The sequence below is a fragment of the Mauremys reevesii genome, linkage group 2 (assembly GCF_016161935.1).
Source record: "Mauremys reevesii isolate NIE-2019 linkage group 2, ASM1616193v1, whole genome shotgun sequence".
Classification (NCBI taxonomy): Eukaryota; Metazoa; Chordata; order Testudines; family Geoemydidae; genus Mauremys; species Mauremys reevesii.
Window position 1 is genome coordinate 12,211,992 of NC_052624.1, and position 105,355 is coordinate 12,317,346.

General features: G+C 47.2%; 1 protein-coding gene and 1 long non-coding RNA gene across 6 annotated transcripts; one reads left to right on the forward strand and one right to left on the reverse strand.

The window, feature by feature from the left end:
- Positions 1–315: 315 nt before the first annotated feature.
- PLCD1 (phospholipase C delta 1) lies at positions 316–85,669 on the reverse strand. 4 transcript variants are annotated; one of them, XM_039526578.1, is made up of 15 exons: positions 85,192–85,669; positions 73,747–73,911; positions 52,776–53,004; positions 44,315–44,444; positions 38,736–38,967; positions 34,216–34,417; positions 32,577–32,721; positions 30,998–31,147; positions 15,316–15,483; positions 13,307–13,463; positions 12,593–12,709; positions 10,208–10,386; positions 9,107–9,239; positions 2,710–2,859; positions 316–1,517 (listed from the first exon to the last, which is right to left on the reverse strand). In XM_039526578.1, the coding sequence occupies exons 1-15, from the start codon at positions 85,289–85,291 to the stop codon at positions 1,426–1,428; spliced, it is 2,349 nt and encodes a 782-aa protein (XP_039382512.1). In that variant the 5' UTR covers positions 85,292–85,669; the 3' UTR covers positions 316–1,425. The 4 variants fall into 4 exon arrangements, with proteins under 4 accessions (XP_039382512.1, XP_039382513.1, XP_039382515.1 ...); XM_039526579.1 differs by lacking the exon at positions 85,192–85,669 and having other exon boundaries at positions 73,726–73,768; XM_039526581.1 differs by lacking the exons at positions 52,776–53,004; positions 73,747–73,911; positions 85,192–85,669 and adding an exon at positions 50,716–50,819 and having other exon boundaries at positions 44,315–44,500.
- LOC120398863 lies at positions 50,899–94,618 on the forward strand. 2 transcript variants are annotated; one of them, XR_005594759.1, is made up of 4 exons: positions 50,899–51,016; positions 53,128–53,274; positions 65,702–66,003; positions 94,601–94,618. It is a non-coding gene; the product is annotated as an uncharacterized LOC120398863 (long non-coding RNA). The 2 variants fall into 2 exon arrangements; XR_005594758.1 differs by lacking the exon at positions 94,601–94,618 and adding an exon at positions 74,816–74,919.
- Positions 94,619–105,355: the final 10,737 nt, after the last annotated feature.

The following is a 105,355-nucleotide window of genomic DNA, read 5'->3' on the forward strand; positions in this document are numbered from 1 at the left end:
AGCCAAATTCATCTTCCACCAGAAGCCTAGTGAATAGCGGGGTTTTGTTGTGTTGGCTAAAGGTGACTCACCTGGGCTATTTTGGGCCCCGGGAGTGTGGGGGAGTGAGTGGAACAGGACTCAGAGACACTGACATCTCTCCTTCACCCAATTGCTTTGGGCCTCTTCTTGTGTCATGCATTAGAACAAAGTGAAACTGACTAAATATGGACGATGAAACGGACAAGACTTACATTCTTCCCCTGTGCATTACAAGAAGTAACCAAAGGAGAGAGAGGATGAAAAATAAATCAGCTCTTTTTCAGAATGCTTCCATTTTTAATAGTCTGAAGTATGATCAGTAACACAAGTGTGGACAATTTTTGAAAATATATTATTTTCTCTCTACATTATTCCTCTAGCTCTGTAGCTGTATTTTGGAAAAAACAAAACAACCCACACACCTTTCTGCTTTCATTTTCAGAGAGCTGCTACCTGTTTTTACTGTGCTGTGATGTTCAGTTCGATCCAGTCAAATAATAACCAGCTAAACATTTTAAATTATTCTTTTGACCGCCTTTTTCTCAGCATCTCCTTCTTCAAAAAGATGTTTTCCGTACACACTGAAAATGTTTTACAGATTGTATTTAAAAACAACCACCTTCCATACGTTCAATTTAATACACTTACATTGTCTTCTGTGAAATTAAGCCTCTGTGGTCATCCTGTGTTCAAAAAAGAATTCCCCCGCTTACAACTTCTTCTTTCCTTTGAAGAATGTGACTCAGCCCTGTTCATGCTGGATGCAAACAGCACACCCGTGGAGTAGTGTTCACGTATTTTTCATCATATTACAAAATAAGGGTGATCTTTGCAGTGTAGCTTTTTATACTGTAGTAAAGAGGACAGAACTGTGCCTCAATTTAGGATTTAAAAGAGTGGCGTATGGGCCTGATCTGAAGCCAACAGGTGTTTGTCCACTGACGTCACTGGCCTTTGGATCACAGTTTATTTGTCCACCGTATACTGCTTATACAAAGTTGGGATGTGCACTTGTACAATGACGAGGATCCAAGTGTCACATCTGCCTTCCAGTGACCAAACACAACCCCCTTCACTAAATCGAAAATTCATTTAAAATCCCTAAACTGCTCTATAAAAATAGGAGTAAAATAAGAATCACCAGTCATTAAAAATTAAAACGTGTTGAATAGTCTTATTAACAAAATCCCAACAGCAGTGTCAGAATCGTTTCAGCGTAATGAATGGAGGGTGTGTACAGAAACAAAGGGTATTTTTAGCAGCACGGGAGTCAGGCTGCACTGACTTATACCTCTTCCAACAGCACTGGGGATTGCGCAGGGTAGGGATGAGGGCAGATTTCGGTTCATTTTTAGTCTGTAGCAGTGTCCATTGATTCTTGAAAGATGGGTTCCGCTGCTGTTTCTAATTATTGTCCAGAATATTGATGTGCACAAAAAGCATGGCTGATGGGTACGGGTCCCCATTCTTGGTCAAAAGATGAATGTGGCGGTAGCCTGGAATGAGGAAATACACAGACACAAACGCTCAGTTTCAAGTGACGACGTGGTTGCTACTCTGAATGTTTTACACGCAACACCATGGGCTTGGATGTAAAGATGTGAGAGAGCAGCTTATTTTTTATACGCAGACTAGGGGCATTTCTACGGCAATGCTAAAGAGTGACTGTCCCACATCACTTCCATTTCCTATGCCCGAGTCTTCCCCTTCCCTGACCTTTAACTTTGGGCCATATAGAACAGGTACACCAGTGCACTGTGTTATGGTACAATCCAGTGAGATGTTATGGCTCCACAATTACACTTCACACCACTTCTACAGCTCTTTCCATCGGAGGGGCTCAAAGCCCTCAACAAGCATTAGCTGGTTCAGTGACTACGTTAGCTTTACGTGACTTGCCCAGTGGCTCACAGGCAGTGAGAGAGCCAAGAATAGGAACCAAGAATCCTACTACTGCCACCCTGCCCTAATCACTGCTTCTCTATTGGTGCTACTCCATAAACAATAGATCCAGATATTTTTTAAAGGTCCCTACTTATCCACCCCCTAATTACAGTGCTTATTACGTTGCTAGGAATACACTGGGCAGAGTTCACATTTGACCAGAAACTGGGTCTGGTCCCACTACGTTTACAATAGATCACTCATGAGCACTCGTGTTCAGACCCTTGGGTTCGTATTGTGCCGGCAAAGACGGCAGCACTAGTATCAGAGTGCCCCTGAGGCACTGGCTCGGCACCGACCCCGACGGAAGTGAACTGCCTTCGGCATTAACACCACTGCTTCCTGTAGCACCTGGCCTTTCCGAGGCAGGCCGAGAGCATGCTGAGGTGAAGCTGCTTCACTTCAGAGTATGCTCAAACCACATCCTGTTTCCTGCTGCATGCCTGCGTGTGAATCCACCGTGTGTGTTTTCCCAGCATCTTTCTTACAATGTATTACTCGGGTCTCCAAAACAATGACACCGTTCCGCAGTGGTCAATGTAATGGCTTATGCTGGGCCTTTAAGGGAAGTGTCTGGAGGCCACGCTACCCTAATCCTAACAAACAAAGACTCAGGCAGTGGGTGGTCCCAGGGTAACAGCTGGTCATGTGGGAAAACCCAGGCTGTTAGCCTCTCTAGGGCACTGCTTGTTTTTAAAGGGCCGAGCCGGTGGTGTTTGCTCTGCTCCAGACAAAGCTCCTTACCTTGCTTTAGACAGGTGAAGGGGATGGTGTACTGTCCAATGAAGTCGTTTTTGGTTGATACATCGAAGTCTTCCACCACAAAACGGACCAGAGCGAGTTCAGGGACGTCAATGTCAAATCCAAACTCTTCATCCCACTTTGGGTTAAACCCTGAGCAAGGGCGAAGAAAAATAAAACCAGTCATGCCAAGCTGAAATCAAGATGGGATGTCTTGCTTGGCAGATAGGCTCCAGCTCAGCCACAAGCTATTAGGCTTGACGGAGGAATCACAGGGCGGAATTCTCTGGCCTGCATTACACAGGAGGTCAGACCAGCTGATCAGAACGATCTGTTCTGGCCTTAAAACCCATGCATGAAATCTCAGTCCCACCGAAATCAATGGGCGTTTTGCCACTGACTTCAGTGAGGTCCAGATTTTGCTCTAGAAATCCATGAACTGATTGGAACAATGTGAACCACAAAACAATTGGACTGAAACAAGTGTTTTCACTCTACTGTGGCATTTCTGACCATACGTTGGCTCATGGAGTCCCCTCTGCTGCAACAAGAACCCAGTGGCTCTCGTCTCGTTGTGGGGGATTGGCCTTATCCTCTTGGTACTCTGCAGAAGTCTTTCCATGGTGAACTGACTCTGAGGCTGTAAATTCCCATTTGGGAATAACCAACATGACTCCTGTTAAGTGTTGATGTCAACTAGATTACCAAGGTGAGCAAAGATCTGCAGGTCCAGTGCTGCACAAGTATTCTCCGAATTGACCCCAGGAATTCAATAGGTAAATCTTAAGGGGAAAGAGAAAATCCCTCTTTCATCCAAAATTACCCACCTACCTGTTTGTGAGTACACGGCACGGCTGCCTGACCAAACCCAAATTGTGGTTCATAGGGCGTCTTTTTAAAAGAAGCAGGATACTTCTCCAGTGATGTAGTGGGTGGTTCAGATGCAAACTGCTGCTGAATTCAGCAAAGCAGTTGTCCCATGTGGGGATAAGTCTAAGATGGGGCGGGCAAACCTGAGGGCTGCATTGGGTTTCGTAAATTGTATGGATAGCCGGTTAGGGGAGGGGGTCGTGGCCTGCCCCCCCCTCATCTGTGCCCCCCGGACTCCTGCCCCAACCCCCCCGTTCCCTGATGGCCCCTCTGGGATCCCTGCCCCATCCACACACACCCCACTCCCTGTCCCCTGACCGCTCCCAGACCCCTGCTACCCCATACAACCCCTCCTCTAATTCCTGACTGCCCCCAGAACCCCTGCCCCTGACTGCCCCCCACCACCCCATCCAACCCCCCCTCCTTCCTGACGGCCCCCTGGGGACCCCTGTCCCATCCCACCACCCCATCTCCCTGTCCCCTGAATGCCCCCCGGAACCCCTGCCCCTGACTGCCCTCTGCTGCCCCATCCAGCCCTCCCATCTTCCTGACTGCCCTCCCGGAACTCCTGCCCCCATTCAACCCCCCGGTTCCGCCCCCGCCCGCCCGAACCCCTATCCATACCCCCGCCCCCTGACCACCGGGGCAGGAGCTCAGGGGCTGAGCAGGATGGTTCCGCGGGCTGGATGTGGCCCGTGGCCCGTAGTTTTCCCACCTCTGGTCTAAGATGAACAGGATCAAGTGCAACGTTCAGGAGAATAGCCCTGAGTGCCAGGGAGAATTCAACAGGCCCAGCCCTGCTGTCTTGATTCAGGCAAAGCTCCAACGGACTGAGTAAGCAGTTCTGCCCGAGATAGGATTAGGTCTCTGCCCAACTGGTTTATAGTTTTTGATTTGGGATTTATTTTCTGCATACAAACAATAGCACTTAGTCAGCAATGAAACTGACTGAGATCTGCTGCAGCTTTTCTTTGTTAGATCCACTTTAACTAAAAGAGCTACTGAAGTTTCATTTACCAGTTAGTAAAAGAAATAGCGCAGCTGGAAGGGATCACAGTCATCTCCACTCTCCAGTGATAAAACAGACCTGGGCAAAAAATCCATCAGCTTTTCGCAGAGAGGAGCCCTATCATAAACGCAGCCCTGGTCCCCACCTACACCCTGAGGGTGGGCTGGTCACTAGCTGACCTGAGATCTGGCTCTGGAGGTCAAAACTGGCCCAGAGAGCTGGAACAAACCCCAGATCTGAACAGTGGATCTGGAGCCAAAGGTGGTACCTCTGGGGTTTCTCTCCATCCTCACGGGACTGGACAATCTGGTTGTGAGGAACACAAGAGCCACCCCCTCTTTTGGATGCTGAAATTCCCAGCATCAAACTCAAATCACACATCAGCCTTTGTTTGAAGAACAGAGGCTGCTCTGGCCATAGTGCAGCCTGAGCAAAAGCAGCAATGTCTGGGGATCTGGTGAGAGATCCCACAAGCTCTCCAGCCCAATCTGATCAGGTGTAAAGGTCTGGGTCAGCTGGAGATGAGGGAATGCACAGGGACCCAGGCTGACAGCCAGACGCTTCCTGCCCAGATGATACTGACTGACGTTACGTAAATCACTGAGGCTACCTTGTGACTTGGCCGACACATCTGTGCTGTGGGATAAGGGGCAGTACGAACGCCTCTGCACGTGCTACTCAGGTCAGCTACGCAGACCAGGAGCAAGTAGATGGCGAATGGAGTGAGCTTTGGCTCCACTCACAAAGCGCTGACCATACAGCTGTGCTGGTGCAGGGGTGTCAGAGTTTGCTGCTGGTTTGGAAGCAGAGAGGGAATTATGCCTCAGTGGTGTGGCTGCCTCCTAGCAAGGCTCAGGACCCTGCCAAAAGGCACAATCCAGCCCTTAGCCGCTCTGGGCTTCAGTTTCCACATCTGTAACAAGAGGATACTGTTGCCTGAGTAAAGCCCTGTGAGATCTCTGGCCGAGAAGTGCTAAGTACTGCAGTATTGCGTTTCGGAGGAGTATCTGAAGCAAAGCTCTGATCTTTTGGACGTTCATTCACCCCGTCAACGCTGCAGAGGCCAGAACCCAAACACTAGATTTGGGCACTGATTGGAGCTGGGGACATTCAGGTTTGGGCTTTGGTTCAGCCTCATTTCGACTGCTGATGGGGATCTTGCGACCAGATGATCAGAACCACAAAATCAAAGCTGAGCAGCTGACAAAGAAACAAACGGGCTAATCAGATCAGAGGCAACCACACTTCAGAACGTCTCAACTCAGCCGGTTTGTTTATGTGGTTTAAACAAGCCACTCCCAAGAAACAAACAAGGAGATGGATAGAACATCCTGTTCAAAACTCAGCGGAGCTCTATACAAATTGTTCAGAGGACAGTGGTTCTGGGCGAGGCCTGCGCTAGCGAAGCAAATGGTGGGCTCACCCCTGCAGGGCACTGCGTGCCCTCAGCATCCACTGAAGGGCACAGGAACTGAGAGCATTGCAGAATTGGGCCTCAGAGACACAGTGGTTTGCTGGGAATACTATTCACAAGGGGAACATTTGCAGGTAGTCCATTTTCAGTCTGATGCTCTCATCAGACAAAGGCATTAAATGGGACATTTAAGTTGAACAAACGCACTTCTGAACCCCTTCTTGCCTGAACTAGGATCAGTATTGCCACGCCCAACCATTCAAAAAGCATGAGTCAGGATCCAAAAAAATCCTGATGTTTGGCTTAAAACCCCTGAGAGGTTTTAAAAGTAATAAAGTTGCGGGGGCTTCTTCTTTGCTTTCTGGTTTGAGTCTTTAGGGCACACTCGGATCATCTTTCCAAGCTCTGCCCTGCAACGACAGGGCTCAGCCACTTACTCCTTACTAATGAAAGTTGAAAGTCTTGTGTAACCACATAACTCCAGGAGCTGGGAGGGACTGTGAAAAAACACTACAAGGTCGCAAGCCTTGCAGCAAAACTGTGAGCTGACGTGAATGTAAAATATATGTAAATAGATAATTGACATGTGCTACGAGGAGATTTTCAGAGACACAACTCCCACCTCTTATTCACTCCTAATGGGAATTAAGAGCCTTCACTACTAAGCTGATGACTCCTATATGAACTCATCAGGAAGCACTGCTTTCACACAACCGTCCACAGAGACACGTCATCCATCTCCTTCCCAGGTGCAGAAGGAACAGTGAGGGATGTGCTCCAGAAAGCTCAGCATGGATCTACAACCCTTTGATCTAAGAACCATTCCCTACAGTGTTTTGGCTGGGCATCACAATGACAGGGTTAAAGGTCAATATCTTCATAGCTTGTTTATGGAGAGCAGCTTCCTTGATGTCACAAGACAAGGCAGCGCTAACAGTTAAGGTCTAATCTCCGGCATTTGGTCCATTTAGATTTTGTGGGAAGGCAAGATAGTCACTGACTGGTCCTGGGCGGATTTGACAGCATTAGCCCCAAGACTGCGCTTTGGTCACTAGGGGATTTGCATGTGCATGTGCAAAGCAACAGCTCAACATTGTTACCGTACCTGGTAACAGTCAGAAATCCCAAGCATTCCCAGCGCCCATTGAATCTGTTCCCTGATTTGGGGCTTGTTCCTGCAAGGTGATAACACTCCTGTGGGGTGAGAATATCCCACTGATTTCAATGGAAGCTCAGGGCACTCAGGCTCAGATCCACAGAGGTATTTAAGTGCTGATGGGAGTTAGGGGCCCAAATACTTTTGAGGATCTGGGCCTCAGGGCCATGCAGGACAGAGCCCTTGATGTAACTTGTATCAAGTTTCCAGCTCAAATAGTGACACCAACAAATTTGGAATTTCCCATGTCGCAACATTCACCGAAAAGTCCCTGTTTCTGTAAACTTTCCTGTCAGTAAACTCCCCTAAAGTCAGCAGGAGCGGTAGGTGCCCAGCAGCCCTGTAGCTCCGGGCCTTGTGATGGTACATGCACAGGGCAGAAGTTGGTGAGGAAGTTACTGACGTGGTTCTAAACCCACAGGCATGTGACTGAAAGGAAACAGACAAGAACCTCTGGAGCGGGGCCACGTTTTACTAACCGAAATCTAAACCAGGAAGGAAGGAAAGGAGGAAAAGGGAAATACTGCTCGCCGTAGAGAAAATGTGGATGGTGTTTACATGCACTTGGCTTTGATGCCACACAATAGTGTAATCTGTGTGTGTGCGTTGTGAGCGGCATCTTTCCCTGTCTCTGTGAGGAATGTGCATGTTGATTTGACAGCTATTTACTGCCTGGATCAGTCTTGCAGGAGAGGAATGTAAAGTTATTTCTTGCTCGAGGTATTTATATGGCCCTCGTCAGTGCAGTAGCAGATAGCCTCACTGTTACTAATGATCCATCCTCACAACAGCCTGTGAGGAGGGAAGTATTAGCATCTCCATTTTGCTGATGGGGAACTGCATGTAGGAGAGAATAAGTGACTTGCCCAAGGTCACAGAGGAAGTCTGTGGCAGAGCAGGAATTGAACCTGACTCTCCGGGGTCACAGTCTGTAACCACAAGACCTTTCATCCTTCCTCCTAGAGCAGTGGTTCTCAAACTTTTGTATTGGTGACCCCTTTCACATACCAAGCCTCTGAGTGCGACCCCCACCCCCTTATAAATGAAAAACACATTTTATATATTTAACACCATTACAAATGCTGGAGGCAAAGTGGGGTTTGGGGTGGAGGCTGACAGCTCATGACCCCCCCATGTAATAACCTTGCAACCCCCTCAGGCGTCCTGACCCCCAGTTTGAGACTCCCTGTCCTAGACGTCCATGATATATGTGAATTTAGCACTGGTGAAAGGTGCCAGTTTGGCTTCCCTGGTGAATTAAGTCCTGTATTTATCCACAGGACAGATCCGAAGTTTCCCCACCCTGTCCCATCAAAGAGTGTAAGCACCATGCTATGAGGAGGATGGTTCGATCCGTACGGCCCATTGAGTGGGTGACACCATTCCCACCAGACCCATGTACAGAGGGGCCCCTCTGTGGACAGACCCCAGCAGACAAGTCCAGGGGCAAGGGAAAGGGTGGCACAGCCACTGCAGAGGCATACGACTGTGGCCTCTCGTGAATCCTCTCCAGGCTTGAGAGCAGGCCCCATAGCAGCTTCCTTGGCCAAGGACAGGCCGATCCCTCCAGAGGAAATTTCTTTCCTTCTGAACGGCTACTGAGGCCTGAGCCCAACGGAAACAAATCCATGCAGTTATCCTGTTTTTGCACCACTGTTAATGAGCTCAGGATCTGGCTCCCTGTCCGTACCCAGGAGCAGAGGCATGGCAGCGGGTCCAGATCTGAGCCTGCTGCTCTGTACCATGAGCTGTTCTACCTGCCGGTGGGCACATCAGGGTAGGTGAGGGGAGGCCACGTTTAGCTGCACTTTGGAGGATGTCATCGCACAAAAGCATGTTGGGGTGTGAATTACATTACATTACTTGTGCACAGAGTGAAACCATGCCAGCGTGTCCGTGGGATGCGCTGATGGAGTGGGAAGCCAAGCTGTGATGCAGAAATCCCTCTTACCGTTGTTTTCAATGACTTTGGTTTGTTTCTTGCCATTGTCCCGCTGGACCCCATGAATCTCGACTGTCACCCTTGGATCCACAATGGAGTTTTTGCTTTTGTTCACCTTGGGCAGCTGCTGGCCGGAGATGATCTGCAGAGGAAGCAGAGGGGACAGTAGCACACGTTCAGGATGAGCCTTGATTTGCAAAACTGTCGTCTCTTTTCTCAAGGCAATATCCCTTGGGAATACAGCAAGTATAGCAAGTCAGACCCACGTTCTCGCAAAACTTGCATCCTGACTCCAGCACCTGATGCTCTGGGGAAAGGTGTGAAAAGGCCACAGTGTTCTTGGTCAACTGTGCAACGCTCCACCAGCCATGGCAAGGGGCAGGGAGAAGGTATTCCTAATGGACCCCTGCTGATGAGCGATTTATCCCCTGAACCAAAACTGAAGGATGTTTACCAAATAAATGCTTGTAGCCATAACAATAAATACTGACCTATGAGCCTTGACTACCCTTGTTTTATCCTTTTCACACATTTTATACTAAACCAAGAAGGCGACGTCATGAAAAGAGAGTGCTTTCCGTGAGCTGGGCTCTGCCACCCCAACGCATTATTATCATCATTTATTATTTGAATTGTGATCATCTTAGCAGCTGCAGTCACAGATCAGGACCCCACGGTGCTTGGCACTGTTCAAACACAGACCAAGACAGCCCCTGCCCCACAGACCTTATAGTACCATAGGCCCCGATCCTACCAAGATTTAACACGTCTCCTTCACTTTATGAACACTGAATAATCCCATTGACTACTCTGTGCATCAAGTTAAGCATGTGCGTGAGCCTTTGCTGAACTGGCGCCTTACTTTGTGAGCAGTCCCTTTGACTTTGACAGGAATTCTCGCAGAGGCCCCGATTCAGACTGAAGTCAATGGGACTCATGCACATGATTGATTACTTCAATGACTAGAGCTGGACTTAAGCAGGCGTTTCAATCTTGGTGAATCGGGCCCGTGAAGGTATTGCTCAGTGCGGGTAGAGGTGGCAGAATTTAGATCTGTAGAAGCACACAAAGTTGGCATTGCTGTTACAATTTTCCTATTCCAATTCTTACTTTAATCTGGAGTTTCTTCCGCATCCACCAGGCTCCTTCTGTGATGGATTTGGGATTGAATTTGGATTGCTTGTCCCGAAGGAAGCGTGGCTTTAGGACATACCCAGAAAACCCATTGTCCTGGAATCGACCCTGGTAAATATCCATTTCTGGGCCTGGCGTCTGGAAATTCAAGGCAACTGGAACAAAAAAAATAAAATAAAATTCACCTTCCTGTAAGCCAACACACCTGGTTTTATAGTGATTTTTACAGAATACAGCTACCTTCATGCATATAAAGATTTGCCTTTGTGATCTGCAGCACAATAGTGATAAACTTTGCTTCCTAGAGCACTTTTCACCTGAGGATTTCACAGACTTTAAAGGGACCATCCTGACCATCTAGTCTGACCTCCTCCATAACACAGAGTTTCACCCAGTGATTCCTAAACTGAGACTACACCGTCAGGTTAAAATGGAGAGTATCTTTGAGAAAGACCTTCAATAGTGGTTAAAAGATTTCCAGTGCTGAAGAACCCACCACGTCCATAGGTAAGTTGTTTCAATGGCTAATTAACTCACTGAAAACTGCACTTTTCTTCCAGTCTGAATTTATCCAGCTTCAGTTTCCAGCCATCAGAGATTTTTAGGCCTTTGTCTGCTAGATTAAGAAGCTCTCTATTTTCAGAAATCTCCATGTAGTTACTTAGACCCAGATCTTCAAAGGTATTTAGAAACCCACATATCTCTGGGGACCTGAGCCTTATAGACTGATCAAATCACCTCTCAGCCTTCTCTTGGCTAGACTAAATAGACTGAACTTCTTTACTCTCTCACTATACGGCATGTTTTCCAGACCTCGAATCATTGTGGTAGCTCTTTTCCAAGCCCCTCTCCAGGTTATCAACACCTTTTTTGAAGTGTGTACACCAGAACTGGACACTGTATCCAGTAGTGGTCTCACAAGTGCCGCATACAGAGGTAATACCACATCTCTGCTTCTACTCGATATTCCTGTGCTTATACAGCTGAGGAGCGTGTTAACGCTCCTTGCCACCGCACTGTAGTGGGAGCTCGTGTTCAGCTGGTTTTCCACCATGACCACCAAGTCCTAAGTGCCCTACAAAAATTAAAGACAAAAATGATCCCCTCATTCACACCTCTATTTTTTCACCGATAAATAAAACACAAAAAAATGCAACATAATCTGCCCACTTACATGGGTGCCCAAATATGGACGTAGGTGCCTAATTTTCAGCACCCGTGTATAACAACGTTGGTCTCAGTGAATTCTCCAAGGTCACAGCAGCAGTTGGGAATAGAACCCACAATGCCAGACCTTCAAGTGCATTCTCTAACCATTGGACCATTTTTTCCCTTATGGGGGTATGGAATGGGCAAAAATACTTCATTTCATGAGTAGCTTCATGGAGCCCTTGTTTTCACAATTTGTTTTTGAAACATTCGTATCTCCTCAAAGTTTCAGTGTTCCAGGAATTTTAAAAGATTGCTACTTTGTGTTAGATCTGTTACTTTTGTACCCAGGAACTCATCAGCTAAGGCACAGGCAGCAGGGTAAATAACCGACTTGCTTATTCAGCTGCTGTTGCCTCTTACTCTGCCACACTATATTCCTCCACTACTATGGCTCTTGATACACACTGGTGTCCTCTAGTGCAGTATTTCTCAACCTTTTTGATACCAGGGACCGGCTTGCTGCCTTCCTAAACTGTGTCAGGGAGATCTCAGGAACCAATGCCAGGCCAGGAACCGGTTGTTGAGAAATACTGTTCTAGTGGTTGTGCATGGAACACACACAATTACATTACGCTTTGAATACAGGAAGCAGCTGCAGAAAATGAGGAAGTATGGAGCTTCATAGTTACAGCACTGCACTGGGACTCAGGAGCTCTAAATTCATTCCTGGCTAGCCACAGGTTTTCTGTCTGACCTGGGGCATGTATCTTCTGTCTCTATGTTCTCCATTTGTTAAACACGAATACCAAGAGTTCACTATCTCACAGAAAATAAAACTCATGACAGATGTTAATCATGTTGTTTAATGCATTGCTAGAATGTGTTTACTAGAATGTGCTAGAATGAGAGACCACAGCGATAAGCACAGTATAAGAACCTGCATAGCATAGCGTGTTGTGAGCAAAACATTCATTAACATGTGTGATGTGCTCTATTGCCAATAGTGGTGAGTTACCACAGACCAGGTCTATAAATAATCTTCTCCATCAGTGTGCTGGGTTACAGGGTTGATCAGTCTCCATGCCCAATCAGTTCTTAGCCTCTCTTCAGGGACTGAGGCCACACACAGGTCAGTCAGATACTAACAACATTTAGGTCCCTGTTGATCTGGGTCCAATTTGCAACCTGGTAGCTTTCAATTGCACTTACTGATCTGACAGCCAACGTTCCACAAGTCAACTGGGTTATAGTTGGAAGAATCTGTCCTCCAGCCAGCAGGATAGACCCGGCTCAAATGCCTGGTGTTGTGATGAATAAAACTGGTTCCTAGAGAAACAAAAACCCTTTTGAGTGATTTGTGCTATTGCTATTCCTTTTTAATGTTAGGCAGCTCCTTTACTTGTCTTCACCTGCATTTTAACTTTTAACCCAGCTGGGAGACATAGCTGAAATAATTCTGTCCAGCCGACTGCAGTGGTGTACCTACATCTCTCTCTCTCTCACACACACACACACACACACACACACACACCACCACCACCACCACATTACAATATCTATTTAAAATTTTTACTACCATGCTTAAGGAGCATAAAATGCTGCTCTGGCTAAAATACCCTTCATGTACCAGTTATGGATTACAAAAGAGATCCAGGAGACAGCAGCACAAATACTTAATGGTGGGGTAGGGAGGGAAATTGCCATTTATATGTAGAGAGACAATGCTAAGTTGTTTTTAGCTGCTAAGGCGCTATCAATCATGTAGGAGAGGACTCTCTTTTTCTGGCCATCTTGCCTTTAAAAACGAATCGTCACGTGGAAAGACTAGAGAAGGAAGCAAGCACAGAATGGGTGGGCTCACGAACAAGGGGACTGACAAGGAGGGGATGAGCAAAGCCCATTGACAAGGCTGGAGGCACGTACCTGACTCCTGCGCCAGTTTCTGGGCTTTGCTCTCGGTGAAGGACGACATCTCGTAGAAGGCGCGGGGGGAGGTGGTGTTGTCGAAGCCTTGGAAGTTGACACTCTTGCAGTAGATGACGATGTCCGATAACTCCTTGGCCAACTTTAATTTGACGCTCTGGAGACAAGAGAGCAACAGGTTTGGCCTTTCTTCCACACACGCCCTCCCAACTGCGGTGAAGGACACCAGGGCCTCCTTCCTGTCTCCTTCCCAGAGGGATCCCCCAGTTTTTAACACCCAGAACCTTTAATGCAACTGGACTGTACCCGGCTTCCCCTCCTCTCCCAGAACAGGTTGCTTTCAACGCTGGCCACATGAACAGGCTGATTCCTGGTTGCACATTTGGTCTAGGCAAACTTCATTCCAGTTAAGAAAAAATTCAGGATGGCTGTAGGACTGGTGTTTGCATGCTGCTACCCAGCTCACGCTTCTGGCCATAGGCGCCAACTATTCCTGGCGCCGGAGGATGCTCGTGCCCCTGACCCCGTCCCCGCCCCTGCCCCGCCTCCATTCCGACCCCTTTCCCAAAGTCCTCGCCCCAACTCCGCCCCCTCCCTGCCCCTATTGGACTCCTTCCCCAAATCCCCACCCCGGCCCCACCTCTTCCCCGAGCGCGCTGCGTTCCCCCTCCTCCCCCCTCCCGCCCAGCACTTGCCGCCGTGAAACAGCTGTTTCGCGGCGGCAAGCACCGGGAGCTAGGGGGAGAAGCGGGATGCGGTGCGCCCAGGGGAGCAGGCGGAGGTGAGCTAAGGCGAGGGGGTGGGGAGTTGCTCCAATTTTTCCCCATGGGTGCTCCTGCCCTGGAGCACCAATGGAGTCGGCGCCTGTGCTTCTGGCTCGCAGGCTACTAGCGGTGGGAGGTCTGGGAAAGGTCTGGGTTGTGCATGTGAGCCCTCGACTCCAGCACTCAGACTTTTCAATTGAGTCTCAGCAATTGATTGTCTCAGGGCCAGCCGTGCAAACCGGAAGATCTAGCCTGGCTGGGAAGAAGGAACAGAGAGGGCAGGATTTCTGGCTCCACACAACTTGGAGCTCTTTGTTCTGGGATAGACGGGTTCTGATTTGGTCATGTGATGCTTTGGCCCCTGTTGCTGCCACAACCAGCTTAATTACTTCCGGGATTTAACAGGAGCAGGCAGCTCCTGTGAGGGAAAGAAGCAGGAAAGAAAAATAACCAACGTCCAAGGAAACACCTGCTTGATTCCAGATTAGACATGAAATATAAACCTTTGGAAACTAGGGAAAACACATGATGGACCAGATCCACAGCGGGTGTTCATCATCATTGACTTCACTGTTATACACCCATAGTGAATCTGGCCCATAGTGCATAGGGACATTCACACACACCTGGAGGCTGGGAAAGATCAGTGGTCTAAGATAAAGGGCCAAAATCTGCACCTGGATGCTGCAGTGAGTTATGCACGTGTCTAAGAGCAGCGCTTTCAAATCTATGTTTGAGTCTAGGGAAGGACCAAGATTCGTAAAGTTTGGCCCTGCCTTGCCTGAACAGATCAAACCTTGCCCCTTGGTGTAAATCAGCAGAGCTCCACTGGAGCGACACTAATTCATACCAGTTGAGGACCTGGTCCCACATTAGAAAGTGGGTTTGTTGGACCTACACTACGTTCAAAGCCCCATTAGAAGGGTCTAGTTTTCACAGCCCCAGGATGGGTGCAATGGGATAAAGGGCTAATGTAATTTATTCACCTTAATTTGGGTTATTGCTGATTACACACTATATGGATCTTATGACTTTTTAAAACAAGCTTTGTATTGTGGATAATCTAAGCGCTATACCCAGCTGTACGGACACTCTTTTCTCAACCTGTGTGTTATATCATTTTAACATTAGCTTTAATAAAATTTCAAGGCCTTCTGCAGGCTGGACAGCCAGAACCTAGCTTATGCCCTTTCCCTCTCCACATAATTCTTCCCATTCAGTGATCCGGTCAGGGCTTTGACTTACCGTCCTCTTCTCCTCTACCTCCTTCTTCACAGACTCATCATCCATTTCAGCGGCTTCATCCTCATCGGAGACATCCTCTGCCTCTATGCCACTGTTCCCGTTCATCCCTATGGTGTCCTCCAGGCTGTTCAACTTTTTTCCCTTCACAAGGATCTTCCCCTTTAATTGCTGCAAAAGGAGTTGTGGCAAAAATGGGTTGTAAATCAGAGCAGAATCTGGCCTGATCTGTAATAAATCAGAGAAGGATGCTTGGCAGGACCAAGGCCCATTTGAGCTTCACCAGTCACTGGTTATTAGCCAAAGGAATCCAGTTAATGGACAAAGCCATCGGCCCACCAAGGCTGTACCCTACACCCTGAAGTGGCCAATGCCTGAGATGTCAAAGAATGGCAACCACCTTCCAGCCCATCTGCAGAAACCGATGATCAGAAAAAGTTCCTGGCTGAATGCCCCAGGTAATCAGCATGCTCTCTGAAACATGCAGTGTGATCTACCTTAAATTACCAGACATAACTACGAGTCCTATTAAAGAGTACAAAATTATTCAACTCTTTTTGAGTATCTAACATCGCCCAATGGTCACAGAACAAGACTGGGAGTTAGGACAGATGGGATGTATTCCTGGCTTTGTTACTGCCTCGCTGAGTGACCTTATGCAAGTCACTTAACTTCCTTCTGCCTCTGTTTCCTCATCTGTAAAATGTGGATAGGGAAACTTACACCGTTTTGTAAACCTCTTGAGAGCCATGGTTGAAAAGTGCTATATGCCAATAAGTGACAGCATGTATTTGACCAAAGGATTCCACCTGATCACGATGCACTGCTCAGTATCTTGGTCAATGTTCAGGGCCCGCTTTGAAGATATTCTGTGCTCAAACTCAAAGAGAGCGCTGGGTTTTTAGCACATCTCAGAGACAGACTCTTTACAAGCAAAACAAAAAGATTAGGTGCCAGATCCCGCCCCTGGAGCAGATCAGCATCCTCCAATACAGCAATGCCAATTTGCACCAGCTGAGGAGCTGGCCCAAGACATTCAATTTTTGTATTATATGGCTTATCACAACCCATGAGAAGGTCCCGGGTGACTTGACCACGGTCTAAAAGTAGCAACACAGGGGAAAGATTTCTGATAGTCAAGGGCGCTTTAGGGTCAGAAGCTGAAGCTAGATATATTTAGAAGAGAAACAAGTGGTAAACATTTAACGGTGAGGGTAATGAACCATTGGAACTATTTACTTAGGGATGTGGTGGGATCTCCATCACTTGCTGTCTTAAAACCAAGACTGGACATCTTTTTAGAAGTTCTGTTATGGCTCAAACAGAAGTTATGGGCCTGATGCCGGGATCACTGTGTGACACTCTCTGGCTTGTGTTACGCTGGAGGGCAGGCTAGTTGATCAGAATGGTCCCTTCTGGCCTTACAATGTATGAACTCCAGTAGCACGCTCTGCGGCTTGTTACTTTTTTACTCAAGTGGGTTGGGATTTTCAAAAGTGAACACAGTCGGAGATGTACCACTGACTCCAGCCTGGGTGCCTAAGTCCGTGCTGAGTGTTAGGAAAATCCTACCCTCAGTGCATAGCACTGTCCTTATCTTCCCAAGGAAAGATGGAATACACGAATAACCACTCTGCCCACTTTGGTTTTGTATGACATGCACTCCCGCATTCTATTACATCCTGCCAAGCACCCGCAATCTTTAATGTATTTATTCTCTCAACACCCCTCTGAGGCAGGGCAGTGTTCATAGCCCCATTTTACAGCTGGGGAACTAAGGGGCTAAGTGCCTTGCCCAAGGCCACACGGGATGACTGTGGTGGAGCAAAGAATTGAACTCCAGTCTCCCAAATCCTCAGCTAACGCCCTAACCACTGAACAATCCTTCCTCTATATTTCTGAGTGCTGTGATGGGAGAGGCAACAGTCATGCTGTTCTTAAATGACAGGGCTGTAGTAAACCAGGGATCTTTTTAAAGCAATCAAGCAGTTTTCAAAGACCATTTTTCTCTCTTTGTGGGTGACAGCACATTGTACCATGTCTCAGCAGAGACCAGCCTGACACATCACACAGTCAAGTTGCAGGAGATTTTGCTGGCCTCACCGCAAAGTCTGGCTTGAACTGAAATTTACCACTGGAACCTGATAAAGGAGCCAAACTTTTTTTTTTTAGCCATCACAAACAAGCTGTTTACTTTGGAACACTCCTCCTGGCACTCAAAGACTGCACAAAAGCTGCCAGCAGGAGGGTACCAATTACCAGGCAACACATGGCAGGAACAGACATCACCAGTCTTCATCTGGGTATATCTCATTTGATTTCCTGCCACTGATAGGGCCTCGGGGATTGGTGCACCCCAGCCCCTCCTATTCTTTGCCTAGGGCATAAAATAGTTGTGTCTCCTTAGGGGTGCAATACTCTGGTTTAATTGCAGTTGTTGGAGTGAGTATGCGGGTCCAGGTGGCCTGTGGTATACAGGAGGTCAGACTAAATATGCTGGTGATTTCATTTCTCTGCATTTATTTCAGGAGCCAGTTGAAATCCGTCCCCCTTTTGTAAACACTCTCCCTAGAGCTTCCCTCTCTTTACACCTTCCTTATGCCCTGCAGTACTTTAGCATCCCCCTATTCCTCTGTCCTTTCATAACATCTCATAGACTTTAAGGGACCATTATGATCATCTAGTCTGACCTCCTGCACAATGCAGGCCACAGAATCTCACCCATCCACTCCTGTGTAACAAACCCCTAACCTATGTCTGAGTTACTGAAGTCCTCAAATCATGGTTTGAAGACCTCAAGCTGCAGAGAATCCTCCAGCAAGTGACCCGTGCCCCACGCTGCAGAGGAAGGCGAAAAACCTCCAGGGCCTCTGCCAATCTTTCCTGGAGGAAAATTCCTTCCCGACCCCAAATATGGCGATCAGTTAAACCCTGAGCATGTGGGCAAGACTCACCAGCCAGCACCCAGGAAAGAATTCTCTGTAGTAACTCAGATCCCACCGCATCTAACATCCCATCACAGACCACTGGGCATACTTACCTGCTGATAATCAAAGATCAATTGCCAAATTAATTGCCAAAATTAGGCTATCCCATCATACCATCCTCTCCATAAACTTATCAAGCTTAGTCTTAAAGCCAGATATGTCTTTTGCCCCCACTACTCCCCTTGGAAGGCTGTTCCAGAACTTCACTCCTAAAATGGTTAGAAACCTTCATCTAATTTCAAGTCTAAACTTCCTAGTGTCCAGTTTATATCCATTCGTTCTTGTGTCCACATTGGTATTAAGCTTAAATAATTCCTCTCCCTCCCTGATATTTATCCCTCTGATATATTTATAAAGAGCAATCATATCTCCCCTCAGCCTTCTTTTGGTTCGGCTAAACTAGCCAAGCTCTTTGAGTCTCCTTTCATACGACAGGTTTTCCATTCCTCGGATCATCCTAGTAGCCCTTCTCTGTACCTGTTCCAGTTTGAATTCATCCTTCTTAAACATGGGAGACCAGAACTGCACACATATTCCAGATGAGGTCTCACCAGTGCCTTGTATAACGGTACTAACACCTCCTAATCTTTGCTGGAAATACCTCGCCTGATGCATCCTAAAACCGCATTAGGTTTTTTTAACGGCCATATCACATTGGCGGCTCATAGTCATCCTGTGATCAACCAATACTCCGAGGTCCTTTTCCTCCTCTGTTACTTCCAACTGATGTGTCCCCAATTTATAACTAAAATTCTTGTTATTAATCCCTAACTGCAGACCTTGCACTTTTCACTATTAAATTTCATCTTATTACTATTAATCCAGTTTACAAGGTCATCCAGATCTTCCTGTATGATATCCCGGTCCTTCTCTGTATTGGCAATACCTCCCAGCTTTGTGTCATCTGCAAACTTTATTAGCACACTCCCACTTTTTGTGCCAAAGTCAGTAATAAAAAGATTAAATAAGATTGGTCCCAAAACTGATCCCTGAGGAACTCCACTAGTAACCACCTTCCAGCCTGACAATTCACCTTTCAGTATGACTCGTTGTAGTCTCCCCTTTAACCAGTTCCTTATCCACCTTTCAATTTTCACATTGATCCCCATTTTTTCCAGTTTAACTAATAATTCCCCATGTGGAACCGTATCAAATGCCTTACTGAAATTGAGGTAAATTAGATCCACTGCGTTTCCTTTGTCTAAAAAATCTGTTATCTTCTCAAAAAAGGAGATCAGGTTGGTTTGGCATGATCTATCTTTTGTAAAACCATGTTGTATTTTGTCCCACTTACCATTGACCTCAATGTCCTTAACTACTTTCTCCTTCAAAAATTTTTCCAAGACCTTACATACTACAGATGTCAAACTAACAGGCCTATAGTTACTCGGATCACGTTTTTTCCCTTTCTTAAAAATAGGAACTATGTTAACAATTCTCCAGTCGTACGGTACAACCCCTGAGTTTACTGATTCATTAAAAATTATTGCTAATGGGCTTGCAATTCCATGTGCCAGTTCCTTTAATATTCTTGGATGAAGATTATCTGGGCCCTCCGATTTCATCCCATTAAGCTTTTCGAGTTTGGCTTCTACCTCGGATGTGGTAATATCTACCTCCATATCCTCATTCCCATTTGTCATCCTACCATTCTCCCTAAGCTCCTCATTAGCCTCATTAAAGACTGAGGCAAAGTATTTGTTTAGACATTGGGCCATGCCTAGATTATCCTTAACCTCCACTCCATCCTCAGTGTTTAGCGGTCCCACTTCTTCTTTCTTTGTTTTCTTCTTATTTATATGGCTATAGAACCTTTTACTATTGGTTTTAATTCCCTTTGCAAGGTCCAGCTCCACATGGGTTTTGGCCTTTCTCACTTTATCCCTACATGTTCTGACCGCAATAAGGTAGCTTTCCTTGCTAATCCCTCCCATCTTCCACTCCTTGTAGGCTTTCTGCTTTTTCTTAATCACCTCTCTGAGATGCTTGCTCATCCAGCTTGGTCTACAGCTCCTGCCTATGATTTTCCCCCCCTTTCTTGGGATGAAGGCTTCTGATAGTTTCTGCAACTTTGACTTGAAGTAATTCCAGGTCTCCTCCGCCTTTAGATCCCCAAGTTCTTCAATCCAATCCACTTCCCTAACTAATTTCCTTAATTCTTTAAAGTTAGCCCTTTTGAAATAAAAAACCCTAGTCCCAGATCTATTTTTGTTTATCCTTCCATCTAGTTTGAACTGAATTAGCTCATGATCACTTGAACCAAGGTTGTCCCCTACAACCATTTCTTCTATGAGGTCCTCACTACTCATCAAAACCAAATCTAAAATGGCATCCCCTCTTGTTGGTTCTTCAACTACTTGGTGAGGAAATCCATCAGCTATCGCATCCAGAAAAATCTGAGCCCTATTATTGTTACTAGCCCTTGTCCTCCAGTCTATATCTGGGAAGTTAGTCTCCCATGTTCACACAATTCCCATTAGTGTTTACATCATTAAAAACATTAAAGAGGTCTCTATCCATATCCAAATCAGATCCCGGCGGTCTGTAGCACACCCCAAGCACTATCTCAGGGGAGGCTCTAGTAGCTTTCTTTCCCATTGTGATTTTTGCCCAGGCAGACGCTGTCTTATCCATTCCATCCCTTCTTATTTCTTTACAGTTAACCTCATCATTGATATACAATGCTACTCCACCACCTTTGTCTTTATTTCTGTCTTTCCTAAACAGCACATACCCTTCAATACCTGTACTCCATCTAGACCCTGCAGGAGAAATTCATCCCTGCACAGAGGCCTACGCACCACTTACATCCCACTCAAGCCTTTAAACAGGGGGATTGTTAGGCCTCATGCTGGCACTCTCCACAAGGGTGAACTTCATTTCACCAGTGCAAGAGCCTTCTCTCATGCAGATTCTGGACCAGCCTCTACTGTATATAAAAGCTGTGTGTTGCTATTAGTTATTACCGTTCCGCCTCATTGGTACTTTATCTCTGTGACGCTGCCTTTTTATCACAGAGCTCTCTAGGGAAGGGCATTTCAGGCCTCCTGGCCACAGCCTCATTTCTGGGTCCAGAAGATAGAAAAAGGATGGTCTTGTGGTTAGGGCCATGGCATAAAATGTAGGAGATCTAGATTTAATTCCCAACTTTGCCACTGACATTGTGCGAAACCTTAGGCAAATCACTTAATTCCTCAGCTCTCTGCTGGCAAGAAGGGACTAGTAATCTTTCCCCATTTTTTGAGTCTTTAAATCAAGACTGGGTGGTCTTTCTAAAAGATACAGTCTATCTCAAACAGAAGTTATGGGCTGATGCAAGAATCAATGAAGCTCTCAGGAGGCCAGACTACCTGATCACAATAGGCCCTTTTTGGCCTATGAATAATGTCTCCCCCTCGCCTATATCTCTTGATTTCTCTCTAATTCTGTTGTGATTTGGTATTTATCAGTGAGGGTGAAATTCCCCCTTCACTGTTGGTAGGTCAGTCTTAAGTCCTTTTTTGAGAGTTTAAGTGGCACACTGGTCTTGGTGCTACTCTCTTACACAGAGGTGAGGTTCATAACTGAGCAGTGTGAAGCGTTTCAGTCTCCTGTTTCTGTAGAAGATGCTGTATTACAGTGGTCTCCAACCTTTTTACACCCAAAATCACTTTTTGAATTTAAAGGCAACCCAGGATCTACCCCGCCCCTTCCCCGAGGCCCCACCCCTTCCCCAAAGCCCTGCCCCATTCACTCCATCTCCCCCCTGCCCCGTTACTCGCTTTCCCCAACCCTTGCTCACTTTCACCAGGCTGGGGTAGGGGGTTGGGGTTTGGGATGGGGTGCGGGCTCTGGGCTGGACCTGAGGGGTTCCCAATGTGGGAGGGGGCTCTGGGCTGTGCCTGAGGCAGGGGATTGGGTGCAGGAGGGGGTGAGGGGTGCATGATCTGGGAGGGAGTTCAGGTGTAGGAGGAGACTCGGGGCTGGTGAAAAGTGTTGGGGTGCAGGAGGAGGTGCAGGGTGCTGGCTCTGGGAGGGGGGCAGGGCTGGGGTTAGGGGTGCAGGAGGGAGTTCAGAGTGCTGGCTCCAAAAGGGGGCTCAAGGCTGGTTTGGGGTGCCAGCTCTGGGAGGAGTCTCAGGGCTGGGGCTTGGAGTGCAGGAGGTGGTTCGGGGTGCAGGAGGGAGTTTGGGGTGCTGGCTCAGGGAGGGGGCTCAGGGGTTGGAGTGCAGCCCCCCGCCGGGCAGCACTTACCTCCGGCGGCTCCCGATTGCTGGTGTAGTGTGGCTGCCACTAAGGCAGGCTCCCAGCCTACCTCGGTCCCATGCCGCTCCAGGAAGGGGCCAACGTGCCCCTGCGGCCCCTGGGGGGCGGGCAGCACATGGCTCCGCATGCTGCCTCTCTCTGCAAGCACTGCCCCCTCAGCTCCCATTGGCCACAGCTCCACGTTCCCAGCCAATGGGAGCTGTGGGGGCGGTGCTTGCAGGCAGGAGCAGCGTGCGGAGGGAGAACCCTGTCCCTCACCCCCGGGGCCGCGCTGGCCACTTCCAGGAGCAGCGTGGGGCTGGAGCAGGCAGGGAGCCTGTCTTAGCGGCAGCCCCGCTGTGCCGCCAGAGATCACAGTCGACTGGGAGATCCTCTAGGATCGACCAGTTGATGGTGATCGTGATCGACCAGTTGGTGACCACTGCTGTTCTACAATAAAAGTTGTATTGAACCTTAGTCCCATGAGGCATGTATGCTGAGCACTGGCACTTGACAGTCAGTATGTCTATCTGGAACAAGAGATGCTGACATCCTGATTTTCAGTGGCTTTCCTCCAGGATGAAGTTTAAAAAACTAAACTCTCATTATGGCAGTTCGGTTTCCCTCCATGTGATATTAAGTAGTTCCTGCCAAACTACGCCTGAGGGGAAAGAGAATCAACTAATTAGTTCAGCTCTGCTGAGCACATCCTTTGTGCTGTGTAGCAGCCCCAGCGTTCCTGAAATGCTTCGGTAAGTAATAGCAACTGGCAAGGCTTGACCACAAAACCCACTTCGTTTACCTGTGGGAAGCACAAGGTCAAATACAACACAATATCTCCTGAGAGGCAGCAGGATTGGGAGTAGATGGAACTCAGGACTTGAAGTTAGGGATAGAGAGTCCCGGTTGCAGAACTAGCCACACCTCTGCCTGCCTTCTGCTCTCTCCGAGTGCAGCCCTGCATGTCTCAGCCCTCGTGCCTTTAGCCTTCCCTAGGGTGGAATCCTGTGATTCGCCCGCTCTCAGACCGGGCTCCGTGCTGCAATACCCTGCACATCCACCATGCTGAGTGCAGGCACCTGCGGTTCTCCCCTGTGGGAGTCTGTGTACCAGCGGCATACATGACCAGACAGCCTTTTCGAACCAAAGTACTGATTATTTTAACAACAGGAACAAAGCATTTGTTGTCTTAAAATCCTTCTTCTCTAAACAGTCTACATGTGTGTCTATCTTACCTAAAGCCCTATTATCCCCTGATGGTCACTTAGGCAGCCCTAAATTCTTCAGACTCCCCAGCAGGTCCCTGGTGTCTCAGTCTGGTGACCTCAAACACCCCCCCAAATATCCCTCCCCACTTCCCTTGACAGAGGTTCCTTTTTAAACTTGCCCAGGTTCTTCTGATCTCCTGTGTTCCTAACCTTCCCCTGCCGTGGCATTGTCTCTTAACAGCTCTCTGGTGTTTGCTGAGAAGTGGCTTATCTTCAGCCATTCCTTTCCGTCCTGCTTGTTTTTCCCAACAGCCTCTGTTAAACTCAACCAGTCTATGCACAAAGTGAACCTCCCAATAACCCGGTCGACACACAATATTCATAAATTATTAGAGAGTAGCTCCAAATACATCACACACAGTTTCACAGATTCACAGGGACCATTAACTCATAAAGTTTGAGCTCCTGTGAAAGAGCTTGATACTGTTCTGCCACTGACCTGATACATAGCCTTGGGCACTTTACTTAACCTCGCTGTGGGCATGATCCTGGTAGGGGCTAAATTCAGGTGAGAATTAAAAGAGCTCAGCACCTTGTCCCAGTTTCCCCAGTGTGCAGAATAAAGATACTTTCCTACCTATCTGACAGGGGAGCTGTGAGGGTTAATGAGATACTGCTTGTCAATGGCAATTGGGACAAATTACAACATGGTTTTACGAAAGGTAGATCGTGCCAAACCAACCTGATCGCCTTCTTTGAGAAAGTAACAGATTTTTTAGACAAGGGAAATGCGGTGGATCTAATATATCTTGATTTCAGTAAGGCGTTTGATACGGTACCGCATGAAGAATTACTGGTTAAATTGGAAAAGATGGGGATCGAAATGAAAATCCAGAGGTGGATAAGGAACTGGTTAAAGGGGAAAGACTGCAGCGGGTCGTATTGAAAGGTGATCTGTCGGGTTGGAGGGGGGTTACCAGTGGAGTTCCTCAAGGTTCAGTTTTGGGTCCAATCTTATTCAATCTATTTATCACTGACCTTGGAACCAAAAGTAGGAGTGGGCTGATAAAGTTTGCGGATGACACGAAGTTGGGAGGTATTGCCAATTCGGAGAAGGATCGGGATATCCTCCAGGGAGATTTGGATGACCTTGTAAACTGGAGTATTAGTAATAGGATGAAATTCAATAGTGAGAAGTGTAAGGTTATGCATTTAGGGATGACTAACAGGAATTTTAGTTAAAAGCTGGGGGCGCACCAGTTGGAAGTAATGGAAGAGGAGAAGGACCTCGGAGTCCTGGTTGATCACAGGATGACTATGAGTCGGCAATGTGATGTGGCCGTTAAAAAAGCTAATGCGGTCTTGGGATGCATTAGGCGAGGTATTTCTAGTAGAGATAAGGAGGTGCTAGTCCCGTTATACAAGGCGTTGGTGAGACCTCATTTGGAGTACTGTGTGCAGTTTTGGTCTCCCGTGTTTAAGAAGGATGAATTCAAACTGGAACGGGTACAAAGAAGGGCCACTAGAATGATCCGAGGAATGGAAAGCCTGTCGTATGAAAGGAGACTTGAGGAGCTCGGTTTGTTTTCCTTAACCAAAAGAAGGATAAGAGGAGATATGATTGCACTCTTTAAATATATCAGAGGGATAAATATCAGGGAGGGAGAGGAATTATTTCAGCTCAGTGCTAATGTGGACACGAGAACAAATGGATATAAATTGGCAGTCGGGAAGTTTAGGCTTGAAATTAGACGAAGGTTTCTAACCATCAGGGGAGTGAAATTCTGGAACAGCCTACCGAGGGAAACAGTGGGGGCGAAGGACCTCTCTAGTTTTAAGATTAAGCTTGATAAGTTTATGGAGGGAATGGTTTGATAGGAGAACGTGATTTAGTCAATAGGTCAATAACGTGCGACCACTGGTAATTAGTACCAAGGGTCAATGTTGGGATATTGAAAGTCTTTTTCCTGAGTGTCTGGCTGGAGAGTCTTGCCCGCATGCTCGGGGTTCAGCTGATCGCCATATTTGGGGTCAGGAAGGAATTTTCCTCCAGGGTAGATTGGCAGTGGCCCTGGAGGTTTTTCGCCTTCCTCCGCAGCATGGGGCACAGGTCACTTGCTGGAGGATTATCTGCTACTTGAAGTCTTTAAATCAGGATTTGGGGACTTCAACAGCTGAGTCAAGGGAGAGAATTATTTCAGGAGTGGGTGGGTCAGCTTTTGTGGCCTGCATCTTGCGGGAGGTCAGACTAGATGATCATAATGGTCCCTTCTGATCTTAAGTTCTATGATTCTATGATTCTATGATTCAAGGGCTCTGAAGAGCCAATACACGAATTCTTATTACACCCTTATTTTGTACAGTGTCTTTCAGGGAAATTGTCTCCTGAGCTGCTTTGCTGGGTGAAATAGCAATAACTGCACAATGAAGTTAAATGAGAAACAATGGCAGAGGATGGGAAAAATTAAGGGGCATCAGCAAGAGAGGAGGAGAGACATTTTCCGGTGAGGATTTTAAGAGAGGCGAAGCGAGAGGAAAGCGAGCCCAGAAAGGAGGGGCTGCAAAGGCGGCTCCCTCCGGCACCGGAATAACTTCGGGAAAAGACACAGCAGAGGAGCTGGGGGAGGAGGTAGAGGGATCAGACCTAGATATTCTCTCTCTCTCTCTCTCTCTCTCTCACACACACACACACACACACACACACACACACACACACACACACACACACACACCACTTTCCATTCCATTATATGTGCGGGGTCAGGACTCAGAAGAAACACTGATGGAAGAGGCTTTCAGAGTAAGTTGCTTGACCAAATGGCCTGGTCCTTTGCCTTTCGGGGCAGCGCTGCTACTCTACGGGTGGCACAAGCTCCCTCCAGGTCTCACAGGGTATGTCTGCACTTGAATTAAAAACCCAGAGCCGGCCCAGGCCTGCTGACTGGGGCTCATGGGCCTCGGTTTAAGGGGCTGTTTAATTGCGGTGCAAACATTCCAGCTTGGGCTGCAGCCCGAGCTTTGGGACCCTCCTTCTTTGCAGGGGCCTAGAGCTTGGGGCTCCAGCCACAGCCCCGTAGCCTGAGCCCAAGTCAACTGGCATGGGCCAGCCGTGGGTTTTTAATTGCAGTGTAGACACACCGCAGCAGACTGGGGATTGCAGGAGGCTTGTGCAACGATGGCTCTGACTCAGGCAGACTTTCTGCCACTGAGGCGTGAATCAAGCCCAAGGAAGGTTAGATGGGCAGGGGGCCACTCCATGGAGAGTTAACAACTCTGAAGTGTTGAGAGGTATGATGGGATAGCCTCATTTTGGCAAATAATTTGGCAACTGATCTTTGATTATCAGCAGGTAAGTATGCCCAGTGGTGTGTGATGGGTTGTTAGATGGGGTGGGATCTGAGTTACTGCAGAGAATTCTTTCCTGGGTGCTGGCTGGTGAGTCTTGCCCACATGCTCAGGGTTTAACTGATCGCCATATTTGGGGTCGGGAAGAAATTTTCCTCCAGGGCAGATTGGCAGAGGCCCTGGAGGTTTTTCGCCTTCCTCTGCAGCATGGGGCACGGGTCACTTGCTGGAGGATTCTCTGCAGCTTGAGGTCTTCAAACCACAATTTGAGGACTTCAATAACTCAGATATAGGTTAGGGGTTTGTTACAAGAGTGGGTGGGTGAGATTCTGTGGCCTGCATTGTGCAGGAGGTCAGACTAGATGATCATAATGGTCCCTTCTGACCTTAAAGTCTATGAGTCTATGAGAGGCCAGGGGGACATGGTCACATGTCTGTCTGTATGTGAGACGGTGGGCAGCAGCACTCTGGGCACACCAGCCCATACAGCCATGGCTTCTGGGGCAGCCCCTGAGAAGGGAGATGCTGTAGGCAAGGTGAGAAGCCATTGGCTAAATGCCTGCAGCATGGGGATTTCAGGGTCACAGCAAGCGCTATCCACTCTATCAATCTGGAGTGTTTTATGAGGACTCTTTATTATTTAACCCATCTGATTCCTCTACTTCCCCTTGCTTTCCTCAACCTGCAGGGGAAAATCAGTGCAGGTTACTGCAAACCGTGTGCTTATTTCAGTTCCAGTGCTGGGCTGGCGAGGCTATTTTCTCCATGCTCTGCAGTTAGGATCACCCACCCATGAGTTATTGTTCCATTCTGATCTAATTATTTCTTCCACTTGGCTCCCGAATAAGCTTTCTCAGAGACGGGGAAATAAAAAGCCAGGTGCCTTTCAGAATGGCAAATGAAGCGACTGGATTTTGTTCCTAGGTAGAGTGATGTTTTCCTCCCAGGAGGTCACGTGCAATGTGATAAAGAACAAGAGAGACAAACTTAGAGAGCCTTACCGGGGAAACCTCCGGGGAAGATGGTTTCATGGAGAAGGAAGTTTCCATGGAGGGTGAACTAGTGGGGATGGGATGGGATTATCCGTTGTACTTCTTTATCCTGGATGTGAGAATGGACATACCATGTGCCCACCAATGCAAATCAACCATCCATCTGTATAAAACGCCTCGCCCCAGTGCTGCTAGGAGACCATTTGTGCTCCGGACTGGTGGAGTGAAGAGTGGCTGAGGAAGTCAAACCCCCACTGTATGTGTGACTCTAGCCTCTCCTTTCTCCTCCAAGCCCCACAGCAGCCTTCCATGCCGGCCTATGCAGGGATGTTACACAGACTGGTTCCATGGGCCGTGGGGGTGCACTGGCATCCATGCAGCCTTCTGCCAGTGAACCCCTGGGCGTAGCTTAAGTGGTGCAGGGGCTTTTGCTGGCCCTTGGCAACAGGGTTAATTGCCCCTGATGTGAGTAGGCAATGAGATGTGCATAAGGACTACTCACATCAGTAACGGTTTGCAGGATTAGGACCTACCAAATTAGATACACACCCTGGACTGCACTGTAATTCATGAGTGAGAATCTAAACTGTGTCAACTTCCCTTTTCCTGCAGTGTGGTATATTTCTTTAAGTCCTAAAACTACCCAGCCAACGGACTCCATAATGATGCTTCTCCTGCTTTGCGTTTTGTTTACAGCCTTCTAGCTGTTTGCCAGGGGTGGATTCCAAACTGAGAAAATAAATGGACACACTTTTTTCTAATAAAAAATTCACTGCCCCCTCCCGCTTCCCCCTTGCCAGCTTTACTAGGAAGTGGAAAATCAAGGAAGGTTTTTTTACGTATCAATTATAAATGAAAGTATTTTTTACAACAGTCAACAATTTGGTCTTGAGAAAAGATTCTACTAGGCACACATGTTAGGCAGATGGAGGAATAGTACAAGAGGAAAAAAGTGAGGAATTATTTTTATACCATTATTTTTTCCTTTTTTTAAAAAAGCTGACTAGACCAGATCTTCAGCGGATATAAATCAGCATAGCTCCACTGACTTCAATGCTGCAACACTGATTTACGCCAGCTGAGGAGCTGGCCCGTTGTGTATCAGAGGAGCCAGAGTGCACATGAGGTAGAGAGCAGGAAACAAAAATGTGCAAAATGTCTTTGGTTTTTGCTGATTTATTATTTCCCATTTTATTTGTTAAAGATTTATTTATATATATAATTTTACAAAGAGTTAACAGCCCTTTGAAAAGCAATCAGCTGATTTCAGGATTTTGCACTGAGGACAAACAAGGAGCCAGGAAGTGAGGGGAAAGCCAGTAACACAATCTCTCAAGAGCTTGCTTGTCCAACTCAGTAAAATCTTATTCAATCCCCAACCTTGGGGGGGTGTCCTATTCCTGCACAAGCCATGGCACAGTCAGTGCAGAACTATGGAGTGAAATTCTTTTCCCTAATGCAAAGGTCCCAGTGGGACAATGGTGTGTTTATTATAGCAATGCCTAGGGAACAGACAAGAACAGGGCCCCATTTTGTTAAGCACTGTACAAATACAAGGTAACACTCCCAAATGCCTTAAAATACAGCAGAACACGGGAGACGTCAAATTCCTACGGTATTTTTGACTACTTTCCCCCTTCCCCTCTCTCCCGCACTGACCATTGGATTTCCCCATCCACAAACTCCTCCCAGCACTTTCTGGGCCAATGAAGCTTTGGGTAAAAATAAGAGTTTAAAAAAGCATTCAAAATGCCCTAGGTAATCCAAGGTCATTTTTGTCGCTGTATCTTCTCCTCCACGTGCTGCTGTTTTGGAATCAGGCTGAAGTATCAGCTTGGGACAGATTCTCAGCTGGTATAGATCAGTGTCGTTGGCATCCAGGGAGCTAAGCTGCTTCACTCCCAGCTGAGTGAAACTCTGGCTAATGACTGCAACAGTCCTAATGAGTTTAGCTCGGTATTGAATTTATTAGCAGCATGCATAGTAGCCAGCCAATGGCCCACAAGTGTTAACTCACTTAGTTACCTCATCAGTCTGCTGGGGCCCTTCCTCCCCTATCAGGCCTGGGGGTCAGCTCCCCAAACTTATGGGCTGCACTGATGTGCAAGGCTCTCTAGGCATGTGCCACTGGAAAGGGGCCTCCATGCAAAGGTCCATTGCCTCTGCACTGCCACCCAGCTGCCCCACTCCTTGCAATCCCTTGGCAACGCAGCCCCCATGCTCTCTATTACTCCCCAAGCCACCACTGCCCTCAGAATCTCTCTCAGGGGGAAGAGAGTCTGCAACGAGACACGGTTTGCAGTAACCTGCACTGATTTTCCCCATGCAGGTTGAGGAAGGGAAGGGAAGGGAAGGGGAAGGGGAAATCAATGCAGCATGGCTGTCTCTGTTACTCTGTCTACTCCCTGGGAATGGGCCAGAATCCTCATGGAATAGCTTCCAAGGGACGGAAGGGCAGCAGAAAACAAGCCAGTGAGAGCTTCTTTCAGTACAGAACAGTGCTGCTCCTCTATATTATAATCAAGCAGTGGTCCATTCTGCCTATTCAGTTGCATGGAGACAACTCCCCTTCCTACTTCTCCCAAGGAGCTAGTCTTCACCTCATATACACTAAAACTAATTAGGATAACTCCAGTATCCAGTGGACATTAGGCCCTGGAAGATCATATTAACCAAGTTCTGTGTAAGGTGAGCATATACAAAACAGACCTGTAATACCCAGCTGACTGGACGTGCCCTGTGAGAAAGCAATTGCTAACAGGGCTGAAGACATTGTCTGGCCTCTGGACCAGAAAGTCCCTGAGTTCCACAGAGCGTCTTCAACTGAGACTTCTCAGTGACTCTCCTTATCACGGGGAGTGATATTACATCAGTCTGGTAAGAACGCAGGCCGTGTAACAACACACAAAGCAGTAAAGTAGCTCCACTCACCTCCGGCGAGGGGAAGTCTGATATATTTCCATCAATTGGCATTATCAGCAGCATGTCCCCTAGGATCGTCTTCATGTGCTGAGCCATCATCTTCTGCTGTTCCAGGCTACAGTGGTTCTCCAAGGAAATGATTACCGGGTATGGAGAGGTCTGTGGTAGGACAGCAACATACATCATGGTTTAATGGGACAAGAGGAGAGATAGCTCAGTGGTTTGAGCATTGGCCTGCTAAACCTAGGGTTATGAGTTCAATCCTTGAGGGGGCCATTTAGGGATCTGGGGCAAAAACTGTAAGGGACAGCATCTGGGCCTGCTGCGAAGACAGGGGGCTGGACTCAATGACCTCTCAAGGTCCCTCCCAGTTCCATGAGATTAGGTATTACACTAGCAATTTCTTCCCTCCATGTGTTACAAAACCAAGGTGCTGCTAACAGCACATTTCATTGGAAACCAGGCTGTTAACACAGCAGTACAGACAAGTTCAAATACACATTAACATAATGTTACACATTCACAGCACCATTTTGGTAGCCATCTACTGAAGCCTCCCAGGAAGCATAATCTAGAGGCTAGGGCACTGGAGTAGGAAGCAGTGGCTCAATTCCCAGCTGAACTGGTCCACAGACCTCAAACAAGTCATTTAATTTTCCCTGTGCCTCAGTTCCCCAGCTGTAAAATGGTGATAATGCTTCCTGGCCTCAGAGGCGTGTTCTGAAAGTAACATCCATTAATGCCTGTGAGATGCTCAGATACTAGTGTGACAAGGGCAAGACAGATCCTATATCATCAAGTCATTTCTTCCCTTCCTGATAACACATCTAACGGGTTTTAGGACCCCTGGGAAGTGCTACCCGCTGTGCACCCTCCTGGGTATTTCCTTGCACTGTAGGCTTCTGATTTCTGCATCCTAAAATCCTGGGGAAAACTGGATGTTGGCTCTAAAGGCAAATTAACTGAAGAAGAAGGAGCAAGCCTGAGTCCCCAGTGAGTCTGGAAGAACAACAGTCTTGGTATAAAGGATGAAAGCCAAGGGCTGCTATGCAAGACACCCAGGTTTGATTGCTACACCCAATAATTTACTCTTAGTAGGAAGAGAGAGGGAATATCTCGCATCAGTGCCTCACAGGCACACACGTGGATTTCTCTAAAACCTCTGGATAAATAAGGCTGAGCCATCAGACATCACAGCCAAGCTAAGCATGAACTGAACAGCCAAGTTAATTTGACTGCCTGCATTTCCCATTGCCTACATGCATTATTGTTCTAATTTCTGGTTACTGTCTTCACTGTGGCAGGGGTCCGGGTCCCATCGCGCTAAGTGCTGCGCCCTTGGTGCAATGCAAAGACAATCCCTGCCCCAAAGGGCTCAGCATTTCAATAACCCTCAGGTGCTGCTCTCTGCAAAGGGCCAGGCAGAGGTATGGCAGCCCAGAAAGGGACCAGTGAGAAATGGACGTATGCAGGTTTCATTCTGTACGCACAATGGAAAGCTGAGTATTTCACTGGAGCGGGATGTCTGCCTGTTTGTTCTCAGGGAAAATAAATGAAGCTGCAGGATACCCCCGTCCTTTGTTCTTACTTTGAAAGCATAGTTCTTGATGGCCTTTATGGCGTCACTGAAGAGGATCTTGGAGGTGAGTGTGTAGCCATGATAAATGACAGGCTCTGAGTTAGGACCATCCCAGCAGTCCAGCTCCACACAGCGGCAGCCTTTGGTCAGGGCTCTGGAAACAAAGAATGGAGGCATTTGGGTTTTTCTCCCCCCTTCCCCTCCCCAAAATGGGATGATATTGTATACGGGCATTTCAATATACGCTGAAGGCTGATGGGCGGCTTTGACAAGTGCAGAGTAAGTGAAAACAGGGGAACCTGTAAAAGTGCAATGGGACTGAGGAGAGATCAGAACAACTGAAAAGAGAGGAGCTCAGAGAAACTGATGAGCAAGCTCAGAAATGCATCAAGGAATCTGAGGAGAGGGGAGACGGGAAAAGCTCAGGGCAGCTGAAGATAAGGGGGATCTGAAAAGCACAAGGGGGTTGGAGAGAAAGATTAGTGAAGTCCCGAGATGGTGAAGAGCAGATCGGGAAAGGCTGACTGGGCATAAAGAGAGTGGATCAAAGAAGCCATCAGTAGCTGCCACAATCAGAGAGGCCTAGTCCATTTGCATTTTTCATGCAGATTTGACAAGGAGTTGGGGATGCATTTTCAAAGCTGTGCTCACTGATGTACCTATGCGAACTCCACTGGCATTTAATGAGATGAAATCCCCTTTAGAAAGTTCACCCCACAGATTATACAGCTTGAATGTGCACTTAGAAAGCCCCTGCCCTGCATTGTTTGGTTCAGTCATTTCCTGCCTTCAAATGTAAGTTCTTGTCTATATATTCATCACTGTAGGCTTCTGAAGATGATCTTTCCACTTTTCTCTACAGAGGCATATATGTACAGTAGGCCACGTGTACAGTAATTCCCCATATGCTTAAAGTGACCCATCTCCTATAAGCACTGCTACAAGACTTGTGGGAACCACACAGTTAACCACAATGGAATCAGGATTAAGTAATTTCCTGATATTGCAAAATGCATTCAAATAACCAATGAAAGCAATTCACTGAGCTAAATCCTCTGCCCGCTCCCCGTCGCTTTTGATTAGATAGCTGCTGCTCCCCAACAATTCCATCAGGTAGGAAAAGAGCCACGGTAGCAGAGCACCTACTCAGTGTAACTAACGCTCACAATCTGCTCATGACTCACGTGATTTGCGGGGGGGGCGGGGGGGGAGTTCCTCCTGGAATCATGCTATTGCCTGAGAATTCAGCTTTCACTGAAAAAAGAATCAATGTCTAGCCCTCATGGCTGCAGAGAAAAGCTTGAAAACATGACCCGTGAAGTCCCCAACTCCAGAAGACAAATACAAAGCATGTTACATTTATTAGTTTTAAAATCTCATTATCTGAGGGGCCTGACTCCGGATTATTGCACGCTTACAGTTGGCAATACCTCTCTGCTGGCTTAGCTACAGGGAAGTTTCTTGTTGGCTGGCCTGTTTGCAGCTGTTTGAGGCCAGTCCAACATCTGGCCACTAGCTGGCAGACACAACACTCAGCAATAAGGTTAGGGTCAGTTCATGCAAGGGTGGAATTGAACATTCTAGGATCAAGCCTGCCTGTGTGTGTTCTGTATCCTGGTACAATCTGTGTTGAGAGATCCCCCTTTACCTGATATAGGCCTCGGTGCTACTGGGCCCTCTGATCTGGTCTTCCATTAGATAGGTATTGTGCGACGAGGACACCAAGTAGTGACTGAGGGGCTGAGTCATGTCCTGGTAAACTTTACTGTGAGAGGAGTTGAATATGTTCCCCTCAGCAGACAGCAGATACATCAGGAAACCATCTTTGGTCATGATCTGTTGTTTCTTGGCTACCAGATAAAAGAAATATAAACCAGCAGTGAAAATATGACAGCTCAGTACTGGAAGAATGTGACACACCCTAAGGGTACCCTGGGCTGTGAGGCCCCTCGACACCACCTGCCCTAGTGTGAGGAAGTTTTATCTGTGCCTTGCTGTGGGTCAGCTCTCTGACACCACCAGGGTCTGGCTACACAAGCACTCCACTCTCTCTGAACGGGTTAGCTAAAGGCACCCACCAACCCCCAAGTCTTCAGAGCATTCCTGGTAGTGTCCAACCCCTCCCAATGACCAGGCCTGCTGTTCCCAAAAGAGAAGTACACACTAGCTTGTAAGATTCAACTCATAAGAACATAAGAATGGCCATACTGGGTCAGACCAAAGGTCCATCTAGCCTAGTATCCTGTCTGCCGACAGTGGCCAATGCCAGTGCCCCAGAGGGAGTGAACCTAACAGGTAATGATCAAGTGATCTCTCTCCTGCCGTCCATCATCACCCTCTGACAAACAGAGGCTAGGGACACCATTCCTTACCCATCCTGGCTAATAGCCATTAATGGACTTAACCTCCATGAATTTATCTAGTTCTCTTTTAAACCCTGTTATAGTCCTGGCCTTCACAACCTCCTTAGGCAAGGAGTTCCACAGGTTGACTGTGCGCTGTGTGAAGAAGAACTTCCTTTTATTTGTTTTAAACCTGAAATTAATTTCATTTGGTGGCCCCTAGTTCTTATATTATGGGAATAAGTAAATAACTTTTTCTTATTCGCTTTCTTCACATCACTCATGATTTTATATACCTCTGTCATATCCCCCCTTAGTCTCCTCTTTTCCAAGCTGAAAAGTCCTAGCCTCTTTAATCTCTCCTCATACGGGACCCGTTCCAAACCCCTAATCATTTTAGTTGCCCTTCTCTGAACCTTTTCTAATGCCAGTATACCTTTTTTGAGATGAAAAGACCACATCTGTACGCACTATTCAAGATGTGGGTGTACCATGGATTTATATAAGGGCAATAATATATTCTCAGTCTTATTCTCTATCCCCTTTTTAATGATTCCTAACATCCTGTTTGCTTTTCTGACTGCCGCTGCACACTACATGGACGTCTTCAGAGAACTAGCCACGATGACTCCAAGATCTTTTTCCTGATTAGTTGTAGCTTTGGGTCACAAAGAACTAAATCTGAAAGGCTTAATAACTGTACCCACAGATGCCTGCATACAGCTCCCACTGACTTCAATGAGCTGCCTATGCTGAATTTGGCCTTAGTGATACTAATGCTGTTACTGTTGTTCAGTAGAAGCTGACAGCCCCCTTTGCCTGGCAACGCTTTTCGAATAAAAAATGAACATCAAGCTTTATATCCCCTTCACATCCCTCAAATGGCCTAGGAAACATGAATAATGTATCATTTGAGTAAACCAAGCCTTGCCAAGGGCAGAGGCCAATGAAGTACAGCAGCACTGGCTTGGCCAGCGGGTGCTCTAACTTATGCTGGGAACTGAACTGGTTCCCCAGGCCAGTCCCAAAACCAGGGAACTGCACAGCTACTTCTGGCCCCACCCCATTCTCGAGCTGCGCCAGTCACAGCCTGGGATCACGGCCTGTTTGCTGTCTGGGATAGTCACTCTAAGATGCTGCACGGCGGTTACTCATTTCATCTCCGAGTAGAAATAAAATAATTCCGTATTTGCTCTGTTGAAATGCAGGTCACTTAACTGGCTGCCTAAATATGGATTTAGGTGCCTCACTATATTTAGGTACCCAAGTTTCAAAAGCGTCTCCTTGTTCTCTTTGGGCTAGGTTGGCTAAGAAATGCAGCCATGGCGACGCTGAGTGTTACCGTGTTTTCCAGGTGCTTGGAAATCACTGGGGATTCCCCAAGGCTGAGCTGGGGTGCCTAGGCTCCCTGTGCAATGGCTAAGGAGAGCTAGGCAGCAGGGCCTCAGAATGGGAGTCACAAAAGCCAGCATGCTAGGTGGCTCCTCCCCTTAGGGTTGCCACCTGTCCAGTTTTCACCTTGGCAGGCCAGGTTTCGGCTTGTGTGTCCGGGTGCCCTTTGACAAACCCTGATGTCCAGTTTTTTTTATCGGGGGTGGAAGAAGCAGAGCAGGGGCGGAGCCTTGGGAGGAAGAGATGGAGAAGGGGCGGGGCTCGAGGGAAGAGGCGGAGCAGGGGCGGGGCTTGGGGGGAAGAGGTAGGGCAGAGCCACCGGGGTCTGGTTACCAGCCATTAGAAAGGTGGCAAACCTACCTCACCTATACAAGCCAATGGGAGATGCCAGCAACAGGAGTGTGTCCTAAGCCCCACTGCTCTCACAGAGATGGGCCCTAAGTGCAGGCTGCAGGGAGGCACCTCCCTCTGCTTGGGAGTCTCAGCTGTGAACCCTCTCTTGGTATGTGGCATCTATGATGTTTTTGCAAGCGGCCAGGGGAGGACCAGAGCCAGCTCCTGCCTAACTTTTAGCCAGTGGGTAGTGTTCTCATATGGGATTTTGGAGACCCCTAGTTCAAATCTCCCTTCCTCGTGAAGGGCGTAAGGGATTTGAACAAGGATCTGCCACCTCTCTAGAGAGTTCCCTAACTGGGATATTCTGAAGTGGGGCTTGCTCAGTCTCTCCCGCTGAAGCAGTTCCACTGTGGATAAAGCATATAAAAAGCCCTTGGGGCAGGGGGACTGGATCTCAGGTCGCTCACCTCCCAGGGGAGTGCTCCAACTGCCAGGTTACTGAGTCATTCTCAGACTGGTGCTCGCCCTCTCCTTGGCCCAGTGAATCTTACCCTGTTTTATGTAAGCTCATCTGCAGGGCCCAGATCTGGTAGGAAGTTCTGACCCAATCCGGCTCCACCTATGACTTAGGGTGGAGGGGAGATATGATTGAGGTCTATAAAATCATGACTGGTGTAGAGAAAGTAGCTGAGGATCTGGCCCATTGAGTTCAATTAAGTCTAGATGGTCTTTCAGGTGGGACTCTGAAAACCTAAGTTCTGCCTGCTCTGCACAGTTCTCAAAATTCCCATAGTACTTGGTTTGACCCACAGGATCTTACCGAGCAATTCTCCGAGTTTGCTAACATCTGCCTTCTTGAAGTCCATTGTCTTTCTTTTGCTGTCTTCCTCCTGACATTCCTTAGAATCATGAGCTCTATCATTTCATGATCCATTGTCACTCAAGCTGCCTTCCATCTTCCAATACTCAACCAGTTCCTCCCTATTTGTCAGAATCAAATCTGGAACAGCCTCTCCCCTAATCACTTTCTCCACCCTCTGTAATAAAAAATTGTCTTCAATGTATTCCAAGAACTCGATGGATAATCTGTGTCCCACTGTGCTGTTTTCCCAACACATGCCTGGGTAGTTGAAGTCCACCATCACCACCAAGTCCTGTGCTTTGGATGATTTTGTTAGTTGTTTAAAAAAAGCTTCATCCACCTCTTCTTCCTGGTTAGGTGGTCTATCATAGACCTGTACCATGACAGCACCCTTGTTTTATACCCCTTTTATCCTTACCCAGAGACTTTTAAGAAGTCTGTCTCTTTTCCATCTCAACCTCAGCACAAGCGTATACATCTTTGATATACAAGGCAACCCCTCCTCCCTTTTCTCCCTACCCGTCCTTCCTGAGCAAGCTGTACCCTTCTATACCAATAGCCCAGTCATGTATATTATCCAGATGCCTGGCTTGGGGCTGCCGTGGGCATGCTCAGAGGCAGGAACATAGGCGCCTAGGGAACTTTTACTCCAAAAATTTAGGCTCCGAGTGAGCTTAGGTGCCTACAGAGTTTGGTGGCAGCTGAGAAGGAACTTTGTGAATCCCAGTAGGGCCTGATTCTGGGATTTAGGTGCCTAAAGTGGCAGTTAGGTGCCTAAATCCTATCGTGAATCTAGCTTTTTGTGACTCAGTTTCCCCATCTGGAAAATGGAAATTATAATACAAATCTGCCTTTGCAAAGTGCTTTGAGATCATCAGATGACAGGTGCTATAGTAGTGCTAAATATTATACAAGGATTATTAGTAAATAAACCATCTGTCGCTTCCCCACAAGGACTACAGCAACCCTTAAAACTCTATATATCAACCATTTTCCTGCTGGGTCCTGCACCAGAGCAAAGAACTGAGAAAAAAGACACTTTCCAGTCTACCCAACACATCCCTGTGGAGCTGCTAACATTCTTCTGGAATATTGACACATCAGAGATGGCTGCTGCAATACAAGGACATGCAAGGCTGGAGAAGGAAACAGCAGCAAAATAGTTCCAGGAATTGCTCTACCCAGAGCAAGAATTTTAGACTCTCACCCAAACAGCAGCCAGTGCTGCCAACCCACCTGTTTCGTTGGGTTCATATCTCTCAATCAGGGAGAGTGCAGATTCAGGGACAGCATCCTCCTCCTGCTGCTTTTCTCGGAGGAACCTCAGCAGATTGTCCCTGGACATGATCCCTTCAGCACTGGAGTATTTTGCAAAGATCTCATCTATCTCCGCCCGCTCAGTCAGCATCTTGTAAAATGTCTCTATCTCCTCATCTTCCAAGGTCTCTGTCTTGGATTTGTCACACTGCTGTAAACGTAGGGGGGAGAAGGAGTGAAAACCTTCTTTCCTTATAGCATATTCCAGCCGTAATCTGCACCAGCTCTAAACAGTGTAGAACACAAAATAACTGGAAAGTTATTTGCTGCCTAATGAGAAGCCCTTGATTGATGGCTCTTACTGACCTATGCAGGGTCATCTTCTATCACTGAAACATCAACAGTTATTATGACTTATTATTTGTATTACTGTAGCACCTAAGAGCACTCATCATAGAACAGGACCTTGTTGTGCTCAGTGCTGTACAAACACAGAGCAAAAGGACTGTCTCTGCCCCCAATAGCTTACAATCTAAGATAAGCCAAGATACAACATATGGAGACAGACAGACAGGGGAGTACAAGGAAACAATAACTGAAACATGTATTAAGCAAGGAATGAAGGGACTGATGTACAGCCAATTAAAGTCAAGGGAAAGACTCCTGTTCACTTTAATGGGTTTGAGATTTGGCACTAAGAGACTAGCAAGCAGAGGCAGAAAGGCTCGTTGAAGATGTTCCATAAAAACTACTTTTGGATGGAAAATCTGGGTTTTCAGCAAAATTAGTTTTTTGGTGAAAAGTTCCTGCGTTCTGTGGAAAGTTTTAATTTCTCCTCAGAAAAACAAATGCCCCCAAATCAAAATATTTTGATCCAGATATCCTACCCTGGTGCCTCAGGGGAGCTGTAGTTCAGTTTCCTTGCGTCCCCAGTCTCCTCTACAGGTTGGGCTCCCCAGCTAGACTATGTCTCCCATGATGCATCACAACCAGAGACTCCCATGAGGCCACCACCTCCCATAAGGGGAGACCGGGATGCATTATGGAAGATGTAGCCCTTCCAGAAGCCTCGCTCATTAAGGAAAATGAGAGCATAAGGCACTCAAACTACAGCACCTCTGAGGCACTACGGCAGAATTTCTGAATGGAAAAGTTTCAGTTTCTGGTTCAAATACTTCAGTTTTTGCTCGTTTATTAAAAGTCAAACTTTTCCATGAGAATTAATGAGTTTTCATCAACATTTCCAATGGGGAAAAAGCCATTTTTCCTACCAGCTCTAGTTGGCAGCTGACTAGATGTGCTATAATGGTTGCCCTTACAATCTTCACAATGTTGCCTCTGCAAGCAATATTACAGCAGTGCTCCCTATCCCGCCGTAATGTTAGTTACTTTGGTAGGATTTTTGTTGGTAAATATTTTAATTAACTAAAGGTCAAACAAAACAAACTGTAATGGAAAACCTGGGCATACATCAAAGTGGTCGCTTAAGACAGAGAGTCTCTTATTAGGATTGAGGGACTTTTGGTGCAGGTTTCTCTGTACCTAGCTTATCAGTTGATGCCTAGATATTTTGATGACTGGCTCTCTATAAATATCTAATATAGACAGCCAGCTCTTCCGTAGCTGAGGATCTGGCCCATTGAGGTCAATTAAGTCTAGATGGTCTTTCAGGTGGGACTCTGAAAACCTAAGTCCTGCCCACTCTGCACAGATCTCAAAATTCCCATAGTACTTGGTTTGACCCAAGGTCCTTGGCCAAAAAAAGACCATCCCCCAGCCCTGAGTGCTGTAGACCACCCTGTGTGCCATTTGGTGGTCACCATCCACTTCAGAGGTAGCAACCTTTCAAGGGCTCTGTACGTGCATAGTATATAACTGGCTCTGGGATCCCTCAGGATGGTAGGCACGGTATAAATGCAAGATATGGTTATAGCCCTGATTCCTAGAAACAAAATGCACATTTCAGTTTAACCAACCATCCTGTTAGGACCCAAGCCAAGCAGTGCTAATCACACAGAAGACAATCATGATGCCCCTGAGGTTTCCTCTAGCAAGATGATAATGAGGTCTTTGGGGCACTGATATTATTGCTCCCTATGGAAAGTCACCACTGCAACACTTTGGGAGTCGTTGGGCTGCCTAGTTATGAACCAAACTAAACTATCCAGCGGCTCGTTGCATTCTACAAGTCAAAACTATGATCTCACAACTGGCATGATCAAAGTGACAGAGGTGGCATTTATTCACCTTAATGATGAGAGAAGCTGAGAAAGCGGCCTACCTACACGCTGTTTCTCCTGACATGCTCAGTAATTTACAAGGACACCCTCTACATAGGTTTCAACTTATTTGCTTTTTTAGTTTAATATTAAGCTTGTGAAATGGTTTTTGCAGATGCATGTTAACACTATGCTGTTCGGTACAGATGGTGTCGTTACAAGTTTATAATGTTTTTTGTTTTCTTTCTGTATTCTGATGTGTGCATTGAAAAGCATAAAAACAATAAAAATGTTAATCCAACAAGATAGTTTTCTACACTCTTGAAGCAATTATTTTGCTTGCTGCTGTCTGTGTCTATACCATCCTGTGGTGTCAGCTTGGTAAAGCTTGTCACCGAAGCAGCGTTAGATTTGTTGAATTCTTGGAGAAGAGGCACAAAGATAAAGGCAGACTGGCGATAGCGGGGATTTGGCCAATGACGCTCTCTCCTTTGAGACAGAACTGAGCCAATGCCCGAGTACGGCTGTATGGAGGCTTCTGCTGCGGTAAGGGCCACCTCTTGGAAGCCTGGCCATTAGTGGTCTTTAGACAGACTTCACTGCCCTTTCCAAAAGAACAGGGGTGCAAGTGCTGCCATCGTGGCCAGATTCCAGTTTGGGTTGCTCTGTGTGTGTGAACATGTTCCCTGAGTTTGATCTGTATGGCGTGGTCCCCCCACTTTGGGTTTGAATGAGCCCCAAATGACAGAGAGAATCTTGGTCCAAACTGCTGGGTTTTACCTGGCTTTGATGCATCCTGACACCCTGAATCAGACTGAGTTTGCCAGAAAGAGTGGGGAAACTTTGTGAAGAAACAGCTGAGATCACGTTTGAAATGAAATGCACAACCAGGTGAGTTTTACGTGGCTTCTGGTTTCATTGGAGACGTTGTACCCAGGTCTACTTAGAACTTATAGAGGGACCACACAGGTATGGGAGGCCACCTTGACGGAAAACAGGACTAATTTAGGAAAACACCCTTATAGCCACTGTCTGACTGATCGATCATCCTTCGTTACTGTGCCTGTACAAAGAACAGCACATTGCTACATGAACCAGCACTGTCAAGTGCTTAGTCTCTCTTTATAGCTTTAATTCATTGAGCCCAATGCTCCCCTAAGCAGGAACTGAAACGCCTCAAGTCTCCACTCTCAGAGTTTCCTTCTAATTATTCCATTGAGGGAGGAGGTTAGGAAGTGGCAGGGGTTTATGCTCCCTAGATCTGTCAGAGACAAGCATGTCTGTGTGGACATCTCTCATTTCTCCACTGCCAACCTCTTCCCCGCCTCCCTCTATTCCCCTGGAGCCTCCACAGAGCACAGCCTCTGAAAGAGCAGCTCATTATCATTACTGTAATTTGCATTTCAGCTGCACCTACAGGCTCCAGGTTAGGTCCCCATGGCTAGGTGCTGTACGCACACACAGGGAAAGATAGTCCTTGCCCCACAGAGCTCACAGTCTGAAAGCTGTTCTTCTGGGTGCTCCCTGACGGCAGCTGCTCCAAGAGGAGTCCCCACAGAGGAGCAGGCCTGGTCCACCATGTGGAAAAGGAAGGAAGCACGTTACTGCAGACAAAGCTTGTGTTTATGCAGCTTTATTCTGGGGGTTCTGCAGCAAGAAATCAGTAGAGATCTGCTGGCTGACCTCCCCCTGAATCTGTGTGGCGCTCCCACACAGAGAGGTCTCCACAGATGTAGTGTTAGGAGAGCACAAAGAGCTGGCATGCCTCCCTTCTATGCAATCCCCAGCTAGGACCGGCAGTCTGAGGCGCCCCAGTAGAGCCCTGCAGTGGGACTGGGGTCCCACAGGACCCACTGCCATAAGAGCGGAAGTAGGTAAAATGTACTTTGTTGTGGTTGGGATTGGGTTGGCAAAAAAATCCTGCCTGTGGTAATTTGTGGGAAAATACTAAATCTTTCGTCAATTTGTCATAATAGAATTTCAGCAATGGAAAGCAAGTTTTTCTTTTCTTTTCTTTTTTTAAAAAGGTTTTAATACTTAACTTTAAGCGAGGGATAGAAAGAGAGCTGATGGCTCATAACAGGAGTTAAAATATTTTTGTACATGGTTTAAGCAAGATTTGTTTTATTCTTTTAGTGGTAAAAATTGTGTCTGAATTCCATTTATATATATAACAGATGAACCGATCTGGGGTTTTTTGTTTGTTTGTTTGTTTGTTTTGTTTTAGTAGCGTGGGGGAATCTGTCTCTCTTGCGGGATCTAAGGTTTCTGTGGGTGACCGTGGGTACTGCGGGGTGGGACAGGCGCAGGATTTAAAAAATAGTCCTGCGCAGGGCTCTACTCCCCAGCCCTCCTCTGGCAGAAGCAGAGGGGAGCATCAGAACCACTACTGGGTTTTGACGACTGTGTGCACTTTTACCATTTAGTAGCGCTCTGAAGGGAAAGGAACAGTTCTTTCTGACACTGCCCCCTTCAGGGAAGTTAAGTGACAGATGTGATGCAGGCCTAGAAATCAATCCAATGGGCTTTAGCTCATGCAAGCAGGAAGGCTGGGTTTCAGGAACACTAACAACTCAACAACTCAGGACTTCTTGTCACCGTCATTACCTTCCCACTGGCTCCGCCAGCAAGTCAAAGCTCAAGAAATTAGTAGTGCGTATCCCTGAGCGGAGTTCATGTGTCTTGGGTCATTAAAGCAGCATAACTGCTCCAAGCCAATGTACAGTGTTACATAACTATCATGACTGTATTCCTTTAATTCACACTTTCCCCTGCCTTGTATAACTTTCCTTGATTTTACAGAAGCCACTTGGTATTTTACTCCACAGTGTTAGGGCGAGTGACTATAGCAGAACTTATTCCACAGGGGACTAAAGTTTTCGGCATGTAGTCGTTATACTCTGAAGTCTTGACCCACCAGTGCCCAAGGGCACCTGCTCTCTCTCTGATCTTACCCATTTATCTTGCATTATCCATATCAATGTCTGATCCTTCTCTGCATCCCCCTCCATTCTTGGACTCAATTATACCTTTGGGACAGAGCAGCTCTCACAGTGGTGCCCCATTCACCATGGGTGGAGTTTTCAAAACGCACTCAAGATTGGCCCAGCTCTGCTCCTACTGGAGTCAATGGGAGTATGACCATTGATTTAACTGGGAGCCCAGTTAGGCCAGCAATGAGCACTTTGAAGATCCTAAGGCACATGCACAATCCTAGGGCTTAGTCAGCATGTTGAGAGTTTGCCTCTGCTTAGGTCTCCAGCCAGATGGTGTGAGGTTCAGGGACTGTGACCCCAAGCCAGCCCATTCGCTGCCATGCCAATTGTGAATTCTCCTTACCTGAAAGATCTGCTTGGCATAACTGTCATCCATTTGAATGTTCACTTCTTTCAGGAAGCTCTTGAGCTCTTTAAAACTCATCTTGTTGTCTTTGTTCTTATCGGCTTTCCGCAAGCAGGAGTGAATCCAGCTGCAAGCTGATGTAAGGAAATCACTCCAGATCGATTCCTTCCCCCATCCCTTCCCCTGGGGAAAAAAAAACTCACCTAGAGATTCTGGGCCTGGTCTTCAGCTGGTGTAAATCAGCATAGTGCCATCAAGCCAATTTACACCAACTGAGGATCTGGCCCTCTGTTTTTAAAGAGCATGTTAAGGGATGCTAAGGTGGCAGCAGAGCACTCTGTCACATAGGAGCCCCCAGCCGAGGAGAGATCTTTCACCCACTGGGAGTGGGGAAAACATTTGCTCCACAATTGCTTCTTGTCCCAGCTGAACCACAAAACATTTTTGCAAGAGAATGAGCACTGCATTCAAGGCCGTTAACAGGGGATTGCAGGTGAGGGAAGGAGGGCAAAGAGCTCCCAGAAGGCAAAACCGATGGTTTCCTGCATGGATAGGTGGGATTTGATCGAGATCCAGTATATCAACTAACATTTGGTTGGAGCTGGGGAAGATGCTAAAGAACCCGTGCTGGATACTGGGAAAAGATTCCCCAGCAGAAACATGCATCCAACGAAGTGGGTATTCACCCACGAAAGCTCATGCTCCAAAACATCTGTTAGTCTATAAGGTGCCACAGGACTCTTTGCTGCTTTTACAGATCCAGACTAACACGGCTACCCCTCTGATACCAGCAGAAACATTACTGTTCATCTTGTCAAAGATATATGCTGTCTACTCTGGTATATATTTGAGGATCTGTCCCCATATTTCTTACCATTTTTTTAAAAGTAGAACTGGTGCAGCTGGTAGGTTCCGACGTTCCCTTGTAAAACACATAAGGTATATATCACTGTAGTCTACACTACCCTAACATTACAGCTTACAATGTTACTGCACTGTTTCAACCAATTACAATAAAATATCTGCAATTTTTCTTTAGGAATGATGCTCAGGAAATTTCCACTGGCATTCCTATGTCTTTTCTGGAAGATGATGTCAGACTGTTAAATATCCTGGCGTTTTTTCAAAATAGGAATGGCTATTACTGCAGCAGAGCACCATATTTCTTTCTGCTAGTTTAATCATCAAATGAATGAGGTCTTCAGGGAAAGCATTCTATTTCTGAAGTAGGAAAACTATCAAACTAAGATCAGGTCATCAAATCTCTATGGACGTAGTCCTCACTGCCATAAACGAGACTAGGAGAGAAGGCACCGTTTCAAAAATCATTCCAAAAAGACTAAAAAATGCCCATTCTGGGAGATGAGGGCCTGAGCTAGAATATGATTAACTGACCCTAAGGGACAACACACAATATTTTAACTGGGCCCATCATATTTTCCCTGAGAGAAAAAGATGTTTACAGATACCAATAGCATCCGCAATGGTAACCCTTAATATGTGAATATTTACCTACAATTGCCACATTTGTATCTAAAGCAGTGGTTCTCAACCCCTTTAGCATTGTAGCGCTCTATGTGTTATGTGGGCCACATCCACACAATATATATGCTACTGTATGGCCCTGAGGATGTCACATGGGCTGCTGGAAAAGTTATGATTTGCTAAATATGATAAGCTTATTTATATGTGAGTATCATCTTTGTATCATGAGTTATAAATCGTAGAATCATAGAAGATTAGGGTTGGAAGAGACCACAGGAGGTCATCTAGTCCAACTCCCTGCTCAAAGCAGGACCAATCCCCAACTAAATGTGGGTGCTCTATCTGCATCTCAAACTTGTGCTATGTTTCTGGGTGACACCCCCCAGACAGATTGGCATCAGCACTATCCAGCCTGCTTACTGACCCATCAAGGGCAATCAGTTGTACAAAGAACCCATTAAGAGAAGCCAGAGCCTACGCCTACGAGTCAGCAGGACATGTAGGGACATGCCTGTGGACAGGGGACTCCAAGTGCTTTTCCATATCCACGTCCTGTGAGCTTCTGTGTGGGACAGAGGATGTACATGCCACTACGATAACAAAGGATATAAACAGGCAGCTGCATCATCTCCATTTTGTCTTCAATCCTGCTTTCTACCTCAGGAGTAACTTCTCTATAAACTGAAACCTTGAACAAAGGACTGACAGACCCATCCAAGCACTGGATGTGTTTCAAAGGGACTTTACAAGCCAGCAAACTGACCAACGTTGCTAAGAACTTGATATACGGACTCTGAACTCACATGTATGTATCTTATTGCTTTGACTATTTAACAGCTCTCTTTCATTCTTTTCTTTGTTTTTATAATAAACTTTTTGTTTTAGATACTAAAGGATTGGCTGGCAGTGTGGTATTTTGGGTAAGATCCAAACTAGTACTGATCTGGTAACGTGACTGGCCCTTTGGGGATCAGAAGAACATTTTGTACAGTGAATAGAGTTTTAAATAATTTCTCACTGTATTTGACCTAGGTGCTGATTGGGAGCCAGAGACTTGAATGCAATAAAGGGAGCTGTGTGATTTCTTTTTTTCAGCTTCTTGATAACCAGTGTGTGGGATCACGAGCACAGTTTGTGACTGGTTGGTGAACTATAGTGTTAATCACCAGTTTTGGGAGAATCTGCTCTCCTTTTTGCAGCCTGCCCACACCTTGGCATTTTCAGTGTGGGCAACACTAGGCACCTTGGGTCAAAACCCAGACCCACAGGAGGATCTGGGAATGCAAGAGATTGTGAATTACTTTTGTTCTGCTCCTGGAACAAATCCTATCTAATTTAGCTGCTAGCACAGCATAAGGTTACATGAGACTAATTACACCTGCTGTTTGTTGCTTTCAAATCCCTTTTTTCTAAAATGCTTAGTTCCAACTGCTAAATAAAAATACTGTCTTTTTCAGAATCACTATATCACGGATCATATATTTCTGAAGGGAGGAAATGCAGGTACCAGAAACCCAGTCAGACCCGCAGGGCAATAAGCAATTGGTATACACAGGGCAGTGTATCTGTGATGGGGTGTTCACCCCACACAGGACTGAAAACGGATATGGTCTATTAACATCTGTACCTGGAGCGAGAGCCAGGGAGCAGGGTATTGGTAGGAAGCAGGTTCAGCCAGGGCCTATAAAGACAGGAAGCTGGCAATAGGAAGTGGTAGGAAGCAGTCCAGGGAAGGAGCAGTGAGGGCTGGGAGGATAAAGCACAGAACTGCTAGGTTGAGGGTCCCTGGACTGGACCCAGAGTAGAGAGAGGGCCCGGGTTCCCCTACCAGCCACTGAAGGAGTGGCACCTGTGGCAGTGAATGGGAAGACTACCTAGGACTGCTAAGGGTAAGACTTTGATATATCCCAAAAGGGAGGACGCTGAGTGACCTAGCTGGAGGGCTGAGTCATGAAGAGGATGCTGCATTTCCTGGGATGAGAGAGAGAGATGGTGTGACAGCATGCGACCACGGGAAGGGGTGTCAGACTTGAGATTAATCCTTAAAGTGACCAGGAGGAGGCACCAGACAAGCAGTGATTGGTGCGCCCCATCACAGTACCTGAGTCCCAGTCCAAAAGTAGAAGATTTGCAAGGTTCCGCCTTGAGAGAGGTGAGGACAAGAGGCCAAACACTCAGAGAGACTAGAAAGGGGGCAGAGACATAGCTAGCCATCTAACCGGAACGGTCACACAACCATTTAATGGTAGAGCCTCAAACACAACTGAAGATTTCCTGGGCCTCATCCTCCCTCTGACATATCCCTCATTTCAGTCCCAAGGGTAACTATGTTCCCTCACTTCTGTTCTTAAAAATGATTTACATCAGAAATAAAGAATCAAGGATCAGAGAGATCACATAGAAAGCATCATTCATGTTAAATGGATGAATCCTACAACATTAGAAGTGTCCTGCATGGCTAATTGTTTGTGCTCCTCATTTTGGATCTTTGTCGCATATTGCATCCTAGGTTTGGGCCTTAGCAGGTTGAGAGTAGGTTGCTCGAGTGGTTGGGGCACTAGCCTGTGACTTGGGAGACCTGGATTTGATTTGATTTCCTCCTCTGCCACAGACTTCTGTGTGACCTTGGTCAAATCACGTAGCCCAGGGGCATCAAAATGCGCCCACGTCCTGGCTGGCGGTGGAGCATCCACCAAAATGCCGCCGAATTTCTGCGGCATTTTGGCGGTGACGCCTCTCGATGACATCACTTGCCGCTGACAAGCAGCGTCATCAAGAGGCGTCGCCCCCGAATTTCTGCGGCATTTCGGCGGCGACGCCTCTTGATGACGCCACTTGCCACCGCCAAGTGACGTCATCGAGAGGCGTCGCTGCCGAAATGCCGCAGAAATTCGGTGGCATTTCGGCAGATGCTCCACCGCCGCCACGGTCCTTCGTCTGGCACCCGCCAGACGAAAAGGTTGGGGACCACTGACGCAGCCTTTCTGGGCCTCAGTTCCCCATCTGTGAAATGGGGCTTATAGCACTGCCCTACTTCACAGGAATGTTGTGAGGATAAATATGATAAAGAATGACGTGCTCAAACACAATGGGGATGGGGACCATTTAAGTATCTAGGAGGGATAGAAAGCTATGGCTTTCATTCCTGCCTGAACAGGGAGACAATATTGTCTCATTGCCCTTTTAAAGAATCTCCTGGCTCCTGAGGCTACCATCTTCCACTAGAAACTAAGGAAGAATGACTGAAGAATTCTAAGGTATCTAGTGAATTTGTTCAAATTAGAAATTCAGGGGATGTGATTCCAAAGCAGAAAAAAAAAACCCCAAAAAAAGCAAAGCTGCTTCATTTCTCACAGCTTAGATTGAAAGTTCCCATGTATTCTATGGACCAAAGTCATCCCAGGCAAAACTGCGTGCAACTTCCACTGAAATCAATTGAAGCTATGCCTGCTTGCTCTAGAGCTGAACTGGACTGTTAATCAGGCACTACTGTATATATAGAAGCATCAAAAATCTATCAACTGCCTGATTTTATTCCATGTTCATGTCTTTAAACTGGGGTGGCAAGCATGGGAAAATGTACTGCAGAGAACAACCCTGCCCTGGCAGGGGGAAGAATGGACCACGGGCCCCCAACACTTCTTTCCTATCTATCTGTATTCGTATATATGATGCCCATTTCTTTTCAAGAAACTTTCACATCAAACCACACTTCCAGGCACATCCACTGAAGAAAGACTAAGTTTAAATTCCAGGCTTTAATTAAACATCAGCAAACCTAAAATGAGAATCTTGCTGTTCTGTAATTCCAGGTTGGGTTAGACTGATAGTAACTGTCCCAGACTGGACGCCAAGAGTCCACCATAATTATTCTTCCAGAAATACTGTTTGCCTCCCCACCTCATTTAACTTGGATTCGGACTAGGAGTTAAAGAGAGAGAGGCATGTTTCCACTTTGGAAATTGCAGCCTTTGCTCCGAACAAATGTTACTGTTATTTAGATACAATCATCTCTACTCTTAGATGGAAATAGTTCAGTGGTTTCAATTGCACATGCTCCAGAGACGGCTTTTTTGTAGCTGTGACTCCCACAGAGGTGGTGGTGGAGGGGTGCAGTCATCACAGATATTAACTAGAATGAAAACAGCTAGGAAAATATTATTTCTGGCAGCCCCCCATTACAGCCATGGGCTTCTCCACAAAGGAAGGCTCTAGAAGGCAATAACTTTCATGAACCCTAGTGAAGGCCCCCCACCCATGAGTACCAACAAGGCATAGAGGAGCCAGTGTAGCGAGATGGTGGCCACTGAAGTGAAACCTAACAGTGAGATGGTGGTTTGGCTCCACGTGGGAGCATGAGGCCCAGTGCAAGAGGAGTGGCTGAACTGAGTTAAGAAGGGAGCTAAATTTGGGGGTCAGCCCAAGCGGTGAGGAAAGTCTCAACTGAAGTGGGGATGCCAAAAATGTTTGGGAAACAATGGCCATCCCTCCTCAGAATTCAGGGCACACCCTGATCACTAGCTGGGGTCAGGAAGAAAGTCTGGTGATCCCATATTACATGATACAGTATAATAAATTCCCTCTCCCTATGCTATGATATTCTACAATATTGCAGTTAGGTGCAGCTTGGGGTTTCCATCTGCCTCTGAACCATCTGGCCTTGGCTGCTGTTGAAGACAGGAAATCTTGTCTGGTCCACTATGACAATTCCTATAAGTATGGGGCAGACTAGCTAACATCCAGGTACAGAGCCCTCCAGCCAAAGATGCTGGGACCAGCACCAGAACCTCTGGTACATCCAGAGGTTATGAAGGAGTAGAAATACCTAGTGAAGGTCCCCCACCCATGAGTGACAACAAGGCACAGAGGAGCTAATATAGCAAGATGGTGGCGACAGAGGAGAAAGTACTGACCCAGCAGTGGGTTGGCTCCAGATAGGAGCAGAAGGCACAGTGTGAGAGGAGCAGCTGAACTGAAATAAGGAGGGAGTTCAATTTGAGCTTTGCTGACCAGGCAGTGAGGCTCCTCCCAAGAGGATGGGCTACATCATTCACTCAGTGGCACTGTGGCAACAATTCTGCATTGTTTGGTCAGTGCTGGTCAAGCCAGTAACTTCAACCAGACATGCCTGCATATATCTGAGGGCAGAATCTGGGCCTAAGTGTTGAAAAAACACACAATCTCCTAGTGGCTTTAAGGACCTTGGAACTGGTGGTAAGCAAAAGCTATTTGGTTTCATCTCACTCTCTTGAAGTATCATGCTGTTCAGCGACAATCACAGACCGCTATCAGAAAAGAAAGACAGGAGAAGTAATTCTTCTGCTCTACTCAGCACTTATAAGGCCTCAGCTGGAGTACTGAGTCCAGTTCTGGGCACCACATTTCAGGAAAGATGTGGAGAAACTGGAGAAAGTCAAGAGGAGAGCAACAAAAATGATTAAAGGTCTAGAAAATATGACCTATAAGGAAAGATTGAAAACACTGGGTTTGTGTAGTCTGCAGAAGAGAAGACTGAAGGGAGACACGATAACAGTTTTCAAGTATATATAAGGTTGTTACAAGAAGGGGGGTGAAAAATTGTTCTCCTTAACCTCTGAGGACAGGAAAAGAAGCAACCAACTCTCAATAGTGGCAGCAAACTACTATAAAACCTCTATGTCTGCTACTGTTTTGCCGCCAGTGCTGGCACCTTTTTCTCTCTCCAGAGCTGGTGTTTGTTTCTGAATGGCAATCAGGGTTTGTGCTTGCCATGCAATAACATTGGAACTAGGACTCCGAATCACCCACAGGTTAAATGCAGTAAGGGTTCACTGGAGATTCTGTGTCTTACCAAAAGCTTCTGCCATGAGCTTCAAGAGATGTTCTGTCTCCAGTGAAAAGACAATGCAGGTCCCACTGAGAAATCCAACTTCAATAGACTTAACACCCCAAGTTCTAGTCAAAGCACAACCTAGGGGAGAGAGGGATGTGGCAGGCCGACTAATGACTAATTCAACTTGACAGTCCTGCTGGTGGTACCGAGGGACCTCTGTGGGGAGAAAAACCTGTCCCTCTCCCCCCCACAGAGCGTGAGACCACAGCATGAATAAGTATGTTGGATAACCTATAAAAGGACAGGGGATGGTGCAATATCTGTAAAGTCCATCCAGGTTAGTGTACTTGGCACTCACAAGACAACCAGTGAGTCAGCACCTCTCAAGAATGGTGATTCAGGTAGGTTGCTTTAATAGCAGGGAGACCCACAGAGCATCCAAAAGGCCAAATGTGATCCAAAGAGTTAAAAAAATGCAGCCCACAACCACCCTCACTTTTAATATGGCAGCGAAGCCTACGGCTGCTCAGGGATCTACAGCCCAGTGCATGAAATCCTGGCTCCATTGAAGCCAGAGGGGAAAATCCCATTGACTTCAATGGGGCCAGGATTTCACCCAGTGACTCACTGGCTTTGCTTCTCTGTTGCATTCCTTTCCCCCTCTCCTTGTCCGTAGTGTGTCTCTATAGCATGCAGGCTCTTCAGGGAGAGGTATTCCTCCCACGCTGGCGTAAATGAGGAGGAACTCCATTAAAGTCAGTGGAACTACACTGATGTAAAACTGGTGCACAAAAGAGGAAAATCAGCTCCTTTGCATTACATTTCTATAAAACATCATAAACACTACAAGCCTTTCACTAATTGCCAAGAAATTCCCATCCTGGAGATCATGGTGAATGAAACAAATCCCTGAAGAATCTAGGAACTAATGGCTTTTTTATCTTAAGTCCTCAATGAGACAATTCTTTGTTTAAAGGACTCTCACATCAGTGTAAACCAGGCGTAAGTCCATGGAGTTATACAGATGTAAAGTCAGTGAGAGGAGACTGACTCAGTGCAGTTTTGCACCCCCGCACACACATACAAATACCCCAACTGAGACAGACAAGTGCGTCTTTGTTGTGGTTGGATAATTAATCACTTTTAAAATGCAAAGGATACTGTTGGAGTTTCTGTCTCTGGCTCATGGAATTGTTCTTGGCTATGATTTTCTTCAGGCCTGAAACCCAGTGGTTGGCATCATCTTCAGAACTGGCGATGAGATCCAGGTTTTTCCGTTGGCCTTTAAAGATGATGGAAAAACAGCGATGCTCAGGGACATCTTTGGCATACTTTTCCATCCCCTCTGTCTCGTGACCGGGCCTTACATCCTGAATATCTTCAATGGAGACTGTGGAAACAAAGGCTTCTGCTATCAATTGGGGGGGAGAGGGTTAGCCAGTCTTATCTCTGCTCTGAGGCAGATATTAACAAATAACTCTATTTTCCTTTTCCAATAACCACTCCTTGCAAGGCCCGAAGGACTTTTCTCCCCACCTCTCGCAAACAGAATGATCAAAAGGAGGGAGCAGCAGTATCAAGAGAGGAGGAAGCTCTCCTTTGTTCTTCGCTTCTAACATCATTTTAACAAATAAACAGGACTCATACTGGAAGTAGCAAGGTGAGACTAGTGATCTCTACAGTTTAGAGCCCTGGAATCTATTCCTCACTCTGCTATTGACATGATGTGCGATCTTGTCATTAAAGCCAAGATTTTTCAAACGAAACTAATTATTTTGGGTGCACAACTTGAAACACATTTACAGGGGCTAATTTTCAGAGAGAAGGTGCTCATCACATTCTGAAGATTACTCTTTAGGTGTCTCAAATGGTGCCCAGAAACAAACACCCAAAATCACTAATATGGCCTTAAGCTCTCTATGCCTTTGATACCCCATCTGTCATATGCTTTGAGAGCTTCAGCTATTTGGAACAGCTAGACTATTTTGATGTGTATATAGTGTTAGGTGCAGTATATTTAACAACTGTTGGGGAAGTGTTACCTCAGTGTATAACAATATTTCAGCCTGCTAATCATATCAACTTCATCTACTCTTATCACATTAGAATTGCTTAAAAAACCCAACCCTAATTAAAGCAGAGGGTCTAATCTTCAATGGGAGCAGGATCAGGACCAGAACACTGGTCCCTTCTCTCAGTACTGTCTGCCTTCTGTTTGAAGACTATGAAAAGGGAAAGCACTTTGGGCTAGATTCTCTTCTCACACTGATGTAAATCGAGAGTCACACTAGTGTTAAACTGGTATAAGTGGGAGGAGAATCAGGCCCATTTTCTTGTTTGTTTAAGATAAAGCGTCAAAGCAGTTGGCCAAAACTGGCAATAACAGGCCAAACTACAGGCCTCAGCTACGCCCATGCTACTCCAGTCCCATCATCAAAGGCAGATTTGATCCCATTTGCTGTAGGGAATCAGGACACCCAGTTCAAATATAAACCACACAATCTGATCTGTGTGGCATCATCTGGGGGAAATTGGACCCAGCTGTAGAAGCTAAATCCATGCCAAATAATCACGGTGGATATTGGAGAAAACCTAAATAAACAGAAACAGACGCCTGTTCAATATATGGACAGAAACTCACCTTATTAAACAAATCTGTGTGACCCGAGGACCTAAGCGCTGACTAACTGCTCAGTAGGGAGGGAGAGACCTGCAGGGGATGCTGGGTCAGAGGAAAGGACCTAGTTTATCTGTTCTATTTATGCTGGACTCTTTTGGTTTGGAGAAATAAACCCATCCTGAAGAAAGGAGCTGACATTCTGCTGCTATTAGGAGATTTATTTGATTCTCTGGCTCGTGAGTTGGCCCACCAGTTTCTGGTGGAGGAAATGCCATGGATTAAATCTCGGATTTCATATGCGCTAAGCCTGTGCCCTACCACTTAGCTACGTCCCCAGCCACTCCACTCCTTATGAACCAGTGGCTGGGCAGCAATAGAGCACAGATCACACTTACTCCTAATATAAAAGTAATAATTGGAGATATACCAATCTCTTAGAACTAGAAGGGACCTTGAAAGGTCATTGAGTCCAACCCCCTGCCTTCACTAGCAGGACCAATTTTTGCCCCAGATCCCCAAGTGGCCCCCTCAAGGATTAAATTCACAACCCTAGGTTTAGCAGGCCAATGCTCAAACCACTGAGCTATCCCTCCCCCACTTTTGTCACTGCAAAAGTTTTAACTGTCGATTCCTAGATGTTTAGGGCTTAGGAAAGGATGGCTGCTTGTGCAAACAATAAATAAAACTTCAGAAGTTTTTAATCCAATAGGAAATATAGAACTGATTCTCTGGAACCCATGCTCCAGAACCCATGATCTAGCACAGTGGTCACCAACCGGTCGATCGTGATCGACTGATCAATACTAGAGGATCTCCCAATCAATTGTGATCTCTGGTGGTGTAGTGGGGCTGCCGCTAAGGCAGGCTCCCTCCCTGGCCTGGCCCCACGCCACTCCTGGAAGCAGCCAATGCGGCCCCACAGCCCCGATAGGGGCAGGGGTCTCCCTCTGTGCGCTGCTCCTGCCTGCACGCATTGCCCCTGCAGCTCCCATTGGCCGGGAATGGGGAGGTGTGGCCAATGGGAGCTGCAGGGCAGTGCTTGCAGAGAGGGGCAGTGCGTGGAGCCACGTGCCCCCCGACTCCCCTACCCAGGGGCTGCAGGGGCACGTTGGCCCCTTCTGGGAGCAGCATCGGGCCGGGGTAGGCAGGGAGCCTGCCTTAGCAGCAGCCACGCTGCACCGCCAACTGGGAGCTGCCGGTGGTAAGTGCTGCCCAGTGGGAGGCTGCATCCCGACCCCCAGCCCTGAGCCCCCTCCCAGAGCCAGCACCCCGAACCTCCTCCTGCACCCCAAGCCCCAGCACTGATCCCTCTCCTGAAGCCAGCACCCCATATCCCCTCCTGCACCCCAAACCCCCCTCCTGCACCCAAAGCCCCAGCCCTGACCTGCCTCCCAGAGCCAGCACCCCATACCCCCTCCTGCACCTCAACACTGTGCCCCAGCCCATATCCCCCTCCTGCACCCAAACTCCTTCCCAGAGCTTGCACCCTTCACCCCCTACTGGACCCCAACCCCCTGCCCCAGGCTCAGCCCAGAGCCCTCTCCCACACTGCAAACCCCGTGGCCCCAACCCAGAGCCCGCACCCCCTCCCGAACTCCAATCCCCTACCCCAGCCTGGTGAAAGTGAGTGAGGGTGGGGGAGAATGAGTGATGGGGGGGGGAATAGAGTGAGCAGGGTGGGGCTTTGGGGAAGGGCAGGCCCTCAGGGAAGGCAAGGGGTAGATCCTGGGTTGCCCATAAAAATTCAAAAAGTGATATTGGGCATAAAAAGGTTGGAGACCACTTGTCTTGCAAGATGAGCCCATTGTGGGTGGAAACAGGTGAAGGACTTAAAAACTGTCCCTGAAAAGACTCTATGGTACACTGCAAGGGCTACCTCTGATACAAGGGGGATTGGGTAGAGAGAGCTGCTCTGGTTAGAGAAGGTAAGAGGGAGGCTGAGGACAGGATATAAACTGATTACTCCTGAAGGAATTCTGCACCAGTGTGTGTGCACAGAATTCATGTCCCACGCAGGTTTCTTTGCTTCCATGCAGAAAAATGACTTTCTGACAGCGAAGCTAAGGGAAGCTGCAAGAGCAGCCACACGCCCCTCCCCAGCAGCGTGGGCCCGTCGTTTTGGGCACCCAGAGCAGTTGGCAGAGAAGTAAATCACTGCAGTGGGACGGGGCTGGAGATGCACCTTCTTGTCCAGGTCTGACCCATCTCCCATCCACCTGGAACCCAGACCCCCGCAGCCAAGCCTCACTCCCCGCACCCAGAACCCCACAAACAATCCCTCACACCTGAACCCCCACCCCACCGAGCCCCTCCTCCAGCACCTGGCCCTCCCCAGTCCCACCCCAGCCAGTGGCTCCTACCTGCAGCGGGCTCAGCTGCTAGTTCCGGCTGGGCTCGGGGTGGGGAAGGAGCACGCTTCCCCTGCATGGAGCGGCCATGGCCAGGTCAGACCCACCCCCAGAAACCTACCCCGGCTCCGCACTTGCCCACACTTCCTGCCCCCATCAGTCCTCAGCCGCAGGACGAGGGGTCACTGTACGGGAAGCTGCTCCTCTGTCTGCCCAACCCCCGGGCATCTGCATCCCCCCATACCCAGATCTCCACACCAAGCCCCAACCCTCCCACCTCTGGACCTCCATCCCTGCACCCAGACCACCCGCTACTGAGTCCCTCCCCCTTGCATCCGGACCCCACAGACCACCACCCACTCAGCCCCCCATACTAGAACCCCTATACTGACGAGCACCACCCCCTATGCACCTGGAACACTTACAAGCCCCCACACCCAAACCCCAACCCCACTGAGCCTCAACCAGCTGCATTTAGACCCCCATCCCACCAAGTACCACTCCTCCAGCACCCAGACCCCCCTGCTGAGCCCCAACCACCTTCAATTGAACCCCCCCTGCAGAGTCCCATTGCCCCAGCACCTGGAACCCCCACAATGAGCCTCTGTGCATCCACATCCCCCCACACCCGGACCCCCACACTGCACCACCCACACCCAGATTGCCCCACACAGAACCCTCTCACCCCACACCAAGCCCCTCCACACTTGGATCCTGCCGGGCTGAGCATGCCTGCCCACACCTGATGCACCTGGTGTGGGGCTACTAACTCTGATGAGTTGCTTCGCTGCCTACTCCTGAGAGAATTCTGCATCAAAAAAATACAATTCTGTACACAATGTTTTAAAATTCTGCAAAAATCTGCACATTTTATTTGTCAATAAATAAATGTGGAGGTTCCAGCATGGCAGTGGGGAGCACAGGCAACCAGCTGCATATAGGTGGGAGATCACTCTGCAGCCCTCCCCATCTCCACCTCCATCCCCAGACACAGGCCTCTGAGGCAGGCCCAGCCCTTGCCCTGTGTCAGGGTTGGGTGCAACCTCACTGGCGGGTCTGTGTTCCAGGAGCGGGGATGGAGTCAAAAGAGTTGCTCTGGTTAGAGAAGGTAAGTGGGAGGCTGGGGACAGGATACTGGTCAGCATATAAACTCATTACTCCTGAAGGAATTCTGCACCACTTTGAGTGCACAGAATTCATGTCCCGCGCAGATTTCTTTGCTTCCATGCAGAAAAATGACTTTCTGACAGCGAAGCTAAGGGACGCTGCAAGAGCAGCCACACGCCCCTCCCCAGCAGCATGGGCCCATTGTTTTGGGCGCCCAGAGCAGCTGGCAGAGATCGCCCACCTCCTTGAAGCCAGTGCTCCCCACTGCCATGCTGGAGCTTCCACATTTATTTATTGACATATAACATTTGCAGAATGTTACAGTATTGTGTGCAGAATTTTTAAGTTTTTGGTGCAGAATTCCCTCAGGAGTAACTAGTTAAGCAAGAGCTCAAGAGACAGCTTGTGAGTGTGGAGATTTTTAAAAGACATTTATTGGGTGGATGGGGATTTTTTAAAAAAGCTTTATACAGCTCAAAGAATGCATTCATCTCTAACGACAAGAGCTAAAGCCAAAGCAACTGGGCTGGTCTATTTCCAAACATTATCTCTTTGCTATTGGAAAATCTGGGACCAGGCCTAGTGCAAAAACATTATCAGCTGCCACAGAATAGGGAGGCTACTGTACATGACCAGCTAAGGCTGAGCCCCAAACTAAGCAAACACTGTATAGCAGGGACACACAGATCAGCTAACAGCGAAAAGGAATCAGAAACAGAGACGTTTATAGCAGAGGAACAAAAATGGGACAAATTTAGTAAACAGATAGACCCAATGAAAGTTCATGGAGCTGCATGGGTGTAACTGAGAACAGAACAGAAAGTTTATCACTGCTTCCTGCTTTGCCTGGATGTTAATATCTGCTAAGGAGTTGATTTGTATATAGGCAAATGCCTGCAGCAAAACACAGGGAGACTTGCATAGTTCTGGCCCCTGGACAGTGCTGGGTTTACAATGGCGCCAGTGGCACCACGAAGCTGGGCCCATCCTCAGAAGGGACCCCGGCCTCCTCTGCTTGCACTGCACCCTGAGACCCCACCAGCCCGCAGGCTCCCCCTTGCTCCTCTCGGCCTGCCCGCCAGCCGGCAGAGGGCTCCTCTTCACCCCCTGACCCCACCCGCCAGCTCCTCTCAGCCCCCTGGCCGGACCCCAGTGTACCTCCGGCTCAGGGCAGTCTCTGCTTCCCATCACCTGTGGGGCCCCGCCTGCCTCCCCAGAGCTGAGCCACCTGGACTGGTGCAGAAGCCTGGCCAGTCTCAGCCAGTTGTGGGAGGGAGACAGTATGGGGGGTTTCACTGGGCCCCTCCAGGCAAGTGGGTCCTGAGGGAGCCTGTCCGGGACAGGCCCTGGCCTGGCCGATTGCACCACTCCCGAGGGGCCAGAGTGATTCCCCACCCCGGGACCTGCCCTGGTTGTGGCTGGCGGCTCAGCCCGGCAGACAGAGTCGCCTCCCAGCAGGGCCGGTGAGTGCGGCCTGGAGGCAGACCTTGGGGGAGAGGGCATGGGGTGGAGGATGCTGGGCTGTGAGGGGGCAGGGAAGATCTCTGTGTGTTGGGGCACTAGGGAATGGGGGTTCTGTGGGGGGGGCTGGGCAGTTGTGGTGGGGCTGTGGGCAGGTGGGCGCTGAGCAGGGATGGTGTTGGCCAGGGCGCTGTGCATTTGTGGCAGGACCTGGGGTGTGATGGGCATAGCGGGTCTGGGGGGGCTCTGGTCTTAAGGAATCGTGGAGGGGGGTGTTCTGGTTTTGGCAAGGGGGGGATGTGTGGCATGGCATGGCCGGCCCCTGAGGGGAAGGGGCATGCTGGCAGCACAGGACCAGGCAGGCCACTGTGCATCTGGCAACTGCCCGTTTGTAAATAGTGCCCTCACACTGGGCTTGGCGGAGCAGGGCTGGCCCTGCCATACCATGTCCCTGTCCAGCCCCTCGCTCCAGGGACCGACTCCCCCACGCCATGCTCCATTACCCCCATGGGGGGCCCAAAGAGCCAGGCCCAAGAAAGGTTAATCCGGCCCTGGCCCCGGGACATCAGTTCAAACAGATAATCTGCTTTAAATGTAAACCCTAACTTTTTACAGATTAACGCTCATGTGTCGACAAGCCCTTAGTCTCCAAACACCCCTGTGCACCAGGCTTTATTATCCCTTCTTTTCAGGTGGCTAACCTCAGGAACAGAAAAGTTAAGTGATTCAGTACGATCACACAGCACATCAGTGTCAGGGTTGGAAATGGAAACCAGACGTCACCTAATGTAGCTGCCAGACAACATTCTTCTCCCTATTAATTAGCTGACAGTACTATGTGGTATTCAGTGACACTGAGTTATTCTCACACACTGTAATTGACGCAATGAATCAGATCTGTTTACTGCCAGGAAATGTAAATGAGAGGTTTATCCACATGCTAATAGCTAGCCACCGTATTTGCATACAGAACTGTCTGTCAAGGTAGAGCTCACCGTTCTCTATCCAGCTGCCTTTCAGTTTAAGCTCTCCAAGATCTGTCTGGCACACTGTCAAGAGCAGATACCAGACACTATCCAACCACAAAGCCACTGCATCAGCTAGGACATCTGCAGTGAGAGAGCCTGCATATCACAATAAACACAACGTGCTGGGCACAACAAGCCTCAACATTATTCTGTTTGTTTAACAGGGTAAAACAGGGTAACGTCATTTCTTTCAGCTGCACTGCAGGTGATTAACAATTAAGGGCTAAAAGCTAAAATGATTATGACTTCTGCAACCAACTCAGCCTAGAATTCAACAAATCTCCCTTCACAGAGAAGGTCCAGGGTTGTAAAACGCTGCTCCTCATTGTGGGGTCATCTAAGATGTACACACGTTCTACAAGAATCTGGCGCATAAATTTTAAGCATATTATAAGATTCCCTCTATAATCCATTCATCTAGATTTTTATGTCATGCTCAGCACCACAGTATGGGAGACCTGTTTAGACTGCCTTTAGAATCCCTTAGTTCTATTTTTAGGCTCACACCCACTTACCACGCCTGCCCCCAGAGGTGAAAGTAAGCTGGTACGCCCTGGTGCGCCGTACCGGGGTGGATCGGCTTCCCCTGGCAGCAATTTAAAGGGCCTGGGGCTCCCAGCAGAGGCTGAAGCCCCAGGCCCTTTAAATTGCCGCCAGAGCCCTGACACTGCTACCCCAGGGCTCAGGCAGGCTCCAGTGATGATTTAAAGGGCCCTGGGCGGTAGCTGCGGCTGGAGCCCTGGGTCCTTTAAATTGTCACCAGAGCCCTGCTGCCAAAGCCCTGGGGAAGCGGCAGCAGGGCTCCGGCAGTGATTTAAAGGGCCTGAGGCTCCAGCCGCTGCTACAGGGGTGGTAGCGGCAGCCAGAGCCCTGGGCCCTTTAAATCACCACCCGGGCAGTGGGGCTTGGGTGGCGATTTAAAGGGCCCAGGGCTCCCACTGCTGCTACCCTCTGGGGCCCTTTAAATCGCCACCCAAGCCCCGCTGCTGGAGCCCTGGGGTAGTGGCGGTGGGGCTCTGGCGGTGATTTAAAAGGCCAGAGGCTCCTGGCTGCTGCTACTGCAGCGGAGCCCTGGGACCTTTAAAGCTCCACCAGAGCCCGGGGTCCTGGGATAGCGGCAGCAGCAGGGAGCCCCCTCTGATGGTGATTTTAAAGTGTGCAGGGCTCCACTGCAGTAGGAGCCCCGGGCCCTTTTAATCACCCCCGGGGCTCCCAGCTGCCTCTGCAGCTGGTAGCTCCAGAAGTGATTTAAAGGGCCCGGGGCTCTCAGTTGCTGCTACCACAGCCCCAGCCCCTTTAAATCCTGATTTAAAGCGCCCTGGAATTTAAAGGCCCCGCCTCTTCCAGTAGAGGCCACGCCTCTTCCAGTAGAGGCCCCGCCCCTCCTAAGGACTCTGAAGTACCGGTAAGTCCTTTAAGTCACTTTCATCCCTGACTGCGCCTTACACCTAGCCTCTGAATTTGGCCCTAAAACATGACACATGTGGCCTGTCACAATCCACGCAGAACGTGTGCCATGGAGAATAGGGACAATATCTTGCCAGCAGACTGCCCAGCAGGCAAATAGCCCAAGATACGCAACAGGCTGATTTAAAATGCAAAGCTGGGCAGGTCTGCATTTGATAAAACTTGAGAGACTTTGATAAACACTCATTATCAATAGACTTATCAGTCAGGTGGTTTTGTTTTCACAGTGACTTGAGCCTTGCAGAATACATTCCCATCAGCAAATATTTTCAGAGACAAAGACATCTGGCTGTGGAGCCAAAATTCCTGAAAAACTACAGCCAATCAGGGGGGGAGAAGTGGCCATTTCAATGGACCGGTTGTTGGGTGTATAATTTTGGCATGCCACTCCTCTCTTTGCATCCCTCCACTGGCTCCCTCGTCTGGATCACAGCAAACATGAGCTACTTCTCTTCATGATTAAGGCCCTTCACAGCCTAAACCCACCTTACCTCTCAGCTCTTGTTCAGTACTGAAAGGTCAACTACTGCCTCTGAATCCCTCATGCTACCCTCCATTGCCCACTTGTTAAATTTCCAATCAAGCACCTTGTGCTTTCTCCTCTGCTGCCCCACATGCTTGAGAGGTGCTCCCTGTAAACATCTGTAAAACTAATGCATGATCCGCCTTCAAAACCCTCCTTTAAGTTCTCCTTTTCCGTAAAGCCTACAAAGATCTTGACAACAGTTAGGCTGTTGGTAAGCTGAGTCCGCTGTGCATCATGCAGACCAATATTATCTCACTGTTTCCTTGTACTCCCTCATCTGTCTGTCAGTATCTATCTGTTTGACGTCTCTTGTGTTATATACAACACTTGCACTGTAAGCTTGTTTTGTTCTGTTTGTGTACAGTGCCTAGCACAGTAGAGTCCTAGTACATGACTGGGGCTACTAAGTGATACAACAGGGGGGAAGGATAGCTCAGTGGTTTGAGCATTGGCCCCCTAAACCCAGGGTTATGAGTTCAATTCTTAAGGGGGCCATTTAGGGATCTGGGGCAAAATCAGTACTTGGTCCTGCTAGTAAAGGCAGGGGAGTGGACTCCATGACCTTTCAGAGTCCCTTCTAGCTCTATGAGATAGGTATATCTCCGTAATAATAATTATGTTGACTTCATTGCCCTAAGCATTTCATTCATTGACTGGCAAAGAGTAAGCTTGGCACCATATCACACCCTTTCCTTTCTTTCTACAGTAAATTTAGCTGGGTTGATGCATCGGAGATTCAAACATTGCATCCGCTTGGTAAAACCAGTAACCCTGATTTGTAACCCTTTTAACTTTTCAAAAGGGTTTTAAAGGCAACACCTAAACTCCCATAATAACTCAGGCTACGTCTATACTACCCGCCCGGGTCAGCGGGTAGCGTTCGACTTCTCGGAGTTCGATATATCGCGTCTAGACGCGATATATCGAACTCCGAACGCGCTCCCGTCGACTCCGGAACTCCACCACCGCGAACGGCGGTGGTGGAGTCAACAGGGGAGCCGCAGACTTCGATCCCGCGGCGTCTGGACGGGTGAGTAGTTCAAACTAAGGTAGTTTGAGTTCAGCTACGCTATTCGCGTAGCTGAACTTGCATACCTTAGTTCGACACCCCCCCAGTGTAGACCAGGCCTCAGTCATGAATGGCTTTCTGATAAACACTGATCATACAGTCCATCAATGGAACAGTTTTTGCACTAATCATGCACTATGCCCAAACTATATAAAAACACATCCTTTATACAGCTGGAAGTTGAAGTTAGCAACGTTCAGTTGGAAATGAGGCATTTTTTTAAACAGTGGGGGTAATTAGCTGTTAGAACAGATCCCCCAGGGATGTGGTGGATTCGCCATCCTTTGGAATCTTTAAATCGGGATTGGATGTTCTTCTAACGGGTACACTCTATTTTAACCACAAGTTATTGAGCTAGATGAGAAATCACTGGGCGAAATTCTTTGGCCTGTGCTATGCAGGAGGTCAGGCTAGTTGATTATAATGGTCCCTTCTGGCCTTAAAATCTATCACTTCTAATGGCTGGTATAAACTGACTTCACTGGAGCTATCCTGATTTACGCCAGCTACGAATCTGGTCCCTTGTGTGTTATTCCCATTGGAATCAATGGCAACTGTAGAGACTCAGGAACTTCGAAAATTAGGACACTTATATTTAGGCAGCCACATTTTCACCAAATTTTGCGCTAAATCTTCTGCAAACCCATATGGAGAAATGCTGTAGAAATTAACAGGGACTAAACAGAAACCAAGGAAAATAATAAGGTTCTCTAGAATTACTCTGCATACCTATAGAATTTGAAAAGGAATGAGATATTTTCAGTAGGTTTTAAACCATGCATGGGATTCAGTAGCCAGTCTAAAGGACAGCTCAAAATAGTCTATCGGAAAGTTACCATTTTGTATTCAATTCTATAGGGCTTTTCAATAAGGGTAAGTAGGGATAATACTTATCTACTACACAAGGGTGTTCAGAGGATTAATGAGTAATACTACTCTGGACTTGTAGAACACCTTCCAATTAAAGACTGCAAAATGCCTTACAGACCTGAATCCTCACAATGCCCCCTTATTATTCCTATTTTATAGAAGACGGAACTGAGACATGGAGAGGTTAATGCCTTGTCTATACTCAAAGAGTTGCTCTGGTTAAAGTAAATTGATTTAAATTTGATCTTGTTAAACTGGTGCAAATTCCTATGGTAGATGCACTTAAAATGTTTTAAGCTGTGCTTAAATCAGTTTAGCTTGCATCAGTAAGTTACTTTTTAAATTGAATCCATTAAAGTGATGTTCTAGAGCTGATCGGAAAAGGGCTTTTTTTTTCTGTGAAAAATTAAAACATTTCAGCAAAAATTTGAAAGCTAAAATTGTTAAGCCAAAATTAAAAAATTTTAAACAATGCCCAATTTGATTTGAAAATGCTGCCATGATGGCTCATGGGAGTTATAGTTCATGTGCTCCATGCCCCAGTTTTCTTTTATGAGCTGGGCTCCCTACCTGGACTACATTTCCCATCTGGCTGAGCCACTGCAGTCGTATGATGGGAGTCCTTGGTCATGTTGTATCATGGGAGATGTAGTCCAGCTGGGGAATCCAACCCATAGAGGAGAATGGGGGAACAAGGTACCTGAACTACAACTCCCATGAGGCACTGAAGTGGCATTTCTTGATCAACATTTTTCAGCCAAAAAGTTTTAGTTTTGGGGTGTTTACAAAAAGCCATTTTCCACAAAAAGCAGACATTTTTGGTGAAAAATATCATTTACTCAGAAAACAATTTCAATGTCAAGTTTTCAACCAGCCCTAGTTTAGACAAGGCCGTACTGAATTAATCTAAACTAAGGCCTGGTCTACACTAGGGGGGGTGTTGAACTAAGGTACGCAAGTGTAGCTGAACTCGAACTACCTTAGTTCGAACTACTCACCCGTCCAGACGCTGCGGGATTGAAGTCCGCGGCTCCCCCGTCGACTCCGCGGTGGAGTTCCGGAGTCGACGGGAGCGCGTTCGGAGTTCGAACTATCGCGTTCGAACTCCGAGAAGTCAAACTCTATGCGTCGACCCGGCAGGTAAGTGTAGACCTATCCTAAGTTAAGCAGGAACTACACTGGTTTAAGTGAGTCTACATTAGCGATTTCCTCCATCTTAACTAGATGCATTAAAATTAATTTTAGTTAAAGCACTGCAACTTTTAGTATAAGGGCTACATGATTTGGCCATGGTTTAATGACAGGACAGAATCAGAGCTGGCAATAGGACAAATCTGTCCTGAGGCCTTCACCTGAGGAACATACTACCTCCTCCATTAATTAACGCAGTGCAGTTTGTAACGTGCTTTGACAATGGAAAGCGCAAGGTATTGTTCTGACTGGCTATTTGCCAGCTTCCCAAAGCAGACATTTCCTCTTGGCCATCTGTTAATCCTGTCATTTGAATGACCTGTTATCGAGAGACCAGCCTAATCTCTCCCTTTTCCATTGAAAGCTGGGACCTGATGTTTGGCGGGTTTTTTCTTCCCAGACAGAAATCCATCTCATGAGCAGAAGCCTGTGGGAGAAGATAAGTGACAGCAACAATACAGGCTCCACGCTGCCGCTGTCGTTGAATGACAAGTAACACAACACAGAGTAACAGATCTATAGGCCTGACCTCTTAGAGTGAATAAAGCACACAGGGGGCTCCTGGCCGACCTGGCAACTTCCAAAGTGCACAAACAAGAAGCCCCCATGCTGTGTGTTGTATGTGGAGGCCTGGAGCCTACTGGAGTAGTGTGGAAGCCTGGAAACACCATATTGGCCCTACATCTGCGTTCCATCTCTAAGGTATGAACAAGGAGTCCTGCTCTGTCTGTTATATCTAACGCAGGCTGCACATCAAGGGGCCAGACTGTGAAAGCCCTGTGGATGGGTGCCCTCGCAGGGCAGGGAAGGTGCAAAGACCCTTCCTTCTCATCACATCCCCACCCCTGTGCTGGGTTCAAGACCAGTGACTGCTCCCACCTAGTGCTCCCAGGACACAGGGGGCAGGCAACATGGCTCTGCCACTCCAAATCGACCAGTGGACCAGACATGCTGCAAAGGAGTACAAAGGATGCACTATCCTAAGAAATGATGCAGCAGGCCTGCTCCATCTGTGCACTCCCTGAAGCGCTGAACCGTTCCCTACTTCTGCCAGAATCACATGGCTTCGGACCAACCCAATTGCAGGGCAGTTTACCACTGCGACCATCTGGCCCCAAGTGCAGGGGGCTTGAGACAGCCAGGGCCGGCTTCAGACCCCAGCGCGCCAAGCGCGCGCTTGGGGCGGCATTTTGCCGGCAGGGCGGCAGCCGGCTCCGGCGGACATTCCGCAGTCATGCCTGCAGGAGGTCCACCGCAGCCGCGGGACCAGTGGACCTCCCGCAGGCATGACTGCGGAGGGTTCGCTGGTCCCGCGGCTCGGGTGGACCTCCTGCAGGCATGCCAGCGGATGCTCCACCGGAGCCGCGGGACCAGCGGAACCTCCGCAGGCGCGTCTGCAAGAGGTCCCCCGGAGCCACAGGACCGGCGACCGCCAGAGCGCGCCCCGCAGCGCGCCGCCCTGCTTGGGGCGGCGGGATTCCTAGAGCCGCCCCTGGAGACAGCACAGCAAAAGCTGTGACGAGGCTAGGATGTGCCTGGTGTCAGGGCTCATCGGGGTCACCACAGATCAGTGTAGCACAGGCCAGTCTCAGATAGGGACGATGATTCAGAGGAGGGTGCAAAACCTTATAATGCACTGGCCCGAGAGGGGTTGAAACAGCCCTGGGAAAGGGCTGCCCCTGGGAGCCAATAGGTTAGGCTGATTGGGGAAGCAGCCACAGCTGGGGCCACTCCCCAATCAGGCCACAGCTGGCCTTATAAAAGGCCAGTGAGCCAGGCGCTGACAGAGTCTCTCTCTAGATGTGGAGAGAGATGGGCCTGGGTGCCTGAGAACTGAGCAGGGTACCTAGAGTGGAGCAGGACTGGGTGAAGGCCAGAGGAGCTGGGGAGCTCCAGCCTGGAAAACCCACAAGCTGCAGGTCTTGCTAAAGGCCGGGAAGGGTAGTGGGGTTGCAGAGGTGCAGCCCAGGGCAGGCAAAGGCAGCAGGTCCAAACTCCCCTTGCCAATGATGAGTGGTTTATACACTGCAGTCCGCCCCAGGGAGTGGGGGCTAGATGATGACTGGCAGTAGCCACTGAGGCAAGGTGGGGATAAGGGGTTGGGGGTTCCCCTGGGTAGGGAGACCCAGAGTGTGGGTTACTGCTGGGTCAGAACCCTGACATAGAGGGGTACCGAGATCTGGGAAGAACATGGGGGCCAGCGGCAGGTGAGACATCAGCCAACAGAGGGCGCTCTGGAGCTGGAGAGCTAATTCCCAGGATGACCAGCAGGAGGCGCCACACCAGTGAGTCGTCACCTTTCTACATGCGCCTAAACCTGAAACACTAATTCCTGAGGAAACAAATCTGGTTGAAGGGAAGGATGGCCTTGTGGGGCTAAGCTCACACCTGGAGGTTTGACCACCAGGGCAGTCCCCCTGCTTCTGACACAGGCTTCCTCTGGCACTTGGGCCAAGTCACTCACATTCAGATTTTTTGCAGCTCCACAGCTGGCCTGGGGTTTGGAAGGTAGAGGTCAGCTCCTGGATCTCCCACACTCACAGGGCCAAAAAACTTGGGCTTTATATGAGTGGAGTGGACTCACCCTTTCTGGGCAAATAGCTGAACTCAGTTCTGTCACTCCAGCCCAGCGTTTGCTTTTAATCCTAAACAAACTACTCACTGCCATCCACTATGCTTGAATGCTGCATCCAGTCCTGACACCCACCATTCCAGAAGGATGTTGACAAATTGGAGCGGGTTCAGAGAAGAGCCACGAGAATGATTAAAATATTAGAAAACCTGCCTTACAATGACAGACTCCCTGAGCTCAGTCTATTTAGCTTACCAGAGAGAAGGTTAAGGGGTTACTTAAACACATTCTATAAGAATTTACCTGGGGAACAAATATTTAATAATGGGCTCTTCAATCTAGCAGAGAAAGGTATAACACGATCCACTGGCTGGAAGCTGAAGCTAGACAAATTCAGACTGGACATAAACCACAAATTTTTAACGGTAGAGAAACTGATCATTGGAACAACCTATCAAGGGTCAAAGTGGAGTCCCCACCACAGACAATTTTTTAAATCAAGATTGGATGTTTTTCTACAAGATATGGTCAAGGAATTATTTTGGGAAGACTCTATAGCCTGTGCTATACAGGAGGTCAGACTAGATCAGTGGTTCTCAAACTGTGGTTTGGGACCCCAAAGTGGGTCATGACCCCATTTTAATGGGGTCGCCAGGGGCAGCATTAGACTTGCTGGGACCCAGGGCTGAAGCTGAAGCCTGAGCTCCACCTGCACCTGGGGCAATGGGGCTTGGACTACAGCCCTCTTTTCCCCCTACCCAGGGCAGCAGAGCTCAGGCTCTGACCCCCCTCTTCCCCAGGGGTCATGTAGTAATTTTATTGTCAGAAGGGGGGTTGTGGTGCAATGAAGTTTGAGACCCCCCTGGACTAGATGATCACAATGGTTCCTTCAGGCCTTGAAATCTATGAATTTATTATGCTAGCTACTAACCAAGAGGAGTCTCTGCCAGTTCATTATATGAAGGGGGGATGGTGGTAACTAGAAATACAGTCCCATAGGTCAAGGGTGTTTCTCTCCATTCCAGGAACAGGCTGCAGGGAGCTTTCTAAACTCTCTCTCATTCCTGCCATCCAACACATACATCTGTTTGCTTTCAAAGCTGTGTGTCATACTGAGGAGAAAACACAACTCCCTCTCCCTGCTGCATTGGGGGAGACGTTTCTGATGCCTGCTGCAGCTCTGCTTCTCGCCCTTGTACAGGGCAGTGCACAGGAAATCACCGGAGCTCCTTTCCAGTGAGATTTTGTAGTGAACGAGCAGGGGATGAGTCCTGGAGCCACAATGCCTTCAGGCTGCGAGCCAGCTCTCGGCAGCCTAGCAGTGCCAGGCTGGGGCAGTGCCGGAACAAGCCAAGGGAAACCCAGTGCGCTGCAGGAAGTGGTGCTGGGCTGGGCCAGCACTAAACTCCTGCTTCATTATGGTGCTAGGCCTGGGATCGACAGAGGATTGGGAGACATAAAAGCTGAGGTCGAGGTCGTTTAGGCCTGATCCCACTACCACTGAAGTCCGAGGCAAAAGTGCTATTAAATTCAGGCATAGCAGTGTCAGACCCTATGAACAGCTTAACAAAAGCATAAGGACTAACCCCAGGGATCTTCCCAAATCCTGATGTGCGTCCAGGGCCCAGATTCTCAAAGGGACTTCAGTGCCTAACTCCCATTGAAATCAATGAGAGTTAGGTGCCTGAATATGTTTGAAAATCTGGGCCCAACCTTCTAAATTCCTGCTGTACTCTGGACTGGATAGGATATACCCCTTCACTTCCTGTCCTAGATGGCTGCATACAGTGTTTCAGTGTACTATGAAACACACACTGTGTCAAAATATCTGAGTAGCAGCTGACTACAGAAGATTATTAGCATTCAGGATTTTTCACCCCCTTCCTTCTTTCTCCTGCTCCTCATCCTCCATTCCCATCTCTCTCCCATGAGAGCTCTCACTGGTCATGTGTCTATATGAATTTACTAGGCCTCTGTGGCTTTGACTTTTATGACTGCTGTTACAGAAACTAATGAGAGGGTGATTGCAATGTAATCATTCCAGCTTAAAAGCAGAAACAGGTGAACCAGAATGCTTGGCAGTGCAAGGGGGCTTGGGCATTAAGGACAAATTTACACCCATAATTAGGGCCAGTTTTTCAAAAGCACTCGGCACTAGTCAGCTCCCAGTGCGACACTCATGACCAGATTTCCAAAAGAGCCAAGCATCCAATGTACTATGCTCCTTGGAAAATCTGGCCCTGTAGGCCTCACTGAACCATGCCAGAAGCACATAAATCATTGGGCTCCCGTACTAGCTGGCTCCCAGATTAGATCAAAGATGAGTTCTGTAAACAGAGACATCAGTCTCCCAAGATGTCAAGCCAGCATCTTTCACGTACCCATAATTCACAACTATTTTAAATGTATAATCAGAACATTTAAAATGTATATTCTTCATTACCAGGAGGAGCAATTATAACCCGCTGAGGTGTGTTACAGATCCCCCCTATGCCTGACCCACATAGAGGATGTGAGTCTGTTACAGCCCTCAGCTACAACCTGGCTTTGCAGCTCAAGCTGCCGAAACTCACGTTTTTCACCTAGAGGACCCCTTTGGTGGCCATCACACAATGGCTTAAAACAACATTACATCCAGTAACCACAATAGCAGGAAATCCCTCAAATCAGACATATGACCTGTGTCCTGCTGAGAGAGGAACCTGAGCATAACAACCTATCTCACTGCTCTTAGCTATGCTGCAGATAAGACTTGACCAGCGTCTGAAACCTCACAGCTTTCACATTACTGATTCTTTTTTCCTTCTGGAAAATGCTAATCAGCTTGTATGGATGCTAATCCTGGGATTTTATAGAGGTTCCAAACTAAAATCCAAAATAAAAGTCAATTAAAAGCAAAATGTCAAGTACCTGACAGAACATCTTTGCCCTTGTGTTCCTCGTTAGCTTTCTATGTTCCATGATATCTTATTTTAAATGATGACCCTACTATGCATCTCCTTTCTGTTGAATGCTTTCCAATACCAGATCACCAAATGAAGGCAGCTGTAGCACGGTGCCTGGGAGAGGGAAACTACACCAGTTAAGTGTAATCTACTATACACCCAGGGCCTTAAAACTAAAGTCGGTTTATGCTGTGATCAGGAAAATATACATTGATATGCTTGTGCAAGCCCAGATGCACACAGATGATGAATCAGAATCAAACTCAAACCATTACCAGCTGTAACCCAGCTAGCACCACGAGGTAACCCACTGGGATGGAATGCAAACGCCGAACACAAAGACCGAACAGCAAAGCAGGCTGGGCTTCTGGTTATGGCTCCAGACTTGAATTCAAGAGATCTCAGTCCAGTTCCCAGCTCTGCTGCAAACTTCCAGTATGACCTTGGGCAAGTCACTGAATCTGTCTGTGCCTGAGCTCTCCCTTGTCTTGCCTATTTAAGCTCCTTGGGGCAAGGACATCTCTTACTAAATGAGTGTACAGCACCTGACCTGATCTCAGTGGGGCTCTCTCGATGTTACCTGAATAGATCAGGCCATATAACATTGTGGATAGTTCGGTTAATCTATGTCATGTGTCCAGATATTATGGTGGTGGCTTATAGCATTAAAGAAACTAAATACAAGTAACTGAATAGATCAAATTCTAATACAGTTCCCTAAAATCCTTAAAAGCCCAGTGCATTCAGGGCCTCAGCAAGCCTGGAGAATACTCCCACGCATTACATTTGCCATTTCCTTTTCCCTGTGTGAACAGTATGCTATTTTAATTCACACCCTTGTTTGTTTTGTAACTAAATGTTATCTGGGCAAGGACTTTATGATAGTTACTTTCATTCACACCTTTAACCTATATAGAATGGGACCTAACTGCAGAGAGAGAGTGAGTTAGCTAGGGCCTTTATTAATTATTATTATTATGTCTATTACAGTGGTGACTGAAAGCTTCCACTGAGTTTGGGGCCCAGTTATGCTAGACACTGTGCAAACACCTAATGAGACGGTCCCTGTTCTGAAGAGTTTACAGCATAAACAGGGTAGGAGAAAGGAAATATTATAATCCCCCCCATTACGGATGGAAATGGAAGCACAGAGAGATTAAGAGATGCACACAAGGAGGCTATGGCAGAGTCAGGAATCGAAGCCAGATTGCTTGACTCCTAATCCAGTTCTTTAACAAGACCACATTTCCTGTCCAGGTCCCAGTCCCATCTGAACTCTCACTCAGGTGAGTAGCCCTTACCCCGGGTGTAATCCCAGACACTACTCAAAGGAGTAAGAACTACTCACCTGAGATTGAAGGTCTGGGCCCTTAGCTTGGTTAGTTTCAATTGTAACAGGCAAACGATATACAAACAACCTGGGCAATGTGACCTTGCACTGCAGCACACTGTACAAACAGATTTGGTATTATTCACCTAGCAGCTTATAAAACAAAGATTAATGCAGGGGAATTGTATCAGACAAACCCACGGCCAGCTGAGAAGGAGAGCAAAAAGAAACACAAATTGCTGTGTGAGCCAGTAAGCTCACATGCCTGATGCACTCCCCCAAGCACAGGCATGTGAGCTTACAGTTAACAACCAGCCACCTTCTCCCCCAGCCTCTGCCAGTGTTTGTCGCCCTCTCTCGTCCCAGCATGTAGTAGTTCAGGATCACTGTTCACTCTCAGGTGTGCGTTCTGAGTGGTGAAGCCCAGAATGGCCTATGACCTGACAAACTCAGAGATTCTCTCTCTCCACTATGGCCTTTCTAGCCACATTTGTCCCCAGGACTGAACTTCTGGAGGCAGGCAGTGGAGCACTCACCTTTTCAGTTCAGACCCCTGGGCACGTGGTAGATGCTAGGGTGGAGGCAGAGGGCAACTGTTTGATTGAGCCTCTTCCCTATAAGGTCAAGGTCCAGGAGCGCATTTATTATCTGTGGGCAGGGGAGTACTTAGATTGTAAGCTCTTGGGGGCAGGGACTGTCTTTGGTTCTGTGTTCCTATAGCTCCTATCACAATGGAGCCCCGGTCCAGGACTGGGCCTCGTATGCGTGACAGTAATACAAATAATAAATAACTATGTCAGCAGGGGGTGATTGTGACACAGCTGGGTTTTCCCGGCACTCATTCAATACCAACTGTGGCGCTGGGATGTTTTATTACTGACAATGATGGGCAGGATTCATGTTTCTAAATCAGCCGTGAGCACAACCTCACCCTCGCAAAGCCACAGGAACAACAGTGCACACCTGCCGCCTGCTCCTTCTCTTTGATCCCTGCACCTCTCCCTTTCGTTCTCAGGCCTGGCTCTGAGCCAGAAGCTCCCACTATCTCCTCCGCCCCTCGCTCTGCTTTCCCATGGAGACGCTGCAATTCTCCACAGCTGCAGTAAACGGGAGCCCCTATGGCTTTGTGCTGGGCTTTCCCTTGTCTGTGTGTGTGACCCAGTCCACACTCAGCAGTAGCTCTGCCTGTCTTCACTGGCTGCAGCCTTTGCTGGCTTAGGTGGGCATGGTGTAGGTGGAGGGTCTGTCCCCCGGTCTCATTCTGAAACAGCTGTTTTACACCACTCTGGGAGCGTACAGCAACCGTCAACAGCCCACAAAGGCTGAGGGAGAATTCCTACGCTGGCCCTGCCCCACAAGTGCAGGGCAGTGCTGGGGGACATAGGCAGCCCTCAGAGCTGCCTAGGTTATGCCGGGGCCATTTCAGCCCCTAGAGTAGCCTTGAACCCAGAAGGCATAAAGTTGGCTTAAAGACACCAGGCGACTGAGCACTGGATCAGACTCACTGACCGTACAGGGAATGCCTACTTCCTGCTTTTCCTTTCCTGTCTCCTGGGCCTACCCTCCCAGCCAATTACCTCAAAGGGACGGTCACTTACAGAGCTGTGATTCTGGAGACCTCAGCATCTTCTTGGATTCCTGCCATATGGTTTTGCAGTCTTCCTGGAGCTTGTAAAACCTCTCCTTTCTCCAAGAGCCGGACTTCACTTTCAGCAGCTGGCTGCCCTTCAGGAGGAATAACAGATCCCGGTCATCTTGCAGGCCTGCACAGAAGAGCATTAGCATTAGTATAATAATGTCTATGTATACAGAGCTTTCCATCCAGAAGAATCCCCAAGTTATATACATATACCAATGAAATGCAACCAGCTCTGGGCTGGACACCAGAGAATAATTAGCACAATGTAGAGGGAGAGAGAATTTTGGAAAACACTGGGGCAAACTCCTCCCTTGCAAAACAAAAAATCTCCAGGATCTTTTTTCCTTTCCCACACAAAGAGACTGGACCCTTGCTTTTATGGTCTTATCCAAAAGATTGCCATATAGTAAACCCGTGATACTCAAATCATCTTCTTCATAAAGGCTGTGTTAATGCAGTTTAGATTTTAAAAAGCCAGTGACTAGGATCCAAACAGAGGAGGTATTGTGCTCTACTAGTACAGAAGAGGAACTAGGGTCTTGTGGTTCAGACACAGCTTGGAGATTTAAATTCAAAACCCCACTCTGCTACAGAATTCCTGTGTGAGATTAGGCAACTCAGTTAATATCTCTGTGCCTCAACTCCTCTCTTATGCAATGGAGATGACAGCATTGTTGTCCCTCATGTGGTGTTGTGAGAATCAATACGGTAGAACCTCAGAGTTATGAACCAACCGGTCAACCACACACCTCATTTCAAACCACAAGTACTCAATCAGGCAACAGCAGAGACCCCCCAAAAAAAATTTTTTTTAAATGAAGTACTGTGTTAAATGTAAACTACTAAAAAAAAATGGAAAGTTTTACAGAAAGATTTGACAAGGTAAGGAAACCGTTTCTGTGCTTGTTTCATTTACATTAAGATGGTTAAAAGCAGCATTTTTCTTCTGCATAGGAAAGTTTCAAAGCTGTATTAAGTCAATGTTCGGTTGTAAACTTTTGAAAGAACAACCATAATGTTTTGTTCAGAGTTACGAACAACCTCCAGTCCAGACCTATTGCTGGCTGCTTCCGAGGTGCAGCATGGTCCGCGGTGCCAGGACAGGCGGGAAGCCTGCATCTGCACCCCGGCTGCGCCGCTGACCGGGAGCCGCTGGAGGTGAGTCCACGCCCCAACCCTGCACCCCAATCCCCTGCCCCAGCCCTGCGCCTCCCCAAAACCAGAACTCCTTCCTGCACCCCAACCCCCCATCCCCACCCCCAGCCCAGAGCCCTGACCCCCTCCCACACCCCAACCCCCTGCCCCAGCCCTGAGCCCCCCAAAACCAGAGCCCTCTCCTGCACCCCAAACCCCTCATCCCTGGCCCCACTCTAGAGCCTGTACCCCCAGCCCAGAGCCTGAACCCCCAGCCCAAAGCCTGAACCCCTCCCTCACCCCAATCCCCTGCCCCAGCCCAGAGCCCCCTCCCACATCCTGAACCCCTGATTCCTGGCCCAACCCCGCAGCCCTCATCCCGCACCCCAACCCTCTGCCCAAGCCCTGAGCCCCTCCCACACCCAAAACCCCTCATCCCCAGCTCCGTTGGGTCACAAGCATCAACAATTTTCTTCAACTGGGTCCCCAGAAAAAAAGTTTGAAAACCGCTGCCATAGTGCAATCACTTTATCATGAAAGCACAACTTACAAATGTAGATTTTATTTTTGTTACATAACTGCACTCAAAAACAAAACAATGTAAAACTTTAGAGCCTACAAGTCCACTCAGTCCTACTTCTTGTTCAGCCAATAGCTAAGACAAACAAGTTTGTTTATATTTATGGAACATAATGCTGTCCACTTCTTATTTACAATGACACCTGAAAGCGAGAACAGATGTTCACATGGCAATTTTGTAGCCAGCATCAGGGCCAGTGCTTCCATTAGGTGACCCTAGGCTGTCGCCTAGGGTGCCAGGATTCGGGGGGTGGCATTTTGTGCGTTCCCCACGGGGCGCATGGGAGCTTCTGGTTCCAGCTCCTGTCGCGCCACCTAAGAAGGACCTTCTGCCGATGTGCCGTGGAAAACTGCGGCAGGCAATTGAGCAGCTCAATGACTGCTGCTGTTGCCTGTGGCATTTCGGCGGAGGGTCCTTCTTCGGCGGCGCGATGGGAGTGGAACCGGAAGCTCTTGCATGCCCCGTGGGAAGCGCACAAAATGCCGCCCCCCGAATTCTGCCTAGGGCACCAGAAACCCTGGCGCCGCTCCTGGCCAGCATTGTAAGATATTTACAGGCCAGATGTGCTAAACATTCGTATGCCCCTTCATGCTTCAGCCACCATTCCAGAGGACATGCTTCCATGCTAATGACGTTCATTAAAAAAATAATGTGTTAATTAAATTTGTGACTGAACTCCTTGGGGGAGAATTGTATGTCTCCTGCTCTGTGTTTTACCCATATTCTGCCATATATTTCATGTTATAACAGTCTTGGACAATGACCCAGCACATGTTCATTTTAAGAACACTTTACTGCAGATTTCACAAAACGCAAAGAAGGTACCTATGTGAGATTTCTAAAGATAGCTACAGCACTTGACCCAAGATTTAAGAATCTGAAGTGCTTTCCAAAATCTGATCAGGACAGGGTGTGAAGTATGCTTTCAGAAGTCTTAAAAGAGCAATGTGGAAACTACAGAAACCGAACCACCAAAAAGAAAATCAACCTTCTGCTGGTGGCATCTGACTCTGATGATGAAAATTAACATGCATTGGTCTGCACTGCTTTGGATAGTTATCGAACAGAACCCATCATCTGCATGGGTGCAGGTCCTCTGGAATGGTGGTTGAAGCATGAGGGACATATGAACCTTTAGCCCATTTGGCATGTAAATATCTTGCATGGCTACAACAGTGCCATGTGAACGTCTGTTCTCTTTCAGGTGACATTGTAAATAAGCAGCGGGCAGCATTATCTCCTGCAAATGTAAACAAACTTGTTTATCTGAGTGATTGGCTGAACAAGAAGTAGGACTGAGTAGACTTGTAGGCTCTAAAGTTTTACATTGTTTTATTTTTGAATGCAGTTTTTTTTGTACATAATTCTACATTTGTAAATTCAACTTTCATGATGAAGATATTGCACTACAGTAAACTGAAAAATACTATTTAATTTTACAGTGCAAATATTTATAATAAAAATAAATATAAAGTGAGCACTGTACACTTTGTAATCTGTGTTGTAATTGAAATCAATATATTTGAAAATATGGAAAACATCCATAAATATTTATATAAATAGTATTCTGTTATTGTCGAACAGTGCGATTAATCACAATTAACTTTTTTAATCGCTTGACAGCCCTAGTTCTACTGTACAATGAAGACTATGACATATCAAGATATTATAGTAATGGACAGCCACATATATATGAAGGTAGACAAAGAATGTTTCTTCCTCACTGTTTGTACTGCACCTAGTACAATGGAGCCCTGATCTTGGTTGGGACACCTAGACACCATTGTAAATGAAAGTCATAATAATCTGAACCTGGGGTTCCAGAGACAATAGAAATTCTCAACCTACTGCTTAGACTACTAAGCTATTTCCTTTGGGGGAAACCAGACGGCAGAACACTATAATGAACAATATGGAGCGTGTGTTGGGAAGAACATAGGAATGGGAGATGATGACAACAACGTCTCAGTTCTCCAGACACAGTATGTGTCAGTTTTGAGGCATCATGCACACCTCTGGCCCTATATAAAAAGCAATCCAGAGCTGGTTAAACACCACTTAACTCCTTGGCATGAGTCAAATGCACCCCCATTAAGTCAAATTTTTGCCAACATCTTCCTGATTAAGCAGCACTCACCGGTATTCACAGTCATCAGAATAATTCAGTTCCCTAGGACACTTCCCAGTGCTACATAATGCAGCATAATGGTCATTCCAGCAGTGTGATTCATAACAGATAAAAGGAATTTGAACTGGGCTATGGGATAGTAATGTGATTTTTGTGCAGACTTCCATTGTGTCATTAACTTAGTTCCTGCTTTAAATACACAGCTGATGTGAGCCGTTGCCCTCTGGAAGGGGCTGGTAACCAGGCTGGATAAAAATCAATGATTTAAAAAAAAAATCATTTACATCAGATAGTTTTAATTCAGATACATTATAGCTCAAAGATCTCTCATCATGGACTAGGGATTATAAATTCTAATTCTATAGTATGAGACAACATATTCAAGAAAAGATCTGTAAATGAGTTCCAATAGTTCATGGATTAGGGACCCAATCTTATGGAGTTCCAGGGGCTTCTGTACAGATTATTTAGGTTAATCTTTCTATCTCCCCAACGGGACTCAGTGCTCAGTCTAGAACAGCGTTTCTCAAGCTATCTGATGTGGGGGACCGGCAATTTTTTTTTTCCAATGTGCCATATTATTATCCTATTCGACGTTCTTATGAGGAAACTCGCCGCGGACCCGCGGTCTAGAAGATACCATCAGAGATGCTTAGTTTTGCAGTTCTCAAACTCTGGATTTGTGTCTCCAGAGATAGCATGCTTGTTAGCAGCAAAACGTTTTTAAATAAATAAATAATATATGGAGGCGAGAAATGACAGACCTCACCCCTATTGTCCCCCTGTAAATTTGTGTACACAGAGTCAATCCTCGTGTTGACCTGGCTGACACAGTCGATTTAATTTTTTTTTTTAATATTTCATTTAACTATTTTAGTTAAAAACAATTTTAACAAAAACAAACCTGATTTTAAAAAACTTGAATGTTTCACTAAATTCAAAGAATCATATGTTTGTTTTGTTAAAATATTATGTTTGCTGTTGAAGAAAAAAAATCCAGAATACATAACATTGTTGTTTTAGTTAAATAAAACAATTTAAATGTTTGTCTGGTGATGTTCTCCTCCTAATACAGTATGGCAAGAAAATCCTCCAAATATTAATGATTAACCTATTGAATTGGACATAGTTATGAAGTCATTGGGAGGTGAACTATCTGCTTCAATTACCTTTGGTAAATTTATAACCAAACAATCATTCTTTTTCTGATATAGCTGTAAATCGAATCTGAAAAGTTTTCAAAATAAATCACTTTTAAAATGTGTAGTTTGTACTGTCTAAAAATGAAACCTACATCTATCTCTGAGTTGTGAAGAATATGTATGAAGGTTATAACAACCAACAAGAATTTTTATGTAGAAATCCATGATTAAATTGAGTCTTCCTGACTGGTGATTTAAATCATGGTTGAAATCAAATTGATTTAAATCAAATCCACCCAGCTGGTAACAGGTTACCCAGGCACCATTTCAAGCACGAAAATCCACAGCTGATTACTACACTGTTTGTCTGCAGTTAAGAACCTCCTGTGACACATCAACAGCAAACGCCTGACAGGTCAGACAGGAAACCTAACTAGGCTTAGCTACCACTAAAGGAAGTGTAACAGCATCATATTTAGAGCTGAAATGTGTCTTTAAGCTACAGGCTAAGCTGGGGATGGGGGGAGGAGCAGCTGATCACCTGAGTCAGTGTTGCCATCCCCAAATATTCAGAATTTATGAGCCAGCCCCCAAAACTGATGTGGCCAGTTTGAGATTGCTGTCTTTTGTTCTGTGTTTGTAGAGCACATTGCAAAGTGGGGCCCTGATCCATGACTGGGACTCGTAGGTGTCATGGTAATACAAATAATATATAATAATAATTATAATAGCAGGGCCAGGAGCATGCAGACAACTGCACCGTCGTGTGCTTGTAGGCTAAAGAAGAGGCAGAAAGACTGCGCTGTAGCAGATCAGACTGAAGGTAACATTTTCAGTTGCCAGGCACAGCCCGAGATCTCGGTAAAAATAACTTTGGATTTTGGGATTTCAAGCACCTTCCTAGCAAGGATCTCACAGCACCGTACAAACATTAAGTAACTAACCTCACTGCACTCTGTGAAATTGGTGAGTATTATCATAGCCACTTTACGCAGAAACTCAGGCCTTGAGACATTAACGTGCAACTTGTCCAGTGTCACTCAAAGTTTATAGCAAAGTGGGAATACAATCCAGGAGCCCTGGGTCTTAACCTGTCCTTGATCCCACCAAGTCATTGCTCTGGGGTCTCTTCTAGGGCACAGCACCTGGCCACTCCCTCAATTTACCTCTGCCATGTTGCCTGTGCCATACATGCCCTGTGGAAAGATGGCAGACTTCCCTCTCCAGGGTTTTTCTTGTGATACATTTCACCAGCACTAGACTCACTTTAAAGAGGCCGAGAAGGAGGCCTAGATCCTGAGGCTGGCTCAGGAGTCAGAGGCACGAGACAGGAGATGTAGAAACGAGATGGAGAGCCTGGCAAGGTTATCAAGGTCTCTCTTTCCCCAGCACTGCCTTGGCTAATTTTTTCACATGTCAACTCACATTTGTTAGACACCTCTCTGTCTGAGAGCACTCCTGGGCCTCTGAGCTTTGTTCTCTGATCTGGTGGTGATCGAAGTTAACTAAACTAGGGCCTGATCACCTGGGATCACAATGATTAAAAAAACACACCAAAATTCTCTGATTAAAAAAACCCCAAAACATAAAAATCAGCATTTTTCTGTGATTAAAATGAAATCCTGAACTTTAGTTGCCCAGGCCACAATATATATAGGTATCAATTGAACCAAATGCTTTATAGATATACAGTTGGACCTAATTTATCAAGCTCTCCATATTAACCGAACCACCAGCCACCTGGGGATGACAGCGACAGGACTCGGGTGATCAGCCCCAGGTGAGTGGACTCCAGCATACAAGGGAATGACCACCCGAGTCCCTCTCCCATCTTAAAATAAGGGATAGAAAGCTCTTTGCCAGTTCTCCTGATCATCCCAATTTTTGATTATCCCATCTGGCTTCGGTCCCAATTAAATCAGATAAACGGGGCTCCACTGTACATTTAAAGCCATTCAACAATCAACCACAAGTGGAGGAGGTTGCATGCATTGAATAAGTGTCACTGGTACTTTCGGTAAAATTTAGTTCATAGTTAATATATTTTTATTTTTTCACAAAATGTAAAAACTTAAGATTCTCTGTAAAAATGCAAATTCGGCGTCTTTCCACGGGATTTCTAGGATCCCTGCTGATCACTTCTTCTTCTAGGAAACTCCCATAGGAAAGTTCTGGGTGTGGGGGAGAGAACATGAACCTTTTCCCTCAAATCATTCCTGGGTAGGGTTCACCCTACTCATGAATCAGCAATTGCCTTGATCCCCCAGGCTCATGGATTGATGAGATTCATGCAGCTCTGGGGAGAATCTATGGAAGCCCAGCATCAGCCATGTGGACAGCATGGGGATTCCATTCTCGCTCTGAGCCATACTTCCAGTTCCACTGCTGCCTCTGCCAGTATGAAATGGGTGGGAGGAGATTTCACACACTGGAGAAGATAATGCAGATTCAAGCTTCCGTAGCTGTGCTGTGGATTTCCCCCAGGGTTTGTGGGCAGAGACTGAGCTTCGTTCCTCCTGACCCGACTCACCAAACTCCCATTCCGGCCCCCGGCCTTCCCCAGCCCCAGGCTCAGGTCCTGAATCCATGGAGGAGTCCTGGGAGTGGGCAGTAGGGTGAACAGTCCTGCAGAGGCAGCTGTGCCCCTCACCCAGGATGAGATCTGGGCATGGAAGGAACTGAACAGTACACGAATGTGTAGTGAGTAACGCCCATTAAGTGTAACATGTTCCATTACACACATGCACTGTGTTATGCACAACCATTACATCCTGCTGCCACAAAACATTAAACATGGGCATCAATGGGAAAATAATATCGAGTGCTGACAATATGCTTGGCACTGTACGATACCCAGTGGAAGACATGATCCCTGTCCCAAGGAGCTTGCAGACTAAGGGCCTGAACTGACAGCCTAGCCAATACTCCTGCTGCTTCCAGCGGGATCACGGAACACCAAATTGTATGCGAGGACGCAAGTCACTGCAGACACACATGACCTGGGTGGCCAGAGGAAGGCTACAGAGCCCTGCATGGTTTGCTAGTAGGTGCATCACAGCTCTTCCAACTAACACTGAGAGGCCAGGCAGAAGACGTATGGACTTTAGGAGGAATTTGAACCAAGAAAGCAGTCACCTTGGATGCCCTGGGCAGAGGGAGGTTCCAGGAAAAGAGGCTGCATGGGAAAGGATGGGAGAGAGCAAGGAGGCAGGGAAGCTAGGGGGAAATGAGAGCAGAGAGGGCAGGGCCAGTGGGGAAGCCAAGGCTGAGAACTTGGGGAAAGAAAGAGGAGGCTGATGGAGGGATGTGACTAGCTCCCTTCTCCCACCCCCGATGGGCACTGTATGGCTCAGGAGGCTGGTATAGGAAGGGGTACTGCAGAAAGGAATCTGGGAGTCATAGTGTATCAAAAGCTAAATATGAGTCAACAACGTAACACTTGCAAAAAAATAAAAATAAAAAAAAAAGCAAACATCATTTTGGGATGTATTAGCTGGAGTGTTGTAAGCAAGACACAAGAAGTAATTCTTCTGGTCTACTCTGGGCTGATTAGGTCTCAACTAGAATATTGCGTCCAGTTCTGGGAGCCACCTTTCAGGAAAGATTAGGCAAATTGGAGAAGTCCAGAGAAGAGCAACAAAAATGATTACAGGTCTAGAAAACATGACCTATGAGGGAAGATTGAAAAAATTGGGTTTGTTTAATCTGGAGAAGAGAAGACTGAGAGGGAACATGATAACAGTTTTCAAGTACATAAAAGGTTGTTACAAGGAGGAGGGACAAAATTTGTTCTCGTTAATCTCTGAGGTTAGGACAAGAAGCAATGGGCTTAAATTGCAACAAAGGAGGCTTGGAGGTTGGACATTACAAAAAACTTCCTAACTGTCAGGGTGGTTAAGCCCTGGAATAAATTGCCTAGGGAGATTGTGGAATCTCCATCACTGGAGGTTTTTAAGAGCAGGTTAGACAAACACTGGTCAGGGATGGTCTAGAGTGACTGATAATGCTTAGTCTGGTCTTGAGTCCAGGGGAGTGGCTAGAACACCTCTCAAGGTCCCTTCCAGTCCTACGCTTTTATGATTCTAACAGATTTATTTGGGCATAAGCTTTCATGGGTAACAAAAGCTTATGCCCAAACAAATCTGTTAGTCTTTAAGGTGCCACTGGACTCTTTGTTGTTTTTGGTGTTTATGATTCTATAATGACACAGGCCCTTTTGGCTAAAGAACAGTTCAAATCTCGGCCATATCAATAGTGACACAAAGGCCAGAGTGAGCTCCCCTCTTTCCAAAGTGTGGAAGCACACTGGTATAGCTGAGCGGGCACTGTCTGCGGTATACCTGCTCTGGGGATAACTGTGGGCTTTGCTCTCCAGAGGAAAGATGGTCCAGTGGTTAGGCCCTAGCCTAGGTGTTAGGAGACCCATGTTTGAGTCCCTGTTCCACCACAGACTTCCTATGTAACCTTAGGTGCTGGAGCTGGGGGTGCTGTGGCACCCCTGGGCTTGAAGTGATTTCCATCATACACAGGGTTTGCAGTTTGGATTAATGGCTTTCAGCACCCCCACTATACAAACTGTTCTAGCACGCCTGCCTAGGCAAGTCACCTCACTCTTCTGTGCCTCAGTTCCCACTCTGTAAAATGGGGATAACAGTACCTCCCTACCCCACAGGGATGCTGTGAAGACAAATTCATGAGGGACTGGGAGGTGCTCAGATACTATGGTAATAAGAGCCTAGATAAATACCAGAGATAGGCGTCAATGGGACAACACTCCTAGGTGTTTATTTGAACTACTTTCTATAAACAAATCTGTTCTTAGCAGGCTCCTAATCTCAGACTTGATTTTCCCATTGACAAGATTTTCTTGTCTAACATCTTGTTTGGAGCTAATGGGATTTGCTTTGAATATCTACTTTCTGCATCAATGGGAGATCCATCCACTGTGGCTTCAGAGGATTTTGCATGAAAGAAACCACAGTCACAATACACACCAGTTTTATTACCACGTTATTTAAAGATCTTGAGAATATTACAGAGTAGTCTGAAGACATTTCTTTCCAGTTATATGATGATAACAGAACTTAAATTGGGCAAATAGTAGGCACACCTCGCACTGAGGGCCTTTACCAAGCCCTCCACACTGGGGTCGATTTCCATTTTAGGTCCTAAACCTGCACAGATTAGGCTGCAGGACTGGGGTCTCACTTAGCAGCCTCTGCATTATACAAAATATATTTTGACCCTACAATTATCGACATGTCTTTGTACGGGTCAAAAAAAAATTAAATCTCCAAAAATATGGTTTCAAAAGGCAGCCACCTTCCCCTCTCCACAATAAATACCAACCGCATACTTTAAAATATTATAATCCTGGGCTATTTAGTGTACAATGGTTAGAGTAAAATGTGTCATATTTAATAATAGTAAAATAACACGCTGAGAACACACAATACTACAGAGTAGATGAGCCTTCACAAACAAAGTCCCTGACCGGGAAGGATTTCAATTTAAAGACCCTAAAAATGGCATCCCTTATAACCCCAATACATGATCTGTCCCAACCTCACAGTGAAAATTTCAGTGATGGCGCTGAAATAGAGACCCATAAGACAGATGCACTCGTGAGATGTGTACATGAGACTGTAACAATAGGCATTTCCATATCATCTACAGACGAGCAGGATTTATATGCTTTGACAATATTTTAAATTTCAACTACTGTAGCGCACACCCACACCCTGTGTTTACTATCTGCTGTAGCTCAGATCTAATGGTGCTAGTTTAAAAAGCAAACAGGTCTTTTGGATAAAAGCCAGAGCAATGCTGCGGTAAAGTCTGAAACTCCTCCAACTTCCACCTGCACCCTTGTACCCAGGGTAGACCTTCTGAGAGGAAAGACGCTGAGCCAAAATCATCCCTTGTGTAAATCCACACAACAGTAACCGGCGATCGGTGAATAACGCAGAGATTAGGAAACTTGCTCTGAATTTCTTGGGTTTTTTAATCAATCTAATTCAGACCCTTTCATGTAACTTTAGGCTCCATAACAATAATAATAATAATTAATAATAATGTAGTATTGATAACCAGACTGGAAAATCACTGTGCCCTATACATCCACCCTACAGCCATCCACAGCTCAGTAATATTTCAACATAAAGGCAACAAGAGATTTAGAAATGGACTCTTAGCCCGAAAGCTCCAATCTTCTTCCATGCCTGAAACCAAACAGCCTGCACATCTGGAGGGTGGTTAGAGGAAAGAAACCTCCGGAGTTTAAAAAGAGCTTCGGAGTTTACTTTTGGGTGGGGTAGAGACTGGTGCCTCTGCCACCGCTACAAAGAGAGTGCCAAGATTAGATTTAGACGGGCCGCTAGCAAAACAGCACTGAGGAATTGGCTCTGACTCGTCCCTTACCCAGTCTGATGCCATTCTGCGTTGCCACTCTATTGCTCTGCTCCTGCAAGAAGTTGTCCTGGGATTTGCTCTGTTTGGGTTGTCTCCAGAAGCACTGCATGGTCCAGCCTGGGATTCAGGGAGAGGCACTGGGTGCTGGAGGGGACTGGGGAGCCGTCAGCCTCCCTGGTCCTTCCCTGATCACCCAAGTTCCCCGACAGTGATTGTTGTTAAACAACTCCCAAGCTTCAGGAAGCAAGCAGCAGCAGCAGGAGGAGGAGGAGGCAGGCTGTGGGTGTGACGATGGGATGTCTCTCCTCCCTGGCTTGTTCACAGCCTGCTGCCCATGCAGCAGAGATTGGAGGAGAAGTTACAGCAGCTCCCCGGGTGGAGAAGGGTAAAGTCTCCGCGCAATTAAACTCTTTGTGCGTCACCTCCAGGGCAAATAGCTGCCCAGCTGTCACTCCTGCCTCCCAGCCTCTGCTCAGGGCTTGTCAGCTCAGCGTGATCAGAGATGCAAAGGATGGTCTGTTGTAGCGACCCAGACAACGTCGACAGCCCTGCTTGTTCCAAGGAGCCTGTAGGCTAGCAGCCCCTGCTGGTGAAGCGGGGCGAAGGCATTTCCTTCAGCGTGTGAAAGTGGGGTTAAAAGAGTCCAAATGTGCGTGTGAACTGCATTTTGTACAGTGGCACTGGAACAGTTGGCATAGCTGAGAGCCATTGAACCAAACTGTAAGCCCTGCATATGATGGAAAGCACTTCAAGCCAGAGGGTGCCACCGCACCTCTGTGTTTGTATCAGTTGTGGTTAATGCACTAGACTGGGGATCTGGGTTCAGTTCCCAGTTCTGCCAAAGACTTCCTGTGTGACCCCAGGCAAGTCACTTACTCTGTGGCTCCATTCCCCATCTGCAAAACCGGGATAATATTTCCCTTCTCCCGCCCTTTGTCTGTCTTATCTACTTGTACTGGGAGTTCTTTGGGTCACTTACCACGTCTTTGTACAGTGCCTACCACAACGGAGCCAGGATCTCAGCTGGGGCCTCTAAAGACAGGCTCCCAAAGAGCAGAACATCTTTCTTTTCTGAATCCTGGCTGCCACTTTTAGAGGTGAGGTCTTAGCTACACTAGCCTTGTTTCCCTAACATTTCCTGTTACTTCCGCATGAGCAGCTCCCTGTGTGGGTAACAAGGAGAGGAGCAGTGCTGCCTAGTGGACAGAGTACTGACTGGGACTCAGGAGAGCTGGGTTCTGTCACTGTCCTGCCGGGTAGCTTTGGAGAAGTTACTTCACCTCTCTGCATCTTCGCTTCCCCAGTTGTAAAGTGAGGACAATGATACTGACATCCTTTGTATCAGGCTTTGAGATCTAGTGGTGATAAGAGAAAGCTACTATGTATTTCTAACCCTGGTTTTAATCTTTCCATAAGGAGGCTAAGCCAGTCATTGGTTTTTAGATCAAAACTCCAAGTGGCAGAGAAAAGAGGTTTTTTGAGTACGCAGGGGGGAGACGACAGCGGGGGAGGGGGGACAGACTTTATCTAGTGCCACTACACTCTGTCCGTTCTCACTACACCTTTCACAGGAACCATAAGTCATAAACTCATGCGTCAGCATAGAGAATCTGGCTCTTTTGATCAAACCCAAAGACATGATCAGAATCATTTGCCGCTGCCCTCTGCAGAGTTTAATAGTGAAATGCCTTGGGGATCAGTGAGAGCCACTGACGGGTTTTGGAACTGCAGTAAACAAACAAGATTTTGTCATATTTAGCTAATGTGATTGCAAGCCACAGACAAATAACTGGAGGACAGGGGAAATGCATCCTCTGGCTAGGAAGTTACTGATCATTTTAACCAGGGAGTAGACAGGTTAGAGAGGAAAATTTCTCACTTATAAGTACATAATTGTTTGAGTTTTTTTACTCTTCACAGATGTGTAAGGGCCTGCCCCTGCAGAGTGTTCTCTGGCAAGGCTCCCATTGGGAGTTATGAACTCTAGGGAGAAATCCTACCTTGGCCTGGAGATGGACTGGATGATCTAATAGGTCTTATAATATCTATGAACTACGAGATGGGGCTCTAAACAGCACTTTTAATTCACACAGCATGGCACTGGATACCAGCCTAATAAAACAGAAAAACAAAGCACCATAGCATAGCACCAATCACCTGGCAATGCTGGCAGTTTGCTTCCTTTAACATGTCTTTCTGACCAGGCAGCAGCTAGTGTCACTCCCCTAGGGCTCCAACTTGGAGCACATGGAACATCCCTGCTTTATGTTCTTACCAGCACTAATTCATTTTTAAACAACGCAGGTTGCTCAAGTGCAAGATCTACCTGATCTTCAAGACTGTTCTGGGTAAAGACCTGTCCCCCTTCACTGAAGTTGGACAAACCTTCTGGAGCAGTATGGGCATTTACCCAGGTGGCAGATCACAAACCCAACCATGTGCAAGCTAGATTTTACTCTGGGGCTTCGGAGACAGGAAACTCTGTTTGGTTTTAAAACAAAGGTGAAGGCTTTGGGCCAGAAAGCCTTGCTTTGGAAAACAACAGATCTTTATTTCATTGGAGTTACAGAAAGGTGACATATTTTACAAACGTTGTGTATATCTTCCTGACGGTGAGAGGATGACATTATGTGTTATACATTATTACCTAATCACAATATGTGTTACATGATATCATGTTACATTCCAGAGTTGGCTGCATTCAGCGTGGAAGGGAATGATTCCTGTGTATATGTTACAGGCCAGATTCTCCTACCCTTACTCACACTGGATAGTACCTTGCTTGGATGCCAGTCCTCGAAATGCTTCCGCAACCATGCAACTTTACCCATATGAGCAATCTCACTGAAATCACATGAGATTACTCGTGTGACCACAGTTTTCCATGTACATAAGTGTCTGCAGGATCAGGGCCTTAGTGAGCAGTCCCACTGATTTCAGTAGGGTAACTCATGCAGTAAGGCACTACTCATTGTAAGGATGGCAGAATCTTGTCCCAAAGTTAGCCAAGTACTTAGGCCCAGATCCTCAGGCCCAGTTGCCTTATTTCAAAGGGAGTTAGGTACCTAAATAGCTTGAGGATCTGGGCCTTAGATGCCAAGGAAGTGAGCCCTTTAGGTGGAGAGAAAGGTGGGGATTCTAGAGACAGTAAAAAGGAAACGATCTAGGGATTCTTTGAAATGAAAAGGAGTATACATGTATAACAATAATTATACATACAGCTCACAGCTTCAAAGCATTTTCCAAATATACTAATTACTCTCCACCAGGCTCCTATTAAAGGTAGCATTATTATTTTATAGGATGCAGATCAATTTTTGAGCTTTTTGGGTCAGGAACGGTCCTTCTCCTCTCCATCTGTACAGCACCTAGCACAATGGGCCTGTGATCTCGAAGGGGGTCTGATTATTGATTACTACTGTAATACAAATAACAACAGGAAAGTTAATTGAGTTGCCCAAATTAATGTCTGATTTGGGATTAGAATGCAGGAATGCTTGGCTGCTCGCCCCATGCTCACACAACCAGAGCACAAGGCCTTTGGTGACTTAAGATGCTGTAACTCATTATTATGTAAGGGATGAAAGATCCTGTACCATGAATAATCATGACTATTTAGCACATGTCCATTATGTAACTCCTGCTGATGTCAATGGGAATTTCCCCCAGAGGGCAAAGGTCACACATTACAGGCCCTACACCTGTAAATGTAGGAAAAATACATCTCTTTTAAATGACACTATAATCTCACCTCCACGTCATGTGCTTGCCCAGGTAATGTCAGAATTCCTTACAAAATGGCAATAGTGTCAAACTTGGACACTATTCCCCAGCCTGGGGTTTGCAGAATTTTCTGTCATTATGGTATGTAAAATAGGAATAATGTTATTCTGCAGAATTATAAGCCTAGTGCAAATAGTACATTCACTGCATTGTCTCTTGGAAAATGAGCATGACACCTCCATCATTAGATACCGACTGCTCCTTGGAGAATTGTACTGAACAATAGTGAAAAGAACCAGTGCTACATTTCCTCTTGTGCCTTCCCAAACCCCGATACGATCTCCGAAGAACTTGAATTGCAAGAATGTGAATGTCTAAAGGTGAGGTGGGAAAAGTTTCCAACTTTCTTTCTCTCAGGAGGGGCTGGAATGAGCCCATTGGACGAGATACTCAGGAACTGCACTCAGACAACCAGAACATCACACAAGGGAAAACAACAATATGCTATTCACACCAAAATACAAAGAAGGGACCAAGTTGCAAAGTTTAAATCCAGATCCACATTCAAAATTGGCTCCGGGGTTCTAATTCAACCCTATGAGTACATATGTCTACAGCAGGGGTAGTCAATAGGCGAACTGCGGGCCTAATCCAGACCACCAGATGCTTTTGAACAGACCCCAAAATCTCTTTATTTACCTATTATCAGGATCATTATTATTTTTTTATTATTTTTCTCTGGAGTTTGGATCTTGACTATACCTTGACCAAGAAATTTGGACCTTGACAAAAAATAATTGACTACCCCTGGACTATGGCAAATTAGGATGTAATTGTAATGCAGGTAGACGTTCCTGTGATAGCTTTAATCTAGCTAGCACGGATAACAACCATATTGAAGACACGGCAGCACAGACCCTGGTGTGAGCCAGCAACCCGAGTTCATGCCCAAGATCCCCAGCGGGTACATACTGGGGTGAATAGTTCACACTGAAGGCCATGCCACCACCTCCTGACTACCACTGTTACCTCTGCCTGCTAGATTAAAGCTTGTGTAATTATGCTTCCCTGCACTGCAATCACGCCTTCATTTGGAATGTTGCTATACTCCTAGTTTACTGAACTAAGACTATGGCTACCTTACAGCTTAAGTCAACATAAATTATGTTGCTCAAGGGTGTGAATTAGCCACCCCCTCTGACGTGACATAACTTATGCCAATTTAAGCGCCGGAGTGGGCAGCACTATGTTGGTGGGAGAGCTTCTCCTGCCAACATAGCTATTGCCACTTGCCGGGGCTGGAGTAATTAAGCCAACGGGAGACCTCTCTCCTGTCGGCTTAGAGCGGCCACACAGAGAGCTTACAGCAGCACAGCTGCATCAGTGCGACTGCTCCACAGTAAGCTCTCTAGGGCAGTCATAGCCTAACTGTTACATCTGCTCCTGCATGGGGCCTAAACCGTGCCATGCAAAGCGTACACTTGCATTACAGAGACTAAAAACAGGAGGAGAAAGCTGGCACTCAGATCGACACCCACCACCCTCTGAAAAAATCCCTCCAGGCAACATTCATTTAATGCCAGATTTGGATACTCTTCATCCTGCTGAGTAGCACCTTTCTTTGTGAATAGCCCTACTGAAACCAACGGGACCACACCCAGAATAAGCTACCTCTCAGCTGCGCTAAGGCCCCTTGCCACTACTAGAGCAGTCCCAAGGAGTCTAGAAACTGAGAATCAGGCCTGATGTGAGTGAGGGTAGGAGGATCTGGCCCTAAGACATCACTGTGGAAACCAACGTCTATAGAGAAGCGTTTGTCAAAGGGAATGAGAATCGTGGGGAGGGGGAGCTCTCAGCTCTCACAGCACTCCTTTCCCTTGACTGTGGTTCCTTTTGAGGTTTATCAGAGGTCATGTCTACACTGAAAATACTGCATCTATGCCACTGGACCGCTTCAGTGTTGACACTACAATAATGAGGGGGATTCGCCCACCCCTGTAATTAATCCACTTCCACAAGAGACAGTTTCTAGGTTGCCAGAAGAATTCTTGCATCGACCTCACGCTGTCTACACTGGGGTTAGGTTGGTTTAACAATGTCTCTCAGGGGTGTGGATTTTTCTGTCTAGTCCTGAGATATGTAGCTATGTAAGTTTTCAGTGTTGACCAGCCCTTAGTATGTGTCAGGCAGGGTCGCTGCAATATTACAGCTATTCAGACTGCCCTGGGAAACATCAGTTTGCCGCCCTTGAGGCCAGATTCTGTGCTCTGTTACTCCAGTGTAGATCTGGAGTAACTCTATTGAAGTCAATGGAGTTATACCAGTGTAAAACTGTTGCGAGAGGAAAATCTGTATGCAATATGCCTGTTACAGGAACTGAGACAGTCAAGATGCATGTTACAGTACTTCAGACACTCTTAGCCATTGGCAGGGGGTTTAAGTAATTCCCAGGTCATCTCAGTGTTAGGGGGCTAACTTCACCTCTAATCAGCCATTATTCTCTATACACCATAATCTGCACTAGAGCTTTCAAACTGTGTTGAGGAAACAACCTAAGACAGACTGAAGGTGACACTTCCTGGGGTAGTTTTCATTTTTCTTAGTGAATTTACTGCTGGTGAAAGGTGCAGAATTGCTCTCCTTGGCCCTACCCACCATCTTCTAGCTAAGCATTTATGATACTTACACATCTCCATAAGTTTAAAAGAACCTGTGGCAGAAGAACAAAGAAATTCCTCATCAACAATGCCCTTGGCTTCTCCAGTGTGTCCCATGCTTCCAAGGAAAGCAGCGACTTCCAGGCCTATGATTCTGCTGCTTCACAGTTTGCTTTTAGTTTCGCATCCTCTAGTACGCAGAATATGTAACAAGTTCCACCTTGTGGTGACCCTAGGAATAAGCTAATTCACGAAGCAGGTAATGTGGGTTCTAGCCTCATTTTTCCATTGCAGGTTTGCTTAGACATTAGACTTTCTCTGCCTGTTCCACTCCTCCCCTTTGCCTGCTCCTCCCTTCACAACAGTAAATGTGCTTGAGGGTGTTTGTGCTGATCCATTTTGTCTTGTGAGGGCTTTGAAGTTTACCCATTGAGCCACGGATGTTCACTTTAAACACCTGCCAGGCCGTTTCAGGGATTGCTCTGAATCTGTGGCCACACTGCCACTTTCAAACACTAGCACGGGGTCTGCTTGCAATAAGTAATTTCTCAGCCATTCAAAAACTGCATTTCAGAACAGTGTTTGAATGCTGCTAGGGGAGTGGGTTTTGAATCCTGTTCTCACTTAATATGGTTGAGTGCATAAGACTTTTGTTGTTGGAGGGGTAATGTGGGAGCACTAAACCAGTTTGGAAAGCTGTTTCATGTAGCAACATTTCACTTCCATTGATGAAGCCACATTACTGAAACGTCTCTTAAATTTGGATTGTCAGCTCTCGGAGGCAGGGACTCTTTTTGTTCTGTGTTTGTACAGCACCTAGCACAATGGGGTCATGGTCCGTGTAATAATTCTCCCCCAAACCAGGTTAGATTATTGCTAGCATGGACAGGGCTATGGTTCCGAGCAGGGGGGTTGCTACCAATTCGAAATGTGGCCCTTGTTTGCAGAAACGTTCAGAAGCCCTTCAGTGAACCTGGGGCCTGAGTTTCCAGCAGGCTGGGACCTATGTCTGGTGTTAACTGGGAATCGTGTGAAACTGCACGGTCACTGGAGACAGAGTTATCTACAAGCACCTCACACTTCTCTGTGGCTTTCCTGCAGCCACACTTGGTTACACCTCTTTCATCGCTGTGTTAGGTGGAATTACTCTTTGCTCCCCACATCGTTTGCAGTGATGCCTGCCAGCTGGGCTGGCCTTAGGAAAAATGTCGTCCTGGGAGAACGTGTATTTTGGAACCCCTGGCCTGTGTTGCTTCCCCGGGCCTCCCCACCCCCCATCGCCCCCAGGACCTGCTGCCTCTCCCCCACATTGGCCCAAGCTCCCTTCCACAGCCTCACACCCCAGCCCTGCCCTGCTCCTTGCCTCCATGGAACACACCCGCCCCAGTCACAGCGCCCGGGGCAGTCTGCCACACTGCCCACCCGTAAGGCCGGCCCCGCCTGCCGGTGCTGTGCATTCAAGGTCAGCAGCTGAAGATCCGCATCCTGGCCTTCATTGCCCTGCACGATCTCAGCTCTATCTCTGCCCTCCCTTCCCCCTCTCCCCAATTCCTTGCACACCTTCCAACCTTTCCACCTCCCGTCATTGCCTTCTCCCACTCTCAGCAGCTGTATCCCTGCCCCTTTGCATGGAGCAGCCTCCCGACCTGCCAAGTGTGCTCCTTCTTCCTCTTCAAGTTCCCCATGAAGGCCCATCCCGCCCCATGAATCCATCCTACAGCTCTGCCTTCACACCCTGGCATGCCCGAACTGTTGCCCCATGTATTATTTTCGTCTGTGCCTGGGCCTGGTCTTCACCCTGGGGTCCATGTGCATTTCAGCACCCAGCACAACAGGGTCCCAATCCCAACTGGGAGCTTTGGGTGCTACCATCACTATTCACTACTAGTCAGAACAAGCCCTGAGGTTAGTTATGTGTGGGTTAGGAATCCTCTCCAGTTTAACAGAGCGTCCTGGTCCCAGCCTTTCCCTACCCAGAACTAACTGTGCTGCAAAGATCAGCACAGTGCCAAACCTTTGGGGCGGTTAAGGGATGGCTGCAGACTACTCAACAGGAACCCCTCTCTGCCTAACAGTGTTAGAGTCCAAACAGAGCTGGTCCAGTGCCCCTAGGTAGAAAAGATAGGGGACTATGACATGTGGCTTCAGGGGTTTAATTCAGGGAAGGGAAGGGGACAAGCCTCAGGGCCCTGATGGGGGAAACAAGAAAGTGAACCATTCAATAAGGATTTTATGAATACTTCTACGCCCTTTACTGTTGACTCCCATTCCAGTATTTTTGCTGCAGCATAATGCAGTCCCCTTCCTTTAATGTGGCTGTGGCCCTTTGCACACAGCGTAGGCCATGTTTTAATTGATGAACTGTGATAGAAACACCAGCTAGAGGCAGAAGAGAAACAATTAATGGACTGCGGAATCCGGCAGATTTCTTGCCCGATAAATGGAGATGGCATTTCACAGAACAAGTAATAAGATAAGATCTCAGCCTTGAGGCGCCTACAGTTGAACCAAACAAGTCCAGACATGAGGCACAGAAAAGTTAATTGATTGGAGCTGTACCGGTGTAACTGGCAAAACTTGACCAGTCCAGCTCTCCGCCCATCTCTCCTCAACAAACCAGCCTACAAATTCACTGAGCGCACTCACTAGCTTGTAATACATGTATTGGACTTTTATGGCTTTTTAATCTGGACGATCTCTTGAACGTCTTTAAAGTCACAGTGTTAAAGGCCGGAAGAGACCCCCCCGTATCATCCAATCTGACCTCCTGTATAGAACAGGCCACCAACACCACCCAGCACCCGCTAGCTATCCTTTAGTGCCAACATTAGACCAACATATTACCGCCCATAGGAGACTAAACTATTGTATGCCGCAGGTAGAGAACTGATTAAGTAAAATATACCCAGATAATCTTTTAAGAACCACTGGATTCGTTAAGCTCAGAATTATTCTGTGCTTGTTGTTTCTTCTGATGTTCTTCTCTTTGTTAATTATTTTAATTTTGTAATATACATTAATTACTGTATCTCCACTAGACCCAGCTTTAGAAACAGCAGGAGCCTCAACGTCTATCTGCCACGCTGCCCTCCCGTTTTACAATGCACCTATCACCAGAGAGTTTGTGCAGTTTAGACACTTTGACATATTTCCCCTGATCCTGCACACAGGAAAGCATGTGAGTAACTCTGCTCACCTGAGCAGTTTGGCATGTGAAGGTACTGCTGTGCTTGTGTGTGTGCATGAAAGGGCTCTAATCTTAAGAATTGCCATTTAAAAAAAAGTTCTAAGATTATGCAATATTTACTTCTTTTTTGCTTCAGACAAGCAGTGAAGAATACAAACAGCCACTGAAATCCTGTCTAACAACTAGCCAGTTCCCAAGACTGAATAGTAGCCACTGAAAAATGACCTAGAAGTCAGAATGGGAATGATTCCTAATAGTTTCAGATGCCTTCCTCGCCTTTCTTTTCCCTGATGAGCTCTATAATGAATAATTCCCCTGCAATGACTAACATTAACCCCGATTTCACCCCACTGATGGATTTCTAACATCTGACAACCCCGGGGAAAAGATATCCTGAGCATGTGGGATCTACCCCCATTTCTCTAGTTGAAAACGGATGATTATATTTAATGCCACAGATATGCATGGCACTTATTCATTTATCTATCTATATAATTCAGTTTAAATTGCCTCTATAATAAGAGAGCACCTACACAGATGCCTTTGAAAAAGAATAGGCACCTGAACACACTCTTTCAATTACTACTAGATCATAATGTCCCATTACAGTACATAAGCCATAGGTATGCATGGTGCTTATCTGTTTCTGCTAATTAAAGAGAATAAAATAACATGAAGTGGTAACATAATAACATAGTAAAGTTGGGGAAGGGAATAAGGGAGTTCTGATTAACTCCTCTTCCTGTTATCAAGCTCCTAGTTGCTGTAAATACATGGATTCAGACCACATAAGTCTCCCTCACTGGAAACGAGGAGATTTCTTCATTTTAGATACATTTTTAAAGTAGCTTTTATCCTGAATGGGAAGCAGCTCCTCAGGTGGTGTGAACGGTCATAGCTCCAGTGATTTCAAAGGGGCTAGGACAGTTTACACCAGCTGAGGATCTGTCCTGTCCCATTGTCTCAGGCTATGTCTACACTATGCATCTTTCAGCAACACAGCTGTGCCGCTCCAGCCATGCCGCTAAAAGGTGCGCAGTGTAGCCGCTCTTTGTCGGCAGGAGAGAGGACTCCCGCCAACAAAATAAATCCACCCCCAACGAGAGCAGCACTGTCCACACCGGTGCTTTTCTTTAGTAAAACTTTTCACGTTGGGGTGGGGGTTCACACCCCCGAACGACAAAAGTTTTACGGACAAAAGTGTAGTATAGACAAAGCCTCAGTCTCATCATGAAGAAATTTTAGTGTGTTTCAAAAGGATAGTTGAAGCGTAACTTTTTGGAATCTTCCATTCATATTATCACAGCTCCACATCCTTGAAACACCTTCCGACAAACACAAATAACCCCAATGAAAATGAAATATCAGTTGTTTCCTTGGTGTAAGGCAGGGGTAGGCGACCTATGGCATGCATGCCGCCTTCGGCACGCGAGCTGATTTTCAGTGGCACTCACACTGCCTGGGTCTTGGCCACCGGTCCAGGGGGCTCTGCATTTTAATTTAATTTTAAATTAAGCTTCTTAAACATTTTTAAAACCTTATTTACTTTACATACAACAATAGTTTAGTTATATATTACAGACATAGAAAGAGACCTTCTAAAAACGTTAAAATGTATTACTGGCACGTGAAACCTTAAATTAGAGTGAATAAATGAAGACTTGGCACACCATTTCTGAAAGGTTGCCGACCCCTGGTGTAAGGTTTTACCAGTGACACATCACTGTAACATTACTCACTGCAGTGGTTCTGTATAAAGTTTTACACACACGCACACACTCCCTTCTGGAGGAGTTAGAAAAAGCCCTGCAAATGCATAGATATTTATAGTCCCCACTATTGACTTACTATTGCAAGGAAAGAAACTGCCATTGTATTCCATTGTGGGGAACAGTGCGGATGTGAAGAAGCAGCAAAGAGCTCCTGGAACAGATGTGCCCAGATGTTGGAATGTGACTTGGTGTGGGAGCCTGATGTGCTAGGCTCACTCTGTTTTCTATCCTCGTGACAAGTCCGTTAGCCAGGCTGGTTGGTATCACTGGACCCTCACTTTGCGTGGACGTATTCCTCTGCACGGGTGACTCATTTATTTCTCTGTTGCAGAGAGCTGCTACAGCCACAACACAGAGAATGATTATGAGATGCCAAGAGCCAAAGTGCCTGCTCTGCACACAGCACAAACCCCTCCCAGCTCTCAAGTCCCTGCCTGCAGCTGAAATCTAGGCCTCCGCCCATTGGTTCATCCAGCCCTGTTTCTGCTGTGGCTGAGATTGGCAGAAACACCCTTTCATTCACTGTCTGCTCTTTTCAGAGACATTTGCGGTTCACAGAAGAAAGTGGATGCCACAAAACTATCCCAGAGTGTAAGAGGCCCCCAATCCAGAGAAAGACACTTACAGAAGCCAAGGCCTGGGCAGTAAGACTAAAAGGCTTGTCAGGAGAAATTACATTCTGCAGAGGGAGTAAAAGTGTATGGAACAAATTGCCAAGAGCAGAAATAGAATCTGCAAACCACAAGCACACTCAGAATAGACACAGGAACTTAGAGATGAGAGACTTTACAGGCTATAAATTCTAGACACAGAAGTGGAATGTAGAAGGACTCTGCCCTGCCCCAAAATGTTACTCTGTTAAATTGATTTTCTACACGTCTTTCCCTGTTCTTGAGTTACATTTTGGTCTACAACAGAAAGGCACTGCTTGCATGGTGGGAGTAGAGCACTCCAGTTTGGGGGGAAACCTCCCCTAAAAAACAAATTGTTTTTTAATCAGGGGCATTTGGATACAAAACTAGAAGAGATACAGTGCAAGAGCCTCAGCTGGTATAAATTGGCATAGATTTATAGCCGTCAATGGAACTTTGCCAGTTTGCCTGAAGATCTGGGACACAAATGTTGAAAACAAGTGATATTAGCTCACTTAGCCCTAGTCTACACTGCGGGAGGATCAATCTAAGTTACTCAACTTCAGCTACGTGAATAATGTAGCTGAAGTCGACGTACTTAGATCGACTTACCGTGGTGTCTTCACCATGGTAAGTCAACTGCTGCCGCTCCCCCATCGACTCTGTTTGCGCCTCTCGCGGCGCTGGAGTACAGGAGTCGATGGGAGAGGGCTCGGTAGTTGATTTATCGTGTCTAGACTAGACATGATAAATCGATCCCCGCTGGATCGATCACTGCCCACCGATCTGGCGGGTAGTGTAGACATACCCCTACTCCCTCCCCTCCCATTTTTGCTATTTTCTACTTGAAAAGAGGATCAAAGTAAAAAAGTGGCAAAGCCCAGCCAAAAAATAAAACAACACAAAAAGAGAAAGTTTTCAAAACAAAATGAGTATTCTCATTTCCATTTACCTTTTTTTTGGTCAAGAAAATGAAAAATTTTAAGCAAATTGAAAATTTTCATTTTGGTCAAAAAGTCATTTTTTTGTCAAAAAAACCTTTTAGATTAAACATTTTCAACCAGCTCTCTGAATCATTCTTATTTGTCTTTGTACTGCAGTAGCACCTCAGAGCCCATTGTGCTAGGTCCTGCACAGACACAGAACACAAAGAAAGTCCTGCCGCAAAGAATTTATAATCTAGATCTTAACCAAGCTGTAGACATTTAGCTCCTTCACTGCCTTTCTACAAACCAGTCCTCCCATCTCCTTGCTGCTGTTACTACTATTATTATATATTATCATCCATATGCCCACCATTTGCCAGACATTTTCCAAACACTCAAGAAGGACTGTCTCTGGTCTGAGGACCCCACCGTTTCAGAACAAATTGGAGATATCGGCTGGGGAAGGGGAATAGGCAATTTATATACAAGTCAGCTAGTGTCATCATAGGGAACATGGCAGACATGGGTCTTGATATAGACAGGGTAGGGGCCAGTGGTGAGCTCCAGCCGGTTCGCACCGGTTCGCAAGAACCGGTTGTTAAATTTAGAAGCCTTTTTAGAACCGGTTGTTCCAGGACAACCAGTTCTAAAAAGCTTTTAAATTTAACAAAGGCTCGGGCAGCTGTCCACCCAGCCCCCGGCCCCAGCTCACTTCCCCCTCTCCCCTGAATGGTCCGCCCTCCTTCTCCTCCCCTTCCCCTGCTTCCCGCGAATCAAATGTTCGCGGGAAGCCTGAAACAAGCAGCAGGCAGGTAAGCTGGGCGCGGGGGGGGGACGGTGCGCGCATGCCCCAGTCCGGCTCCCCCTGGCCCCAGCCAAGCGCCCCAGCCCGGTCCCAGCAAAGCACCACCGGCTCGGGCTGGTCCTGGCTGAGTGGCTCGGACCTGGCCCAGCTCGGGCCCCGCAGCTCTGGCCCCGGTGCAGGCCGAGCGGCTCCGGGCCGGCCCAGGGAGTCGGGACCCACGGCTCCGGCCCCGGTGCCGGCCGAGCGGCTCTAGCCCAGCCCGGCCCGGGGAGTCGGGCCCCGCGGCGCCGGTCGAGGTCCCGGCGGAGCGGACCCGGTCCCGGCCCCAGGCAGTGTGGTAAGGGGGCAGGGAGCAGGGAGGCGGTGTTTGGTGGGTTGTGGAGGGGTGGATAGGGGTCAGGGCGGTCAGAGGGAAGGGAACAGGGGGATTGAATGGGGGCAAGGGTCCCGGGGGGCAATCAGTAAGGAGCAGGGGTTGGATGAGGTGGTGGGGGCAGTCAGGGACAGAGAGAAGGGGTGGTTGGATGGGGCAGAGGTCCCAGGGGGCCATCAAGAATGAGAGGAGAGGTTGGATAGGGCTGCAAGGGGCAGTCAGGGGACAGGGAAGGGGGGGATGGGTCAGGGGTCCCGGGGGGTGTCAAGGAACATGAGGGGTTGGATGGGGCATGACCCCCCGGGGGGGGCACGACCCCCTCGTGAGGTGAGGAGGAGGGAACCGGTTGTTAATATTTTGGCAGCTCATCACTGGTAGGGGCTTTACAGATGTGCTCAGGGAAGTTCTGTCACACATATTGTGGGCCATGTGGAAGAAAGCACAGAGGTGATTGCACAAGAAACTAACAAATGGGCAAAGCAGCTTGGGAACATTAGTGGAGCAGAACTGATGCATGAATCAGCCAATTCACTAACTCACAGCCTTATGGGTATGTTTTGTCTCCTTGGTGAACACAAACATAACACCATGAGGCTAGCAGGAGTTATACATGCAAACTCAGGGCAAAATAGACCAACAAGAAAATAACCCACTTAGGGCCCAAGTTCTGACCTCAGATAAAGGAAAGCAATGGGAGTTGTACCTGTATATCTAGAGCAGGGTCGGCAACCTTTCAGAACTGGTGTGCCGAGTCTTCATTTATTCACTCTAATTTAAGGTTTTGTGTGCCTGTAATATATTTTAATGTTTTTAGAAGGTCTCCTTCTATAAGTCTATAATATATAACTAAACTATTGTTGTATGTAAAGTAAATAAAGTTTTTAAAATATTTAAGAAACTTCATTTAAAATTAAATTAAAATGCAGAGCCCCCTGGACCGGTGGCCAGGAGCCGGGCAGCGTGAGTGCCGCTGAAAATCAGCTCGTGTGCCACCTGCGGCACGTGTGCCATAGGTTGCCTACCCCTGAACTAGAGGATTGGCCTATGGTGTCCAAACTTCAGAAACTGAGACAATATACTTACATAATTAAGCCTTACAGCTGATTGCAAGCACATGGGGTGCTGCGTACCTCTCAGCTGGCCCTCATTTCAAAAGAGGACACTCCTTTTAGTCCCAGCATTACTTGCCTTCCATGCACATATGGGGTTCCCCTTCTTTGTTTGTGGAAAATAATTTATGTCAGAAATAAAGAATTAGGAAACTGAGGAGATGGAAGGAGTCATTTACAGTAACAGAAGGAATCCCACAGCAATTTAAGATTCCTCCATGAATGAAATCTGTGTGACCCTCATTTTGGGTCTTTGTCACACACTGCCTCATGCATCCAACGACGTGGGTATTCACCCACGAAAGCTCATGCTCCAATACGTCTGTTAGTCTATAAGATGCCACAGGACTCTTTGCTGCTTTTACAGATTCAGACTAACATGGCTACACCTCTGATACTTGTCACACATTGAGTCCCACATTTGGGCTTTGGCTGGTGAAGAGGTATGAATTTAAGAAACACAATGAAACATTGAGAACACCATTCTTCATCTGGCTGAACCTGTATTAGAACAGGATGAGAGCCAATTTAATGTCACTGACACATTAGCGCAATGGCAGCCATCACCAGAAAGCTCCAAGAGAATGTGTTTGTTTTTCGTAATTCATTTCAATTCACAGTTAACAGAGGCTGAGAAATGCTTCCCACTGGGTGCCGAGTACTATTGGTTCTTTCCTGATCTTTAAAGCTTCATCTTCAAACTTCTAGCCCCATTCTGAATGCAGTTAAAGTTGGCTCTTGTGCTAACCTTTCCACTCTCTAAAGATACTAGGTGCTCAAATACCCAGCTTCTATACTATGACTCTGATATAAATACCTAGGAAGGTAGATAGGTAAATACTAAGATTCAGCCACTAACATAGCATATGGCATTGGCAACATTCACAGAAACCAGCACCAGTGTAGTTTCTTGAATAAGCCAGCAGGCAGCACTAGTTGTGGAGATGGGTCATCATCTGAGAGATCAAGCATGTCCATCTTCAAGAAGAGTGAATGGACCACAGGGCTGGAAATTGGATGAAGATTATTTTACCCCTGGATAGACTCTTCAAATACAGAACAAGTTAGTAGCAACCAAAAGTCATTCATTCCCACCAGTCAGCCACTCAATGGCTTGTTGCATTTGCAATTAATTTGTGGCCTCAGTCCTTTTTCTGAGGAGCAACATGGACCTAATTTTCAGAGCTGCTGAGTGCCTCCTCCTCCCACTGTCTTCAGCTGGAGTTATGGGTAGTCACGACACCTCTGGAAGTTAGGTCTCAAATGTCTATATCACAAAACGTCACCAACACAATCAGGACTGAGTTATGTGCTGGCAGTCTCAGAAGTGTATATATGTGTTGACCTTCGTTACAGCTCCACCATACATACTCCACATCACCACGTATCATTGCTTTCTAGGAAGCTTCCATCTTCATAGAATCATAGAAGATAGAAATGGAAAAGACACGCGGGGTTGGTCATCGGGTCCATCTCCCACCTGTGCAGGATTGCTCTGGTCTGACTTACAGGGAACTGGGGAGGAGTACTGAGAAAGCACCTGGCATTGCTCTCTAGTGCAGTGGTTCGCAACCAGGAGTCCGGGGCCCCCTGGGGGGCCGCAGGCAGGTTTCAGGGGGGCCACTAAGCAGAGCCAGTGTTAGACTCACTGGGACCAAAGCTTCACCACATGGGGCTGAAGTCCATGGCCTTGAATCCTGCCACCCGAGGCTGAAGCCAAACTTAGTTTGCGGGGACTCCTGTGGCATGGGGCCCCAGGCAATTGCTCTGCTTGCGACCCCTTAATGCCAGCTCTGGCTTTTATATGCAGAAAACCAGTTAGGCCATGGAGTTTTTATAGCATGTTGGGGGGGGCTCAGAAAGAAAAAGGTTGAGAACCCCTGGTCTAGTGATCTCTCTTGGGCTAACTGGAGGATTGCTGTGTGGACTTGGGAGGGATTTTCACCAGGCCAAAAGGAGAGGCACTGTGCCATAGTGGAGGGAGAGGGAGGATATGGGAAGAATCTTCAGGGTGTGGAGGTCTCCTTCCTACTGCAACCAGGCAAAAAAACAAAAAGTTGGCATAGTTGGGCCTATCCACCAACATGGGCCCAGCCCAGGCCTGCCCTGCTCTGCCTTGCTCAGCCAGCTTTGTGGCACCAGACTTGCAACTTGCATCATGTTGTTTTCAGTTACTAATATTATTGAAAGTTAACAGCAGTGCTGCCCTGCACCTCATATTTTCTAACACAAGCTATGGTGGCAGAGCTGGTGGCAGAGAGGGCATCAGGGCTTAAGTAGCAGATCCGAATGGCTCCTGAATGCTGCGGTTTACACAGAGTGGATTGTTCCTGACACCACTATGAAATGGCAGATGAAGCCATTCCAGGCACCAGATCTGACAATAAGATGAAATCCTGAATTCCACAATACTTCAATAAATCACTTTGGGGAGCTACATTTGTTCGCTTTGGTGTCCTGTGCACACTCCAAATGCACCCAAAATCTCATGGTGAGCAATGGCCTTAAAGCTGAGTGCAGCTATGCCTCCCACCACAGTGTTTTATGCTCATTTTAGGGCACTCTATTTAATAAATCCCAGTGAGCTGGCATTCTATGGCTGTGAAGTGATCTTCCTTCCCTCCCTTTGTTGCCATGGCATTTAGTCCTAGAATCATCCTTCCTGGCCAAAGAGGAAGGTATGGAATTCCCCAGGGTCTATCGGCCGTGCTCCTCAAACTGCGTCCCCGTCCCCCTACTCAAGGCTGTGTGCTCTGCCTTCATGGCACTGCCAGCTCTAGAGTTGGTGATTGAACCCTGCAATATACCCGTCTCACATTGACCCATCTCCAGAGCTTGATGTAAGATCCACCCCTTCCCTCCAGCCCTGTGTCAGTAAGAAGGGCTGGGCTGGAGATGAGGAAGAAGAAAGAAATATAGTAACAATAAAAATGACAACAGCAACTGAATAATGGCACCTGACTCAAGGAGAGGAAAGCCCTTTGCAGGCAGTTCTTACGTGATTCTTCATTCTCCATCTAGCACAAGATTCTGCAATCTTCACTCACAAGGATAATGGCTGCCGGATCAGGACTCAAAATACTACATTGATGGACCAGGAACCAATCATTTACACGCTCCATATCGTCTGGTCATCACTAGGGCCCTACCAAATTCATAGCCACGAAAAACGCATCATGGACCCTGAATTTTGGTCTCCCTCCCGGTGAAATCTGGTCTTTTGTGTGCTTTTACCCTATAGTATACAGATTTCATAGGGGAGACCAGCGTTTCTCAAATTGGGGGTCTTGACCTAAAAGGGAGGTGCATGGGGGTTGCAAGGTTATTTTAGGGGCATTGTGGTATTGCCATCCTCACTTCTGCGCTGCCTTCAGAGCTGGGCGGCTGGAGAGTGGTGGCTGTTGTCCAGGTGCCCAGCTCTGAATGCAGCACCCTGCCAGCAGCAGCACAGAAGTAAGGGTGGCAATACCATACCATGCCACCCTTACTTCTGTGCTGCTGCCTTCAGAGCTGGGTGGACAGAGAGTGGTGGCTGCTGACTGAGGGCCCAGCATTGCAGGCACCAGCAGAGAAGTAAGGTGGTAATACCATACCTCCTGGCCAGCAGCCGCCGCTCTCCAGCTGCCCACCTCTGAAGGCAGCACTGCTGACAGCAGCAGCGCAGAAGTAAGACTAGCAATACCGCAACCCCCTCCCCCCCCCCAAAAAAAATCTTGTGACTTTTTGGGTCAGGACCCCCACCATTACAACACTGTGAAATTTCAGATTTAAATAGCTGAAATCATGAAATTTACAATTTTAAAAATTCTATGACCATGAAATTGAGCAAAATGGACCGTGAATTTGGTAGGGCCCTAGTCATCGCCCATACATTTATGCCTGTTCTCTGTGCATCATATTGCTGTTGTGTTTTCCAGCTCTCTACAGAATAAATTGGGCAGTAAAATACATGACAAGAGGAGGAGAAATGGATTAAGTACATCACTGCTTTTCTTAGGGATTATCATACAATGATTCACTCAGTCATTCATCATGAATTATGCAATCATTCCCTAGTAAATAATGTCCATATACCGAATTACCCTTCTACCCTTATTTGTCTTATATTAAAGTGAGCATTAATAGAACCCATCCCATAGTAGTAATAGGCTACGTATCCATCCTCTGCCAGTGCAGCAGGATAGTTCCTTCCAGTACTCCAAATCGGTTTTAAATGACTCAGGCAATAGACTTTCCATTCCCACTCTTGAGAGACTATCCCATGGTCTAACAGATCTCACTGAATACACACTGTATACTAAGGCATAGAGTACATTCAGTAAGGCATATGCAGCCAGTGCCCAGACAACACACACCAGCATAATAGCTACACCAACTTTAGAAATGGTGCCACATGCCCTCCTCTCTCTGCCTGGCTAGCTCTGCTGACCAAAGATGAGACAGGGAAAGTGGTCATGGCTCCACCCTCACACCACCTCTTCCCATCCCTTTGACAAAGGTAGGAGCCACAAGGTTGCTAAGGGTGGAGCAAGGCCTGCACTCCTCAGCCCCACATTGGGCACAAGGTCACCGGAGGGGGAAGAGTTTCTTTGTGCAGCTGCCAGCAAAAATCTGTCCCACTGTCTGATTGGGCAGGAGTTACAGCTTCTGTGGAAACCATTGCCTTGATTTTTCTGATGTTCATGGCCTTAACATCTCAGCTCCATCACCCAGACCTGCTTCTGAATCCTGTGCAAAAACAGTTCCTGCAGAAACCCTGGAATGTATTCACTCGATGCTGAGTGCTAAGGGGCTGTGCTCCCCAGGGAACATTTCTGAAGATGGAGAGAGGCATTGGTTTTCAACATTGATAATAAATTCCTTAACACACACTGGTCTTCAAGCACAGTGCTCTCCTTGATTCTCACAAACAGGCGATTTCTACATGCAGAGCTTCCAGCTTTTGCTGGGGACAGCCCCATTCCCCCAGCTGCCTCCAAAATCAAGGAG

What these genes read in the sequence shown, in the direction of transcription:
- PLCD1 (XM_039526578.1), bottom strand. Translation starts at nt 85,291, where the DNA reads ATGCAGTGCTTCTGGAGACAACCCAAACAGAGCAAATCCCAGGACAAC. An exon ending in CAGAGACAGAAACTCCAACA is followed by an intron (nt 44,445 to 52,775) that starts GTATCCTTTGCA and finishes ATCAGCTTGCAG; the next exon opens with CTGGATTCACTCCTGCTTGC. An exon ending in GGAAGAAACTCCAGATTAAA is followed by an intron (nt 9,240 to 10,207) that starts GTAAGAATTGGA and finishes CTTCCTCTGCAG; the next exon opens with ATCATCTCCGGCCAGCAGCT.